Raw genomic sequence first — 104,474 nt, forward strand, 5'->3', positions numbered from 1 at the left:
GTGTCAAAGTCAAGAATCAAGAGAAGACAACACCAGAGTGAATACACAGGGTTCGCCACAAGATGTAAACCATTGGTGAGACTCAAAAACAGGAAGGCCAGATTAGAGTTCTAAAAAGCCTTCACAGTGCTAGAACAACATCCTATGGACAGAAGAAACCAAGATCAACTTGTACCAGAGTGATGGGAAGAGAAGACTATGGGGAAGGAAAGGAACTGCTCATGATCTCAAGCAGTGAAGTATGGTGGTGGTAGTGACATGGCTTAAGCATGTATGGCTGTCAACGGAACTGGTTCTGTTGTATTTATTGTTGCTATGTGACTGCTGGCAAAAGCTGCAGGGTGAATTCTGAAGTGTTTCAGGCAATATTTCTTGCTCATATTAAGCCAAATGCTTTAGAAATCCTTGTGTGCAGAGGGAGACTGACCCAAAGCATACTGCAAAAGCAATTTTTAAAGTTTTTGAAGGGAAAGAAGTGGAATGGTATGCAATGGCCAAGTCACCTGAACTGAATCCAATTGAGCATGCCTTTCACTTGCTGAAGACAAAACTGAAGGGAAAATGCCCCAAGCAGGAAGTGAAGACAATTGCCGTATAGGCCTGGTAGAGTACCACCAGGAATGAAACCCAGCGTCTAGTGATGTTAATGCGTTCCAGACTTCAGGCTGTAATTGACTGCAAAGGATTTGCAACCAAGCATTAAAAAGTGAAAGTTTGATTTATGATTATTATTCTGTCCAATTAATTTTGGTCCCTTAACAAGTGCGAGGCACATATACAAACTGTTGTAATTCCTACAGATTTCACCTGATTTGGATGTAAATACATTTAAATTAAAGCTGACAGTATGCAGTTAAAACACATCTTGTTCATTTTATTTATAATCCATTGTGTTGGTGTATAGAGCCAAAATAGTTAGAATTGTGTTGATGTCCAAATATTTATAGACCTAAGTTTAACAGTATACCAGAAAGCAGAATATTTCATGATCATCCATTTATAATGTTTTTTAAGCAAATTTCTGTTCATATCAAAAATAGGTTGTGTTTCAAAACCAAATGTCTGTTATTGTAATACGTTTTTCCTTAATACAATGAAAACTCAAATATACAAATTTGGCTCACTGAAATGTGCCTGAATTACATAAAGTTCTAAAAAAAGTCCTACATTATCATTACAGTTGAGATGTAACTCTCCTTTCAACAAATTTGAGGATTAAAATGTCTTTATCTTTTTCTTAATCATCACTGGTGTTGATGGGCCTTTAATTCAATAATTGTTTTCCAATAACTTTAATTCTGTAATTTATTCACCATCTACTTGTTCCAAACCTGTTTGAGTTTAATTTCTTTTAAAGGTTTAAAACCACTTTTGAGTGAGTAAATAATTAGTACATTTTTAACTTTCAGTGTACAATTCCTTTAACAAGTCTATTTCTAGGTCCCCCTACTTTTCTTTTTCAATAATTATGCTGTAAATAAAATAAAAATAAAATAAAAAAAATACAGTACAACGCCTTAATTTAGGCTTTCTTAAGCACAGTCTGAATTGTGCATCAATAGTTTGCCACTTTGAGAGTTGATTGCTTTGGCTGTGATCCCAATTCTGGCAGGAGTTCTGATGTCAAGAGGAGAAAAACGCAACATCTTTGGTCTGCAACAGTTATTGTAGTACTTCCAAAATGGGAGCAATCCATATACAAAAATAGGCAGACAATATTTTAGGGCTGGACTGGATTGTTTGCACTTTGGACAGTGCATTGAAGAACCAGAACAATTTGAACAATGACACAAAGCTGTTTTTCCGGTCAAGCGTGCCTGTACAATGACTTGCAGAATCAATAGTTTATTCACACAAAATTAAAAACTCTCATGTTATTTCAAACCTGTTGGACATAATAGTTGACTTAAAAGCAGATACTGTGAAGAACATTTGCTCACACAATAAAAGTCATTAAGGGACCAGTGGGTAACCTTCTTTTCAATGCATGGGCAAAAATAATGTAGATTTTTTCAAAATATCTTTCTTGCCTCATGTGAAATTTACAAAAAAAATTTTCAATGTAATTAAATAGATTTCTTTTACAATCCAATAACTTGATTTTTCAAATAATAAATAATTAAAATAAATAATAATTTCATTTTTCTTGGGAACACAGCAGTAAACCCATCACTAGTGCAACAAAATTTAATTAAAAAATTTTTAATTTATCAAGATATTTTCGGTGAAAGAAGTATAGTCTCCAGTAGCCACTTTAGCTCCAGCGATGGGGAGCTTAAGCTCTAACTTCTCCTCCTATAAGCTGTTTTAATGCGTACACCCAAATGCAGGTTGCTAGATTGACATCACCAACAGCAGTGTGCCTGACTGTTGAGCCTAAGGGCTGATTTAAATCGTTTTCTAAATAAAAGTAATGGCACGACGTAGAAGAAATAATTTCAATATTAAAAAAGTTTTTGCTCAAACCAACACCTGAAATGTATATTTTAGAAATGGCTTCTATTTCTTGCAGTTGATCAACAGAAAACTGACAATGATAGGTACACCTCATGTGCTTTATTTAGAGTTAAATGCTAATAATGTGAGTTTGAATGTCATTTTACATTACCTTTATTGCCAAACTACTGAAAGCAGCAGCAGCTGATAGTTCACCTCAGATCTTAAAAATAAAATAAACCATTTGAAATGAAATTCAGAAATGCAACTCAGTGCAAGCCAACACATATCAGTGATTCTGCAATTACATTTAATAATGGTAAAGAGGTTTAGTATGTATTGATTAGATTATAAACCTTACCATTTTGTTGGAGTGCACTGAGCGCACTATTCTGTGCTTCTTAATGGCTGTATTTAAATTTCTGTCGTGTTTTGTCTGGTGCAAATAGCTAAATTGCTTATCACTCTCTTCACGTGACATGTTGCTGGAACACAGGGTTAAAATGTAACCTGCTCTCCTAATGTTTATGTTCGTAATATTTATATTACTTGCTAATTAATAACCTCATGTCAAACTCTGTCTAATTTCGGAGCTGTTACTGTCCACTGGAGGTTACATTTCGGTCGCAGACACACACTTTGAGAGTCCTCCTGACTGGATTAATAAAATGCGCAGTTTTCCACTAAGGAAACCCAGGGTGCTGAAATATAACTGGCTAAACTGTAATTGAGCAGGTTAAATGACCAAAACAAAGACAGATGTTCCGGCACGTGACAGACTTTTTCAAAGCAGAATATCTGACTTCAACCTTGTTTTTCAGACAAACAAGTATGTTCACTTAGCATGTTTCTTAGATATCTACAAACTTATTATAGTATTTTTGTACTTGAGAAATAGTCAAAAACTTACATACAGCACCTTTAATATAAGTATTTGTATATATGGTGATTTAGATTTAATAAAAATAATAAAAGTGATGAAATTGTTAGTGCATAATAGCTAATTCTACCTATAATAAGCTTATGACATATAATAAAGCATACCTAAATAATTTATCTAATATACACAATATTGAACGAATGTGTTACTAAAATAACTAAACTAAATTTAAAATAAAACTAAACTTAACTAAAATAAAACTAAATTTCTGTTTAACCTCACATTAATTAAAAAGAAGAAAATAATTAAAACTTTATATCTAATTTTGTGTTCAACAGAAGAAATAGAGAAAGATAAGTAAATCAGAATTTTCATTTTTGGATGAATTATGCCTTTAAATTTCTATAAATCAGAACCTTGTCTATTCTCTTTTTTTTCTTCTTCCAAAATTGATTTAACAAATCAGTGTGCCAAATGTGGCAATGCCTTAAAAAAAGCTACATTTACCAAGTAAAGAGCAGAAGAAAATGAAAGAGAGGAATATTTAAAGAGAAACATCGAATGCTAAAAGACTTTGGGGTAATCTATACAAGGCAAAAAAAAAAAAAAAAAAAAAGACTGCAAGCTGGACTCCATGAGAGGGAGGCACAGACCTAAGGATGTAGCATAAAGGCTTGCTTCCACACAGGACAAAATCTGGGAATAGAAGACAGATTGAAAAAGAAGAACCAAGAGAGATGGCAAAGAGAGAGTAAGAGAGCCTCAATCAATCCCAAGCTTCCTATTCCCAGCACTCAATCCCATAGTGAGGGCCATGCTGATGTTTTATTGATGGAAGAGAATCCGGCTGCACATGTACCCTCTACATAATTCATGATGCCCAGCATTAGGGCCTGCCTGCAGAGAGATGTGTGTGTGGAAATGTGAGAGAGTGTTTGTGAGTTTGTAACTGTACGCGTGTGGCAAAGATAAGCAGGAATGTTTTCCCAAATATATTCCTTAAAAATAATGAGTGCGAAGAAACTTCATCGCTTTAGTGTGATGTGAATAATAACAGGCTTTTAGTGGCTTTGTTGATTAGTTAAATTTAATAAAGTACCAACAGTTTGGCACCATTTATTAATTAAAAAATGTAAAGATAAAATTGTTGATTATAAATGTTCCTTTATATTTTTTTATGAAAGAAAGTGGCCATACATAGTTCATCCAAAAATGGAAATTCTCATCATTTACTTATCATTTACGTGTTGCAAACTTGTCTGAGTAAATTCCTTCTGTTGAAAACAAATAAGCATATTTTGAAAAATGTTGGAAACCTGTAACCATTGACTCTCATAGCATTTGTTTTATGGATCTAGCTAGGGATGTCCCGATCAGGTTTTGTGCCCTCGAGTCCGAGTCATTTGCTATTGTGTATCTACCAATACCGCCAGGCAATCCCAAGTTTACATATCCCACAATTTGCTATGGCAATGTTGTCATAATTGTCTTTGTATTACCTCCAGACCACAGAAATACTCACGCTTTCTGCTTCAAGCTGCTTCCGTGTTCTATTTTGCTGGCATATGCAGTTGCAGATGTTGCTAATTTATTAACGCTGACCAATTTTTATTAGATAAATCGTTTTTCCACCAAAAATAAAACTTCAATCCATCTTTGGTGTATACAACTTTCTTTTCTGTCAGAAGAACACAGTCACAGAGTTTTTCAATGTTATCCTTGCTCTTCCATGCTGTATAATGAATCACCATTACTATATAAAAATAAGAAGAGTACATTTTGATTTCAAGCCATCTTTACCCTTTTAATAAACCATTAACAAAACTTTAGAGATGATCAATTTACGCCAATAAATGCCAATGTCTGAAACATTCTGTAGTAAATGAATGGACTAAATTTAACAGATTTTTACAACACAGCAGATTAAAGTTGCACAGAGCGAAAACTAAAGCTAAGTGATCTCTTAAACAGCAGTTGCAGTCACCGGTCAACACAATTCAATTAGCTACAGGGGAAACGGCTGCTTTTGGTGAATAATGGCAAAATTAGTACATTTTCCCGACCGCAATTATTTGATGTGCTGAGGTTGACAGGTGTGCTATAATGGAGTTTCACATTTGTATGTTTCAAAGGCTCCCTCCACAATAGCAGTTGCCATAGTAACTTATTAAGATCCACTCCAGAGCGATGTCCTGACCTAACTAGATCCAGAAATTTGAAGTAGAACATCATAGATGGGGGGAAATAAAAAAATAAAAGAAAGTCTATTTTCAGGTGCTATTTTGAAAATGCATTCATGCAAATAAATGGTTTATTAGGAATTATTATATTGTAAAATACAAACCTGCCTGTCAGTTCATGTTCATTGCTAGCAGAGAAAAAATAATTGTTTGGTAAAGTTTTGTTTTTGAAGTTTTGCAGTAATAAAATGATAGTGCTTTGCTTTACAGCATACAGTAATACTGCTTCAGGGAGTTACATAAAACAAGTCTACTGGGACAAGTTCTGTAGGGAGAGGAGGACAGTAATTAAATTTGAAAATGTAAACGAAATGGCCCAGATCTAGCCGCTTTACCTTACAGTTTAGCTCAGGGGACAGGAGGAATCTTCTTTTGTTTCATTCTTCCTTATAGCAGCTATTTCACCTCTTTTGTAATTTCTCTCCCCCTCTTCAGGAGGAAAAACAGCACAAGGTAAGAGAAGAAAGTAGGTCGGTGGCTGTGAATTGATTGATGTGGTGTGGCTTAAGTCTGGTTTTCATACAGCCACTTAAATCCCCCACATCATTCTTCATTCTAGCAGAGACTTTCTAAACATTGATATTCGGTTATGCAATTAAAATGTACAGCACATTTGGCCACATCACAATGTCGGTAAAAAGAGGCTTCAGTGATTGTGTAGACCATCGTCACGAAACGTCTGTGCAATATGTACAGATAAGTGTGTGGGTTTCCATGTCAGCGTTTTAGTACCAGTTTGATTATTATTTTTTTCTCTCAGGTACACTTGGCCTCCATGTCGTAGAGCTGCAGTAATTCACTCATGATGGTCTCAATTTGAGCCTTGGTGATGTCTGCACAAACAACCTGCAAAATGAAGCACAGAGCGTCAATGCAGAGCCCAGAATTTAGCCCACCTGCATGCTATTTCTGAGATGACAACTGAATATTAGTTGAGGCAATTGATAATAGAATCTAGTCACATTTAGATGTTTTAATTTCAAGTCAGAAAAACAGCTGCCAGGGCTTCAGACTGCATCTAAATGTTTCAAATGTTGAAAATTGTAGTTTCTTGGTAAAACTGTATTAGATGTTACATTTGTGTGGCTACCAGTTTGCCTGGCAACTGATAAACAGCCATTTTGGTTACAAAACATCTGAACAAAACTGTTTAAAATGCATCATGCAAACTATCAGATTTAACCTGCTAGAATCCTGTTAACCACTGCGAATGGCACAATCAAATTAAAAATCATGGACAAATACAAAACTATTGATTTAAAGTAGCTGATTTATACTGTACATCTACACTTCAACTTTTAATACATACATGTATTTTAAAATATTTGGTTATTTTGAGAGCATGGGGAAAGTGTCATTCACAGTGAACGATAGCATTTTTGCAGAAATATTGGTTAAATTGTAAATTGATACTCATAAAATTGCAGACATATTTGAAAAGTAGTGTTTTTGTTCATGTGCATTCATACTAAATGACTTCAGGCTACTTTTGCGGTAACAAATACCTCAAAACTATATTGCTGCTTTTTATCATAGTAGTTTGGTGAAATGCATATCTTACTTCTGGTTATGACAAACAAATCTATGGTAAAATAAAAGGCTAACTGTTGATTAAAAAAAAAACATTTTAAACTAATGTGTGTAAATGACATCTTTAAGAGGTAAAACTTTTAACATCATTATTTTATTACATGGGTAGTGCTACCAAATCAGGTGCTTGCTCAACCATCGGTAGAATGCTCTCAAATGCTAGTCTAGAGCCCTGACTTCCCTGTTTTTATAGTTTCTTGTAAGAGAACTTTTTGTGGCTACATTTTAACCTAATATTTCTATTTTAAATAAGGCACAGCAAAGTGTTCAAAATCACAGTGAGACATGTTACATTCCATCAACAAAATGTTGAATTGCCATTTAAGAAATGTTTGTCAGTAATAAGATTAAAAATCTTAAATTTTCACATTTACAGTGTGAAAAGAGACAACATACAGTACAAGTATACTGTGGAAAACAACTGCAGAATTATACAAAATAATTTTGTATCCTGCAATCATTTAACAAATGAAAGCTTTAACTGAAACAAAGTAATCACACATTCATATGAAATCAAACCTTTGACAACTATAAAAAAAAGTAAGAGAAAAGATGCACATGTGACTAAGTTTTTATAAATGTAAACTGTTCATTACTTTCATATTTTTAACCATTAATTTATTTTTATTTATTGAGTAAGCCGACTAGAAATAATGTAATGTCACTTGATCATTTGACTTATTTATTAGCTTGACCTTATTGATTAGCTTTGACTCAACATATTTGGGCCCATGTTGAGCCAGTAAAGATCATTTAAAAATGTTTTTTTTTACTTTTATTTAATATAGATACAATTATTATTATCTTTTTATTTAATGCATTTCATAATCATCATTTTGGACCCAGGTATGTATGAAGGTATCAATTAATTAATCAAACAAACAAAAACATGTCAAATTTTGCCTTTTCTTTTGCCTTACTTTTTGACAAATCACTGTAGCTTAAAAATATCACTTTTTCACCCAAAAGTAAAGATCTAGGCAAATACAATACAGTTATAAATCAAAGCAATATAATTATTCATTCATTCAATTTCCCTCAGCTTAGTCCCTTTTTTAATCAAGGGTCGCCACAGCTGAATGAACCGCCAACTATTCCACCATATGTTTTACATAGCGGATGCCTTTCCAGCCACAACCCAGTACTGAGAAACACCCATACACAAATACACAAAGGTAAATTTTGTTCATCCAATTCACTCATACCACATGTCTTAGGACTGTGGGGGAAACGAGAGCAAGGGGAGAACATGCAAAGAATACACAGAAATGCCAACTGGCCAAGTTGGGGAATAGGCATAAACCAGTTTAAGATGCTGATGGTATGATAACCTCGGATAAAAATATCACGGTTTCACAGTAGAGCATTACTGCTCTAAAATATGTGCTTTTTAAATGTCTGGGTAAAAAACACAAAAACTTTTTCCCCTTTGAAAACAATATATATACATATATACATATATACATACATATATATATATAAATAAATATATATATATATATATATATATATATATATATATATATATATATATATATATATATATATATATATATATATATATATATATATATATATATATTTTTTTTTTTTTTTTTATTATAATATTTTGGAGCATTTAACATGTCAGGCTAAATAATTCAAATGAATTATTGACTTCTGCTGTCTTCATTAGTTTCAAAAACACAGATTTCATTACAATTTAAAACGCCATCTTTGGATATTTTTTCTGCTGAAAATACTGTTGTCCTAAAAAACAAACAAAAAAATGTAAATAAAAAATCTTACACATGCCTTAGGAACAGAAAATAACCGAAAACTTTGGCGGTTTTAAAACCTGGACTTTTCTAAACCGTGGTATACCTTGAAAACAGTTATCGTCCCATGCCTAGCCAGGACTCGAACCAGTGACCTTCTTGCTGTGAGGCAACAGTGACTACCACTGAGCCATCGTTCCGTCAGTGCAATTAAATTAAATTAAATTAAATTAAATTAAATTAAATTAAATTAAATTAAATTAAATTAAATTAAATTAAATTAAACTAAATTGTAATTCTCAGATTACAGGTTCTTATAGATTTAATACAATGATTAAGTCAAATATAACTTCCTATCAATACTGAAAAAAGTAAATATATTGTAGTTTTTTGTGTGCAATTAATTTAGATGAATAAAAACAGTTAGTTGACCAAAATAATATGGTAAATACAATGTAATGTAAATACATTTTCACAGATTTCACAGAGCAATTGCTAACTAGATAACATATGATTTCAGTTAAAAAATAATAAAGGTCCTTTCAAAATGCACCTTGAATTCAACATTAATAAGCAGAAATCATTGATTACGAGGGTATTAGACCATTCTAACACAACAATGGCACTAACATTAAAAACTCATTTATGACCACTGATGATAATTATCCCAATATTGCACAAAGAATTAATATCCATTTGAACTGACCGCTTTGGATCTGATAGACTCAGATTCACATTGATTGATTTATGCATTAATCGAAATGAATTATTTTTTTGGCATACGCCTAATATACCCAGTTCCCGTTCTAAATAAAAGCTCTACATGTTAGTCAGATGTTCTCTTCTTACCCAGAACAAATTATAAAGGATACCAGGAATTATGCTAAAAGCTTCTATGAACATTTAGAAAAATAATTGTTATTAAAGCTAGAATATTACTACTATTAAACTCTGTTCTAGGAAAATGAAGTCATTCAAGTGGCTTTAAGAGCCCTTTAAAGAATTTTTTTTTTGTTTGGTCGTCTTTTTAAATACTACTTAGGGGTGTCACCAAGGGAACGCAACTAGTGTGCAAGACAATGCCATTTTTCTCAGATCAGGCAGCAACCGTTAGGTGCTCCAATTGCCATGGGAACAACTTCCAGCACTCTAAAGGTTACTGCAATGGTACTGCTATTGATGCCTGATCCGACCCTGGCATCAGTAAGACTCAAACTAGTCAACGTTCAGGCTTGGTGACTCAATGCAGGCACAGCAGGACATTTTATTTTTCTCCACATGACAGTGTAAAAGTCCTACCTGCCACCATTCTAGTTCTCCTCTGGGGAGCTGCACTCCATATGTCTGGAGAGCAAGATAGAGGGCGGTGAGGGCGAGGTGTTGAGGCCGATGGCGGACACACACAGAGCCATGGTAACTGTCTTTTAATACAGCCAGAGCTGTCTCTGCAATGGGGGTTCGAGACCAGGCATGGCGGTTCAGGAGACTTCTTACGGAGAGCAGGTAGTGCAGCAGGTACTGGGACACGGTGAGAAGTTTGTTAGAAGGAGAAAAACTGTTTTGAAGAACAGTACAGACTCAGATAAACTTTTCTAGATCCGCAGAGAGGTTGAAATTACATCTTAACTGGCTGCATAATATTTGTACACTAATAGAAATGGTTAATTAACTAATTTGCCTCATTTAATCAATCTACACTTTTTATTCTTGTGAATATGATAACTTTTAGAGATTTGGTCTGTTTTTTATTCCTATATGTCATTTATTTCTCATTTGCTGTATATTTTTGTAATTTGATGATGTTGAAATATTACATATTTTATACATAACTTACATGCTTTGGCAATACATCCGCAGCAAACTGTCAGAAAGACTCATGGATAATAGAATTTAATGTGCAACAACTTGGAGCTTTAAATTTTTGATAGTTAGTGTGGTTTTCTATTTTTTTGTTGTTAGTGTATTACTATGTGCGTATGGATGTATATATGTACATGTATGTAGGTAGGTAGGTATGTGTACGGATATGTATATGTATGGGCACGTACATATACATGCATGTATGTATGTATATATGTATTATTTCCTATAATATTATAGACTGTAAATGTACCTTGTATCCTATTATGTGTGTGTTTAAGATATGTGTATCTTATGTTTATATGAGGAGTAGATCTTGTTTTGTTTATTGAAAGAAAACTGTAAAGATGCGTGACCACTCGCATGTAAAATCAATAAAATCTTAATAAAAAAATGAATAAAATAAAACGTCAGCAACAGATTTTACATATCAGTGGGTGCATGTGGCAACTGAATAGAAGAAGTAAAACAAATAGTGGATTTCTTTTTTTATTTCAACGATATATATATATATATATATATTTTTACTTCAACCCACTGAAAAGAAACAGTGTATAACAGTGTCATAATAAATAAAAATATTGCTTAAAATCACTCTTTTTGTCGAATGTAGTTAACCATGTGCCATGGGTAAAAGGTGTGTTTCAATCCGGCTACCACGGCAAGTGTATTTCAAACCTGTGGAAAGCACTAGACTAATTAATGAAATGAGGAGAATGAAAGTAATAAACTAATAGAGAGTTTCTGCACTGTGCATAAAGACATTTCAGTCTGTGATACTATTTTAAAGCAGTGTTATTTTAGTATTAGTGGTATATTTTTAATTTTAAATCATAGTTTGGCTTTTTGTGCATATGTTAATTTTTGACTGTATGCTCATGTTTGAGATCAAAATTATCTAGTTTTGGAGCCCTGTGTAAAGCCCACCAATTTTTACTAAAATTTTGTTGCCACCTGTGAGGGAAACCAATTATCAATACATGTTTTTACAAATTTTACCTTTATTAATCTGGGGTCGCCACAGTAGAATGAACCGCTAACTTATCCACCATATGTTTTACGCAGCAGATACCCTTCCAAGTGCAACCCATCACTAGGAAACATCTATACACACTCATTCATACTACGGACAATTCAGCATATCCAATTCACCTATAGCACAAGTTTTTGCACTTGTGGGCGAAACTGAAGCACCCGGAGGAAACCCACGCATACACGAGGAAAACATGCAAACTCCACACAGAAATGCCAACTGACCCAGCCGGGGCTTGAACCAGCAACCTTCTTGCTGTGAGGCATTTGTGCTACCCACTGCACTACTGTGCTGCCATAATGTTAATGATTTTTTAACAGTTTTAATTTGTAATACTACCCCTGCTTTAAAAAGTACACAAGGGGAAAAACATACCTTTTTATAATTATTTTCACAAAATCAGTACTTTCTATAAATAATTTCACAAAATTAGTTCTTATTATTGTAAATTCATTGAAGCTCACAAATTTTAAAACAACTTCATATTGTAATGTTTTGTACTGAAGACACATTATACATTAAATAGATTTTTATTTGTCTAGGAATCCCTAAGATGTTAAACATTTGATTTCAGAACACATCAAATTTTAGAAATAGCAAACATCTACGGGTATTACCTTGTGTGGATGCTCAAAGGTCACTTGAAAGTTCAGCTGTCGAAGGATGAGGAGCTCACATTGCACAATGCTGTCCCTCAACTCCCAGAACTTCCCATTAAGTTCTAGTGGTTCACTATCTGGATGAAAATACCTGGATCAAAGAAAAATACAAATGAGCTACTACACTACTAACGTTAAATGGATTCTGAGTCCACCCTGCTACAATAACCCTTCTGCTACCTGTGACAGACATTGATGATATCTCTGGTCCTGAGATGCTGCTCTTCCACTTTGCCTGCGAGGTAGATGGCAGACATGGCCACTAGATAAGGCTCATAGATCTGCAAACTGGCAGACTGGAAGAACCTATGATACAGCACACATGCAGTAGCCATGGGCACAGATCTCATGCCCAGCTTCACCCCTACACATGTGCAAAATAAGAGATAAACTCAGTCAGAAACAAAAATCCTTCGAGAAGCGGAGGTATCACGATACATTTCTTAAAGTTGTTTAATATGAAAAACCTAGTCCAGCATACATTTCATAAAAATGCAAATACCCGTCTCGGTGATAAAGCGACAAACTCTGAAGTGTGTTTTGGAGTATTCCACATCTTCAGCACTTCTTCTGCCTCTCGCTTCATTGGCAGCTGCAGATGTTGACGCATGCGCGCTCATTTTACGTCGTTCAGCAGACGTTTCAAAGCGCGTTTATCAGTTTACATTGCTTGTATTAAATTTCGTCTTTAAACATAACATGTACTTCTTTAGTATTAGTCGTTTGTACTACAACCGTAAGCACGTAAATTGAGACTTTTCTTCGGCTAATGTTCGGCCTCCCACACAGAGCTCTACAGCGCCTCCGTTGTCTGGGAAGAAGATATACGTGGACGACGAAAGAATGGCAAATAATTTATCAAGTAGAAAATGTTTTCTTCAGCTGTAAAAGAGATTATTTAAAAATATTCTATTACGTACGGCGTTTTTTAAACCGCCAAATAACTTTTAAGAGTGAGTAAACTCCTATCTCCTGAGATAAAACTGTATTTTTACCCTTGATATTTTGAAAGGTTGCTAGGAGACCACTGCCAACACAGCCGTGAGGAAACATGTCGACAAGTTACTCTGCAAACCAGGTGCTGAAACTCTCGTTTTTCTACTTATTATATTGCATTTATACGGTTAAGTTATATTTACTTATATTTAACTTTATGGTGTTTTTTGCAGTATGAAAGCGCTTTTAAGTCGCAAAAGCTCCAGAACTGGACCATCCCAAAGCAATTCAAAGAGGTATTTAACGCAGCCAATCTCATTGTAACGTTAAAAGCATTTAATCTAGAATCAACGTTAAATTAACATTAATTATTCATGAAAATGTCTACAAAATCTCGTTACCGTCTTAAATTATAAATGTAACGTTAACGTTACTGTTTTTTTTTTAATTTCATAACTAACGTTAAATATTTTACTATTTACAGTTGTTTGTGGTAAATGATGGATCAAGTCTCATTTCGGTATTAAAATCCAATTAAATTTACAATAATGATTTTACGTACAAAGCATATTAAAAGCAAGTAAAGTGTCTGCTACTAGACTACTAGTGTTTGTTACTACTAGACATACAAGTAAAATAAATATAATAGTGCCATACTATACCAGAGATATTTAGCCTAACGTTACATACTGCAGGGTTCATACAGTCATGGAAAACCTGGAAAAGTCATGGAATTTTGACATGCAATTTTCCAGGCCTAGATAAGTTTTGGAAATTCAGAAAAAAACAATTTTTTTAAAAGTCATAGAAAACATATCTGTATACTTGCATATAGGTTAGTTGTTTCTACTTTTCTGTCCTTGGCCAATCACATACTCTCACATTATTGGTGCGGCGTTAGCATTATCTAAATCAGTTTTACATAGATTTAAATATAAGCTGAAACCAAATAGTGTTGCGTGTTTTATGACATGCTGTTGTAAATTTTAACATGTTTTTTTTTTAACAACGCATATGTAGACATTGCATGAAACATTAGGTCATGAAAATTTACTTGAAAGTCTTGGAAAAAATCATGGAAAAGTCGTGGAATTTTAGTAGTAAAAATGTGTATGAACCCTGATACTGAAGATTTGTTCTGACCAGTATATAAACGAATAAGTGATTACATTAAATGTTAAACAGTTTTAATCTGATGGATGGTGGGTATGTATTACACTTATATTGTCAAGATGCTTGAAAATTACTTGTCTTTGACCCTCATGCTACTGTTAACAAACTTAAAATAAACATTAAAAATATTCATATTACAAGTACTTGTGCTTGGTCTATTTACTTTCTTTTCATTTTAAAGAGACCATCAGCAGCAGAAGGCTACACTACATTCATAGCCACAGACCGTGGTCACCTTCTACCAGGTGTAAGAACAAAGGTTTGTTTTAAACATTTGCTTAAGCTGAATGAAATTTAAACAATTACCATGCTTAAAACTTTTACATTGCTATTTTTTTATTAGCATCGAAGTGCGTGGCCAGCATTCCAAGGCACATGGGATTTACCACGTCGTATTCCTCCTGTTTCCATGAACCCCACTGCTCGCTCACAAGTGGGCCAGGACCGTCTCATGACCTGGGGACAGATGAAAATCACAACAAAGCAGGCTCACGAGGGCCCTGGTGACAGTCAGGCTATGAACAGAAACTCTCATGATGTGGTGGGTATTTAATATCTCCAGCTTTCACTCACCGGCCACTTTTGTTAGGTACACATAATGTGAATCTCCTTCTTAACCACATGTCAAAAATACTCTATTGAATCGAGATGTGCAGGCTATTTGAATGTACAGTAACAAGCGCATGGTCTTGTTTATACCAGTTTGAGACGGTTTGACTTTTGTGATATGTCATATTATCCCACTGGAAGGTAAGCTGTGGCATTTAGACAATACTTAGTTGGTAAAGAAAATTGTCAACACCATCATACCAATAGAAACCAAACCGATCATCTATGCTGTAGCAGAAATCAAGACCGATCAGACCAGGCTTCTAATCTTCTCTTGACCAGTATTGGTGAGACTAAGAGTTGTAGCCTCGGTTTGCTGTTTTTAGCTGACAGGAGCATCACATCACACATCACTGCTCTTCTGCTGTTCATCTGGTTCAAGGTTTGACTTGTTGTGAATTCAGATAAGCTCCTTTACCAACCTTGGTTGTAACAAGCGGCCACTTCAGGTTCTGTTGTCTTTCTATTAACTGAACCAGTCTGGTCACTCTTCTCTGACCTCTGGCATCAACAAGGCATATTCACCTACTTAACTTCTGATCACTCAATATTTTCTCCTTTTCAGACCATTCTGTCAATTTTAGAGATGTTTGTGCATGAATATGACAGTTGATCAGAACTTTAAGAAATACTCAGACCGGCTTGTGGGACACCTATACGTTAAAAAGTCACTTAAAAGTGTTAGTTCACCCAAAATATAAAATTCGGTTATTGATTACTAACCCTTATGTCCTTCTTATCCCGACACCTTCTCTTCATTTTCAGAACACAAATTGAATCTGAGAGCTTCCTCATCCTCCAGACAGCAACAGACCAGAAACATTCAAAGTCCAGAAAAAAAAAAAACAATCAAAACATGCAACTTCAATGGCTCAACTGTAGTATACGAAACTCCATGAACACTTTTGTGAGCCAAAAACCCCTATAAAATTACATTACGTTTGCCTGACTTATCTTCCTTATCGAGTCATCAGGTTGTGACATTTGCATGTACTTCTTCTGACTCTAATGGCAATATGTTGTACTACACATAGTAAGCTCATTCTGAGGTAGCGGAGGAGTGTACATTGGTAAACAAAGTAGTTTTTAAAATTTTTTTGCCGCACAAAAGTGTTCTTGGAGCTTATATGATTACAATTGAACCACTGAATTGAGAAGTGGCCGACAACGTTTATGATTCTTTTTCTGAACTTTGAATGTTTTGTGTTTATAGCTGTCTATGGAGGATAATGCTCTTATTGTAAAATATCCTATCCTGTGTTCTGAAAAATAAACTTGGGGATTGGAACAATAGTTTAGAAAAAAAAGATCTTTTTGGCCTTTATTTATCTTTCCCAACCATCAATACATATTTTGGTTGTCCCCCTTATCTAACCCCTTGCTTTTCTTCCCCATACTGATGCTCAGTTTGAAGCAGATCATCCTGAGTTGCTGCTAAGTAATTGGCTGAATAGGCATTGCATCTAACCAAGCAGTTCAACAGTTCAGGGCTCGAAAAATCTGGTAGCCCGAAGTCCCGGGGCTACTGCTTTTCGCTGGGCATGGTGTAGATAGACATTGGTAGCCCAATTGAAAAAAACAATAGCCCCGGGACTTCATGGTACCAGATTTTGCGAACCCTGCAATTGTACCTACTAAAGTGGCCAGTGAGTGTATAACATAGTGTTGCAAAAAAAAAAAAAAAAGTGTAAAAAAATTTTTAATGATACTAACCAATCAATATTCTCACAGGAAAACATAAATGTGGATCAGCCTGCTGAACAGTCAAAAATATACATTGACCCAGATGAAAATCAACCAGAGAAGCCTAAATCACAGCATATCCAGGACCAGTCAAGACCAGCAAGCCAGCAGGCCCAGCCTATCCCAGAAAACCTTAATATAAACCAGTCTAGACCAGCAAGTCAACGCAGCCAACAGGCTCCATCCAGACCAGCCACTCAGCAAAACCAAGCTGAATTCAGACCACCAACCCACAACAGCAGACCAGCATCTCAAGAAAAATAACACCAATTATAATCAGATCCCCTGCATGGGCAGTTATAAAAGTTCTTCCATGAAATGGCATTACGCAAGTGCAACACTTCTTTGAAAAACACTTTTGCTTCCCCAGATATTATTCTCGCATTTCCGTTGATTTAGAACTGTGCTCCCAGATTGTGCATAACGTGTGTCAGAACACATTAACTGAATTGTTTCATTGAAGCTAAAGCTGATTAGTTTTAACTAAATGGCTTTTGTATTGGGATCAGCTTGAATTAAATGCTGTCAATGAATGAAATGCAGGGTCAAGTATTACTAGAAAAATCACACATAAAATCTGAATTGAATCATATTCTTTTTTTTAAATGATAAAAACGGCATAGATTTGAAATAATTTTCTTTATTTGCTCAGTAATGAACAGACACACCTGTAAGCCCCTATAACACAACATCAGCTTGATTCACTAGTCGTCGGTTTATGCTTTTGGTGCTTGGAAGCAAATGATTGATTTTGGGAGCAGACACTGAAAGATTGTGGATGTGATGGTCCACATAAAAATGAAAACTCTGTCACCATTTACTTACAATCATGTCATTGCAAACCTCTTCCATTTTCTCTGGAACATACAGTAAAATATTATGAGGATTGTGTCCATTTAATTAATTAAATCAAATGCTCAGATTGTTTCAGATATCAACATTTTGGTTCAGCTAAAGGATATTAGTCACACAGATTCAGAATGACATGAAGTAATCGATGACAGAGTTTACGTTTTTTTTCCCTCTGAACAAAAGTCAAAAATAGCAACGCATTTTTCTCTCTCTTGTGATAAATGCACAATAAACAGCTGTATGGTCATGCCACAATGTTGTCAACAGCTTTAATTAAAAGATCAATTTTAATATCTGTGGCAAACGCTAGTTTAACTCAGAAATGCAGAGTTTCTGAAGCTCTGTTGTAAACACAGAACAAACAGTCATCATAGCCAAATTAATACACATTCAAATCAACAAACTGTTTTACCAAAATGACATGACAAAAAAAAAAATTTCAAACAATCCTCAAAATCTTAAAGGTTGGTCACATCTAAACTGTCTATATAAGAAGTAATGGTGTTTTAAGCTAAATATTAATAGCCTTAATCAGTTGAACACTAATGCGAAATATCTGATAGAAAATTATGTACTATATTAAATATATCATACATATTTATGGTATACAAGGGTCTTGCAAAATACTAAGATGAAATATATTTACCTGCCACATGCATGTCGAATATTTACAAAAAGTTAAAACTTTTTGTAGTTTTAATAAAAGGCATGAAAAACAGCATTTTTTTCTTCTTATTCTGCAACGTTAAGAACGGAGTATAAAAATTTTAATATAGTCTTTGAAATATGTTGCACATAAAACGAGATATGCACCATGTCAGAGGATGGGGTGAATTCTCAATGAGCACCTTCAGACTTTCATTTACAGCAAATGATTTGATTGAATGTCCTAAAAGGTGTCAGTGAATCTGCTGAAATTGTGTAAATAGAATGTGTGTCTGCAGCTGATATCTTTATTCCTCAAATGTAGCTTATATGCTAGGATTGCATTTAATACAGAACACAGTTTATTCTATAATGAAAAAGTGCTATGATGGTGATACAACCAATACCTTCGACTACCAAAAAAATAAAAAATAAAAAACTATTCTTGCTATATAACTAACCATAAAAGTATCCATAACCTGTTTAAAGTTTATAAATTCTTAACATCAACTAGCGTCTTATGCTAAAGTCACTTTTATTTAAAACCATCAATTCCATTGGAAGTGGATAGTTCATGCAAAAACCTTCATTTACTGCTAAACACAACCTCTGTATGAAGCAAGACTTGCTTGACTTTTTTCTTAGGTAGAACATTAAAAATATTTATGATGCCCACGATCCTGACTGCCGTGAATGTGCTATTAAGGCCCATTTGCACCAAGCATGATAATGATAAAGACAACTTTCAAAAAATTATACTGAACAAAAAACATCAGGCCACAATAACAGGAAAAAAGTTGTCCGCTGTAAAAAGCGCTGGCATTGGGGAGAAGCAATGCTTAATTTTAAGCCTTCTTTTCAAAGATTAATTAAGTTAATGACTGTCTTGGAAACAATTGGTTATAACATAAAAAGAATGAACAAAATGTATGGAATTTATGGAAGCCTTACTGTCAAATTAAAGTAAAATATCAAAGTACCTCAAATATCCAGTGCTAGTTTCAAAGTCTTTGTGTTGTCCCCTTTAAAATGCTAAGGAAAGAATTTTTTTGCTGTTATTATTGCATTAAAAAAAAAAACTTTTGATAAAAAAAACCTTTTTGATTACACGAGCTGAATTCAATGGTCACATGCGCTAGTTGCTCACTGAGGACATCTGCTGGTTACAAGGGGTAATGTAAAAAAAGCATAAACTAAAAATAAACGAATTGTTATTGGTTGTCTGTGTAAACAAATATATTTGTTAAACTATCATGCTTGGCATGAACAGGCCTTTTTAGGTTAAAACTTTAAGCTTGTTAATTAGACCAACTGTTTCATTCAGGAGCCATGGGTAATTTTGCTCTGATGCTATAGGTTTTTTGAACTCTCAAATCGCTCCCACAGACTTGGATTGTATGAATTAGGGCTGCACCATAATGAAATATCTGATATTGCAATATTTAATTTTTCTGCAATAAATATTGCGATGAACTTGAATAGCACTATTTGACAGTTTTCTAGGGAATCTAACATTATTCAGAAAATTAAATCATACAACACAAAAAAAATAAAAATGTTTTTCTTACTTTGTCTCATTTATGGTTAAAAAAATAAAAAAATCTTAGACCAAGTAAAAATATTGTTTAGTTCTCAGTCAAAAGAAATAGGTGAAAATTAAGAGTTTTTTTTTAATTTTATTTTTATTTTTTAAGAAAATTATCTGCCATTAGGGTCAGTGAAATGTTATTGTTTTCTCTTTTAAATGTAGATATTTGAACTAGAATCTTTCCCAGAGATGGGTTGCGGCTGGAAGGGCATCCGCTGCCTAAAAACTTGCCGGATAAGTTGGCGGTTCATTCCGCTGTGGCGACCCCGGATTAATAAAGGGACTAAGCCAACAAGAAAATGAATGAATGAATGAACTAGAAACGAGACAAAAATTCTAAGTAAGATTTTTTTTGCATAAATCATATAAATTTCCCATACATACAGTGATTAAATACAATTTTGTGGCTCCTGGTCAGGTTTAATTCAGACTGGACATTGCATTTCTTTGCTATGTGACTATTGCTAATGCGCACATTGCGATACCAATGCTGAAACGATATATTGTGCAGCCCTAATATGAATCACAAAGGACTATAGCTTTAGCTAAATATATTTAATGTTCTCCTAAAGAAAAAAAAAATCAGCATCTTGTCAGACCTGAGAGTAAATTTAATAATTTACCCTCGGTTTTACTTAAGTCTGAACTATCCCATTAACAGAAACATTCATGAACTCAAATAATATAGTTATTTATATAATGATTACAAATAAATACTTTCCCATTTTATATACGTTTCCCGATGATTGTCTACAACCAAAATGCAACCCAACAAAGGCACCACACAATACCTTAAAATAAACTCTTTTACACTTTATCATTAAACTATTAATAGGTATCTTAGCTGTTAGAAGAGAAAATAAACCAGTGCTCACTATCAAAGATCACACCTTTCTAAGATTGTACAGTAAAACTAAAAATAGACCACAGTGATGCACGTCTGCTCAAGCACAGGATCACAAAGCAGTGTGTGCTGATTTGATATCAAAAGAAGAGAAAAAAATAGACAAACGTGGAATGAGCATTCGACTCTAGTATTAATAACAGTGGTGTGTAGTAATAACACTTTCGACTGAGTCATGGCATGTTGATAAGAGACTGGTTCAAGGGCAAGAAAAGGCACAGAAAACAGACCCACACAGTGGGGTGAAGAGCAGCAGCTGGCAGCAGGTCGGCTCCAAAACACACAGGACTTGCACAGGTCACTTTCCAGAGCGTTTACAACTCTGATACGACTCCTACAGCAAAACCAGATCTTCAGCAAATGATCTGAGACTTGTGCAAATGTCACCATATCAGCAGCTGAACAACATTCAGAAGTGGCTGAACAGTTTCAGTCGGCGTTCAGTGGAATGGACTCAATTGTCTCTTAGCAATGCTTTACGATATAAAACAACTTACCCATTAACTCACACGGTGGAAACTTACTTATCACCATCATCCTGCTTGGTTCAAAGAAGCTTTTTGAACAATATTTGAACTGTCATTACTGGCTTTCAAGAGGGCGGGCTCGACTTTTGTGGCATTAGCAATGACCACGCCCACCTTTTCTGTCTTCGTCTTATTGGGTGATGTGAGTGGAGGATCCACCCTCCGAGGTGGAGTCTTTCCAGGTGGATGGTGTGGATCGTCTCCGATGTTGACTGATAGATTGGTGTAGAGTGGCTCAAGCTTTTTGGACAGGAGCTCATAAGTTAGTGAGTTGAGGCCATCTGAGCGCCAGTTCAGCCTTGTGCGCTTCAGCAAGTCAAACCTATGAGAATGATTTCAGAAAACAGAACTGATTTAATGAACAGACTCCATAATATTTACCTCGAAATCAAATCATTCTCTCTAAAAATAAGGTTTGTAGGTGCATTTAAGGACAGTTTTTCTTGAAGATATGTTAAACTAGGGCTGCACAATATATCGTTTTAGCATCAATATCGTGTGTATTCACAGTAGTGACATTGCAGGATCTGCAATGTTGATTGGAATTATATATTGACCAGGGGTCCCTTCTTCATACTTCGCTTAAATAATCTTAGATAATTTGATTATTATTGCTAATTTTTTTTTAAATATTATATTTTCATTTTATTAAAGCATTTTAAAACCATTATTACATAATTTCCTCCAAGATTATACATGGGTCAACAATGTTACAAGCACGCACGCACGCACACGCGCACACACACACACACAATATGAAATACGGTGATCTTGCAGACGATGACAGGGTTATACCTTAAAACTGTTATCCTAGACATTTGACAAATAGTTAAAAAAGGGTTTCCAGGTGGCTTCGAAGCCAGCAATGTTATCAGAAGGATTGTGTCTTAGTCTCTCTAAATGTAAAGGGGTAGAGAATTCTGAAAGCCAGGATTCAAAACATCCTGGATCTTTTATTCCTAGTAACTGATCTCGGGCTAATTTGGTTTTTCAAACAAGTTCACAAATCAGAATAAAATCCATGTGAGCAAAATTACATAAAATTCGTAGCAAACATTTTGATAAAAATGATAAACAATAACTTTCCACCTTTGTTGTGGACTGCAGGCTTTACACTTTTATGTGTCAAGAGCATTTAGCAATTTATTCACTTTTAGAGCACATTTTATTTACTATAGTAACCTAGGCCTATTCAAGTGTCTTAGTGTGAGAGTAACAGGCTCTATAAATTAATTTTGCATTAAAAAAAGTATTCTGCAAGTGTGTCTGCAACTTTTTTCGAAGCATCAAATCAGTCTTTGTACTTTTATTTCGGAGTGCAGATTGCATAATTTTATTTAATTAATTTTTCTAAACTATTTTAATATTTTCCCCAATTGTATATAACTACTACTGTAAGAAAGTATCAGCATTCAGTACATACCTTCAAGATTACCTTTGCTTGTAATAATGCAATCTAATCCTGTTTATATGAAATAAGCTGCTGCTCCCGAGCAGGTTTGAGCTACCAGAACTGTTGCTATGACAACAAATGAGTTTTAAAAAACTAAACGATCCTGGATTGTGTCAAAATGTCAATAACCAAATGCAGCTAATTGAGTAATCCATATATGAAGAACAGACCCCGGGAGTCGCAGTTGAAGATTTTTTACCATAACAATGGAGCAAAAGTTGATCATTTTTTTGCAGGTTTTTAAGGCATATGACTGTATGAGCATACCAGCAGAGATTAAAGCACTCGGGCACAAAAAAAATAAAATAAATAAAAGTAAAATCTGTAAATTAAAAAAATATACATTTACACAAAGAAGACTATGCAGTGATATTTTACATTTAATTATTCGATTTCTGTACCTGAATTCTAACCAAATAGCTATTTAAGCCACCTGGTGAAATATTGAAATATTTATAGCAGAAAAACAATACACTGCAATGTCAAATTTTCCAATGTTGTGACACCCTATTTTAAACACTCCCTTTATATCTACTTTTGACAGTCTCTGCCTCCTAAATCTATCAGCTCCAGTTATTCTAAAATAATTAATCATTTTCATCTTTTTGTGCGTTTACCAAGTTAAATAATTAAGAAAAATGTAATGATGAATTATTAATAATAATTTGCAAGAAACATATTTTCTGTAAAATTAGTAATTCTTGTAAGATAATTAATAACTGTGTGTCTGTAATTACACTGTAGTAAACTATCTGTAATTAAAAAAAAGTATTATCTTTAAACCACTGATAGAAATCGCATGTAACTTGCTCCAAGTGATGTAACTTCTTCTGGCAGGAAAATCTGTGAGTCATTATTCTTCTCTCATTAATTTGTGCAAAATATTTAGGATACTCCAATGGAGTTATTGTTTCTCAGCTCTGTTATTGTGATATTTCAGTGAATTTCTTATTCACATTTTGAAAACTATAATATGATGATTCTGAATACTGTAAACTATAAACTTTATCTCATTTCAGTTTAAGGAAAAATGAGAAAGTGCTTGAAATGTAGCCGCAATTCTGGAATGAGTCATACATATACACATGCATGCACACACAATAGAAATATAAACAAACTATTACTAAAACCTACTAAATATTTAATGTACTTTGTCATTATTGTTAACTAAAACTAGAAAATAATTTTTTGTGACTGAAAAAACAATAGAGATCTAAAAGTTATACACCAAAAACAAACGTTTTTTTAAAGCATATTAAAATATGCACAGTACACACACACACACACACACACACACACACACACACACACACACACACACACACACACACACACACACACACACACACACACACACACACACACACACACACACACACACACACACACACACACACACACACACACACACACACACACACGTAAATAAAAACTTTTATTTTTTATGCAATTTCGATTTGACATTCATTTGACTGGAGTACTATTAATATTAACTACAAAAGCACCATTAACATTAAATTAACACTTTATAATATAATATAATATAATATAATATAATATAATATAATATAATAGAATAGAATAGAATAGAATAGAATAGAATAGAATAGAATATAAATTACCTTCTGGGGTTTTGCTCATTACCCTGATCGCCTTTATGTTTGATCATCTTATAATGACCAATGGCCAAAGGAGGACGCATTATCTTCATCCCCGAGAGACGAACTCTGAAGACAAAAACCACAGGCCAAATACAAAAAGAGATAAATAAGAAAACACATCTAGAAGAAGGATGCTATAAATTACCAAACAGACAGAGACAAAAGACAAAGAGGCACAAAGCACAGCAGGAAAACCATTCCCAGCAGAGTCTGCAAGGTGGGCCAGATGGATGTGATTTTACTAAACTACTAAAAACTACTGTCGTTGAGGATTTTATATAGAAAAAAGATTCTAACCAGAATTTTAAATCCCCAAAAGGTTCAAATGAGGTTGAAAAGTGTCTAATCCAGCTTTAAAATACTTAAAACTTTGGGTTCTTGCCTCAGGTTCAGCCATCTGAGTCATCTGAACACAGTGACGGTTAATTATGCCACAGTCAGGTTTTCACATCACCATGAGCTGATGTGCCCTTCAAACTGTTCTCAAATAAGCAACGTCAGTTTCCCTAAAACATATAAACCCTGCGTCTGGATTATTTGTCTACACTAAAAATAATTAATGTGGAACCAGACTAAAAAAACCATGCATGGTGAATCAAATCATGTATGCATATTAAACTGGGGTTTATCGGTGTTATTGGCTTAAATAGAAAGTATGTTTTTCCATTCACTTTGAAAATTTTGTCTTGGTTAAGACAAACCTAGCTTACTAGCTGCAATGTGAATTAAATATTTTTTTCCAGTCCAATGTAAAGAAAACATCACATAACATCAGAATTTATGTCTGTAGATTTCAGTTACAATATACAGAATACTGTATGCCCACCGCAACTCTGATTATACTGTAATGTTCCTCACAGCATAATTACAGCATTGTAAGTTAATGTTAAAATCAAACCCCCTTGAAGAAAATGAATGCATTTTTTACATTCAGAACCTTACTGCGACCCACTTATTTATGGTTCAAGACAGGTACATGTATTCATCTACTGATGAGGACTGAATACTACTGTACACTAAAGCATTTTTTTGACAATGTTGCAGTACTTACAAAGTGTCATTTCAATTCTGACTTAGTTTGACCAGTGTAGTCCTTTGATTCTCAACCAAGAGATTAAATTACAAATAATTTAGAGAATCAAATACATATCTCATGTTTGATTTGCCAATAAATGACTGATTTGACTGTGAATCAAACATATAGTGCACATTTACAACTTACCGTTTGTTGTACTTAAAGGTGCTATATAGTGCACTGATTTAAAAAGTAAATTGTTCTCTGATTTCTACAAAGTAGGTATGAGGCTTAAGTAAGTTACAAATTTCTCTAGAAACTGTTAGAAATGCTTACTTGTAAATAGAGGATTTACTCCTTGAATCGGAAGGTCCTTATTGACCATATTTGGAATAGTAATGAATATAAAATGAGCTGATGCAGCCCAGTGCCTGCTCTCTTACTCACAGACACAGTGTGTGATATACTCAAAAAGAAGTTTAATTTTACTTTAAACTAAGCCAGCTATTTTTAATCCACCAGAAAATACGTTTTTTTTCCTTAGTTGTGATGTGGATAAAATAGAAGTTAGATTATAATTATACTTGACAAAAAGGACTGACAGAGATGCATTTTTGGAACTGTAAAAACATGTTTAAAAAAATGCACAATTTTGAAAAATTGTTGATTACTGTAATATTCATTGATAAGAGACTACAGACAACTTTAAAGGTGATTTTTCTGAACATTTTGATTTCTTAAACCATTCGATTTCAGATTTCTAATATTTGTAAGTCAGCCAATCATTGTTATATCCTAACAAACCAAACTTCAATGAAAAGCTTTTAGAAGATGTATGAATCCCACTTTCCAAAAATTGACCCAAATGACTGGTTTGGTGGTCACATTTGTAGCTCATCGTCTCACCATTAGGGTATCAAAGATGTAGGTGACTTTTCTTCTTTAAAGATATAATATAATAATAGTAATAAATTGGAACAAAGATTGTTTTTCCAGTATAAAGGGTTTATGCATGTTTTGCAAAGTCAATTTTAAGACTTTAAGACATTATGACCATCAAGAATGAAATTTCAAAACGCTAAGGATTTATTTAATGGTCCAGCAAAAAAATAAATGTACTTGCCCCATTTTTCAACATATCTTATAAAAAGTTAAATAAATCAAATGTATATACAATGCACTGTAACATTAGTTATGAGTAAAGTTTTGTTAAAATTTAAATGTATTGTTGGTGATAAGATGTTTGTTTGATCGATTTGGTGTCTTTACATGCACCAAGGAAAAGGACAAAGGAAAATTTAGACCGGTTTAAAATGATTTAAGCTCTACAAGACAAAATTGCAGGGAATTTAAGACTTTTTAAGAGCCCACGGACACAATGAGTATAGCAAAACAATTGATCTGTACAATTTCCAAAATCGTTTTGCTTTATAAATCCCCAATGCACATCATCAGGAGCTTGAGTCATTTTTTTGACTGTATACATTTGTTACTTTACCATCAAACTGATTTTAACTGTTTAATTAGCAATTTATGTATCATCAAGTACCCTTTTATTACCTTAGCGCGAGTTAATCAGCAGCAAATTTTAATTTTTGATCAAACTATCCCTTCAAGGTAGAACTAACCACTACAAAAAAAAAAAAAGTGTTTCCAATCCTCAACAACATCACTAATCCACTACACTTTACTGGTTTCAAGGCTTTGCCAACTTTTAATCCTCTACAGCACATTTCTCATAGCCACCAAAATAAAATGACTATTGACTCTTTATAATTAAATCAAAAAGCAATATAATCACCAAAGCAATACTGACATCTAAATAGCTGGAAGCCTTGAATCCAAACTGGTGACTGATGCGTGTACTTACTGGTCCCTCCTGGGGCTATGAGGGGCATGGAGGACAGACGTATGCAGCCAAAATGAGAAGAATGACAAGACAGCAATGCAAATGTGAACTAAAAAATGATGATGAAGACATGAAAGACGTGTGCAACACAAATGCTTAACATGACGCCATTTCTGGTGTAGTCAAACAAGTTATTTTGATCTACACCACTGCAGAGGCATTATAAAAAATATAATAAAAAAATTCAGCTATCCTCACCGAGCAGCGATGTCATCGTCCTCGCCTCCCCAGCCCCAGTACTGGTTCGGAAAGCCGTTCATTTTGAGGTACTGCTGCGGGGTTACAGCAGAAACCCCTCCGAAGTATTGGGAGTATGGGAGCCTGAGGTGGATTCAGAGCAGAGGAATAAGGTCATCTGTCTCTCTCTACTAGCCTTCATCAATCATACCATCTGAAGTATCACAGTTCTCCTGCAATTTAATGCAGCTCTGCACCTCTGCATTACAGTAATCTGGACGGCTAGATGAGAAGGGAGGTACTCTTATAGAGTAAACGATAATTCTGATGAAGCTTGGGTTGGAATAATTTTCAGGATAGCGTAATGCTATTTTATTACAGTTTATAATAGTAATTACAATGTACACTACCTGACAAAAGTCTTGTCGTCAATCCCAGTTGTAAGATCAACAAATAAATACTTGACTTCTAGTTGAACATTTGGAAAAGTGGCAGAAAGTAGATTATTCCGATGAATCATCTGTTAAACTGCATCGCAATCATAGCAAATACAGTAGAAGGCCTGTTGGACCCAAGATTCTCATAGAAATCAGTCAAGTTAAGGAAATCATGGTTTGGGGTTACATTCAGTATGGGGGTGTGCGAGAGATCTGCAAAGTGGATGGTGCCATCAACAGCCTGAGGTGTCAAGATAATTGTCCTGCCCAATACATTACAAACAACAAAAGAGGGCAAATTCTTCAGCAGGAGAGCGCTTTTTCTCATACTTCAGCCTCCACATTAAAGTTCCTTAAAGAAAAAAAGGTTAAGGTGCTCCAGGATTGGCCAGCCCAGTCACCAGAATGAACATTATTGAGCATGTCTGGGCTAAGATGGAGAAGGCATTGAAAATGAATCCAAAGAATCTTGATGAACTCTGACCGTACGTTCACACCGAAAGCAGCGAGAGCGTCAAAGTAGCCGGAAGTCATTAATTTTCAATGAGAGCCGGCGGCGTTAAGCAGCGAGGAGCAGCGCGCCACGTATTCACCGGTATGGGCGTCGAGGAGAGTTGAAATCAAGTCAACTTTATGGTAATGAGCTATGATGCAGTTCGGCGTCCACCGCTTGATAGGAGTTCAGAGAACACAGACCTGTAAAATTTGGTTCCGACCACAGTTGTTCCCAAGGGTTTGATAATTGCGGTCGCCGGATTTTTAATTATTTACAAAGTTTTCTTGCAGGAACATGCATTAAATAAGTTACTGGCGAGTTACTGATATGCAATAATGTTATATAGATTTATCTTAAAAAAGCGGGAATCTCACGCAACGTGACAATACAAAACTGTATAGCTGCTTCAGGATATTTCAGACATATGGACACATATTGGATAAATTGAGCAAAGCCACACCACACACAACTTGATCTTCCATTGTTATATGAATTTGATAAGAAGTGCACAACATTTTCACGCTAGAAACATATTTTATGCAGAAATGTAACTGATATGCTGCAACGGCTCCTTTAAATACGAGGTCAATCTAGTGAGTTTTGACGCTCTTGCCACTGAGCTGAAGGCAGACAGCGTTGTTGCGACCTTGGACGCTCTCGCCGCTTTCAGTGTGAACATAGGGTGAGAGTCCTGCAAGAATGCTTACTTTGCCATTCCAGATGACTTTATTAATGAGTCATTACAGAGATGTATAAATGCAGTCCTCCAAGCTCATGGGAGTCATACACAATATTAATTCTCTTTATACTGCACCATGACTTTATATTCTATACTGTACATTAGCTCTGTTAAGTTACAAGACTCTTGTCTAAGTAAAGTCAGACCTTACTGTCCTAATTAAATCATTAATAAGCAAGGCATGATCATATTTTATTTTGGTAAAATAAATATAATCTAGAGGCCTTTGGCTTTTATATAAGCCACGTCTGATACTAAATGACCAACTAGAAGTCAAGTTATTATTATTTGTTGTTGCTAACACTTGAATAGGCAACAAGACTTTTGTCAGGTAGTGTATGGTGTGCAATTTTTTCTATTCATTGAATAACCATTAAACCTGCCATATTTAGCAAATTGAAGCTATGGGTTGGCAAATTCAGTCACTGTCCAAAACCACACCTCCTTTAGAACACTGACCTGAGACCAGAAGTGAGAAAACGTTAGTTTAGTGCATAGTATTGCAGTAGTACCATGAATACAAGAGCTCTTATCCAATAAATGAGAGCAATGAGTTCTTAATGAGTGTCCCATGTTTTAGCAACGTGATGAGGCATTTCTTATGTGCTGGTTGGAGAATGTTTAATTCTGAGTTAATCTAACGACTTTACTGGGATTTTGAAAAAGTGGAAGCGCTCAGCAGACAGATCACCAAAGCAGCTGAAAATGTCTGTTCTCTTCCAAAACGGCTCTACTAAATTCTTGAGATCTCTTCAGCAGCACTGCATTTAACCGAAGTCCCTAAATAGTCTTTAGTGTAAAGAGACAGTTCACCCAAAAGTGAAAATTCGATCATAATTTTCTCACATTTTACTTGTTCAAAACCTTTTTTTTTTTTCTTCGGTTCGACAAAAAAGACTTTGTGAGAATCTTTATGAGTTTTATAACTGTCTTAAACACTAAACAATATATTCTGAAGAAAGCTGAAAACCTGGAAGCCTAAACTTCTATACTAGGAAAAATAACTACTATGGAAGTCAATAATTTCAGGTTCTTCAGAATGTATTATTTAGTGCTTAAGAAAATGAAAAAACTCCTAACGGTTTGGAACCACTTAAGGGTGAGTGCATTTTAATTTTCAGTGAACTGTCCCTTTACCTCAGAGTTGAATATTCTCCAAATGCCGGCACAATTAAAGTGCCTCATCATGCTGCTGCCGCTTTAAAAAACATACCACACTCCTCGAAATCAACAGAAAAATGCACATGTCTCAGGTTAAAATGCTTCTTTTTTGTATTAAACCCCCCTATAATTATGGTAGCGTTACTGCTGTAATATTAAATGTTTTCTTACTTGCGAGATATAGAGAAACCTCGCTTGTCACTTCTGGTGTCAGGTTTGCATCCGCTTGTGTATGTTCATGTGCTTTGTGAAGGAGGCTTGACTTTGGAAAGTGATTATCGCCTAACTGCTCCCCGGGCACTGCAATAATGGCTGCCCACTGCTCCAGGTGTGTGTTCACTGCTGTGTGTGCACTTGGGTCAATTGCAAAGCACAAACACCAAGTATGGCTCACCATAATTGGCCACTTCACCACTTTCACTAAAATTTAATTTAGGTTTTTTAAAATAATAAATAAATAAATAATTAAAAACAGCTAGGGAAGCTCAATCATACCTGCCAACATTAGTCTCCTGCTAACATTCTGGTGTCCGTTTGTCCGAATAACACAGCTGAGAACTAGGTGAGTAACTGTACTATAGACTGGGTTTTGGGCAGCCTCTGTGATCAAATGCTATACCAAAGTTGGCGACTCGGACATGTTACAGACTATACCAAACAAGCTGAGGACCGGGGATGGGGTGAAATTATGAGAGTTTTCTGGAAGAATTAACAAAACGGTGGCAGGATATGGGTCTGAAATACAAGAGACTCCTGGGAAAAACAGGATTCTTTTCAGGTATGTGCACAATATATCGGTGGACATATCAGTATCGGCTGCTAAATGCTATTTTTAAGTGATTGTTATCAGTTCGCTAACAATATTATGTCAATATCTTTAAGCTGATAAATAATGTATTTTTCTGCTGGTTGAACGACTACATATGGCTGACAGCTTTTTATTATTATAGTAGTATTTTGATTTTGGTTATTTTTCAGTGACTTGGTTGCTTTATGCATTTTTTTAATCAGCCAGTAAATTTTACTTATGTTAAAGAAAGTTGGCTGTAGAAAAACTAGTTGATGAATAAAATTAAGAGATAAAGAGGTCAAACTTCTTAAAATAAATCAGTTGTTAATTGTGTTTGCAATTATGTAGAAAAATTTGAGAAAAAGTCTATGGGCCCTAACATACACCAGGCGCAATAAGGCACAAGAAGTGTTTGGCACAATTTGTTTCTATTTTCAGACGAACACAACCCTAATTTTCAGGTTTTGCACCATGTTGTTTAAATAGCAAATCCATTTGTGCCACTTTGTGGACTCATGTGTGTGCTGGTCTAAAATAGAGGTGTGTTGCTATTTTGAAAAACTGAAATAGACTTCGCCATTGACCAACTAAAAGCTGAAGTCCAGTGCAGAACATGTGTGTTTTGTTATAACCCAGTTCATTTATGTTCATTTATTTGTTTGTTAGAAATTGGAACTGAATTTTGAAAGTTGAGACAAATCTTTGCGCTTAAAAAACGAAATTTAATATGTAGGCTTATGGATGTCTTCAGTGAAGTGAGTTTTCACAGTTTCCTTACTCCATGAAAGTAAAGGAGTAAAGTAAAAAGTAAAAGAGGCTGATTGGAGGAGACTCGTTCTTTATCCTCGTGCTGCAGATAGTCTGTTTAACTGTTTTCTCACTAGTGAAGCGTTCAGTTTTTCCACTTACAAAGTCCACCACGTAAACAGCAAATGTGCCATAGTGCAACGCAACTGATTCTTAAAGTGAATGTGAGATGGTTTAATGCACAGTATGCTCAAAACATTGTTAAAATAGAGCCCTATGTATCAGCTAATTCATCAGCTATTGGTCTCCAAATCTAAAAAGTTATTGGTTTTTGGTATCGGTCAGAAAAATCCCAAAATGTTTCCAAAGTTTACATCCCTAAATACATCAATTAGGTGAATATTTTACTCTAATCAAAAGCTGATTTGGTGTTGATTATTTTTGTAAAAAACAGGACACTTTTGTATAATTCTTTGATCAATAGAACAATAACAGCATTTATTTAAAATAGTTATCTTTTCTAAGATCAATTAAACATTCAACATAAGTATTAATTCCTTTAAAAAAATCTTTTACTGTGATCATTCGCTCCACCTGTCCTCCAGAGGTCCCGTGTAGTTCCAACACCTCTCCTAAGTTTTTTCGCACTGTTCATTAAACTCTGACTGATAGCTAGATGAGCTGCTGCAATGTATCTTTCACCGTCTCTGCATTTCTAGCCAAGGACTAAGTCTCTGAGTCATGTCTGGATGCTTTACAGCCTTCAGTGGATTCATCGCACAGAGGTCCTGATGTTGTCCTCAGCCTTGGTGGACTGAATATATGGGTTGTTTTCTCTGCAATCTCCTCGTTCTCTGTGAATGTTTATATCTAGGTGGACAGTGTGGCTGCCGAGTACAGAAACACACACGGTGACCTGAGATGTACTGAGGAGGATGTCAATTTGGAGGAGCAGATCCATGAGTTACCGTATTCACCTGTGTCAGCACTAATAATACATGAACTACACAGTCTGTTTTACCATGCGTGAAGAGAAGGAACTTTTACACAAGTTATATTCTTAAAAAGAAAAAGTATCGGTCAAGTGACATTTGTGTTTTTTTTTTCTTTGTTCCTCTATTTTTAAAGTTAACAGAACTGAGTAAAAAAAAATTCTGAACATAACAAAATAATAATAATAATAATAATAATAATAATTATATATATATATATATATATATATATATATATATATATATATATATATATATAATAATAACAACATTTTATTTACACACATAAATTTCAATAATGCTTAAAGTTATGATCAAAAGTGACAAATAATATATTAATAATGGTACAAGAATTTACCCCCAAAAAAATTCATTATCAGTAATCAGCAAATTGGATAGAGTCATTCTGAAGTCATAAGGTCTTTCCTTGCACACTGAAGATCGAAATGTTTGTATGCAGGGTTTTTTATTGTATTTATATGCAAAAATATTGTCACTAAGTCTAACTGTATTCTGTCTTTATTTTATGCACTGTGTTTGTGAAAGTTATCTGCAGCTCAAATGACGCCATTTTGTATTTAGCCTTTTGCTTGTATGGTGGCTCTGAACTGTCAGAACACCTCTCAAAGCGCTTTTTCGCAAAGCGGAAAAACAAAACAAAAACTCCATTTAGATTTTATGATGGACGAAAGTTTTGGAGGCAGTGTGACAATACGACTGACACAACATAAGGTCAAAAAAATGTTTTACATGCAAAATTTACAGACGAAAATTTCGGATTCAGTGTGCAATAACCTCTAAATAATGGTGCTTAAATATAATAGTTTTCATTTGAATAAATAAATCAATATCATTATAATATTTTTAGATATTAAAATCCAATTCAATACCTTATCTCAAAATATTAATGCTAATTTAAATGGGGTGTATTTTTGTATTTGTGTTTTTTTTATTCAACTCTGGTGTTCACAATGCAAACATGTTAAGCACAAAATAACAATAAAAACAAACAAACAGACAAATATAAATAAATATATAAATTTTATAGAGCCCATGTAATTACCCAACTTTGACACAGGCCAAGTATTTAAATTATTTTATATTTTGTGGTGGGGTGTTTTTTTTAAGTAACAATTAGATATTTTTCTTCTTTTGATGCCTTTGGTGGTCTAGGTTTGTCATAAATACATATATTGAATTTTTCACTGAAATATTCGAACAATCTGTTCAAAACATCCAAATCATTTAGAAACAAACAAGAGTCTTTATGTATGGATCACTGAATCACTGATAGTAGGCAAATACTGCAGTGTTACTCTGAGACTAATCTTCCACTCTGGCTTTGTTTACTTGTGCAATATTACTTATGGTCATGAAAAAAAAACTAAAATCATATAGCAATATTTTATAGTTTCTTTACAGACTTTACATTCTACCAGTTTTCAACTTTTAATACACATTTTTGCTAATTTAGTTTTAGCTTTCAAGTATTATCATAAACCTACTGCCCACACTGCTCCACTTTACATAACTCTTTACATAAAATTGCCAACTAAATAAAAATCAGAAAACAATCACAGTCAAAATACACAAAAGAATGCCAATCCCAGTGGTCAGGGTACCTGTATCTGAACTTGTCCATGGCCACAGAGAGGTGTGTGGGGTTCTGGGGATGGCAGGTGTAGGTATTGTGGTCATTCTCAGGCAGCAGGTCAACATCATGCAGGAAAATACAGCTCCAGTCCTCCTCTTTCAGCACCTCACGCACTCCAACATTCAGCAGCTTCGCTCGGTTAAAGGTGGAGTTCCCTGACTGAGAACACATGGAGAAAACAAATACACGCCTCAGCAAAATTAAATACACTAACATGGCCTAATAATAATCTATGAGCAACATTATAGGTCAACAGTAAGATTGGGTCATCTGTAAGATTTTATTTTTAGGAAGAAGCATGATCAACAAAGGTGCATTTATTTGATCAAAAACACAGCAAAAATTTCAACATTGTGAAATATTATTACAATTTCAGATAACTTTAGAATGAGAATTTTCAGCATCTTTACCCTAATCTTCACTGCCACATGATTCTTCAGAAACTCTAATATGCTGATCTGCTGCTCTATTCGACTCTAATTAGGCCTGCATTATATATCGTTTCAGCACCGATATCGAGATGTGACTATTGCAGATGCGCACATCGCAAAATCTCCAATGTTGAGTGAATTGTAGTTGTTCAGGAGCTACAGAACATGTGATCTGTAGAGTCTAAGTTTAACCAAAATAGAGTGGAAGCATGTGTTGTTAAGGCTGAGCACTTAGAATTTTCATCTTGGTTCTAGTCCAAATATCTATACTTCAAAGCAAAAACACAATTATTTTACTTACCCCATTGGCAGTGTTGTAAAATAGCAATCAGTTTTTTATTATTTTTGTCTCTTTTTCTTTTAATCAAACAATTATTTGTATTGGTCATGTAAGGGTTATATATTAACTGAACTTCTAATGTTGTGGGTGAGTGCTGTGCATACTAATTAGCATTTTTGCAGAAGTAGATAGATGCAGGTCCAAAGTTAAATTCAGCTCTGCAGAAACTTCCTGTCTGAATAGAGGTGTTAAAACTGAACACAGAACACAGAAAGATGTATACTTTGTTGTTGTGCAGAGAATTCGTAGAAAAAGAGGAAGTATGTCGAAGGTGCGGCCAATGGAGGACTGAACAATGACTGACTAGTGACGTTACACCAAAACTCCACCTGTTAAGATCGGTTGTGTATATATGCTGAAGTCAGGAAATGTATGTTAGTTGCGAACCTCTTGAATGTAATTCTTGTATTGCATTGGGGTAATGTAACCCAGAGCTCTGTCATCGAATTATTCATTTGTATCTAATAAATTACTAATATTTTTGGCATTGAAGAAAACCCTCTCCAGACCTTTTCTTATTGAACACGCATGGAATAGAGATATATATTCCAACAGCAGATAAATTAGCTTGTTTTAGGGAAAAGCTCTTCATTTTGACTTATTTCTTCTGATAATGAAAACATTATTTTTAACTAATTAAGAATTTGATATATATATTTGACTAGAACCAAGAGCTCTTCACACATATAGACCTTTCCAGGAAAATTACCGGCAATTTTCCAGTAAGGGATCATGTAAGAACAGGCCCTTTTTAAAAATACGGGTAAAATTATTCCAGCTATTTTCTGGAAAGAGAAGTTGTAACATTACTGGTAATTTGCCGGTAATTAAAATTTTCTTTTTAGAGTTGTTGGATTTAAAAAAAAGGTTTAAAATACCTGTATTTATTTCAGTTTTGTTTTGCTCTACAATAAAGTTTTTACTTTCATTCTTGAACAATTTACTGTGTTTCTTATAAATAAAAGTAAATACAATTTTACATGATGCTGTTTCTCAATTTCCACAATTTCCAGAGCGGATTTGCAACAGGGGCGGGGCGGAGGATCGCGATGCCGGCTCACCATCGAGGTGTCTGTAGGCCATCAGCCCAACCCTAAACTGCATGTCAACTAATTCTTATTAGATTAGAAGTAGACTGTTAGGTTGGGGTTAGGGTTAGTGTAAGTTGATGTGTACTTGCAAAGTTCCTATAGTCAGTTAAATGACTGTTGAAGAGCATTATCAACAGATATTAAGCAGACAGTCTACTAATACTCAAATAGACCATCAAAATGAAGTGTTACTCCTTTGTTTAAAAAAAAAGCTTACTGATCCCAAAACTTCTGACCATGAGAGTTTACTTATATTTCTATACAGCATAATAAGCATAGGAGGAGACCTGGTGGACGATGTAAATGGCGTAGTGGAGCTGCTGTCGCTGCAGGAAGGGGTGCAGATGGTAGAGGAGGGTGCGGAGGTGGCTCTGCCGGTTTCGGTAAGGCACCACAATGGCAGTGTGGTGCCGCGGCTCACAGTCAGGCGGGCGGTAATGTCCCCCTAAGGTCACCAGCGGGTTCTTCTCTTTGATCTCCTCCAGGGACGGGGGTGATGAGAGGTGGACAGAAACAGGACCCACTGGAGAAGGAGAACATACATAAACATGGCATTATTTATTTAGTATTTATGTAATACATCAGCACATGTCAGTGAGCCAATTTAAAATACTTAACGCAATCAATTACAAGCTTATTGTAAGCTTATTTAAACCTCAGATGGACTACTTCAACAGGTACATACTTCTCAAAGGTGAACTATTTTTTTTACAGAAATTACTTAGAGACAATTCTACAAGAAACTTTTTATTATGATGAACCATTATATCGACAGACAAATTTATATAAACTTATTTTATTATCATTTAAGCTACAGAACTATTTTCCACTAGATCCTATATTCACTATATCCACTATTTAAAGGGCTGAACGATTAACTGAAAAGTCAACATTCAGAACCTATAATGGATCTAACTTTTTTTCTATTACTTTCTGTACCGCGTGTGGAGTCATGTGACCTCACTCTGTTAAGGATGATTTATACTTCTGCTGCCACTTTGCAGCCACATCTGGTCTCTGGTCAAGTAGCACGTTGGATGCATTCTTGAGCCTTTACTTTGCACTACATTGACAATGATTGGAAGATGCACCAGTGATGCCTTAAGAGGGGACATTTTCCATTACATTAAAATTATTTACATTTAAATATTTGTTTACAAAAGATGCAAGAAATGCAATATTTAACCTATTTTTACAGGATATACAAGAGTTATTTTATTTAGACAAGATACTGTTTATTTTCTACTTTTAATATGAAAAACATTATTATTATTATTATTATAAAAAAGCAAAAAAGCTATTCATTTTCACTTTTTTATAAGAAAAAAAGTGGTTGTTGGTTTTAGGCAATGTGTGTTTTATTTTGGTTGTTTAATAAATAATCATAGATAGTCAGTGCTTCCCACAGCTGTTGCGGTGTCAGTCAGATTGAAATACACTTTTTACCCACATCACATAAATAGTTAACTATATGTGACAAACAAAACATTATAAGATTTTTAACAATATTTTAATTTTAATTTAATATTTTTCTTTTCAAATTCACTATTTCTTCACTAAAACTTGTTAGTGAACTATGAGGGCAAAAAAATTAAATAAATAAATAAAATAATTGTTTATTATTCGCAATCAAGTTAAAATGTTACATTTATCGAGATTTTGATTTTAGGCCAAATCGCTTAGCCCTCGGCTGAACTACCAAACTTTTTAATGCCCTTCAAGGTCAAATAAAGTGTTTGAGGGGTCAGAAATACGATAATTGTAATAATAAGGTCTTGTCAATGTGGTTTACTAGTTAATTATTTAATAAGCTGATCACTGTGAGTTATCAATGTACTGAAGTGTATGTAATTGCGCACAGTGTGGATGTAGACCGCATGTACCCAGTAGTGGCGAGGGCAGTGAACAGTCCCTGAGCTGCTGTTCTGCTCCGCTGGGGCCGGGATGGTGAAGCAGCAGAGAGGTGAGGTTGGTGTAAACGTCATGTGGCCGAGAGTAGTCAATCTCAGGCTCGGTGGAGTGAAGCAAAACAGACACCAGGCCACGGAATCCTCCCAATGAGAAGTAGAGGACGAACGCAAACTGGAAGCCCACCAACAGAGCCAGAGTGCAGGGGGAGTCCAGGGCTCGACCGCAGCAAACCATCATGACATCCGCAAGACGGGACAGTCAAAGGGGGAGGACAAGGGAGAGGCGAGAGAAGAGAGATAGAGTGAGGACAGAGCCACAGGCATGAGAGAGTGGAAGGATAACGGGGGTGACGAGGAGAAATAAAGTTAGCTCAGTGAGCTAAGAGAATGGAAAGACATCTATGGCATGAGTGGGAGTCGCTGGAGAAAAAAAACAGAGGAAACACAAAAATCAATAGTGACAGATCCATCACATCCAACTACAAAGGAGAACTTTAAAGCGCCAGCAAGCCCGGGATCAATGCCAGAGCTCAGATGAAATCAGCAAAAGAGCACACACACTTTTTGTGTGTGTGTGTGTCTGTGTATGTGTGTGTGTGAGGGGGTCATTCCTGTTACAAAGCACCTTTGAAAAATAATTTGCACACTTTGTCATTTCTATAAATACATACACGTAACTTTACGAGTTTAGACAACAGTTATGCTTGAATATTTGCATGAAAAAACACATGATAAATGATCATCTTCCTAAATGTACGGATTTTATATAATACAATGTAAATAAAAAGTCCATCATTCAGTGATGGGTTGTAAGTTTGTTCTCAAGGTTGACAATCTAAAGCAGGGGTCCTGGAGGGCCACAGCTCTGCAGATTTTAGCTCCAACCACATCCAACTCACACACACCTGCTTAATAGTCTTTAGTAGTCTTGAACACCTTGATTATTTGGATCAGCTGTGTTTAATTAGGGTCGGAGGACAACTGTGCAGAGCTGCAGACCTCCAGGAATCCAGTTTGAGATCTATAATCTAAAGGTATTTTAAAATTTTTGCAAACATTTGAAGAAATGTTGATATTTTCAGGAAAGTAGCAATGTCACCTCGCAAAATGAAAATAAAAATTATAATTGTAGTTGTTTTAATTATGTGTGAGCTGACATAAGCAAATGTGTACTGTAAAAAAAAATTTGAGTCAAAACCACAAATATGATACTGATTGTATGCAATATTTCAACAATCCAGAAGCAATTAATGAATGTTTCATACCAGACACAATATTTCCTCTTTTTCAATGTTTCAGACAGCTCGTTTCTTGAATAAATCTATTTTTACTTAACACATTTGATTAAGTGGCCCAATCATTTGAATGGATGATTTAAAGGTGCAGTGGGCAATCTGTGAAAATGCTTACAGCATAATAGCATTGAGAACACATGTCTCTGCCTGCTGTCCAAAGCCATGCCTCCTGAAGTCATAAACGCGCACACACTGAATAGATGTCCATAGACATCTTTATAACACTAGGGCTGTTTCTCAATATGCGTTCTTCAGTGTTCTTGTATCCTCAAGTTCTTGTGTAATGTCATCACCAACCGCCAAAGTTCAGTTCCAAAACTCAAGACTGCAAGAGCAGAGAAGCATGAAAGTTCCAGGATGCGTTCTTGATATTAAGGATGCTTCGATGCAGACTTCAGCACCAAACTCACTTTAGGAGTCCCAGAAGTCATAGAGGCTAAATAAAGGAGGTGGGAAGCACAGCATTTTACACAGATTTATTAGTACAGAGATATAACTTATTTATCTCAGGAGTTTCCCAAAATGAGACGGTGAAAGCAAATATTAACATGAAAATGTTAGAGGAATAAACACATTAAGGATGTTTATTTGCTGAAATTCATAATAAAATCTGTTTTATTTGTATTGTGCAAAGTATATTTGTGAAGTTTTTGTGCAAGATATATATATATATATATATATATATATATATATATATATATATATATATATATATATATATATATTTATATATATATATATATATATGGAAAAATAAAAAACAAGAAATCATTGTATGAATGCTGTAATGTTTAAATAATTTTCAGTTAAAAATACATGAAGGTCATGTGACCATCAGGAAGAGAGCAGCATCCCATTTGTCAGAGCAAGCGTTCTGTTTCTGCGGACTCACAAGTTTGTTCTTCCAAAGTAACCTGGCAAGAACAGTTTTCACAAGAAAGCAAGTCCATTCTCTGCATTCTTGGAATTGAGAAACAGCCTAAATCACAGGTGTCAAACTCAGTTCCTGGAGGGCCACAGCTCTGCACAGTTTAGTTCCAACCCCAATTAAACACACCTGATCAAACTTGAGGGCTTTAAGCTTGTTTGTTACCTAAGCTGCGTCCGAAACCGCATACTTCCATACTATATAGTACGCTAAAATCAGTATGCGAGCCTAGTAGTATGTGCGAATTCATAGAATTCGAAAATCAGTATGCGAGAAGTACCCGGATGACTTACTACTTCCGGCGAGATTCTAGAGTGCGCATCTCATGCATGCTGCGCTATCCCATGATGCCCCGCGAGCGAATTCATGAATGGGAGTAAAGCAACGCAATTGACGCAGGTAGGTCACCTGACCATGACAAAATGGCAGATGTAGTACGTCCGAATTCCATTCATACTTTTCACGTTCATACTATATAGAACGTACTTTTCTAACGGCCGAGTAGTACGTTTAAATTCAAATGCAGTACCTACTGAGTAGTAGGCGGTTTCGGACGTAGCCCTAGAGATATGCGAGTTGAAGCAGGGCTGGAACAGAACTGTGATCATGTCATCATGTGATCACTAGATCATGTCATTCACCAGTGAAAACTTTATAGTACTTGATAATTCTGCAATTCTAGATCTTTTGGAAATTCTCTGCAATCTATACATTGCTGTATAGCGTAGTTGTAGACAGGACAGCAGGGATAACAGAGGAAAAACAAAAAAAAGGAGTGCTAAAAAAATATCCTGCAATCCATATCGCTTTTTACATTACACTTATGTTACCATGACAAAAACTGGCACTTTCACTTGCTGCCCCTTACAGCGCTTGTGTTTAAATGGCTTTTCACCTTGTTTTACGCCTGACTAAATGAATGCTTAGGACTATTTCACTGACTATTTTCGGATTTATTTACATTATTGATTAGGGCTGCACGATTCTGGCTAAAATGTGAATCATTATTTTTTTGTTTAAAATCAAGATCACGATTTTCTCATGATTCTGTAGATGTAAAATAAAGGTTAATATTGGTAGGCTATTATTATTGTTAATTCTCAAACATATGGTAAAACAACAATAATAATATTAGGCTTGTGTAGGTATACTGTTGCTTAAAATGCAAAATTCTGTATTATGGTGGACTTGAACAGAGTTTCAATATGCCCTTTGTTAATGCACAGTAAAATGATAACATCAGAATACAACTATTTATAATTATAAAATTGAATTTTTATGTTTGAGACAGGCGAGGCAGTGGCGCAGTAGGTAGTGCTGTTGCCTAACAGCAAGAAGGTCGCTGGTTCGAACCTCGGCTCAGTTGGCGTTTCTGTGTGGAGTTTGCATGTTCTCACTGCCTTTGCGTGGGTTTCCTCCGGGTGCTCTGGTTTCCCCCACAGTCCAAAGACATGCGGTACAGGTGAATTGGGTAGGCTAAATTGTCCATAGTGTACGAGTGTGTGTGTGAATGTGTGTGTGGATGTTTCCCAGAGATGGGTTGCGGCTGGAAGGACATCCGCTGCGTAAAAACTTGCTGGATAAGTTGGCGGTTCCTTCCGCTGTGGCGACCCCGGACTAATAAAGGGACTAAGCCGACAAGAAAATGAATGAATGAATGTTTGAGACATGAGTTTGTCATCTGTTATTGACAACATTATTAGACCCTTATATTTCCATTTTATATAGGCTGGGGTTGTTATACTGACACAGGACACATTTATTTCATGCACAACACTTCGCTATGAAAGAAAAAACATATCAAATGCTTGTAATCATAACGCTAAAATGCGTTTGATCTTTTAAATGATGTGCACACGTTTCACTTTCACTTCCTAGTGCGGCTCATGGCTGCTGTCACTGTGAGAAAAAAAAACACATACATGCAAATCAAACCTCCCACACGGCCCTCAAACGATCGCTCTGTGCAACAAACTGAACGTTATTTACAACTTCATTACCTGTTATTCTCATCATATGCAGGTTGTCAAGGAAGTGTCATTTGGTCATTTGCATGCACGCACGCGTTCTCGGTAGTAAGCAAACAGTGCGTCAGCTCAAATGCAATTTCGCGAACATGAATACATCATTACATGAAGATAGAAATGACGTTTTGGGTGAATTATACCTTGTAAATACAGCATGTGACATTTTTTAACATTGAAGGTGTCAATGTTGCTGTGAAGACTGCGGCAGCCTTTTCTTTTCTCCTGACCTTGAAAACATAATTGGCTGAATCGCAGAAAAAGCTGAATTAGGATCGTGTGTATAGGGTCGAATTGAGATCGTGAACTTTTTTCGATTAATCGTGCAGCCCTATTATCAATGATGTAAAAGATACCTTATGAAATTGAAAATGGTCACATAAACCTTTCACTAAAACTTTTTCAGTGGCTGATCAACACTTCAGTACGTACTGTATAGCCCCAGTGCTTCCCACACATAGTATATTAAAAGCCCCCAAAGTATTTTTTGTGACTTTTTTAAAATGTTATTATTTATCATCCTTTCACACCTTTTTATATCTGCCCAATATAACCAAACATCCGCAATCGATTAAGTAGTGGAAAATCTTTTTGTTTACCCTTTTTGTTCAGAGTGTGCGAGACCTGTCAGCACTCCCACAGACAATCTCACATGCTCTGCAGACCCACGGAGCCTTTTGGGGCCTTAAAAAATTGGGTCTCCTAAAATGTCTGGGATTCAGCTTTTGCTTTGCTTTCTAAAGCGGTCGTTAATCGCATGAGTTTTTGCATGAGAGCGTGAGAAACATTAAATAATTTATTCTTTAATCTTAGAAAAAAATGTATGTACTCAGAGAGGACGAAATAAGTGATGAATAATCAACACATTTGCCTTATTTAAATAATCTACACCTTTTAATCTTGTAATTATCATTTTTTTTTTGAGATATTGCCCATTTATATTGCTTTTTATATCACTTTATTTTTTATTTGTGGTATATTTTATAAAACAAAAAAATGATTTGGTAAAATTACTTTAACCCATTGAAAAGAAACAGTAACATTGTCATAAAAAAAAAAACAGTAACAATAACATAAATAACAAAAATTTAAAAAATGTATGTTTAGTTTGTACCATATAGTTAACTATTTATGTGATGTGGGTAGTTCAAACCTGTGGGAAGCACTGAGCCCATTCGTAAAAGAACACTTTGTGTGACTTACAGTTTTAAAGCATTCATACCTGTCAGACCTGTCAGATCACGGTTTGGAGAAGCATGACAAAAGCATACAAAACAGCATGCAAAAGGGATATTGAAAGAAGTTCAGGTTGATGGTGTTTGTTTACAGTTTGGGCTACCTTTTGTAATTTTCAACCTGAAATTATTAATTAAATGATTTTTTTTTAATCCTGTGCCCTACCCAGATTATAAAAATACATTTAAATCATTTAAATATATCATTACTATCAGAATGTGAGGAGACTTTCAACCAGCACAACAAAAAATGTTTCTGAAGACAATCACCTATTGCACCTTTAATAAATCCTTAATTAAAAAAAAACACCAACCTTGTGCCAGGGCAATGTGTGTCAACACAACATAAGTATCATTACTTACACCATCAAATACGTGTATGTATGTATGTATGTATGTATGTATGTATGTATGTATGTATATGTATATGTGTATATATATATATATATATATATATATGTGTATATATATATATATATATATATATATATATATATATATATATATATATATATATATATATATATATATATATATATATATATATATTATCACATCCATAATCAGAATTTAACATTTTAAAGTGAGATCTAATACCACAAAATACAGCAATAACAGATGGTGTCAATTCATAGCTTGTAAATGCTTGTGTTGTTGTTATGAATTTAATTAATGTCATTAAAAAAATGATAATTATACAAAGCTCCACCAACACAAAAACTTAAAAAAAAAAAAAAAACTTAAAAAAAAAAAAAAAACTTTGTTCACCTTTTACTTTAACATTACAAATTGCACCTTTACTACTTGAATATGGCGGTTACATTTTTCACTGCTAACTCTAATAAGAATACTTAGTACTGCCCAAAGTAAATGCACACTTTGATGGCCTGATGAGAAAGAGAAAACACTAGCAAAATTAAATAGTTTTTGGTGAACAAATCAGAACTAAAATGTACTTAGTTAGAGCTTCGTATAACTACAGTTAAACCTCTGAAGTCATATGTACGGTGGCCAAGAGGGCTTAAAGCGCTGCAAATTAAAAAAGCACAATTACAAAAACACCAGCAAATAAAAAAACAATCTTCAACAATTTGACAGCACACACTTTGCAAATTCTCACAACAAAAACACTTGAAGAAACGCACAGCAATTGGTCACAACACAAACAACTGAAGAAACGCACAGCAATTGGTCACGACACTTGCAAATATCCACGTAACACAACAGAAATGTTTTAGGGTAACATGACGAACCATATTATGTCATGTAATCAGGATATTAAAATAAACAAAAACCAAATCACTTTTCAAAGACCACTAATACCTTTGTGGAGCAACAGTCGCTGCCTAATAACACATCCATATCTCAGCATGGTCCATCATGGTATTGGGTCCCTTGAAACATTTCTGTCGTGTTACGTTGATATTTGCAAGTTTCATGACTAATTGCTGCGCATTTCTTCAGTTGTTTGTGTTGTGACCAATTTGCAGCACGCTTCATAAGTTGTTTGTGTTGTGAGAATTTGCAATATGTGTGCTGTCAATTTGATGTAGATCGTTTCTTTATTTGCTTGGTTTTTTTTTTTTTTGTATTTGCATGTGCTTTCTTAAATTGCAGCGTGTTAAGATCTTTCGGCCAACGTACATATGCGATGCTTAGAAAATACGTATATCTTTTTTGGACTTCGAATGTCTAGGGACAGCTGTCTATTGACAGGCAGAGAGCTCTTGGATCTCATCTAAAATATATTAGTTTGTGTTTTGAAGATAAACAAAGATCTCAGGGGTATTGGAACAAAATTTTAATTAAAAACAGAATTTTCATTTTTGGGTGAACCAAAACTTTAAAGCATATGACTATTTTTTAATAAACTATAAAATGAACACACACACACACATTTATATATATATATATATATATATATATATATATATATATATATATATATAGACACATACATGTATCTATCTATCTATCTATATATATATATATATATATATATATATATATATATATATATATATATACATATATACATACATACATATACATTCACACACACACACACACACACACACACACACGTAAAAATTCATTAAATAAAACAAGATGAAAAGCGAAGGCACTAGCAAAACAAAACCTATGAAATAATTACACATTAAAACGATGTTATCAAGCAAACCTGCTAGTTTGAAACATTTTAATGCAAGAGTACATTAACATTTTCTGATTCCTATATAATTAGCCTTTTTCATGGCATAGTCAGACAAACAGCGAAAGCAACCAAAACCAAAACTAAGAGATTATTTCAAATTCACAGGTGTGCTCATTTACATTTGATTTGGAGAAAATACGACTAACACTCTTCTCATAATACAAAAACTGTGAGTAAAGCTTTCTAAAATAAGTTATGCAGAGCAGCAAGTGAGTAAGAAAAGACTTGTTTTTACATATTTCATACCTGTTTGGACTGCTCATCAACACAGGTTTGAGCTCACTATCCTCCTCCTCCAGTCCATCACAAAACATCGTGCACCTTGAGGAGATGGAGAGCCCTGGCCCGATTCATTTGCACAGCTCACCTTGTTGCATAATCAAAACATTGAAAGAATGTATTAAACAACCATACACGAAGCGACGTCAAAAGCAAGCAAAGTAATCGACGGATTTTTTGAGCACTTCAGGTCAAGCGTCTGACTCACCAGGATAACATCGAGTCTTCATACAAAGATTTAGCTGCAGTCGATACGCAGGCCTTTATTTAATATTAATAGGTCGATAGTGGATAATCATTCCTCTATGGCGCAGGAAAGAGCAGCAGACGTTCAAAGCAGCAGCACAGAGCCACGGGCAGACATGTTTGATGCGGTGACGCGCACGCCACGCTCAGCGATCATCATGTTACAATAAAAGCCCCCAACACCTGTGAAAAACCACAGTGCTGCCTACTGGAGCGAGGAAACACACATACCACTGGCAGACGACATACGACAGAGGATCTGTGATGACAGTAAATCCAAATTAAGTTGATGGAAAAAAGACACGAAATGTAATCCGCATTTGTGATTTTATAACTTGAATAATGACGTCTGTGAAACCGTGAGTCTGTTTCTGCCCTGTCAAAACAAATACAGTCTAACATTAGATTATCAGACAACGCAGTAGTGTTATAGTATTCTGCTCAGTTAAATTAGATCTATCTATCTATCTATCTATCTATCTATCTATCTATCTATCTATCTATCTATCTATCTATCTATCTATCTATCTATCTATCTATCTATCTATCTATCTATCTATCTATCTACATAACAGATATGTTGTTTGATATATAAATACCCTCACCGGTCACTTTGTTAGATACACCTTACCGGATTGGACCCCTTTTTGCTCTCAGAACTGCCTTAATCCCTCGTGGCATCGATTTAACAGGGTACTGTAAATATTCCTCTGGGATTTTTGTCCAGGGCAACTCAGTGGCGCAGTAGGTAGTGCTGTCACCTCACAGCAAGGTCGCTGGTTCGAGCCTTGGCTGGGTCAGTGGACTTTTCTGTGTGGAGTTTGCATGTTCTCCCTGCGTTCATGTGGGTTTCCTCCGGGTGCTCCGGTTTCCCCCACAGTCCAAAGACATGCGGTACAGGTGAATTGGGTAAGCTAAATTGTTCGTAGTGAATAAGTCTATATGGATGTTTCCCAGGGGTGGGTTGCAGCTGGAAGGGCATCCACTGTGTAAGAAGCATAAGCTAGATAAGTTGGCGGTTGATTCTGCTGTGATGACCCCAGATTTTTAAAGGGACTAAGCCGAAAAGAAAATGAATAAATGACTTTGGTCCGTATTGACATGACAGCATCACGCAGTTGCTGCAGATTTGCCGGCTGCACATCCATGACGCAAATCTCTGTTCCACCACATCCCAAAGGTGCTCTATTGGATTGATCTCTGGTGAGTGTGGAGGCCATTTGAGTACAGTGAACTGATTATCATGGTCAATAAACCAGTCTGAGATGATTCGCGCTTATGACATTGTGCGTGCTGCTGGAAGTAGCCATCAGAAGATGGTTACACTGTGGTCATAAAGGGATGGACATGGTCAGCAACAATACTCTGGTAGGCTGTGGCATTGACACGATGCTCAATTGGTACTAATGGACCCAAAGTGTGCCAAGAAAATATCCGCCACACCATTACACCACCATCACCAGCCTGAACAGTTGATGGACAGATACATGCTTTCATGTTGTTGACGCCTAATTCTGACCCTACCATCCAAATATCGCAGCAGGAATCGAGACTCATCAGACCACGCTTCTATTGTCCAATTTTGGTGTGCCTGTGCGAATTGTAGCCTCAGTTTCCTGTTCGTCGCTGACAGGAATGGCACCCGGTGTGGTCTTCTGCTGCTGTAGCCCATCCACCTTAAGGTTTGGATGTGTTGTGTGTTCAGAATTGCTCTTCTGCATTTCTCGGTTGTAAAGAGTGATTATTTGAGTTACTGTTGTCTTTCTATCAGCTGAAACCAGTCTGGCCATTCTCCTCTGACCTCCGGCAACAACAAGGCATTTGGGCCCACAAAACCTCCACTCACTAGATATTTTCTATTTTTCAGACCATTCTCTGTAAACCCTAGAGATGGAAATGAACCCTATATGTTAGTAGATAAGTATAGTATATACAGAGTACAAACATTTTGTGTGTGCAAATCATCTCTCTCTCTCTCTCTCTACTATTATGTACTAACAAAAAAAACAAAACAAATAAAACTGAATAAAACCACACAATTTAAATTGAGATTTATATGTCATTAAATGTTTCTGTAATCTGTATTCTTTGACATGATGTGGAACATGCATAATGAAACACGGACACAGTGCTTGATATTGTAATCAATCAATATTTGCTTTATTGAGAAACTAGGAGACATTCTTGTTCAACAAGAAGAGCATTGCAAACGTTTTATTTCACTGAACTCACCAAACTCGCGTTAACTCAAGTTTTATTAGTCACAGCTTTCAAACCATGATGGTACGCCATGTCTGCTCCTGAAGTCAAGCTGAAAGAGATTTTATTTGAACATGCAGCAGTGTGCGGTACATGCAGGGTCACTGCCAATGAGAACTTGACAATAACAACACAACACAAAAAAAAGATGTGGAATTCTGTGCAAAACGACATAACATTACAATCCTGTTACTGAATTGCTCTTGAACCCAAGACGGCTGGGCAAGAGCATCAGGCATTTGGCTAAATGAATCTCGAAGACATAATTATATTGTGTCTGTATACAGTTCCTCCATTGCCCTAAAGTACTCCCACAACTAAAAGACCCCTGAAGCAAGGAAGCAAGGCAATGACACATAAAAAAGTAAGCTAAAATCTTGACAAACAACACACACAGTATACACTCATTATAAGCACCATAAATTTAACATCTATGCTGTAGATTCAACCATCCCATTTTAACATCCCATACAAACGTCACTATATATATATATATATATATAATACAACAAACTAATATGAAGTAATAATACACATTAATAATATTATTATAAAAGAGTCGAGCGATCAAAGAGCCCTTGCAAAGTGATAATGTTAAGACTTTATCGTATAATTCTTTTAAAACAATGACCCTTATACACCTAAAACTGAAAGTTCTGTCATCATTTAAGCACCATTCACTTGTCAAAAACCTGTTTGAGTTTTCTGTTGAACACAAAAGATGATATTTTGAAAATTGTAGAAAACCGGTAACCGGTAACCATTGACTTACATGGTCTATGTTTTTCCTACTAGACGTCAATGGTTACAGGTTTCTAACATTCTTCAAAATATCTTTTTTTTTTTTTTAGCTCAACAGAAAAAAAGAAACTCCAAAAGGTTTGGAAGCACTTGAGAGTGCTTAAATAGTGAGTAAATTTTCCTTTTGAGTGAATGATTCCTTTAAGTGTTTTTTTTTTTTTTTTTTTTTTGAGTTTGCCAATACTTATTTTTATGGTAACACTTTACTATAAAGTTCATTAGTTAATGCATTTACTAACATAAATTAATCCAGAACAACACATGTAAAGCATTTATTAATCCTAATTGAACATTTACTAATGCATTTTTAACATCCAAGTCCATGCTTGTTAACATTAGTTAATGCACCGTGAGTTAACATGAACTAATAATAAACTACTGTATTTTCATTAACTATTGTTAACTAACATGAATACATACAGTAGTAAATGTATTGTTCATTGTTTGTTCATCTTAGTAAATGCATAAATTAACATTAACTAATGAACCTTATTGTAAAGTGTGACCATTTTTATTGCTTTGTCCTTTTTTTTTTTTTTTTTTTTGTAGCCTTAAAAATACAAAATTCTAAAGGTACACAATGCTTTTCACACTGTGCTTAGCATCGGTTTATTGTCATTCTAATCACCATACTTTAAACCCTTGGTAAATAAACATTTCACAAGTAATTTAGAAGCAGGTGAGCACTGCTTTTTACCTGAAATTATTAAACTCTGCAATGGATTAGTCCTAGCATCACTTTTGCACTCTCAATCCCACATTAAGGCTTTTTACACTTGAACTAGTTAACCCTGGATATATGTAAACCCCGGGTCAAGAAAAAACTTATTTATCTTGCTTCACTTTTCACACTGTTATAATAAACCTTAAGATAATATTAAATCCCGATTATTTATATGACGATTCAAACTGCACTGTCCTGAAAATAATACTTCTCAAAAATATTCTTAAAGTTAGGTTTTGTGGTTCTTTCCACTGTGGCGACCCCTGGTAAATCAGGGACAAAGCTTTAAAAAAATGAATGAATGAAGTTGATTTATGCAACAATGTCATCATTGGTTTCCCAAAGGACCTTTCAGTCAATGGTTTGTCAAAATACCATTTATTTTCTAATATATATATATAGTGTTTCGTGTCATAGAAAAGATTAATTAAACTGTTGGTCTCTTTATTTTCAAATAAGTACACTTGCAAATCTTTTGGCCTCCATATTTGCGGTACTCTTTGACTGGAAAAATTAAGCACAAAAGCTGAATATACTGTATATTGTCCAAATCACTGTTAAATGAGACACATGTTTGGCTGCCGGTTGTTTCGAGACAAAACATTTTAATACTGCATTGTTTTAAAGCTCCGCAATGCAGGGTTAACAGCACAAAAGAGGCGCTGATGCTGCACCGTCTCATAATCCAGGATAAAAAGCAGTGCCAAGTCTGATTGTAAATCACAAGAGGAATATTTCTCTCCCTTCATGTAAGCGAATTGCATGTTCCATTCATCCAGTCAGTGAATGCTAATACTGTATGCCTGCAAGGATGTTAACCTGGGGGTTTCAAATTATACAGTGTGAAAGCTATACCCAGGATTAAATTTAACACAGGGTTAAAGAGATAGTTTACTTGAAAAAAGACAATTTACTCATTATTTAATCTCCCTCAAATGGTTCCAAAAATGTATGAGTTTCTCTTTTCTGTTAGACACAAAAGATGATATTTTGAATTATAGAAACTAGTAACCACTGACTTCTATAGCAGGAAAACAAATAGAATGGAAGTCAGTTGTTACTGGCTTCCAACATTTTTCTAAATATCTTCATTGTGTTCAAGCGAATGAGTAAATGATGACAAAGTTTTAATTCTGAGGGAACTATACATACTAGTTCAAGAGAAAAGCCTTGGTAAAAACTATGTGAAATCTCTTTGTTGACACGGTTTTGGTCCTCATACTAATTTGTGTCTGATTTATTTCAATTCCAGCATTAATATTTATTCACAAATCAATCATCCTCTATTTTTTATAGTTTCCAAACTGAATGGCCAGTCGGTCAGCAACACAGCGGAAGGTGGCAGGCTGCACTTCCCAATAGTTCACCGGGTTTCCGTAGAGGCTGATGCCATGGTAGAAGTTCCTTTTCATGCCAAAACCTTGAGGGCAGAAGTCATTGACATCCACTTGACTGATGTTGTTGGAATGAAGGTAAGCCACCTGTAAATAAAGCAAACAAAAAATCAATAACTGCCCATGTGCGAACGGGATTCTTTTTGTTCAGCGGCTTGATATCTGGCACCTGCAGGTACTTCATGTCTGGCAGGCCCTTCGGGACGCGGGTCAGACGGTTGTTTTCCAAATGCAACTCCCTCAGATTAGAGACGTATGATAGGCTGCCATTCTCAATCATGCGGATCTGGTTGAAACCCAGACCCAATCTGGCAAACAAGGACAAACACAACAATGAATAAGCAAAAGACAAAAGACAGGCTGCACACGTTGTGACAGACATCTAGTGAGGTGGAAACACAATAGACTGGAAAAACTGTGAACAGGCACTGGGTCAAATGAGGCCTGCAGGACAAACTGCTCGAAAAAAGAAATCCAGCACATGCAGGATCTTTTATTTTCAACAGGTTTTGCGTGACACAAATTCCAGGGTTATTCTTCACTGAAAAAAAGTCACAGTTTTCTTTGCTTTGTATATTGGGTTTCGATTTCTGTGTTGGTTTCAAAAGCACATGTGTTTTTTTATTTTAATAATATTTTTATATAGTTTTTGTCTCATATATTCCAAGTAAGATTCAGGAGTAATTTAATTACTGTATAATTCAACATCACAAAATGCAGAATGAAATTACATTGCATCTGTATATTCGGTACACGCACAAATAAATGGATTCTGGGCTATAAAGCCAGTGTTATGTTGCCAAAAACATAGTGGGCTTCAGACTCTTATGCTATGCTTGTCGGATGTGAAAGTCTGATTGACTTTGATCTTTGTAGATTTTAATAGGAGTAAGACTGAAATAATTCTGTTCAGCCCGTCAAACTCTTCTGGAGCCCCGATAGTTTTTCTATAAAGCCCTGGGTAAAAAATCTGGGTGTTATTCTGGAAGATGGCTTGAGCATTGACAAACGGATAAATGCAGTGGTTAAATCCTGCTTCTTTCAGCTACGACTCATAAAAACTGTTAAATCTATTCGATCTAGAAATTTTTTTTTAAAAATAATTCAATTATTACCACTATGTTAGACTATTGTAACTCACTATTCTGTGGGATTAGTCAGAAAAAAATCCTGTTTACAATGAGTTCAAAATGCTGCTGCAAGGCTTTTAGCAGGTACCAAGAAACTTGAGCACATTACCTCAGTTTTACGCTCGTTGCACCGGTTGCCCGAGTCACTTTTAAAATTCTTCTTCTGGTTTTTTAATCTCTAAATGGTCTGGCACCTTCTTGTCTGTCAGACATGTTGATTGAGCATCAGCCTGGTTGGATTCTTCGGTCATCTAACCAGAGATTGTTATGCATCCCTAAGTCGAGGCTTATTCTGTGCCTGATTACTGTGCCTTCGCAATAGCTGGTCCTATAGGTTGTGGAATGCTCTGCCCCTCGGTAAAATTGTCTGTTTTAGCTATTATTTTATAATTTTATATTTTTCTTTGTTGTGATGTGTATTGTGCAGCACATTGGTCAACCTCTGGTTGTGTTTAATAGTGCTATATGAACAAAATTGACATTGATAAAAATTGCCAAGAATACATTTTATGAGACAATAATTTTCTTTTATGCCAAAAATCATTTGTAAATTAAGTAGAGCTTGTGTTCTATAAAGAAATTTGGTAAATTTCCAACTCTAAGTATATGGAAACTCAATTTTTGATTAGTAATGCACACTGCTAAGCACTTCATTTAGTCAACTTTAAAGGCAAATTTCTCAATATTTACATTTCTATTGAACCCTCAGATTTCAGATTTTAAAATAGTTCCATCTCAGCCAAATATTTTCCTATCCAAACAAACCAAACATCACATCAGCAGAAAAGTATTTTTACAGTCAATTTTTCTGTGAAAGTATGTATGTAAAATCTTATATTGTTGTCATTGCCGTATTCTAGGCTAAAAGATGGAACCATTCTAAAAGATGTAAAAAACACACAGGGACTGCCAGCCAGTATTGAAGAAAACACGACACAGCGAGTTGTAACAGGGTGTTACAATTAAGCACACTTTGTTTAACACCAATTAAACAGACAAAATCAATTTTGAATTTTAAGTGTAATGATGAGAACGTTTTAATTAAAAATGTTTTAATAGAAGATATATTTTTAATAGATTTTTTTATTGCTAATAATACAAATAAATGCATTGTATAATAATAGAAAATAATGCAAATACATCCAAATGAGTTTATCCAAAAGATAAATAAATAAACATGCTGTACTATGTAGAATAAAATAATTGAGTTAAGTATTGAGGGAATATACTATTTAAAATAAACTGAATGTGGTAAATTTGACTATATAAGCACGTGTTACAACCAACCCTCTGCTTTTTAATGCAGCTCTTTATTTAAACAAAAGAGTTTTCACGAAACAGATTTTGAGGTGGCTGTTATGCACTGTATGGCTATCTGTGTTAACCTAGGACATTTAAATATAACTTTATTACATATAAGAGTTTCATATAAAGCAAATGCTGTGTCAAACTGAAAATATCATAAGCATGCTCTATTTTTATCCCCACATAATTTAGCTTTTATACACCAGGTGGCGCTGTTGCTTTATAGAGAGCCTGACAGGAAAAAAAAAAGCAAGCTGTATGTTTAGAGAAATGAGGTGCCTCACCTGTACAGGTGTTTGTAGCGTCTCAAGTCCTCCAGTTCAATGGCTTGGATCTGGTTGTTGTCCAAGTGGAGCTCATGAAGACTGTCAGGGAGATCTAAGAGAGGGACATTCATCATTAGATAATTGGAAGTAGCACCACGTCTCTGCTCTTAATATGATATTAAAACACGCAAATTGTGATTTATTACAGATCATATAAAACTCATTCAAGTGAGAAATTACATAGTGCTATCCAAAAAATAATTTCTGAAAAGTCTTTTAGCTGACAAACTTTCAGTATTAAATGACATTAAAGTGATGATTCACCCAAAATTAAAACGTGCAGTTTATTTGAGATGGGTCTGGATGCAGACCTGGTGCATTGCAATCTGAGCTGCATCCAATGCTTCTTAATGCGCTCACCTAACCCTACCCCTCACAGTGACATCACTCACCTCCATTGAGTGCATTGTGTCTGACATTGCATCGCTGAGTGATGCAATTTCAGCTTGCATCATAAAGGCTGCATCCAGATACTATTGGTTTATTTACTCACTCTTAGACCATTTGTAATGTAGGTGACTTTTATTTGTCAGTAGAACATTACAGTACATTTTTAGCCGAAACCAAGGTCAATGATTACTGACACTATGAGAGTCAAAACAAACCCATATACAGGCATTACAAAATTATTACTAGTGGCTGCTGATGATGCATTGAGGTTTTATTAAGCAAAATACCCAGTCAGTGCAACATTATAACATTATAACCTTATAAAAACAGTCCTGAGCATGTTTATTACAGTTTGGAGATTGGTTTTCTTGTTGTGCAGCATCCACACTCCAGACTGTCATGAACATGCTCAGAACCGTTTGCTGAGGCTGTGGATACAAGCTTTTACATGTAACTTATAAATACTCCTGCTGTCCCCTCTGCATGAGTTTTTTTTTATTTGACCGACAATTAGAACATTCATTCGTTCGTTCGTTCGTTCGTTCGTTCGTTCGTTCGTTCATTCATTCATTCATTCATTCATTCATTTTTTCATTCATTCATTCATTCATTTTCTTTTTGGCTTAGTCCCTTAATTAAACAGGGGTTGCCACAGTGGAAAGAACTGCCAACTATCCAGCAAATGTTTTATGCAGCTGATGCCCTTCTAGCTGTAACCCATCACTGGGAAACACCCACACACACTCATTCACACATATACACTATGGTCAGTTTTAGCTTACCCAATTAATCTATAGCGCATGTCTTTGAACTTGTGGGGGAAACCGGAAAACCCGGAGGAAACCCGCGCCAACATGGAGAGAACATGCAAACTCTAAACAGAAATGCCAACTGACCCAGCCGAGGCTTGAACCTTGAGTCTGCAGCCAGACCCCTGTCTCCCATAACATTTTCGCTAAATTATAATTAAACTTGACAAGACTGACAGAGATGTATTGTGCATTGTATTTTTTGCTATTTCTGCAGAGAATTTTGGCATAAATCTGCAATTTCTGCAGAATTATTTTGGGAGTATCATAACTAAAACCTTAATATGTGAAATAAAAAATACACCTTGTATTTAATAACTTGTATTTAATGTTTACAATGCAAATCCAATTAGATTCACTTTATTTGGTAAACAAAGCAAGTCTCTCATATAATATCTCTACAAAAAGACAGAAAATATTACTTTACAAACTGTATTGTACATAAATCAGATGAACATTTTCATATTAGTCAATAATATTACTGTAATTAATTAAAAAACGTAATAAATTTAGATTTACACAAATTTGCTCAAGTAAATAAACAGAATTTATGATGGGCTAAAAATCTGTGAAAAATCTGTGTAATTCTGTCCACACAGATTCCGTGTGGGCCTACTCATGAGTCACACAGCAGTCTGTTTTGTTTTCTGATAAGCCTATATTTCATCAGATGAAATATATTCACATGAAAACAGGGAAAGAATGATGTTTGACGTTCATGGTACACCAATTTTCATATACTGATCTTTTTTTTAGCTTGATATGTTTTTTTCAGGCGAAGCAGTGGCACAGTAGGTTGTGCTGTCATCTCACAGCAAGAAGGTCGCTGAGTCGCTGGTTCGAGCCTCGGCTCAGTTGGCGTTTCTGTGTAGAGTTTGCATGTTCTCCCTGCGTTCACGTGGGTTTCCTCCGGGTGCTCCGGTTTCCCCCACAGTCCAAAGACATGCGGTACAGGTGAATTGGGTAAGCTAAATTGTCCGTTAGTGTATGAGTGTGAATGTGTATTTGGATGTTTCCCAGAGAGGGGTTGCGGCTGGAAGGGCATCCGCTGCGTAAAAACTTCATTCATACATTTATGCCGCTGTGGCGACCCCGGATTAATAAAGGGTCTAAGCCAACTAGAAAATGAATGAATGAATGTTTTTTCAATCTCAAACTGATGGTAGCTGTTGACCTACAATTTCACATTTTCCAAAGACCACAGATTCATAAAAAAAGCTAAAAAAAACACATCTTCACATCTACACATTTTTTGTTTGACCTATGCCTTTAGTTATTATTGCAAAAATCACCTTTCGGTATTCCAGTGAGTTTGGCCTCAGAGACGCGCAGGTAGTTGAGTTTCAGGCCTTTAAAAGCGCCAGGCTCAAAGCCACTGTTCTGAATAGGGTTTCCGCCCATCTCTATAAGAAGCATTCAACATCAGACAGAATATCCCATCACAAAAACCAGCAGGCTCCATCTAAAAAAGGAAATGGTTTGGTCAGATTGTAACCTCTATACCACATAATGGCGAGCGTGCATACAAACCAATGCAGTTCATGCTGCCCAGACCAGAAAACGTTCCTTCTGCAACCTTCTTAATACGGTTGTCATGAATGCGCAGCTCCACCAGAGATGGGGGAAGGTTTTTGGGTACCACTGTCAGGAGGTTATGGGAAAAATAAAGCTTTTTCAGATGTCGGAGGGGTGTGAAGACTCGTGGGTGGACTTTGGAGATCTTGTTGTTGACCAGTGACAGGGCCTGACGGGAAACAGGAAAAGACACTAACATTTGGAAACTCATAAAGAAATGATTAATAATAGCTCGACTGTGCGAATTAAATATGTACACACAATCAAACGGCTTATAAATGATGTTTTAACTTGATGTCTTGTTTCTTTTTTTTTTCCTTTTGCAGGCCATGTCAAATATTGTGTTTGGTGAGAGAGGCTGAATAAATATTAGGGATAAATATTGGGGATAATATGAGTTCTAAGAAAGGAACTAAAACATTCAGTTTGGCACCGGCGTGTGTTTCCAGAACTACAGGAACATTCTTCTTCAGAGACTCGAACTGTTTGAACATCCTGTCGGGCTGTTTCGCACAGTGCCAAACGTAAAGTAAAGCTCATGGCGAATGCCAGACCAATTTTTCAGGAGTTAGCCAAAACACGCTTTAAAGAAGCCTGTCTCGGTAATTCTTATGTAAAATAAAACTTGTAAATATTAATGTTAAGATGAATGTACAGCCAAATCATGTCCATGTTCATCAGCCAATAAAGACTCAAGCTGTAAAACTGGCACGCATCAACAGACAGCAAAGGAAATCATCCATAAGGTTATAAAACGATAAACTGTCTCTTGAATAATCAGTCACAGATTTATGAAACTATTTTAGTGGCACTGTACTTTACATTCAGAGTCATCTATCTTCATTCTCCCATTTATCTTACAATTAACAAATTCATTACTTTTCTTTAAGTGACCTTCTCTGATTTATGTTTCTTGAGTCAATATAAATGTCTTACGTAGAGGTTTGTGAGCCCTTTGAAGTCGTTCTCCTTCAGTTCTGTGATGCAGTTGTTCTGTAGGTCCAGGAGTTTGGTGTCTCTGGGAATCTCCTTGGGCACTGCGATTAAACCTAAACAGGAAGATGAAATGTTTACATGCTAATGTAAAGCTTTTAGAAAATACAGATTTGTGTACAAGTCTCCGAACAGAGAGACCCTTAGCTCGACATCTGGTCTGGATTTCTCCTAAAGACTGAATCTGAAAAAATAACTGAACTAAACGGTGTACACAACTATAAATCTTAACCAATAAAGAGTGTTTATGACAAGATATTTAATCACACATGAGTTCCTTTGGCCATTTGTGCTTAATGGTCATTGACTATGTTCAAATTATGAGTTCTTATGAAAACATTACAGAAAATAATCTATTACATCTGAAGGACAATGTTTTGTCAATGTTAACTTCTTGATGACATTATAAGTGAACATCAGAGAGCACTACAACCTTGTAAAAAGGCAGTTCATGACCTCTTTAATCACACTAATACTACTCGACCAAAGTGAGCTTGTGCTCACTCAAGTGTATGAATTAGCTCTTTGACATTGTTCTGATTGGCTGGAGTACCTGTCTCACGTCAGCAAGTTCTAAGCGTGAACACGCTCGGCAATTTTTCTTCTGCGTTCACACAGCACAACATTCTGGCAAATTACCGGTAATGTTACAACTTCTTTTTCCGGGAAATTGCTGGAATGAATTTAACGTTTTTTTTAAAAAGGGCCTGTTCACACATACAAATGCGTAGTAATGTATGTGGTAAAGGTCTGTATGTGTGAAAGGGGCTATTGTTAATGTATTTGCACATGTGCATTAGCTGCAGGTGTATCTTTATATTAGTGTGACCTAAAGATGTTCGGTCAAAACTTTTAAAACCATTTGAGTTCTTTTGCTAATCATTGACTACATCACAAAACTCCAAGACAACCACATCTAGAGCACAAATCCAGTATTGTGTTTTAGCGATGCAGAGTTCAAAACTCTAAATCAGGCCAATGATTCATGATGATTTCCAGCAGAGCCCAATAATTTACACTAGGCTGGGTTCAACCTCTACAACCATTTATAATGCTCTTCACAACCACAACTGCCATGCTGTCTTGCTTCACTCTGAAGTAAAAAATTATTATTTCATTAAAAAATCATTCATTAAAGGAATGATTGCATTTATTAATGAAAACTATAGTTCATTATGTGATTGATTTGTTATTTTATCTAACAAATGATACAGAATTTATATTTTAATTTAGGCATTAAATAGAACAGCTTTAACAGTATTATTAACAACAAAGAGGTCCAAACAAGATCAAATATTACATAACAACAGCACCAAAGCCTTACGCGCAGCACACTTTATTTTAAAACTGAATTTTGAAGAATTCAAATCATTTATGAGGTGCATTGTGTAACCCATTAGTTCTATGTTTCCAGCATGCAGGCAGGCACACTAATAAGGGCTTTTGTTAGCACACCTCTTAACACTGGACCAACCAGAATTATGTACTGTAGCTACTAGATTGGCCATTTCAGTCATTCTGTGACTGTTCTCACACTGTAAAAAATGCAGTGAATTCATTAAGGTTCTCCCAACACAAATCAATTAAGCTAACTTAAATTTAAGTCGATTGAACATAAAACAATTCAGTTGTCCCAGACAAATCTCAAGAATTGTTGTTTTGGCTCATTTTAAATTAGTAGTTTGCACAAGCAGTGAAAACATTTTTTGAATGCATACAAGACGTCATATTGTCTCTTCACATTTAAATTCAAAGTTTCTTTTGAGATTTTAAAATTAAGCTTTGAGAGTCTGTCCTACATTTTAAAGTCATTATACAATCTTTTGGGTAATATAGCCTATAATGATGTAAAAGTCACTAGATTGCCTGCAAAGGTACTTTTCTCCAACACAGGTTCTTTATCAATATGGCAAACTTAAGTCGCAGTGAGGAGTTGACCACGACAACAGGGTTTGAGTTCATAAAAGAACGGTTCCAGAAAGCAGGTAAAACAAAAACAAAAGGCAAAAAATTAAATAAAGAATTAAATAACAGGGTGAGAACATGGTAAGATCAAAAAATCTGGCAAAAAAGCAGGTGACCCTAAAGACTTTTATTTTTCTGGATTGCTTTAAAAAACACTGTGGGTTGAGTTTGGGGAAAGTGGTTGGCAGGTCAATCTGTGCTTTTGAAAATACTATCGGTTGGGTTTAGGAAAGGAGGCGGTTGGGGTATCCGGGAATTCAGTCGGTCAATCATCAACAGCAGTGGCAAGAAGATCAGGCATCAATGAACTCGCAAGCAAAATTTGAGATCTGAAAAAGTGTACACAGCACACTCTGATGGATTTATGTGAGGAGAGCAGGTGCAAATGGAACTCCCAAGAGAAATCTGAGATCTGAACAAGTGTACACAGCAACTTCTGGTGGATTCGTGAAAACAAAAACTGCAAAACAACATACCTCCTGGGACATATTTCATGCTCTCCAGAAATATATACAGGAGAACGTATCCATAATGTGCCTGGGTTGCTTTTTTTTAGTGCACTGAATATGTTGTTTTGAAAGACATGTTTAAAGTTTGTGCTATCAGAAAGTTTCTAGTCAACAGAGGTGTGCATGTTCAAAGACAAGGGTCAATTTGACTGTTATTGTCATTCAAAACTCTTTTGTGTTTTGTAATTTTAATAAAATAACAAATATTAGAAAGAAAAATGCACACGTTATTTAAATACAAAATTTAAAAGTCTAAATAACTGACTCTGTAGTTCTAGTGCTAATGCCAGGTGAGTGATGTTTACCAGCTTTTACTAGCTGACCTTGGGATACACTTGCTTACTCCTATCCGGGTCACGCCACTAATATAACCTCTGTGGATGTACTCGTCCCTTTCCAATTGGATTCTGACATGGAAAGCTGGCACACTAACATGGACTCTAAAGTCTGCAGCCTCCAGCATCAATCACGTGTACACCTCTTGAGGCCTGGGGAGTGAGGTTTTATCCAGACAGTTTCTCCTAAATGCCCATTACACTTGCATCACCACAAAAACAAAGTTAATTTTCATGCATTTCAAGCCAAGATCCAGTTTCCTTTTTTCTTCTTTCAAGCCATTTGGCCACCTGCTACTCAAACTAACAAGCACACAGTGACTTTACCCAAAAAAACCAAACCCCCTAGAGTAAATCTGGGTTTCAACGGCTGCCCAGAACATCACAGACCCCAACCACAGATTTGCAATCCTAATAGTAAATGTTTTATGATGAAGGCACATGACCACCTAAATATATACATAATTCTGAACATCTGTTATGAATATACATCACCATCAATTCAATTACAGCCTACATCATGGAATAACTTCCAGATTTGTAAAAAAAAAATTTTAAAAATTAGAGAGCGGAGTGGACGGATCAATGTGTTACAAGGAAATCTTCATCACAGTGGGAGGAAGCATAAGGAATCGCCAAAACCAAGGGCTGTATTTTCCGATTTTATATCAAATCCACAAGCATAAACAAAGATGCTATGACATTTACAAAAACAAAAACACTTGCAAGGACCAAAACACATGGCATAGAGCATTCATGCACATATGCAAACACATTTAGACACGCACAAACAAAAAAGGAATGCATATAATTAAAATAATAAGCTCAGAATTCCTACATTATTGTTGCTTCTGTCAGTTCAATGGCTGTAAATGTTCTGTGAGGATCATAACTTGGACAAACTTGGCTGGAGAAAGAAAGAATGTCAGGATTCATAAGCATGAGTACAGACTACAGCGGCACTTTAGTAGCTGCTTTTGGTGCCATGTAAAAAAAATTTTAATAAAAATCTACAGTAACCCGCCAATTGTTGTCTGGAATATAACGCTTCAACCAAATTCTTAAGCCTTCATCTAGCCCAGGTCTTCTCACTTTCCCACATACTTTTCCCACTGCTGTTTGAGTGTACACACAAGCAATGTGGTTGGTTGGTTTGTTTTGTGTTTATACAATTCTTTTATATGTTTGCTCGTTCACAGATTACTGAAAAGCCTAATTATTTTGCATGACAAATGTTCCTACATAATGAGGTTAAAGGGTTTCTAAGAGATACGTTAGAAGTAATACTTATCATTTCATTGTAATTCTGTTGTTTCATACACATGGAAAAGAAAGTGAGAGCATCTTGAAGCAATAGCAATGAAATGAAGTGACCCCAGTCAAAGCTCTCCATTTTTAGGCCCAAATGACCACTTTGTTGGATGTTCTGCTGACAGGACGTATCTCAAAACTATTTCCAGCCATTTTAAAAAAAACCATCTCATCAAAGACTTTCAAACCTTCCCTTTCTATCTCTAACACTGTCTTCCCATAAAACATCCTGTGTGTGTGTCATAAAAACAACACAGAACCACTCCTACAGTTCAACAGGAAATTGCACGGGTTTCTTTTTTCATTGTTTCCAATTTAGGCTCCAGTTTTCTTTGAGACTTCGAGTTGGTTATTTTTGCCTGATTGAAAGTGAGTTGTCTACAATATGGAACTGAACCTAACTACAGGTCTTCAGTCTAGCTTTGAATCTGTTCATTTGGATAATTAATTGTATAGTAAATGTAAATATCATTAATGATAAAAGCCCACGCTCTATCTCTCCAATAAAAAAGGTTACCATAAACATCACTGCACAATGCTAATGAACATGCACAATATACTGACACTGAGCAGAAGAAATGGTCCCACTTTATACTGTATTAAAGGAGAAAATTAAGCACTCAGTCAAGTTTACATTATATTGGTTTTGTCATATCCTGTTTTGTCATGTGATCTTTCCCCATGTTTTCATTCTCCATGTGTGTTTGTTTTTATCATGTGACTCCTTTGTTCCAGTTCCCGCCATTTGGTAATGCTCATTATTTCCACTTGTGTCTCACAACTGTATACAATCAGTTCCATCAGCCTCTGTGTATTTATATCCCTTAGTTTGGTTTAGTCTTTGTCCGGTATTCTCTCAGTTGTGTCTTGTCGTCACCCCTTGTCGTTCCTGTGTCTCCTGTTTTATTGATGTCCTTCCAAGTGATTGTTTGCAAATAAATCTACATGTTTTGGTAAATCCTGCAATCTTTTTTGCCTTCCTGAGTGAGTCAAGGCATTACATAATAGCGAAGCTGAAATACAGAACAGTACAGCGTGGTCTACTCTATTCCAAGATGGTGGCACCCTAGGTCTAAACGCTATAGTAAAACATGCCGTTTTCTGCTAAATGGTACATTAATCGAGTTTGTTTAATATATTTTCATTAAAAAGGGATCCAATGTACAAAATAATGTAAACTTGACTGAGTGCTTCATTTCCCCTTTAAGTTGCCTTAACTATTAATTACTTTACATCAAAATATAAATACAGATACTCCAACAGAGTTGCCGAAGTCATAGACGGCAGGCGGCCAAACAACATAAACAGTAAACAAAACAAGGAGTCAGAAACATGGCAAGACAACACAGGAAATGCTAAGGTTATGCTCACTAGAGATACAAGACTCAGCATTGGATATTAGAGTGTGTGGTGTATATATAGTCCCAATAAGTATTAATGACAAGCTTCATCTGTGTGTGTGTGTGTGTGTGTGTGTGTGTGTGTGTGTGTGTGTGTGTGTGTGTGTGTGTGTGTGTGTGTGTGTGTGTGTGTGTGTGTGTGTGTAATCAAACGGTGATCAGAAACTGGTGTGTGAGTGCAGTGCGTGATGTGATATGTAGCTCAGTAGAATAGCAGGGAGTGTTCTCCAGAAGCCTGCAAGGGCAACACTGCTGGTGATCGTAGCATTAATTACACATGCAATTACACATGCAGGCATCAATCATATATACTATGCAAAATCATATAGTAATACAAAAAGTACATTGTAACAAATGATACATTTTAGTGTAAGTACAAATTAGATAAGGTTAAAGGTTCAAGTCTACCTTAGAATTTAAAAAAAATGCACCATAATGGGCCTGGAGCTCCACGATCAGAGGCAGGAGTGGGCGTAGCCAGCAGAGCAGGGGAGAAGGAGGGGAGTAAACAACTGTTTTAAGCCGACTCACAAAATGAAAAACAAACTGTGAAAAGACACATGATTTTATAGTTTACAAAGTTATAATGCAAAGAAATAAACAGTAATTTAATGCTCTGCTACATACGTTATTCGTAATTTCATACACACAATCACAATTTATACAATTGTAAAGATAATCGTGTTTATATAAACAATAAGGGCTCTATTTTGATGGTCCATGCGCAAAACGCAGGGCGTAAATGCTTTCAGGGCGTGTCAGGACGCGTTTTTGCTAATTTAAGGACGGGAAATCTGCCTTGCACTTCGGCGCATGGTCTAAAAGGGTTGAGTTTAATTTCTTAATGAGTTATAGGTGAGAATAAACCAATTATAGTCTCATCTCCCATTACCTTTAAGAGTCAGCTGCGTCGTGCCAAGAGCGCATTCGCTATTTACAGGATGTAAAGTAAGTCTAAGTGGAAAAAATGAGCATTTCACTTGTAAACAGTTAACAGTTAACAGTTTTTTTTAAAAGAAAACTGTTAAACAGAGCATCTACTGCATGAGAATGCTTTCACTTTCGCTCTTGGATAGGGAAACCTTTACGCACAGACATCAATAAGTCTATAAATAAATACTTTTGTTTGTTAAGCGCAAATATTTGTTTCAAAACTATTTCTAAATTCAGTTCTAATGTCCAGCAAACAAATAAATTAATAATAATAGCAAAACATGCTCAAAAACCTGAGTTATATCCTAAAACACATGATTTGCCCCATATGGTCTAAAACCTGACAGGTGGGCAAATCTAAGCTTGTTTTTAATTAAACAGATATAAATATGGATATAACAAATAATACTGCGAATAATAATAACATTATACAAAAGCAAATTGTTATGAATGAACTTAAAAAGCCACCCGAGATGAAGAAGACATAAAAGCAGTGTTTTTTTATATTTATGTAGGCTAGAAAATAATATGTTTTGTAATATTTCAATCCTTTATATTTATATTCTATATCTATTCTTATTATATCTTATATATATCCTTAATATTTACATTTTTTCATATGTAAAGATATTTGCCTATTGCTCTCTTGTGCGTATTAAGCAGTGCGTAAGCGAGGCGCAACTCTGCGCCGGAGTTTAGACCGGGTTAGTTTTGGTCTAATGAAAAATCTATTATAGTTTTTCAAAATAGCAACGCGCCAGCAGTCCGCCTCAGAACGCCTTCCTTTTTAGACCAGAACGCCTATGGGCGCAAAAATGAGCGCTAATGCATTTGCTATTTAAACAGTGTAGCGCAACGCCTCAAAATGACTCTTGCGCCAAGCTGAAACTACCAAAAGACTACTGCGTCACGCCTTGCGCCACACTGCGCCGGGTGTATGATAGGGCCCTAAATGAGGACTTGTCCCTAAATATCCGGGTCTGAATGCAGACTCAGTGAAGCAGGTCTCTTGCCCTGTCTATTTAAACCATTAGCCCTGCTGGTAATTTGGGGGATTTAGGCAAACACAGCAGCATGGCGAAGTGTCGAAATGTGAACAAACTCCTGATATAAGACAAAGTCCGCCATTCTCCAATTCTCATACTGCTCTCCCGACAAAAATGCTTGCTGCACACAAACAACTTTGCTGTATCGGCACTGACAGCATCGCAGGGAAAAACATGCAACAAATCCCGTAGATCATTGAAACAAACACATAAGACCTTTCATGAAAGGCTAAATACTGTGTGCTGTGGGTCCGTGGACGCGGTTTCACCCAGTCTTCAAGGTAGGATCTCACAGCTTGGCACTGGCAGGCCTGCCTTGCCTTCGGAAAGCACGCGCAGTCATGAATAATTAAGAAGCCGGCTCTTCTCATATAAGAAAACTCAGCTATGAATAATAATGAGAAACCGTCATCTATGCACTCGCAGTTTTGCGCTACGTCATCGATTTTGATTCTGCCACAAAAATTATTTTAAACCTGGAAGATGAAATCAGTTGACAAAAGCTCAAAATTATTCAGTTTTTCCCACAAAATAAAGCTAACAGGTGCTAACATTGTCTTAACTGATGCTCAACACACACAAATCTGTTAAAATCTCAAAAAAAAGTTTCGTGAACCTTTAATATAAACTGGGACTGTCAGAAACTTTGTTGTCTGTTTTTGTGTTGTGAAGATGAATGAAGTTCTCAGTGGTTTGGAACAACATGAGGGCGAGCAATTACAAACCTCATCAAAATTTTTAGGTGAACTAAAAATGTACATGTGTGTGAACAGCCCTTGTGAGGAATGAATGGATGAATGGATGAATAGACAGATTGAATACTCACTTAGGTCTGAACATTGCACTATGTTGACTTGACAATGGCATCCAAAGGGACATATAAACACATCTGGTGGCAGTTCCTCCGAAGCTGAACCCTCTTCATCTCTCATCATTACTGTTGTCGAATCTCCTGCTTCTCCGTCCATTGCAAAGTCCCAGAATCCTCTCTGCTCAAAGGGCAGAGCCATTGAGGGAGCAGTGAGGCTGCAGACACTGAGTAGCAGCAGCAGGAGAGAGCGGCAGGAGAACATCACTGACATACACAGACTTACACACACTGACCTGGAAAACATGGAGACAAAAACAGAAGACACAATCAAATCAAAGATGATAATGATGAAAAATTCTACAGTAAACGTACAACAAAAACTGAGACCATAATGACTAAATATTCAAATTACTTTCAGAATTATTATTTCAGCTGCTACTGTGAATGGCATTATAAACCAGACTCCATACTGTAGATGTCAAAACATCTGTCTTTGCTTGCAATAAACAAAGCAATATCATCCAGTTGTGTGGATTTTGGTTTCAATTATTTTTCTAGTCTTGGCCTTTTAATTCTTTAATAATTAAAAAACATTGTCCATTACTGTGGCTCCATCTACAACAGGTAATAAGATGCATTTTAATCCATACAATATTAAGGGGATACCTTTGAATAAAGATGTAAATGGGGTTTAAACTGTTTAGCGCTTGTCCACTTTTATATCTTTCAGAGGTAGTCAAAAACACGTAAGATCGGATTGCATTCATATTGTTAACATCATTTTAGCTGATCATGTGTAATCGAATGACCTAAAACATATCAGGTGGAATAGTTTGTTCTGCTCATTATTTATTTAAATTCCTATACACGCAAAGCAAGCCCATTAAAGGAAGCCTTTTATTTCAGTGGAACTGAAAATGTGCTAATGTGCCCTGCAGTTATTTAATAAGGCTCTTCTGTCTTTTCAAGTTCGTCTCACAACCCATTTCCTTGACTCTGTTTATAATAATTAAGAACGTTTTCACAAAGTACATCAAAGAAACAGAACGGAACTGGGTTGTTATTTGGGTTTGAGAAGGATATTGTAACACTGCCATCTAAATATAAATACACCATACAGCACAGGACTTGCCCTTCCTGAGAAACACTGAGACAGCATTGGCATTTATCAGATTTGAGGGTACATTATTCAAAGGTACTAAAAGTATCCCATACAAAAGCTCTGAAGGATTTTTTATCATTAAAATGTTTCTATACACTGTAAAAAGCAATGGATGTTCTCATTAATAAAATTAAGTGCAGTTAGCTTATTATGAATAAGTTTGTTCATCTTACAATATTTGAACAAGTAATCCCAACTTTTTAGCACCATTAAGTTGTTAAACTAAATAGATTCAAGTAATCTTAAAATACAATAATATATATTTACAATAAGTTGGTGGTTCATTCCACTGTGGTGACTGCTGATTAATAAAGGGACTAAGCGGAAAAGAATGAAAGAATGAATGAATTTTTGAGTGGTCACTGTACAATATTTTGAGAATAAAATGTTTTAGAAGTGTAGGTATTTGTTTTTGTCTTAGATGTTTTAGTTCAGGTTACTTGATCATTTAAGGCAATCAGTTTCCTAAATTTTTTCCTAGTAATGTGAACACTAATAAAAAGTTAACACAACTAAATATTTTGTGTCAACGATACTGAAGTTTAGTTTATAAAGAAGTTGTAAATACAAACTGTTTTAAGTTATGCTTATCATGAATTATCCCTTCAAATGAATACACTAGTTTAACTTGGCAATTGGTTTCCTCAATGTTTCTAAGTAAGGTCAACTTATTACATTTTACAGTGTAGAGAAAGTAAATTAAAGGAACACTCCACTTTTTTGAAAATAGGCTTATTTTACAACTCCCCTAGAGTTAAACATTTGGATTGTACCATTTTTTAATCCATTCAGCCAATCTTCGGGTCTGGCGGGGGCACTTTTAGCTTAGCTTAGCATAAATTATTGAATCCAATTAGACCATTAGCATCTTGCTCAAAAATATCCAAACAGTTTCAATAATTGCCCTTTTTGAAGCTTGACTCTTACATTGTGTACTAAGACCAATGGAAAATTAAAAGTTGCTATTTTCTAGGTGGAGTATATTTCCTAGCCATATCGCTCTAAAAAATAGCAATTTTTCATTTTCTGTGTGGTCTTAGTACATGGTGTAACTACAGAAGAGCCAGAAATTGTCTAAATGGATTGAAAAGGGTAAAACACCATGTAAAAACTGTTTAATTCTATGGGTGTTGTTTAATGAGTCTATCCCCCCCAGAAATGTTAAGTGGTTCTTTAAGTGCAACCATTTAGTTCATATGTTTTATTAAGTGAATGGGAAACTAAATAGACAAATGGTAAATGTCTGTGCAGGTCTGGTCAGACAGTGTGTGGTGGTGGAAAAACTCAAACTGGCCTTCTTAAAACATCTCTTAAAACAAGCCATTCATTAGACAGGAAGGAGGTAGGAGTGGATATTTCTGACAGTCTCTGTTAGTGTGTGTGTGTAAATGTCTAAAAGGGTGGGAGCCTCATGAGGTCATTTCTCAATGTCTTCCAGCTGAGTCCTGTGACGTCACCAGAAATGTGGGTTTTGGCTGAAAAGTGGTTTAGGATCTGGAGTCTGCAGAACCAGCAGATGATATCAATGACACATTAGACATGGGTCTGTAAACCTAAACCACAACACCCCCACACCCTCCACCTGTCACTCCTGACTTAACCATGGCCTTTGTGTTGAACTTAAACTAGCCAAGGCCTAAAATTAAAGCCAACACCTGTCACAAACAGACCATCTAAACTCAACCTTAATCCTAAACTTTGACCCTGACCCATGCATAGCCTTAATACCTGATATTGGATGTGATATCTCATGGCTAAAGCTAGAGCAACACAACATTACAATTATCCATTAAAATCATCCAGCTGGGGGAAATTTCACTGCCATCAAAGTTGATTGCCCATACAATTGAGCCGCCGCAATACTTTAATCCATAGTATTCTCTATACATGCTGGGAAGAAACACATGTGGATAAGCAAGAGGAGCCAAATGCCACGGGATGTTGTGTGTACTAAGAGAGAAGCTTAATGTCTTCCCATCACAATTTTACTCTCACATTCAAATACACTGCCTCAACAACACAAGTCTTTTTTTTTTTTAAACTGAAGCATCTGTTTATTTATAAGCTGAAACTGCAATACAATCAAAGTTTTTTAAAATATAGTAATAAAATAAATCTAGTACAAATGCTAAAGGAAGCTCAGTATTACATTATGAAACAAATGTTGGCAACCGCTGCTAAACACCACTTGCCTTTGACAGCAAAAGCCGCTATATCCCGAGAACCAATCAGAAGGCGCAAATCGAATCATATGTTTTCAATGTAGCATCGCACTGATACACTGGCTTTTATGAGGAGACATATTCTGCTTTCGATTTTGATTTTAAAACATGGAGTTTGATGAACTGGATGAGCCTGTCTGACAGTCAGTGAATGACAAATGAAAATGCCCCTTACCTCAAAACTGTGCATTATAAGAAAAAGAAAATGTGCAGTCTGAAGTGTAACATGTATTCATAACGTGTTTCTATGCAGCGACGCTACTTTGAATGAGTCCAATTTACTATACAATAAATGACAACTCCATTTCACAAAAGACAGAGTTAAGATGCCATTCTTTTATCCCACGTGGATGCTATGAGGATAAACAGGGGACCAAGACCTTAAGTTTGGTGAGAATGAATGAATGACAGCTTCTAAAATTGTCTGAGAGGCATCCTCTTTTTGCCCAGTAGGCTTACCTTGTGTTTTATTTGCAATATTAAGCTACTTTTTAAAAGATAAATATAATGTATAAACCTATACATTATTTACATTACTTCATAACACTTATAGATCCGATAAGCTTTTAGCCACTGTCACTGTAAAAAGACTTGTACATGGATGGTAAATTTGCTACAAAAATGTAATCTTTTACCATACTATTTATTAAGTGTATATATATATATATATACAGCTGAGAAACTATGTTTGTACATCTATCTCCCACTTTGAACTATTAGCAGATGAACATGATGTATAAATTACTTTCTGTCTCTCCTGATGCCTCTAATTTGATTTCCCATTTTGTAGACATTTTTAATGATCAGTTTGACATATCTACCTTGTATTTGAAAGATTCCTGGAAGAAAGATTTAGGCATTAAAATGACCAATGAGGACTGGGAAAAGTCTATCAAGGTCATAAATACATGTTCTTTTAACTCCAGACATCAACTAATCCAGTATAAAGTGCATTCATTTTTCTAGGGTTAAGCTTAATAAATTCTACTCCTCCATCTTCTCTAAATGTAACAAGTGTGAATCTGTGGAGGACTCTTTAGGATATATTTTTTGGACATGAGAGAAATTTTCAACTTCTACTCTGAGGCTTATTCTTGTGAACTCGCACGTGAGCCAGCAATCGCTGTTTTTGGTTGGTCTGACTCACTTTGTGGGTTCAGTCATCAATTTTAAAAAGCTGTTCAATATTGAATGGTGTTAGTAAAAAAATTATTCTTTATTTTTGGCAAAAGGCATCAAAACCACTTTTTAAATCCTGGATTTCAGAATTCTCTACCACTTTACATTTAGAGAGACTAAGACACAATCCTGATAACATTGCTGGCTTCGAAGCCACCTGGAAACCCTTTTTTAATTATTTGTCATATGCCCAGGATAACAGTTTAAAGATATAACCCTGTCATCGTCTGCAAGATCAGCATATTGCCTGCGTCCACTCGCCTAGATATATGTGTATCATTGTTGACCCATGTATAATATTGGAGGAACTGATTTATTGGTTTTTATAATGGTCTTATATCCTTTTTTTGTCTTTATAATTGTTCTGTGTTGCTTTAAGTAAAATAAAATATAATATTAAAAAAAAAAAAAAAAAAAAAGATTTATTAATCTGGGGTCGCCACAGCAGAATGAACCGCCAACTTATCCAGCACATGCCCTTCCAGCCACAACCCAACACTGGGAAACACCAATACACTCTTGCATTCACACATACACCACGCCCAATTTAGCTTACCCAATTAACCTAAAGCACATGTCTTTGGACCGGAGCACCTGGAGGAAACCCACATGAACACAAGGAGAATAGGCAAACTCCACACAGAAATGCCAATTGACGCCGCTTGAGGCTCGAACCAGCGACCTTCTAGCTGTGAGGCAATCATGCTACCCAGTGCTCTATCGTGATGCCCCATTAAAATAAATTATAAAATAGAGTAAAATACAATACTATAATTTTTTTCAATGCATTATTATATTGAATTTTAAATTACAGACATCTTTCCAAAGACATGCAATTTTTGTCTATCCATTTTATAAAGTGACTAAAAGGAGACCACACTTTTTAAAAAGTCTCTGCTTTACCGCTATGTTCATTTTTCAAGAGCAAGCTTATCAGACATTTCATTTATCCATTGTGCAAGAACAGGTATTTAGGTATTGTTCCATACCAAAGCTACAACACGTTTAGCTTGTATAAAGCTGAAATCCATAAGTTTCTTTTTGTTTGCATTTACTGACACATGTTCAGGATATATACTGTATTTAATAAAAAAACATTTTCTCCATCCATTTCACAGACCACGCCAAGCACCTCCTTCCATAACAATTGCATCTCTCCACACCCCCACATACAGTGAATTTCCAATTCATCTTTACATTTTGTGCAATAGTCTGGAATATTAAGGTTAATCCAATGCAATTTTACAGTTGTAAGTTCTTATCTTCCGAATGAATGAATATTGAAGAAGAATATAAAGTTATCAATCATCCATGTTCTCAATATAATGTTATTTTGGGCATCGTACTACGGTGGCCGGGAAGTGCAAAACAACATTACAAAGTGTGAAACACTTTTACAAAGCTCGAGACAAATTTACATTTTGAAAAACATTTTTACTTATCATCAGATACAATTACATAGGAAAAACACTTTTACCAAGGATAAAACAAATTTACATTTTAGAAAAAAATTTACAAAACGCAAAACACTTTTACAAGTCCCGAAACAAATGTACAATTACAGATTCCTTACAGAAAGGGAACGTACCACACACCAGTGGTGACCCGGAATGTAACACACACACTGGAAAATGTCAACAATATCCAGCTCGGGTGTAAGCTTTGTAGACAGGTTTCCACGAGTCTACAACTATAAAAATCATGGTTTGACCAACTGCGATAAAACATTTTTGAGCTATTCTGAGAAAATATCAGCGTGATAGAGTGTAGAAACAATCAAAACACGGCTTATGTTGACTGATAAAGATTTCAAAACCAACCCTTTACCTGTAGACCCGAGTAGCTCAGTAAGTATGATCGGATAATACTTATGCAGAACCTTTTGGCCTGGGTTCGAATCCCGGTGATGACATGTCAATTATAATTATTTCTTTACATTCATTTTAGTTTAAACTGTTCTGCTACACATATATTAAAATCAATAATGTTTACACTGACACCAAGGAATAAGAATCTTTATTTGGTATGGGCATGTTTTGTTGCTGTAAAAAGTGACGAATCTGTCAATCTGTAAACGTGAATAGCTTACATCTGAAAAGGTGCCTCAGTTAACACGGACACCAGTTAAACCGTAACACCGGCTTCATTCAGTTTACTGTTAAGAGTCCTCAAGCAGATGTTTACACCGTGCAGACTTGACATCATGTCCACGATTACAGCATACGAGTGGCCCTCGTTAAAATATTGAACACATTGATGCAGTATGTCTAGTGTTTCCGTCGGCTCTGCCTCCTTTATAAACTCCAAACACGACCACACGTAAAGCAAAACCGCGTTAAGCTGCTCATGTGTTTGCTACAAAACGGGCAAAACAACCCTCGACTGCTGTCCATGTTCGGTCACTTTGTTTACACCATGTACTTCACAGCACGAATTTACCTCGCTCAACAACAACAACAACAACGTTTCCCTGCGTCACTCCTGGTGTGGTACATTCTACGTCACTTCCGGGGTGTGGTACATTCCCTTTCCGTAAGGAATCTGTAATTGTAAATGTGTTTCGGGACTTGTAAAAGTGTTTTGCGTTTTGTAATTTTTTTTCTAAAATGTACATTTGTTTTGTCCTTGGTAAAAGTGTTTTTCCTATGTAATTGTGTCTGATGATAAGTAAAAATGTTTTTCAAAATGTAAATTTGTCTCGAACTTTGTAAAAGTGTTTCACACTTTGTAATGTTGTTGTGCTATTCCCGGCCACCGTATAAAACAACAATTTGCATGCAAAAGGAACAATAATACTTGACAGAGTAAACAAATCCCAACCATTTATACCTTTAACTGTGTCAAACGACAACAGTCCATGACAATAAAAGCAAAATATACTCCATTACTTCTATTACAGTGTCAATCCTGTTGCCGAATTGGTGTAGCTTCCCATTGCAAAATGAGACAGAAATAATAAAACCATCCCATTATAAAAATCCCCATCATACAGATTAAGTTTAAGCATTAATCAACTCTGTACTGCTACATTCAATGCTATGGAAAAACAACAGTCAAGACAGAAATGAAAAAACTCCAATCTGCGATTTCTGGAAAAGGAAAGCACAACATACCATGATACCATAAAGTTCCAAGAACAACAAATTTGATGTTTATTTATAAGTTAGATGATATCTACTGGCACCATTTGTCATTCCAAGAGGAACAAAGAGATGAGAGATGTTTATAATTCAAAGAAATAGCCTTAGTTCCTATTTATGAATAGCGATCTCCCAGTAAAGACTGCCATTAAGCTGAGAGGAAGCCCACACAAATGTTGCTCATGTAAATGTGTCCGTCGAGTCCTTTATGTCTCCCATTTCACACAGCGTCTGTGCCATTAACTGAGTAATGAGCATGGATGCTTTCGCCGTTCCCCCTGGCTACTCCTCAATCATCTCCTGTGAACATTCACACTTGTTGTCTAGGTCTGAAATGGACTTACAAACAGACTTTTACATTAAAAATTCATCACAGTGGCTGACAGTTCCCAGAGCTGACCGTATATATCTGAACGTTTGCTAAATATCAGTTCATACGAGGCAGACATTAGAGCTTGAAGTAGAATCCCATTCCTCATCCTGACATGCCAACATCTATGTGTTCTTCTCATATTGTCTGGCCATCTTTCACTTTAAAATCAAACACGTGGGAAAGGGACAGACGTTTTTTTAATGCCGCCGACCTGGAATAAAAGCAAACAGGGAAGAAAATGTACCCGTTTGTAAAAATAGCGACTAAATTATACCATGCTCCCCAAAAAAGGTCCGGTTTGGACTGGCCAGAGGAATTCGAGGAGAGGGTAGAGGCACAATTATACACAAATTCTTGCATCCTGTGCTGCAGTGAAGAGTTTTGAAAACTATATGCGTTATTTATGAACACAAGCAATGTGTTAAGTGCAAGTGCTGTTTATGGGATGAAATAGTGTTGTGCTCAGCACTTTCATGCAGCAGCTCTTTAATTAGGAACTCAAGAAAATAAGTCTTGAGTGGGATCTCGAAAGTTATGTTCACACATCAGCAGAACAAGTATGTCTGCACTGCTCAGAGTGCCAGATAGGCCATGAAATGCTAATAAAATCCACACAAACGAGGTAGTAAGGGAAAGCAGTGCCTTATGAAGTGTTGTCAGATTTCATCATGGTAAAGTGCGCAACCATGTTCTTGTTCACCATCATGATGCCATGCAACAGTGAAGCCACTGGGATTCATCAAATGACTCTTCAGAAGTGGTGTTTTTAATAAATCAGTCAGTAAAGGGATCATGAAACAGCCTCAAAACACAGACAATGCACTTCTGCTACTTATGAATAAGAAAAGTGCATCAACCAATATCACAGGAAATCACACCTTCTAAATTAAAGAGCTAATTAACTAATAATCATTTGACTAAATCACATATCGCTGCAGCAGCCAACTGGAGATCCGGCTGCTATAAGTCAAGTATTTCAAAACCGCACATGTCTATTGGCTGAATCAGTCAAAAAAAATTAGCTTTTTAGGGCAAACCTACAGTAAGAAACATGTGTCGGGTAGTAACTGAGATTCTTACAGAGATTTTTGGATTGTTCCATTCATATACATGGTATTTGATACCCAACATTGCTGCCCTGAGGTGCTGCAAATATGGCCAGAATCAAAGACACTTTCCTTTAAAGGAATTGAATCTCATATGGACCATGCTTTTTTTGTGTGATGCAGAAATCATGGATGGAATTCTGGAATCCAGTACAAACTATTTGTGTAATATTAACATAAAAATTATTTGTATGATGTGGAATGTCATGTAATTTGGCAAATTTAGGATGAATAAATCATAAAAGTAAACTCTTGATAAATTTCTTCATTTAAAGAAGGGGTCAATCAGTGTCCCTGCAGGGTTTAGCTCTAACTTGCCTCAACACACCTGCCTGGGTGTCTCAAGTATGCCTAGTAAGACCTTGATTAGCTTGTTCTGGTGTGTTTGATTAGGGTTGGAGCTAAAATCTGCAGGACACCGGCCCTCCAGGAACAAGTTTAGTGACCCCTGATTTAAAGGTTTCAGGAAATAAAATGAACTAGAAGCTTTTTTATTTATTTCTAAATAAAGCCATTAAAAGTTTAGTCCAGAAAGTTTGAAGTAAACACATATAACTTTTTCATTCAGTTTCTTTTCGGCTTAGTCTCTTTTGCCACATGGGAATTAACCGCCAACTTATCCAGCATATGTTTTACACAGTGAATGCCCTTCCAGCCACAACCCATCACTGGGAAAGACACACACTCATTCACACACTCATAAACTTCAGACAATTAAGCCTACCCAATCCACCTGTACTGCATGTCTTTGGACATGTGGGGGAAACCTGTGCAGCTGGAGGAAACCCACGTGAAATCAAAAATGCCAACTGACTCAGCCGAGGCTCGAACCAGCGACCTTTTGCTGTAAGGCAGATGTGCTACCCACTGCCCCACCATACATGTACCTTACTTTGGGAAAATATGAGTCATTGATTAATTTATGAAATGTTTTAGTAATTGTGTGAATGAAAAGTACTGATTTCTGTCACACATTAAGTGTCTTTAGTGTTGGACGCACCACATTTAAAAGAATCTGCTGAAGTACAGATTGATCATCAAAAAGGAAGTAAAATTGGTGCATCATGACAATGTAAAAAAAGATTTTTTGAAATTGTTGCAAATTTATTAACAATAAAAACCTAAAAAAAATCACATGTACGTAAGTATTCACAGCCTTTGCCGTGAAGCTCTAAATTGAGCACAGTTACATTCGGTTTCCACTGATCATTCTTAAAGTGTTTCAGCAGCTTAACTGGAGTTCACTTGTGGTAAATTCAGTTGATTGGACATGATTTGAAAAGGCATACACCTGTCTATCTAAGGTCCCAGGGTTGACAGTGCATGTCGAAGCACAAACCAATCATGAAGAAAAAGGAATTGTCTGTAGACCTCAGAAACAGGACTGTCTCAAGGCACAAGGCTGGGGAACATTACAGAAAATTTTCTGCTGCTCTGAAAGTTCCATTAAGCACATTGGCCTCCATCATCTGTAAGTGAAAGATGATTGGAACCACCAGGACTCTTCCTAGAGATGGCCGACCATTTAAGCTGAGCAATCAGGGGAGAAGGGCCTTAGTCAGGGAGGTGATCAATGAGCCGATGGTCACTCTGTGTCTAAGCTCCAGCGTTCTTCTGTGGAGAGAGGAGAACCTTACAGAAGGACAACCATCTGTGCAGCAATACCCCAATCAGGCCTGTATGGTAAAGTGGCCAGACGGAAGACACTGCCCGCCTGAAATTTGCCAAAAAGCATCTGAAGGACTCTTAGACATTAAGAAACAAAATTCTCTGGTCTGATGAGACTAAAATTGAACTCTTTGGAGTGAATGCCATACATTACGTTTGGAGAAAACCAGGCACCGCTCATCACCAGGCTAATACCATCCCTACAGTGAAGCATGGTGGTGGCAGCATCATGCTGTGGGGATGTTTTTCAGCAGCAGGAACTGGAAGACTAGGATAGAGGGAAAGATGAATGCAGCAATGTACAGAGACATCCTGAATGAAAACCTGCTTCAGAGTGCTCTTGACCTCAGACTGGGGCGACAGTTCATCTTCCAGCAGGACAATGACCCAAACACACCGCCAAAATATTAGTGGAGTGGCTTCACCACGACTCTGTGAATGTCCTTGAGTGTCCCAGCCAGAGCCCAGACCTAAATCCTATTGAACATCTCTGGAGAGATCTGAAAATGGCTGTACACAGTCACTTCCCATCCAACCTGATAAAGCTTGAGAAATACTACAAAGAGGAATGGGCAAAAATTCCTAAAGACAGGTGTGCCAAGCTAGTGGCAGCATATTCAAATAGACTTTAATTGCTGCCAAAGGAGCATCAACAAAAAATTGAGCAAAGGCTGTGAATACTTATGTACATTTGATGCTTCAAGTTTTTATTTTTAATAAATTTGCAACAATTTCAAAAAATCAAATCAAATCATCAAATCTATTTTTACATTGTCATTATGGGGTATTGTGTGTATAATTTTGAGGAAATAAATTAATTGAATCCATTTTGCAATAAGGCTGTAACATAAAAACATGTGGGAAAAGTGAAGCGCTATGAAGGGTATTCGTTGTATAAAACATATGGTGGATAAGTTGGCAGTTCATTCCGCTGTGGCGACCCCTGATTAATAAAAGGACAAAGCCAAAAAGAAAATGAATAAATGAATGAATGAAAAGCATTGTTTGGAGTATATTAGCTTATAAGTTATGGCTATTCAGATCAAGAGCACTTATGGGCACTTTAGGTATGAACCAGAGCCATTATTTTGATTCATACTGAAATGTGCATGTTGCATAATTAAACATAAAGTACATACATTCATAATGAACTTTATGTGATCAATTATTTACATGATTTTTTTACACAGCGGCCTGGAAAGCTCCCTTTTTATTAGTCAGACTTGGCATTCCAAGGTATGTTGTCCTTAGATAACAATGGCTAAATAACACAGGCTCATCTAGTAACTTCTAATCGCTCTATCATTGCTGAAACTGTTTACATCCTTATACTTACTTTCATTAATTTGTATATGCTGGTCTGTCACACCGCTATTTTTGACTGTTTGGCGCATCATCAATGCCTAGGTTAGTATCATTCAACCAGATTAGTTTCCGTTAATTTTATGTTTTTGACTGTTTGGTGCCATCTGGTGACTCAATAATGCGTAGGTTAGTGAATGCTCCATCAGCTTAACTCAGCGGGTTTCATTTTTTTTCAGCTTTGTGTTTAATTAAGGAATTAATCAACTATTAAATCTCAGAACAATGTTTTGTGTGTCTTTTTTTGATTTTGTGGCTAGTAGCCGTGTAACAAGCGGGATAAAGTATACATCCAGGACAGATGTTTTTGCAGAATAAAGCCTTTTAGTCTTCGCTTCGGGCTGCTGATAAGCCTGTCAGGTTTTATATAACCACTTGTAAAGTTGAAAGGCAAGTGTTCTGTAGGTTAGTTTTACATATTTATTTATTTATGTACAAGCTGTCTATCAGGTAAAGCAAAACTTGCTGACTTTCCCAGTTGACTGGTTACTTGCTGGATGGCTACTTTTAATCGTGACCAGAGAAAATGACTGACATTGAGGATCAACAGTACATTCGGTTCACTATTGTCAACACATGACAACTGACTATCATTTCTATATGCTTGTCAATCCCAACACCAGGATGATCCTCTCACACGGCCACAGCCAAACACGAAAGTGGACAATTCAAAGCTCACAGCACTTTTCAGTCTGAAGATACACTGTGACTTGAGGAATGGTACGGCCTAGACATAACAACCACTTCTGCTGCTAATTACACAGCATATACTCCTCAATGAGGAACGCAGACAGCTATTTCTACCACTCAAAATGTCAGTCTTAAAGTCACATGTACAAGTTAGTTGTAGACATTAAGAGAGAGAGAAAGAAAGTGAGACAAGCAGCTAATGCTGAAAGCAAGATGAAATACTTGCTCTTCGCTTGTCCAACCGAATTTAAAACAGAATCATAATAAAATGTGTCCAAAATATGTTGTAAAGAGTCTCTTATTATATTTTTGTCATTCATGTCTCTAGAAAAAAAGGACTCTGTCTGGGCTTGAAAAATAATGCAAAAATAAATTTTACAAATAATATAAATCTACAATAAATATCATCTCCACAGAACTAGAATCTAAATAAAACAAAATGCTGACCTCACCAGTTTATAACTGAGTTTATCAAAGAGGTAAATGTGTTCATCTACAGTATGTAATGTTTTTGGTTGGTACTATTGGTTCACTTTTAGTTATATATTTGTTTAACTTGTAGAGTATCTCCCTACATCGTATTTTATTTGTTTATTTATTTTCTCAGATTGTTCTATCATATAAATAAATATATATATATTTTTTCTTTTATTGTATGAATTATAATTTTTACTTATTTATTATTATTATTAAGCTGGTAAGTTTCAATTAAACAATTTATTCCTTAATTTATATTTTATGTATTTGATCTTATTTGATCAAATACTTCATTAAATTTAATCATCTATAAATATACAAAAATCAGATACAAATACAAAAAATCTGTCATTAATCTGTCATTAATGTCATATTCAGAGAATTGATAAAAACTTTGAAGCAGTCTCTTAATTATTTTTTTCTAGAGCCATATATTGTATATGTTATAAGCAGGATTGGGCAAAAATACATTGAAGTGTATTTTAAAATAAAATACCAAATACCTTAGGTGCATCAAAATAAACTACGAAATACAGCAATCACAACGTATAATAAAATAAACTTATTTTACCAAGGAGCATGGCATTTCTTTGCAAATCTAGACTTAGAAAAGTAAACAATGTTTGATACCAAATGTGGCCAGTAAAATTGCCATCATCTCTGTACATTGGTTATTCAACCTCGTAATATTGTAAAAGGATGTAAAGTAAAGAGTTCATTTACTTTTTTTGTTCAAAGAGTTTTTCAGAAATATGATTATTATTTTTTGCTGATTAGATGATTAGAAGTTTTTGATTATTAAATATTTGTGTTTTATATGTTGTGACATCTTAAGGCTTACATCTTTCCTACTTGGTCCTACTGATCAACTACTAGACGTATTTTTATGTTGTTTGTTTTAATGACAAACATTTTGCATCAGCAATCCATCCAAAAACTACTATTATTTGTGGATTATACTCTTTCTCCTAAGTATTTTTCAATTCTTTTTTAAATGGGGGGGGGGGGGGGTGTCAATAACATCCAAAGCTCCAATCAGAGGGTGCTTTATATGCTCTATATGCTCATAGAGTATTTATATGATATCTTGATGTATATTACCTACAAAGCATTTCACAGTATTTTAAAAATGCAAAAATACAAGACACTAAAGTATTTTGATACAAAATATTAAGGCAATTTCATCAGCCCTATCAAATACAAATTACAAAATACTATTTTTGTATTTGAAATATGATATCCCTGATTATAAGACATTATAAGACTCTTTCTGCAATATGACTTGAACAAAATATTACTGATTTATGTGTTTTATTTTTTGATGATGTTTCCACTAAAATTATGTTGCATTAGTCATTTAGATGATTCAGACTAATTTAAGATTTTCTTCAAATATACAAAGATAAAATAAATTGTATTTCTACACTTTTTTAAAAACTTTTTTTCTGTTGTCTACAGTCCAGTAAAGACTTCCGTTAAGACTTTCTTTAGTCTAACAAGTTCACAAAAACAATACTCCTTAATATTTAAAAATTAGACATCAATACACTTTTTGTTTTCTTCATTAAAGCAATGAATAACCATCCAAATCTACAACTAGACATAAAAAAGATACATTATGAACTAAATGTCAGCTTGTAATAAAAAAGCAGCTGACGCCTTTCAACGCTGCAGCATTACTGTAATAATAATGATAAAACACAACACTAACACATTAGCCAGAAAGGGAATTTCCCCTGGAACTGTGAGGCATGTGTTTATGTCTGATTTGTATGACTTTTAAGACTTATTTGTCAAGTTAAGGCTGAAAAACGAAATGCAAGTTTGCATGGTTTGAGTTTGATTTATAAATGGGACAAGAAATAACAAGAAAACAACTAAGTACAAGAAAACAACTGAGAGAACACTATAAGAAAACATTAAAAGAGCACAGAAATAGGAAAGAGTGCTTCATCAACATCTGCTGCTGACCCTTTCAGAGGATGTTTTGTTAAAAGCAAACAGTTTCACTCGGAAACTGTTACAAAACAAATAAAATCTAGTGTCATCCTCTATTAAATATTAAACTATGAAGTATAATAACTGAATAAAAAATAATAGAAAAATCTAGATTCTGTTTCTAAAATTATAAGCATGAAAAGTCATGATAACTTGCAATTATTATCCAATTTGTATTGATACATTTTTGATAAATTAATTAAATAAATAAAAAAGAAAGGACAAATAAAACTGCTGCTATTGGGAAGTAAAACCCCCAAAAGCCTATGAGTTTACTGATCATTCATGTAAACATGCTCAGATTCATGAATGCTAAATAAAGTAATCAGGGTCACTTGAATATTTATGTGCTTCAGTTTCAAATCACATCAAACTGAAGATCAGATCAAACGTTTTAACACTGAGCAAATGTTATGATTATAGTGTATTTAGAATCATTGGAGGTCAACATTTAATTTCAATTAATAGCACATTAAATTTACGTCTCACTTAATGGTTTTTTAGTGGTACCACTGTAAAAATCCTATTGTGAAACATTCATTGTAAGTGTGTATTTCTGTTTAGTGTCAACAAAGAGGTAATGGAGCCCTACTTATAAAGCAACAAACAGTTGGGAAACACCGCTTTAGCAGAAATTTAACAGCCTTATAAATAATTCCTGTAAAAGATCTTTTGCAATACAATTACATGGAGCTGAGTGTTGAGAGTTTTGGAGAATTATGGCACTTCTCTAAGTGACATACCATAGTTGGGAGGAGGAAGTAGTTGGGTTTACTGCGTTAATCGTAGAAGCCAATGAACTCACATGACCCTGTTCAATCTGGGGTTTGTTACTTTAGTTGGCAAGGCCAAGAATAAAGCATTTTTATCAAAACAACAGCTCTGACACATTAAATGCGGTCTAATTGGAAGTCCAACAACACACTTGTTCAGTGTTTAACGGCCAATAAAAGTCTAACATCACCAACCAAATATATGAAGGTTTTCAGTATAACACAGTATGTTGAGTAATGAAGTCAATCATCTAAATTGGGTCATATATTCTGCTCCATGCACACATGAATGGCTACTTGCTTTCTCCCACTCGCACACACACTTTCTCTTCTGACAGACCATTGGGTGGTTCTGGGCTCTATTCACTTGGCAGGAATTAAATGCTGGCTTGACTGTAATTTGTTAACTTCAGTCCCTAAAAAAGCTTCTGCCTGGCAATGAGTGTTACTGCTCTGCTTGAATGTGGTGACTGGCGCAACAAAGATCAGCCAGACCCGATCAACAGAGCAGCTGGTAGTTAAGAGTTATATAGAGTGTGAAGCGGTATCATTTTAAAAAGATACTGCCCATTTACACAATTATCCTGGATATAGAGACAATCTAAGATAGAGAAAGAAAAGAAGAATAACTATTCGTGAGATAGAAAAGATGCAGTGCCCTTAAATTTGGGCAATATCTGCAATGTTTATTTGGGCAATGTAATTAAAACCTGTTGTAAAGAATCAATCAATAAGGCTTTTCTAAACACCTTACAGCTCATAATTCTAGGTAGAAGGTTTCTCACTTGTTACTTAGAAACAGGGTTAACATTAGTTTTTACCAGGGGATATGAAACCTTTAGGGCTCTATTTTAACGATCTAGGCACAAGATCTAAAGCTCATGGTGCAAAAACATTAAGGGCGTGTCCGAATCAGCTTTTGCTATTTTTAGGACGGAAAAAAAAGGTTTAATTCAGTGATGGTCTAACAGGGATGTACTAATTCTCTTAATGAGTTATGGGTGTGTTTTAAGCATAAACCAAAGTCTCATCTCCCATACCCTTTAAGAGTCAGTTGCGTTGCGCCATAGAGCATTTGCTATTTACATGGTGGACTTTGTAAGTGGAAAAACTGAACGCTTCACTAGCGAGAAAACAAAACAGTTAAACAGTTAAAAATCTGCAGCACGAAGATAAATAACAAGCCTCCTACAATTGGCCTCTTTACTTTCTCTTTCTCTCTTTCGTGGATATGGAAACAGTATTGTATGCTCTCCACCGAAGACATTCATTAGCCTACATATTTAATTTCATTTGTCAAAGATTTGTTTCAAAACTTTTTCTAAATTCAGTTCTAATTTCCAGCAAATGTATAAGTGAACAATAATAGCGAAGTGTGGTCAAAAAAACTGATACCCAAACGGATTTTTAGACCTGCTTTCGGCTGGTTTATTGCACAGTCAATTTTAGTTCCTCAAAATAGCAAAGCGCCAACAATGTGCAACACTAGGGCTGCACGATTAATCAAAAAAAGATCACAATCTCGACCCTACACACGATCTTAATTCAGCTTTTCTACGATTGAGCCAATTATATTTTCGAGGTCAGGAAAGAAGCATAAAGGCAGTCGCACAAGTCTTCACAGGAACATGAACACCTTCAAATGGTGTTACAAGTGTCACATACTGTATTTATGACATATAATTCACCCAGAAATGTCATTTCTGTCTTCATGTTATGATGTATTTGCTGGCGCGAAATCACGCGTGAGCTGACCACGAGCTACTTCCGAGAACGAGCACGTGTGCATGCAGCACGCCAATGACGGCTACTTTAGTGAACAGAACCTGCATAGGCTGTGAATAACAAGTGATAAAGTTGTAAATAACGTTCCGTTTGTTGCACAGAGCAATCGTTTGAGAGCCGCGCTGAAACAATGATTTGCATGTGTGTGTTTTATCACAGTGACGGCAGCCATGAGCCGCACTCGGAAGTAAAAATTAAACTGGCCGCAACTCATTTAAATGCTCATAACGCATTTTACAGTATGATGGCGACAAGCATTTGTTGAGTTTTTTCTTTCATAGCTAACAGAGTGTTGTGCATAAAAATAAATGTTTAACAGTGTATAGCTACTCTAGCTTATTTAATGTTGAATATAAAGCAAGAAGAAATCTGATAATGACAAATGTCTGAATTTACCAGTGAAAACAAATGGTCTAATAATGCTGTCAATGACAAATGACAAGCACATGTGTTAAACGTAATAATATAACACTTAAATATTATGAACAGTTGTATTCTGATGTCATCATTTTACTGTGAATTAACAAACAAAACATATTGAAAGTTTGATCAAGTCCATAGTGACTGAACAAAATGTAGCATTTTAAGCAACAGTAGAGCTACACATAGGCCTAATATTATTATTGTTATTTTACCATACAGTCACTTTAAAATTATAAGGTTCTATCTGACATTTTTGTCAAAATTGAGTTATTGACATATTCTTATTAAATGACAACTTATTGTTTACATTTTAAGACTTAAAAAAAAACAAATTTTACACATACTATTTGCTATGTGGATTGCAAAAACTTTGAAGCTCAATATCTCGAAATCAGTCAGAACACAGATAGAACGTTATAATTCCAAGATGATAATATGTTTGAGTATTAACAATTATAATAGCCTACTCATATTAAGCTTTATTTTACATCTAAAGAATCGTGAGAAGGAATCGTGATCTTGGCTTTAAGCAAAAAAATTGTGATTCACATTTTAGCCAAAATTGTGCAGCCCAAAACACATCTTTACTAGACTGGAACACCCATTAGTCTATAAAGTGGTGCAAATGGATTTGCTATTTACACAACCTGACACAGAATGGGGAAATTATAGTTGCGCTGGTCTGAAAATACCAACACATCACGCTAAACACAACTTGTGCCTTATTGCGCCAGGTATATGATAGGGCCCTTAGACTCTAAAGTTTAGAGTTGGCATCCCCTTTCCACTGTTAAAACCACAATACTGTGCTAAATATGTGCACTGTAAAGCAACACAGTGCTAATAAAGTTTCTGCATTTTCACTGTTTTCCCAGATGTATTTATACTTTTATATCATTGTTTTTGTAGTTAGGTGAAGTACTGTATGTTTTATAACATCTGGAGTTCATTTTCACAGAGTAACACATTCATAAAACAACATTGATTGTTACTGTAATTGTGTATTGTGTACCAAGTATTTACAGTCAACATGAACTGTCAAAAGACAGCTAAAAAGCAAAGCATAGGCTACACTTTAACATCATGGCTTAATTCAGTGATAAAGTGCTTGAGTTGACTTTACAATAAGAAATCCTGTGCTTGAAAAAGAGCATTGTAAAAAACATTTCAAATGACTTCAGTAAAATAAATAAACCTCAAGGAACAATTACTCAAACAATACATAACTTTCATATGACTTAAGCAAATTTGACATAATTCCGTGCATGCAATTTACTTAAAAATAAAAAACATAAACAAATTTTTTGTGTTTTTTGTTTTGTTTTTTTGTGCAGCTTAATGCTTAGCAACCGACAGACAACTGGTTGCCTAAAATTCCTGATTGGATAGACACGAAAACATTTGAGAAGGGAAAAATGTGAAATGGTATTAGAAAACATGTTAATTTAAGTGAAGAGTTTTTATACATTTTTTCATCATTCTAATCTGAAAAGTGGATTTAGGATGAACTTGACCATAGTTTGCAATGAGAAGAGGATTGGACCCTGTGTTTATCCAATCAGCAACAAGGAAATTGTAAATATGTAAATCTGCCAGTGTCTAAGTATGAGCAGAGAGAAGCATGCAGCAAGATAACCTCTTTACCTGCTTATAAACTACACCGGGCTAAATATTTCAAGTGTGAAAAGTTATATAAATTAAAAGAAAATAGGACTGCCAAACTGAACTAAATTAGTTTTTAAAGATGGATGGATAGAAATATAGATAGAGTTATGCAACTTAAAGCATCAAAAAGGAAAAATAGTAACTTGAAAAACTGAAAGAAATAGTTTTTATCCCAAATCCCAAAAGAAATTACACATCACAGAAATTACACATCTGCTAAGTGCTATGATTTCTGTGTAAGTGGATGAACTTTATACTAAATATAATAAAATTATACTTTTTAATTTTTGTTTTATTTTAATAAATTAGTGTTTAATATACCAAATATCTGAATAGTATGACATTAAAACGACCACTGGAAAAAATACAAATAAAGATGTTCTAACTACTGCATTTTTGTGTACTCCCTGCACACATTAACAAACTCCTTTCAAACATAACTGTTTAACTAAACATTGTAATTATCTATTTTCACCCAAACAGATTATTAGCACCAAAAATTTTCTTGAGAAAAGTTTCACAATGTCTCGGTTTCAGGTGCTTACAACCAATTAGTCCTGAAAGATTGAGTATGCAAACTCCAAGACAAAATCAAATAACAGCATAAAGTACATTACCGCGCAAAACAAACAAACAAAACAAAAAAGTCAAATAACTAGTAAGTCAAATACCTTATTTCGGGCTTCAATATTTCCACACTATGAGCTTCTGCGACCGTATTTATTATCTTCAGATTTTGTTACTTGATCTTCAGATTATATATATTCAGACCGGCGTGACTTTTAGTGTCCGAGTCCTAGTGTGAACTATCTTGACAAACTCCTGCGGGTCATCCGCCTGTATCAGTCAGCGAGGAGGAGAGGAGAGGACAGCTGGACTGCTTTACACGCGGAGGCGCGCGGGTTTGGGTGGGTTGAGAACTTCAGCCAACAGCTCTCTGCTGTGATGCGCACTTATGGGGGCTATACCTATTGCGCAACACCTCTGTGAAACAATTTCTGACAGGTATAAAGTTAGCTACAAGGTTTTCATTCGACTTAAAAGTATGTGAACAAATTAAACGGTTTCTCAAAACGCGGACATGTTAGCACGTCAACAATCTGAGAAACTCCCAGCAAGAATTTTCTGCCAAAATGATGTTTGCTAATAAATTTTATGCTAATTTATTGAATTTTAATGTAACAAAAATGTGCAAATATTAATGTGGTAATGTTACTGTTGTTTAGTGTTCATAAACATCGCCATCATTTATTTTTATTGTAATTAATTAATTCATTCAGAAAAACAGTTATAGATTAAAAAATGAGGATCTTTTGTGGAAACAGATCAGTATCAATTAGACAGTTTTAACTATGAGGAATGTACAGTAATACCCAAAGGAGCCTGGCTGAAATCCATTCAAGATCAAATGCATTTTGCTTGTCAAAACCTATTACTAAAGAAAAGGCTTATTCTTAGTAGATGAGGGAAAGTTTCTTGCAAGCTGATGGAGCGAAAATGGTATGCAATTTATAATGGAATGGGAAAAAATGCAATCATGAGTTAAAAACTAATAGATTTTATTAAGATTATATAACAATGGAACCACAAATGGTTCTTTCCAGTGAAAAAAAAATTTAGACTATAGTAAAACTTTAAATTTAGAAAGAAAGGCTGATGGTTCCATGAACTTTTTATCACTGTTTACTGAAAGTTTCATAATTCATACCATTTAACACAATTCTTTAGAATAATAACAATATATAACAAAAATATGTTTTCTCGTCACTGAAAATTATTTTGTGGAAACCAAAATTATTTTTTGTGGCTTCACTGTGAAAAAACACATTATTTTGTAGTGATGGTCACTGAAAATTTCTTTATGGTACCAAAAAATTTATTCTTATATGGAATTTCTCCTTAAAACTCAATTTGGATTTCTAAAAGTATTTTTAATTTAAACAAAGTAATATCAAAAATATTATTAATTTATATTTTATTCTTCTCAGCTATTTCATTAAAATGCTGTCATGCTCTCTGATAAGAAACTGTATAATATACACTCACCGGTCACTTTATTAGGAACACCTGTCCAACTGCATGTAAACGCAAATTTCTAATCAGCCAATCACATGACAGCAACAGACATGGTCAAGAAGATCTGCTGCAAAACTGCAAACTGAGTATCTGAATGGGAAAGTAAGGTGATTTAAGTGACTTTGAATGTGGCATGCTTGTTGGTGCCAGATGGGCTGGTCTGAGTATTTTAGAAACTGCAGATCTGCTGGGATTTTCACGCACAACCATCTCTAGGGTTTACAGAGAATGGTCAGAAAAAAATAAAATAACTGGCAGCAACTGGCTCTGATGTTTGCTTACAAAGCGATTTGCGCCTCTTCTTATCTGCTCTCACTTCTGCAGATTTATAGGCCCTCCAGAAACTTGCGTTCTGTGAATGAACGTCACCTCGGGGTTCCATCCCAAAGAGGGAAGAAGTCACTTTCCCGAACTCTCGCAGTAGAACTCTGAACGGCAGTCACTCGCTGTCTTCAAAAAACTACTAAAAAATCTAAAAAATCTACTATTTAGTCTCCACTTTCCTTACTAATATGCAATTCCCTCTCTGACTCCTCCACTAACTACACAAATTAAAAAATTACTACTGTTTTGCTTCTTACACTTTCTTTACATACCTGAAACTTGCCATTAGCACTTATTCATTGTTGCTCCTTTAGTTGTGTAAATTGCTTCCTTGTCCTCATTTGTAAGTCGTTTTGGATAAAATTGTCTGCTAAATGACTAAATGTAAATGTAAATATCCAGATAGTGGCAGTTCTGTGGGGGCAAATTACTTCCTGATGACAGAGGTCGGAGGAGAATGGCCAGACTGGTTTGAGTTGATAGAAAGACAACAGTAACTCAAATAACCACTCGTTACAACCGAGGAATGCAGAAGAGCATCTCTGAGTAAACCACATGTTTAAGCTTGAGGTGGATGGGCTACAGCAGCAGAAAACCACAGTGGGTGCCACTTCTGTCAGCTAAGAACAGGAAGCTACAATTCACACAGGCTCACCAAAATTGGACAATAGAAGATTGGAAAGACGTTGCATGGTCTGATGATTCTTGATTTCTGCTGCAACATTTAGATGGTAGGGTCAGAATTTGGCGTCAACAACATGAAAGCATGGATCCATCCTGCCTTGTATAAATGGTTCAGGCTGGTGATGGTGGTGTAATGGTGTGGCGGATATTTTCTTGGCACACTTTGGGCCCATTAGTACCATTTGAGCATTCTGTCAACGCCACAGCCTACCAGAGTATTGTTGTTGACCATGTCCATTCCTTTATGACCACAGTGTAGCCATCTTCCAGCAGAATAACGCACCATGTCATAAAGCACAAATCATTTCAAATTGGTTTTTTTTTAACATGACAATGAGTTCACTGTACTCAAATGGCCTCCACAGTCACCAGATCTCAATCCAATAGAGCACCTTTGGAATGTGGTGGAATGGGAGATTCGCGTCATGGATGTGCAGCCAACAAATCTGCATCAACTGCGTGATGCTTTCATGTCAATATGGATTAAAATCTCTGAGGAATATTTCCAGTACCCCGTTAAATCTATGCTATAAAGTATTAATGCAGTTCTGAAGGCAAAAGGGGATTTCAATCCGGTACTAGTAAGGTGTACCTAATAAAGTGGCCGGTGAGTGTATTGTTACAAACTTGTATTTAACTTCCATGTTTGAGGTTGTGGAGATGCACATAGTTGTGGCTTCATAAGTATAGCACATTCTAAGGAGACAGTCCAGCAATAAAGAGATGCACTCAGATGCACTTTCTTTCAGAGGAAGCTGCAGTCAGAATGTTGTTCTGCAAAGGGACATTAGTGATTATGTTAAAATGTACTCTAAACGTATGGCAGAGCAGCATAATCTAATGTGTGGACTACCGCTTTACTTTATCTTGATTTATGGACATGCTCATTTAATTCATGTCATGCTGAGCTATAGAAAGTACAGTTTAGCTTATGATGATGCTGTTTCTGGTCTGTTTTCTATTTACCACTGGCAACCTGCACTGTTATTTATTTCAGCATTTAGTTCAATCAACTGCCAGCACCCAATCACTAACAAACAGCAGCTGGAGGATTGGGAACTGAAACTGCGAGACTTTCTGGAGCAGACCAGGAAGAAAAAAGGCTTTACCTGACATCCTGCCCAGTCATCTTCAGCAATGGTGATTGAGACTACATAAAGACCAATGTGGCACTGGTCCAGCCAAATAAATAAGACATAATTTTTTGTAGGAAAGAGGAAAATTCCTGCATGGTAAATATGTGAAGAGTAAGTAAGAAGCAATAAAACACTTCCTGTTTCTATTCTACACTCTAAAAAGTGGTTTTGTTGAGTCAAATATGGATATACCCAGCTATTGGGCTCAAAGGGTTAAATTAAATTTAACTGAAAAAAATTAACCCAACCCAATTGGGTTTAGGGAAGGGTGGTTTACTGGTCTGGATGATCTGTATGATAAACCACACCTTTTTGTAGGCTTTTAGGACATGTATATGAAACATAAGCAAACCATACCTTAAGTAACATATTTCAGATTCACAAAAATGTGCCTGGTAGTGGATTTGTCATCTAAAACGTGCAATGAAAGGTACCTGAAGCAACCAGCCTGATCTCACAAGGAAGCATAAGTATTTTACGTTTTGTCTGTTTAGTGCTAATTCGTATGAATTCATACGAGTTTAGTCGTATGAAAATGTACGATTTTAAAAAGGAGGTGTGGCACCCAACCCCACCCCTAACCCCAACCATCATTGGGTGATGAGCAAATCGTACTAAATTCTACGAATTAGATCGTATGAATTCCTACGAATTAGCCACTAAATCAAAAAGTTACTAACTGCCATGAGATTGGGTTGGGAGCAACAGGCATCTGAAGAATCCAAAGAATCTGGGTTAATTCAATTTAGAAAAGTGTCAGTTTTTTTGCTCTTAAAATTAAATTTTGGTTACCAACATTTTTCAGTAATTCTTTTTTCCAATATTGTCACAGTAACCAGCGATCTAGCCCATGCAGATCACCGGTGAGCAACAAATCTGCCCGCAAAAAAACTACATATCCAGTCATGCACCACTCACACAGCTGGTCTAGATCTCCATGATTGCAAACAGACACCGCTGAAGCTGTTCAGGACTAATTACACAGACTATTAATACATCTCTCAAACACACACACATGTTGCTGAGTCTTGTTAAACTGAATAGTGAACATTACGACGTGTTTTCCTCGCCTTGTTTTGACCCTCGCTTTGTTTTGTTTGTTTACATTGCTTGCTGCCTGCCTGTACTGACCATTCGCCTGCTTATTGACTACAACTGGATTGCCCGTATACATCTGTCTGCTCCTGTTTGTGACCATTGCTTGCCTGACCATTTTCTGTATAATAAACCCTGCGTTTGGATCCACACTCCCTTGTAAGCATCCCCACTTCACATTACATACATAAGTTTATTACAGAATTTTAATTTTAACTATGCTTTTAATAAATTAATATTGATAATATAGCATTATTTTTAAGTAACATGGAATGGTATTTTTAGTAGGTTACAGTAATTGTCTTAATGAGTCATTCTTTGAGACATTTACTGTAACCTACTGAAAAACAACTAATACATATTATTTAAAAGAAACACTTTATTATTAATATTAATTAATAAAAACTAGTTCAAAAAGTTTAGACTTCTTAGACAACATGACACGGCCATTTTAGAATTAAAATTCTGTCATGATATAGCTCCACTTGTTCCAAACCTGTTTGAGTTTCTGTCTTCTGTTGAACACAAAGGGAGATATACTGAAGAAGGTCAGGGGGAAAACAGCTATAGACTTCAAGTGTGATTTATTTATAAACTAATTTCGAGAGGATCACGTGCTTATGATTGAACACAGCTGGTACCGCATTAGCTCCGTATATTTGCACCAATCAGATGAATACTGACACACTATAAATTACCAGAGCTTTCTACTCGAGTCATCTTCGTCTTGAAGAATCCCCCTTTCCACCCCTACTCCTTCTCTCCGATAGGGTGGCAGGTGGTTCAGTGGGTAGCACTGTTGCCTCACAGCAAGAACGCCACTGGTTTAGCCTTCTCCGAGCCGGTCAGTGTTTCTATGCGGAGTGTGCATGTTCTTCCCGTGTTCCGCGTGGGTTTTCCCTGGGTTCTCTGGTTACCTCCCACCATCCAAAGACATGCACCATAAGTAAATTGACCACTTCAAAATAACATCCAAAGGCAACTCTAGGCAGATATATCTCAGCATTTTACAAGTAGGGGAGTTCTCGAGACCTGCCTGAGCTCAAACTCTCCTCTCGCCCTTCAAATGGGAGGGAGCCCCGGATTCAAGGATATTCTGAGCTCAGGGCTCTCTCCCGGGACATACCAAACGCGCTTTATTATCAATCATCACATAAGTGTGAATAAGTGTTTTTTTGTTTCCACTATGCATATCAATGGCTGCCAGCCTGCCATGAATGATTTTTCCAGTATTCTTCAGAGTGTCTTGTGTTCAAAAAGAAAAAAAATGTATTTCATAAATAAATAAATTCATAAACGTTTAGAAGTGTAAGAAAATGTTAATTTTTGCATGAACTATCTCTTTAAAAGTTCAAAATTTCATGTGACCACATTTTTATTTTCAATTTTAGAATTTGTCCTGTTCCTAGCGAAAAAAGTTTTCTCTCTCAGCCAGAAACTGAAACAGAAAATAGCATCGCTGTTTGTTTGTTTTATAAAGATTTAATTTTTGCATTTATTTGACAGGAGAGTATAATGACAGAAAGTGAGGTTGGAAAGTAAGAGAGAGAGAGAGAGAGAAGGGAGAGTGGGATCTGAAAAGGTCCAAGCTCTTCCGCAGCTCTGACAGCATCACTGTTTTTATTCCATGTATTGTAAATGATGAGGTTTGGTTTGAGCGTAGGCTCTGGGGGTCGTCTCATTTCATCAATTCACTCACTTTATAATTTCTGGCCTCGCCACTGCTGTGCACATAAATCGTACAGTGATGGAGACTGAATGTTTACTGCCTCATTTTATACAATCTGCTTTCTAGTTAGACACCACTATCGTTTCCACCACTAGGCCTATCATATTTCTGCCATTTTTATTTTTGTGTGCGTGATCTCAGTATTAAATCTGTCCAGTATTTGAAGCTGCATGGGCAGAAGAACTGTTGTTGATGGAGGCAGTACAGCAGTGTCCTGAGAAGCGTGTCTGTGCTTATTTCTGTGTAATGAATGCTGTTTGTTTTCTCTTTTCTCACTCATTTCATTCTCTTTTGACTGTCCATAGTGGAATGCCCTGTTCTTTGGATTCACTGTCCAGTGGGGACTGTTTATGGGCTGCTTTCCCATTTTTGCTCCTTTAATAACAAACACAGGAAGCTGCTGTCACTGGACAAGGGCAGAAAGAGGACAACAAAGTTGGACAGAGAGAGTAACACTTGCAAACTGTAACACTAAGTGAATATATACATTTATACTTGTTATCATTTAACAGCCATTATACATTGTCTGTGGTCTATTAAAAAAAAAAACAGTTCATTTCATTATTTTATCACATGTAACATGCAGTCAATAGCAATTCACTTCAGTGCTGCATTTCTGCAGATTTAAAACTCGCAACACTTTCATGCAAACTTGTCCTTTGGCTACCCTACATTTACATACTTCTATGCATTTGTGTAAATGGGGGTTTTGGCTGTAGTAAACACATATACCCTGATCAGATGCAGCAGATACAGGCAAACACGAAATTGATCTTGGAGCTTCATTCCCATTAAAAACTTAGTTCATAATGTTTGGACAATGTTTTTGATTCCTTTTCTGGACTTTGAACATCTCACACATCTTGCTGTCTATGGAGGGTCAGAGAGCTCTTGGTTTTCATCCAAAATATCCTAATTTGTGTTCTCGAAGATGAACGAAGGTCTTAAGCCTAGTTCACACTACAGGATTTTAAACATCAGCAGATCGCTGTGCTGTTCACACTACATGACTTGACTTTGTGTCTTTTGATCTCTGTGGTGTTCACACTACGCAACACTCCGTGAACGATCCACAAGAGGGGGGTCACACACTACATGATCTGACAACATCTCATTCCCCATCAGCTCATTCAAGCTACCAAACCGCAGCCAATGAAATTTTGAGGGAGGAGTCGTCAGAAAAAAGCTGAACACTATTGGCTGCTTGTGTGCTGATGACATCACTGACAGCGTTTCAAGCTTTGGAGAAAGCATTTAAAAACATCGTCAAATCAGCTGATTTATCAGCGGATTAATCACTCATCTGCAAGGTTTGAGTGGATAGATACACAGAGAGTTTTTAATTTTTGTAATTTTATAACTCTTTGAAATAAAACTAACATATTTATAACACCCTGCCGTTTTCTAACTATCAGTGTATTTCTTTCTGACATTGTTTTTTTTATTTATTACAAAACAGTAAAGAACTGAGCATTTCTGCCTTAAATTACTATATTGGTCAAAATGACTGCATGCATGTCTGATACTTTTCACTGTGACTTTAAATATGTGTGCATTTTCTTGCCTGGCAACTTCCTGCTAACATAAACAAAACTTTCTGATGGCAAAAACATCAATTTACTTCAGATATCTTTCAAAACAGCATATTCTGTGCAGTGAAATAGCTCCTGTTTGAAAGTGAAAATGAAAGCCAAGACCTTTAAGTGTTTTAGTATCTTAACTACATATTTATAGGCTGTATTACCAAAAAAATATTATATTTTTAGGGTAATGGTGTCATTAAATATGATGCCAGACATTTAAAGCTTAATTTTAATATCTCAATAATAGCTTTGAATGTAAATATGATGTAACAGTATGGCGTTTTATATGAGAACGGTCAGAATGAGCAGTATGGTAATTCTAATAGTTACAGAATTCTAGTTCCACTGTTATATCCTACTCCCATGTCTGTGCTAACGCAGAATGAAGTGAGTGCACCGATGCCCATTCTGACCAATCACAGATGTTTCTGCTGAGCTCCTGAACACACAGGCTCATGCTGGTATGCTCTCTCATTGGCTGTAGCTCGTCACTACATCTGACCACACGTGGGGTTGAGTCGGCCGACTTCTCTGGAATATTTAGCATGCTGAATTTTGGATTTCCGTCTGCGAGGTGTCGGCGACGCGTCAGCGAGCCTCGTTGATGCGTTGCTCAGTAGTTCACACATAAAGAGCGGCGAGCGCCGAGCACCCGCAGATTTCTTCCCGATAACAGCCCGATCAGTCGGCGAGCTCGTTAACTTCCAAATCGGGCTCAAATCAGGCTTAAAATCCTCTAGTGTGAGCTAGGCATTAGAGGTTTGGAAAGACATGGAGGCGGGTAATTAATGACAGAATTTTTATATTTGGGTGAATTAAATGTGAAAAAAAAACTTTAAATGTAGTTTAATAAGGAGTTCAATAATTTCCATATTCACAAGCTAAAACGCTCTTGCTTCACCAGCCAAATGTACTTTACAATGTAAGATGGTCTCATGAATAGGGCTGATCATCTAACATTTGACTGATACATTCATTTAAATAGCAGGTGCACATCTCAAAAAAACTGGATAAGCTTTTTCATTTAATGATCAAAAGACCACAAAAGAGATATGCTGATTTTTTTTAACCATGTTTCTGCTTTAGACAAACAGAGTACATGCATAAATTAGAGAATGAAATTCAATATCTTTTAAGACCTTTTTAAGACTCTTTCCATACATTTTAAGACCTTATAACCACTTTAGGTCTCAACTGGAAACACTGGTGAGATTTTAACATACAGTATATTTACTAAATATTAATGTAAGAAACTAATTCAAAACTAAAAACCTGATTCATTTACTGAATAAAAAAAATCTATCAAATCCAGCTAATTCAGCAGGTTGACGCCTAAAGAGCTGCAGAAATAATGGTGTTGCCTTTATTGCTGCAGTAAACAAGGCAGCAGGATGTCAAATCTAGCAGGATTTAACTGATTTAACAACATCCTGATATTTGCAGATTTTTTTTTTCAGGTAAATTTTAGCATACAACCATACATTTAATATTGAAAATGATATAAAATGTAATACTTTACAAAATAGCACTTATGACTTTTTAATACGTTTTAAAGGTCTTAAATTTCTCTGCAATAATTAATCAACTTTTAATACTTTTTAAGATCATGCGAATACCCTAAATAAAGCATGAATTGCCACTCTTACTAATTGTGACTTTGTCTTTCACAACTGTAACTTTGCAATCTTGCAATTGTGACATTGTTTCTAGTAATTCTGAATTCATATCTTGCAAAGCAACACATTTTTCAAATGTGACCTAAAATGTCACTGGTTGACTTCACATTTATGTCTATCAAAGTACAAAGGACCTTATTTCCGTAGCCAAAAGCAAACCTTTTCTTTTTAGTAGATATTTATCTGCACCATATTAATGTTTTGTATCATCTAATTTTTACGAGCTGGGTCGTTACCCCAATGCTCAACCCTCAACTTGGAGGACCAGGACATACACACATACACTACGGACTATTTAGCTTTCCCAATTCACCTATAGCGCAGGTCTTTGGGCTGTGGGGGAAACCTGAGCAACCGGAGGAACCCACGTGAACGCGGGGAGAATATGCAAACTCCACACAGAAATGCCACCTGACCCAGCGGGTGCTAGAATCAGCGACCTTTTTGCTGTAAGGCGACACCACTCACTGCGCCATGTGCCGCCTGCAGGAGGCACATATTATTGCACTTAAAATGAAGAAATGAAGAGTTCAGATTCAAAAACCGTAGGGTGCTGTGTGAAATTTCCATCTAAAATTAGCATTTTTCTCAGACACCTATGTTTATGTTGAGTTATTTCATTTTAAAGGTCTTTAAAGAGTGCATTTTTGCGATAAACTTGAAATTACTAAACCTACACACAGGAGCCTGATAAAAATGCTCATTTTTTAAGGAAATTTCAAACGGCTTTTAGAGGTTTTTGCATCTGCTCTTTAAATACAGAGTGAGAAATAGTTTTGCTCCAACCAGCTAATTAAGGTCTACACATTTTTTAATAATCCTGAATACCTTCATTAACTTGCTCAAATAATTTTAGGGTTGGAGCAACATTCGAAATAACTTGAAATGTTAATTGAAATGTTTGTAGTAAATTATAATTTATTTAAAGTGTTTTTTAATGCTTTGTTATTTACAAAAGTCAGCCATTTTGAGTGTCCCTGTAAAACCATTTTAAATGTCCATATTGTAAATTGTGGAACTCTTCTGACTGACAGTGGATTTTCTTCTAAATAAAAGTAAAAGGCTATTCAGACAGAGAAGGAATCAGAGAGAATAGATGTTTTTGCATGTCTGTGAGGATGTGTGAAGGCCAGCTTTGCCTGCATGGCAGAGCCCGCTTTACATGTGAAAACAGCTCCAGGCTGAATAATGAAAGAACAGTGCTTGTCTGCGGGCCAAAGAGGATATGAAGGATAAGACGGATCTCCTCTGGGCCGAAAAAAGCGTATCCTCAGTGCTCTTATTCTGAAGCAATGGAATCTGAGCCAGTCACAGCTTATGCCATCAAGTTAGTGAGTTCAGTAGACAATCGGTTAGTTATATCACCATATAGAAGATCTCCTGCAGTGACACTATGAGGCTCAAGATAAATTACAGCGTATGCATCATTTATATTTCACTTCTGGGGAATGTGGAGAAAGACTTCAAATTCTGTTTTATTTTAATATATCCCCCCAAAGCCAAAATCACATAGATGTCAAATGAAAACCCAGCAGCAGGAACACGAGCAGCATGAATTTTGTTGGTTGCAGTGGCCACTTTCTTAGACAGTAAAGCGCTGTTTTCAAAATGACTGTACAATTATGTCAAATCAAGGTTATGCTGTGTGCAGATCGGATAACAAAGCGCACCGGCCAACTCAGTGGAGCTTAGAAGTAATGTGTGATTATATGCTCAGCTGGGAGTTGGTTTGTTGCACTTTTGTTACAACAGACATCTTGAGATGCACAGCTTATTGTGTGGCTTCAAAAAACAAAACAAAAAAAACTAAAACCTGTTTGTATTTTTATTCTAGGGCAGTTTTTTGGCTTTATGTAGTCCCATTATCATCTCATCAAACTTTATGTTGCACTGGACAGTCGTTAGTCTCTGGTATGCGGCAGTTTCACACAATGTGCATAATGAGCGAATGGAGATATAGTGCTAATAACAAGCATAAATTAGACACGACATGCAGGAGAAGAGAGAATTTTTTAATGGATGTCACTGGAGGAGATGCTACAATAATAAACTCCCCATCATTTTAGGAATCTTTTTCATCTATTGGTGTTCACACCAAACAAAACATATTTTTATTAGTCACAGATAGTTCTGTGACATGTAGGATACAGTCTATGATACATTTTTATGATCTACTCAAACATTGTTGCACAACACTGACAAACTCAATTGACATGAATGCTAAGAGAGAGATTGTGAGTGGTTAAGAAAGGTGCTAAATAGGCTCATTTGTAAAAGCTTAGACCTATACACATTTCTGGAGATTGCAAATTATGTAGTCAGAAGTACGTATGGCTGCATTTGATCTTTTAAACGAATGCTACAGGGCAGTATGACGCCGTTACTTTCTAGTCAATCGGTTGGGTTTAAGGAATGGGGTGGGTGGGGGTATCAGTCAATTGGTCATTCAGTCAGTCAGTCGACAGCAACCTCTGGTGGATTTAAGCGAGAAGAGCAGGTGTGAACAGCACTTGAATGAGAAATTTGAAATCTCAAAAAGTGTACACAGTGGCCTCTGGTAATTTCTGGTGATAAAGTACCTCCTGGGACGTATTTGGTGCCTGAAATGTATATAGGGTTATGTTTTCAGAATTAGCCTGGGTTGTAAAAGGTACACATGGACTGGTTATATGATAACAGAGTGTTATCAATATAATTTGCATGAACAGGAGGATCACATATTTTCAAATCTGATATCTGCATTCTAAATATTAAAATTTTCTGTTAAAATACCAAATATTGATTACAGCGACAACTACGGAAGACTAAAACTTAAGAAAAAGCCCAGTCTGATGCTATTGCTTTTTGTTCTCTCTTAGCCAGGAGCTTAATTGTGTATAAATGGAAAAACACCTTACCTCCGATGTTTAAACCCTTAATTAAAGATATTAAATTTAACATACAATTAGAAAAACGTAGATGTTTTATGAAAGGGTCATATAAGATATTCTTTATCACTTGGCAAGCTTTTCTAACTTTTGTGAAAAAACCTCCTGAAGAGCAATTGTGCTGAATGTATATAATTTTTTGGTGTTTCTCTTTCTTTCCTTTTTCTTTTGTTTGTTTGGTTGTCTACTCTCTTAGGACCCTATCATTCACCCAGCAAAATATGGCACAAGATGTGTTTGGCTTGATGTGTTGCTATTTTCAGACCAGTGCAACCCTAATTTTCACGTTTTTTTATCACGAATCCATTTGCGCAACTTTGTGGACTCATGGGTGTTCTGTTCTAAAAGGAAGGTATGCTGCAGGTGCATTGCGGAACTGAAATAGGCCGCGCCGTTGACCAACTGAAACCTGGTCTAAAGTCCAGTGCAGAGCACGTTAGTTATGCACATGTGCAGGTCCAAAACGCTTACACATTGCTTAAGACAGCAATGCACAAATATCTTTACATATGAAAATACTGAAGGATTACAGTGTTACAAAAAAAAAAAATATTTACTACATAAATATATCATGTATAGGTGCTTTTTTTCAGTTTATTCATTACAATTAGTATTTCATTTATTCATTTTCTTTTCGGCTTAGTCCCTTTAATTATCTAGGGTCGCCACAGCGGAATGAACCGCAAACTTATCCAGCATATGTTTTGTGCAGCGGATGCCCTTCCAGCTGCAACCCATCTCTGGGAAACATCCACACACACTCATACACTATGGACAATTTAGCTTACCCAATTCACCTGTACCACATGTCTTTGGGCTTGTGATGGAAACCGGAGCAACCGGAGGAAACCCACGCGAACGCAGATGATCTGTTTAACTGTTTTCTTGTTAGTGAAGTGTTTAGTTTTCCATTTACAAAGTCCGCCATGTAAATAGCAAATGCACCAAGGTGTGTGACACAACTGACTCTTAAAGGGAATCGGAGATGAGACTCTGATTGGTCTAATGCACGTTATGCTCAAAACAACATTTCTCATTAAAAGAATAAGCACAACCCTGTTAAACCATGCTCCAAGGCACAGAGCACATTTTTCCACCTTAAAATAGCAAAAGTGCATTCGGGCACACCCCTAATATTTTTGCGCCATGCACTTTAGACTTTGCGTCTAGATCACTAAAAATAAAGTCCTTACAGTTTTTTTTCTGCTCTGTTAAAAATATATATTTTTTAAAGAGAAAACAAACAAAAAAGTAAAAAAAATAAAATAAAAAACAATGTTGCTGAAAACCTTAAATTACTTTTTAGCTTGGATGAAGTAAAGTTTCAGTGAGGCTTTTGAGCCAGTGTCTTCTGAGCCGTGAACTGGCTAATTAAAGCATTAAGTATGATATGTGTGTGTGCGTAGTGACTAATAGAGATGAATTATGTTCTGTATAGACGTACGAGACAAGAAGGATTACTAGAATCTCTCAAACTTCTCTCAGAAGTCTGCTTGCTGTCAGATTATGAAGTCTGTTCATGAGGACAAGACGCTATAAATAGAAGCCTAAGAAGACATGAAATGAGAACAATCATACTAATTGACCTACTGTGTGTTTTACAGCAAGCACAGGATTATATGCAAGTGTGAACTGTGTAACAAACTCGACAGGTCTTCTTAAACAGAAGAGGCTTTTAGCATCCTGGAGGGCTGTTTTGATTACTGCACGTGTTTTTCATTAATGCTTGCTAATAAAATGTCAGGACAAAGAACATCAATAAATAAGAAGTCACATTGTTGACAAAGCTGGAAGGACTACTGGGTTTCTGTGGCCAGGATGTGCTGGAGAGTATCACAGCTCTGCATGTCTTTCTGCTTGTACCAACATCTTAACTAGTAGTTTTGCAAATAGACCAAGCACTATTATTAAATTGATCATCAGGAATCATGCACATTTCAGCCATGTTTTCTGAGCTGCAGAAAGAAGCCCTGCTGCTTTGCATGTTTCTTCACATTCACACTATGAAACATTTCCAGCATGCAGGATTTTGTTTGCTTCTAAATGTCATTTTGAAACATCCATCTGCTCTTCTGCTCTCAAGATGTCAGTGGGGATCAGTGTTTAAAATATGTAAGCATATAATCGATAATTATCGATGCCAAGTGCTTTACCCAAACAAATTTCAAAGCATGCTCTAAACACAATGAGCGGTTCCAGTTGCATTTTTACTAAAGCAGCATTCAGTATTCTAGGTATATGGTTAGGATTCTTAGTTCCCAGGGTAGAGTTGCACTAGCTGTTTGTAAGTTCTTTCTTAATCTGGCATGTTAATTCCTCACTAGGGGCTTAGTAACTACTAGCTAGTTTGTAACTAAAGTTATTCTTACTTTTGGTTGCACTAGATATTCTTAAGACAAACTATAGCTAGTAGGTCTCTTTGTAAAGTAATGCGTACACATTGAATGACGTAATATCCAATAAAAAGCATTTAAATTGTTAAACTGCATTAAAATTCTGCAACTAATGCATCTATGTATAACTGTCCTATAAAAATGAAATGACTAATTACATTTTTCTAGTACATTACATTTGTCAGTCACTAATAACAGACAGCGCACACAGTTGCATTGTGAGTCGTAAATACACAAAGTTTTTTTATATCCTATACATATAAAAGAGAAAAGAGCAGGAGGAAAAACTTTAGTCATAAAGACATTTGCATTTTAATTGATGGACACAATTAACACAAAACACTCATAGATAGAAAATTAAACTCACAAACCAAAAAAAAAAAAAAAGAGATTTGGGAGGAAATTATGGCTGTGAGTAGAGGGAGATAATTCTTCATTATGATCGTGAGCTGCTCAATGTAAACTAATCTCGCCATCATCTCTTCTCTACTATTATACATGGGGGGTTGTAAATATTTAGATTAAGCGGGATGTTTAAACTAAGATCAGTGGTGCAACACAAAAATATTTTGTAGTATGTCCCTTAAAGTCACAAGTAGGCTACAGTTTAACTTATGCACTGCTGGTGCAACCGACCCCAGTTTTTAAATCCTGGATGAGCCCCCACAGGTGCATTTCTCCCCTCTAGGGTTGATGAGAAGGTAAAAATTTTAATGTACTCAAGTAAGATTAAAGTAAGTACAGTGTTGTGAATCAGAATTACAAATGATTGACTTAGAAATGTTTTATAAATAGTCTAAATTATAGGTGTTCGCCAGAATTTTGAGCCAGCGGACATATTGCGCACTGAAAAAAAAGCAATGTCAAAAAGTCAAGACAACAAATATTTTTATGTTGGTTAAATTGATTTAAATTACTTAATTAGGTTTCAAAAAAATTAAGTTAAACAATGTTTAAATATTTTTAGTTAGTTTGGTGATGAAGATGAAATGAGTAGAAAATTTTGTTTGATTGAACTAAAAAAATTAAGGCAACAAGATTTTTTACAGTGCAGAAATTTCCCTTTTTTAAGATATAAGATATATGTTAAATATAAAATATAGAAATCCTAATCCTATTTTGATTTGGGTTTCTTAACCTACCTTACAAAGTCATATATTATCTCTGGTGAGAAAATCTTAAATTGTGTCAACAATCAGATATGTTACCAAGTAGCCAACACTTTTTTCAGTTATTATTGGTGAAAAAGTATTTATTCAGTCACCAATTATGCAAGTTCTCCCACTTAAAAAGGTGAGAGAGGCCTGTAATTTTCATCATATATATACCACAACTATCAAAGACAAAATGAGAAAGAATTAAATCCAGACAATCACATTGAAGGATTTTTAAAGAACTAATTAGTAAATTCCTCTGCAAAATAAGTATTTGGTCACCAGCAAACAAGCAAGATTTCTGTCTCTTAAATACCTCTAACTTCTTCTTTAAGAGCCTTCTCTGTCCTCAATCATTACCTGTATGGTTAACTGTAAAAAAATGTATGACCTCTGTTATTGCCAACAAAGCTTATATAACAAAGTATTGAGAATAAATTTTGTTATTGACTATTTTTTCGCATTTTGTCTCTCATAGTTGAGACATACCCATCATAAAAATTACAGGACTCTCTTATCTTTTTAGGTGGGAGAACTTGCACACTAGGTGGCTGACTAAATACTTTTTAGCCCCACTGCAATAATGAAACATGTTTAGCTATTTAAAAGACCCAAGCCTCCCCTTTTCAAGTAGATTACAGCCGTTCTTTCATGATTTGTAATAGCTGCCCAAAGACATTACCAAGACGGCCAGCTGGTGGAAAGACTCAAAAGGACTTTCAATGAGCCCACATGCCTTCAGTTTAATGCACTTCAAACTAAATGTGTCGTGCCATCAGACTGATCAGACAAGGTCATTGGGGTCATCCACCACAGTTTGATGTAAATCATTTAGAAATGTAAGCTAGACGCCGATGCTTAAAGAAAGTCATCTTGAGGCGCTTTTTGCTTTGATAGATTTTCATGGTTACGAGAAATCCGAGGTACTTATGTATATTGCATTGAAGTAACCCGTTCTCACCCAGAGGCAGTGCTGCCAAACGAGCACAGAGAGGCCCGTT

The 104,474-nt window shown here is 35.7% G+C and overlaps 4 protein-coding genes across 7 annotated transcripts; 1 reads left to right on the forward strand and 3 right to left on the reverse strand.

Annotated features, from left to right (window-relative positions):
* Positions 1-4,971: 4,971 nt before the first annotated feature.
* On the reverse strand, positions 4,972-13,222 carry ccnq (cyclin Q). Of its 2 annotated transcripts, none has more exon segments than NM_001020623.1 (5): positions 4,972-6,402; positions 10,203-10,421; positions 12,414-12,546; positions 12,636-12,819; positions 12,958-13,222. In NM_001020623.1, coding segments are annotated over 5 exon segments (744 nt in total). In that variant the 5' UTR covers positions 13,076-13,222; the 3' UTR covers positions 4,972-6,312.
* Positions 13,223-13,470: 248 nt separating this feature from the next.
* Positions 13,471-18,020, forward strand: cfap126 (cilia and flagella associated protein 126). The gene is given in 5 exon segments (NM_001045418.1): positions 13,471-13,533; positions 13,625-13,687; positions 14,746-14,823; positions 14,908-15,105; positions 16,905-18,020. Coding segments are annotated over 5 exon segments (642 nt in total). The 5' UTR covers positions 13,471-13,506; the 3' UTR covers positions 17,181-18,020.
* On the reverse strand, positions 17,537-46,801 carry b4galt3 (UDP-Gal:betaGlcNAc beta 1,4- galactosyltransferase, polypeptide 3). 3 transcript variants are annotated; one of them, XM_009296773.5, is made up of 9 exons: positions 46,620-46,801; positions 46,379-46,499; positions 38,409-38,855; positions 36,813-37,048; positions 34,632-34,822; positions 27,669-27,791; positions 27,432-27,446; positions 24,508-24,612; positions 17,537-21,754 (listed from the first exon to the last, which is right to left on the reverse strand). In XM_009296773.5, the coding sequence occupies exons 3-9, from the start codon at positions 38,671-38,673 to the stop codon at positions 21,439-21,441; spliced, it is 1,251 nt and encodes a 416-aa protein (XP_009295048.1). In that variant the 5' UTR covers positions 38,674-38,855; positions 46,379-46,499; positions 46,620-46,801; the 3' UTR covers positions 17,537-21,438. The 3 variants fall into 3 exon arrangements, 2 of the variants coding, with proteins under 2 accessions (XP_009295048.1, XP_690256.2); XM_685164.10 differs by lacking the exon at positions 27,432-27,446; XR_012398461.1 differs by lacking the exon at positions 27,432-27,446 and having other exon boundaries at positions 20,248-21,754; positions 27,660-27,791.
* A 3,441-nt stretch (positions 46,802-50,242) lies between these two features.
* bgnb (biglycan b) lies at positions 50,243-87,548 on the reverse strand. Its single transcript, NM_001001825.2, has 8 exons — positions 87,368-87,548; positions 66,689-66,966; positions 58,307-58,419; positions 57,326-57,539; positions 57,088-57,198; positions 54,555-54,648; positions 52,005-52,143; positions 50,243-51,922 (listed from the first exon to the last, which is right to left on the reverse strand). Exons 2-8 carry the CDS (start codon positions 66,942-66,944, stop codon positions 51,725-51,727), a joined length of 1,125 nt encoding a protein of 374 aa, NP_001001825.2. The 5' UTR covers positions 66,945-66,966; positions 87,368-87,548; the 3' UTR covers positions 50,243-51,724.
* Between the last annotated feature and the right edge of the window lie 16,926 nt (positions 87,549-104,474).

Source organism: Danio rerio, chromosome 23 (genome assembly GCF_049306965.1).
Source record: "Danio rerio strain Tuebingen ecotype United States chromosome 23, GRCz12tu, whole genome shotgun sequence".
In the NCBI taxonomy this organism is placed as follows: Eukaryota; Metazoa; Chordata; class Actinopteri; order Cypriniformes; family Danionidae; genus Danio; species Danio rerio.

What these genes read in the sequence shown, in the direction of transcription:
- ccnq (XM_009296734.5), bottom strand. Translation starts at nt 13,075, where the DNA reads ATGAGCGCGCATGCGTCAACATCTGCAGCTGCCAATGAAGCGAGAGGC. An exon ending in ATCATCAATGTCTGTCACAG is followed by an intron (nt 12,547 to 12,635) that starts GTAGCAGAAGGG and finishes TCTTTGATCCAG; the next exon opens with GTATTTTCATCCAGATAGTG. An exon ending in CCTTTGAGCATCCACACAAG is followed by an intron (nt 10,422 to 12,413) that starts GTAATACCCGTA and finishes ACCGTGTCCCAG; the next exon opens with TACCTGCTGCACTACCTGCT.
- b4galt3 (XM_009296773.5), bottom strand. Translation starts at nt 38,673, where the DNA reads ATGATGGTTTGCTGCGGTCGAGCCCTGGACTCCCCCTGCACTCTGGCT. An exon ending in ACTGCCCTCGCCACTACTGG is followed by an intron (nt 37,049 to 38,408) that starts GTACATGCGGTC and finishes CTCCTTCTCCAG; the next exon opens with TGGGTCCTGTTTCTGTCCAC. An exon ending in AATGAGCAAAACCCCAGAAG is followed by an intron (nt 21,755 to 24,507) that starts GTAATTTATATT and finishes TCATTCTCATAG; the next exon opens with GTTTGACTTGCTGAAGCGCA.
- bgnb (NM_001001825.2), bottom strand. Translation starts at nt 66,944, where the DNA reads ATGTCAGTGATGTTCTCCTGCCGCTCTCTCCTGCTGCTGCTACTCAGT. An exon ending in AGTGCAATGTTCAGACCTAA is followed by an intron (nt 58,420 to 66,688) that starts GTGAGTATTCAA and finishes CTTCCTGTTTAG; the next exon opens with GTTTAATCGCAGTGCCCAAG. An exon ending in AAGGGCTCACAAACCTCTAC is followed by an intron (nt 57,540 to 58,306) that starts GTAAGACATTTA and finishes GTTTCCCGTCAG; the next exon opens with GCCCTGTCACTGGTCAACAA.